At 38.8% G+C, this 144,179-nt stretch overlaps 2 protein-coding genes across 5 annotated transcripts; one reads left to right on the top strand and one right to left on the bottom strand.

Annotated features, from left to right (window-relative positions):
- Positions 1-40,154: 40,154 nt before the first annotated feature.
- Positions 40,155-97,369, bottom strand: HPS5 (HPS5 biogenesis of lysosomal organelles complex 2 subunit 2). 3 transcript variants are annotated; one of them, XM_037839283.1, is made up of 23 exons: positions 97,044-97,369; positions 92,820-92,987; positions 91,058-91,168; positions 90,817-90,881; positions 90,068-90,260; positions 88,749-88,882; positions 84,204-84,416; positions 83,825-83,896; positions 63,173-63,261; positions 61,975-62,153; positions 61,331-61,489; positions 60,605-60,791; positions 59,808-59,931; positions 58,877-59,026; positions 51,098-51,172; positions 50,210-50,787; positions 47,655-47,775; positions 47,303-47,458; positions 46,445-46,564; positions 45,382-45,495; positions 43,846-43,952; positions 41,440-41,710; positions 40,155-41,062 (listed from the first exon to the last, which is right to left on the bottom strand). In XM_037839283.1, the coding sequence occupies exons 2-23, from the start codon at positions 92,925-92,927 to the stop codon at positions 41,002-41,004; spliced, it is 3,387 nt and encodes a 1,128-aa protein (XP_037695211.1). In that variant the 5' UTR covers positions 92,928-92,987; positions 97,044-97,369; the 3' UTR covers positions 40,155-41,001. The 3 variants fall into 3 exon arrangements, with proteins under 3 accessions (XP_037695211.1, XP_037695212.1, XP_037695213.1); XM_037839284.1 differs by lacking the exon at positions 97,044-97,369 and adding an exon at positions 96,853-97,029; XM_037839285.1 differs by lacking the exon at positions 97,044-97,369 and adding an exon at positions 91,917-92,068 and having other exon boundaries at positions 92,820-92,888.
- GTF2H1 (general transcription factor IIH subunit 1) lies at positions 97,183-132,376 on the top strand. Of its 2 annotated transcripts, XM_037839286.1 has the most exons (15): positions 97,183-97,648; positions 104,126-104,291; positions 106,880-107,072; positions 108,019-108,184; positions 111,220-111,313; positions 114,175-114,324; positions 114,464-114,543; positions 120,878-121,005; positions 121,108-121,195; positions 123,751-123,839; positions 124,159-124,276; positions 127,648-127,738; positions 128,206-128,321; positions 130,061-130,153; positions 132,084-132,376. In XM_037839286.1, the coding sequence occupies exons 2-15, from the start codon at positions 104,138-104,140 to the stop codon at positions 132,168-132,170; spliced, it is 1,647 nt and encodes a 548-aa protein (XP_037695214.1). In that variant the 5' UTR covers positions 97,183-97,648; positions 104,126-104,137; the 3' UTR covers positions 132,171-132,376. The 2 variants fall into 2 exon arrangements, with proteins under 2 accessions (XP_037695214.1, XP_037695215.1); XM_037839287.1 differs by lacking the exon at positions 97,183-97,648 and having other exon boundaries at positions 104,220-104,323.
- Positions 132,377-144,179: the final 11,803 nt, after the last annotated feature.

The raw sequence follows: 144,179 nt of genomic DNA, 5'->3' as shown, positions 1-144,179 counted from the left end.
AGTTCCACGTTTTCATGAGTGTTGTATGAAGTATGCCCAAAGTCAGATTGCTCTGTGGTGTCCAGTCCACGCAGTTTCTGGCTTTCTACCTACTTTCCTGGAGGAGTAACTAAAACATACAGCTCACCAGTCCACCATCTTGCCCCGCCTCCGATCTTAATTTGCATCTTCCTAATAGCTAGTGAAGATGAACATTTTTTCATGTGATTTTTATCCATTTGTATTTCCTCTTTGGAGAAATACCTTCTCATGTCTTTTGCCTATTTTATAATTGGGCTGTTTGTACTATTGTGGTTGAGTTGTAGAATTTCTTTATATATAAACACTTTATATATAAACACTTTTCAGATACATAGTGTTTTGGTTTGCTAATACTGCCTTTTCCCAAAACACCAGAAATGGATTGGCTTTTATAAAAGGGTTTTATTTGGTTACACAGTTACATTCATAAGGCCATAAAATGTCCAAGGTAATGCATCAACAGTCGGGTACCTTCACTGGAGGATGGCCAATAGTGTCCGGAAAACCTCTGTTAGCTGGGGAGGCACATGGCTGGCGTCTGTTCCAGAGTTCTGGTTTCAAAATGGCTTTCTCCCAGGATGTTTCTCCCTGGGCTTCAGCTTCTCAAAAATGTCACTCTTAGTTGCTCATGGGGCACTTGTCCTCTCTTAGCTTCTCCGGAGCAAAAGTCTACTTTCAAAGGCCATCTCTAAAATGTCTCTGTAAGCTGAAACTCCTCTTTCAGCTCCTGTGCATTCTTCAAAGTGTCCCTCATGGCTGTAGCAAGCTCGCTCCTTCTGTCTGAGCCTGTATAGTGCTCTAGTAAACTAATCAGGACCCTGAATGGGTGGGGTCACACCTCCATGGAAATTATCCATTCTGAGTTATCACCCACAGTTGGGTTGGGCACATCTGCATGGAAACAACCTAATCCAACTGTTCCAACTTAATCAACACTAATATGTCTGCCCCCACAAGATTGCATCAAAGAACATGGCTTTTTTCTGGGGGACATAATATACACAAACTGGTACACATAAGTTTCCAAATATTTTTTCCCATTGAGTTGGCTGCCTCTTCACCTTCTTGACAAATTCCTTTGAGGTGCAGAAGCTTTTGAGTTTGAGGAGTTCCCATTTATCTATTTTTTCTTCTGTTGCTTGTACTTTGGGTGTAAGGTCTAACAAGCTACCTCCTAATATTAGGTCTTAAAGTGTTTCCCTACATTATTTTCTAGGAGTTTTATGCTACTGTCTCACAAAATTTATATACCACTTATTTTTAGTATTTTAAAAGAGAAAACATTAATCCCTTCCTAGTCAATTTCCACAAATATCATTAAAACTGCTTGAATCCCTATTTAACAATCCACCAGTGATATCTGTATAATACACATAATTACTTAATTTTATGAAGAATATTTCTGGCTGTTTTAGGTCCAAAACCCAGGATTCACACATGCCTTGGCCTTTGTACATTTCTTTGTTTAACAAATGTTTGTTTGTTTCTGGGAACTTGTAGATTCTTTGAAAAGGTGAGGGGTGCTTTATGGGAATTCTAAACTGGGCCTGAAGACATGGATGATTTGATTTGGCAGAATGCCATGGGACACAGCAATCCCAGCTTTTTACAGTAGAAACCTGAACTTTGTGCTTTCCACTTTGCCATGCTTATCTCTAACAGAAAGTCCCATTTCAACACTACAGCATTACATTTCCAGTAGAAGTTGTGACCCTGAGTTCCCATCAGAGATCCTAAAACCCAGCCACCTGGGACGTGGAGACTGTATGGCATCGAAGTTCAAGGCCAAGCCCTGGGTTCAGACAGACTTACTATGACCTTGGCTCTGCCATATACTGATATTATAGAAGAGCATTTAATGACATGGAGCAACAGAGAGCATATCTTAAGGGGAAAAGAGGGCAAGGGAATATGAACCCATTATTGTTCAAATACCTGTTCCCACAGTGAAACACAACCTAGGAAGTTGCACATCAAATGACATCAGCGCTTCTAGATAGTGGGAAGTGTTCATGTTATTCTGAGCTTTCAGAATTTCCTATGACATGTTTATGCATTTATTCACCCCCAACTATTCATTGAGTACCTTCTATGCAACAGCCACTCAACGAGATGTTGGGCATACAGTGTGGAGAAAATAATCAGTTCCAGGCTATGCACTCATGAAACTGAGATTCACAATTGAGGAAAAACTAATATACATACAGGTAGAGAGAGAGCTCTACTTATTTGGTGATAAAATCAGTAAGATTCCAATAAATAAATGTGTACAGAAAGGGTAATGAAGGAAAAGATGTCAATAATCATCCTGAGGTTGTTGTCTTCCCCAAAGAACAACAGTCCTGAGGTATTATCGTCATTGCTCATCTCCATCCCATTCCCCTAAAAATAAAATCAGAAAGACCGAGCTGTCAAAAGGTCTCCTGTCCCTTTGCTTCCTGCCCTTCTCCCATCCAGCTGGGTATTAATTACTGCAACTGGCTGGACAGAAGACTGTTTCTTCTACTTAACAAGCCAATCATGTAAAAAGAATGTAAATGGACCTACTATTTACTTGAAGGATATGGACTGTCTACTTCCTTTGTGTTTCTTCTTACAAAGCCCATAGCCCCTCACAAAGAATACTTTCCTTCTAGCATGGAGCTTCCCAGTTGCATTCTCTAGGTACCAGAAAAACTGGAATTGAAACTTCTCAGTACCTTGTTCTGTGTCTCTTCCCTACAGGCTGCTGGCTGGGGCTCGCCGCCTCTCAGAAGCCACCGGCCTCCACCTGATGGAACTCATCAGCGTCAAGCACACCAGGTGCAGTGTGGTGGGGTTAGTCTCCTGCCCACTTCCAGCAACAGCAAGGACCACCCCCAAGTTCCGGAACTGCCGTTGTGTCTAAGGTTAGAGAAATACTTTATCTTTCTTTTTAAATTATTTGCAAAAAGGAGAAGTGAGTCATTGATATCTCAGAATCCAAAATCTCTTATGGAATTTTATAGTTCTAGTGAAATTAAGAATTCATTTCCAGAGAGAGAAATTTTAAATGCCCAATAACTCTTTTTAAGTTTCGTTTAAACTTGAAGTGATTAACAGTAAGGATACCTTACAGACCACCATTAAGCCCTTCTCTGCCAGTCAGGCTAGTTAAATATCCAAATATTTAAACATGTTTCACAATCTTGAAAAATGTAGAGGTTTTCGTTATAGATGGACAATAAATTGTTATCTCAGCAAGACTCCTTTTCCTTTTACATTCAATGGTAGAAAAAATCCAACATGGGAGATTTACCACAGTGATTGAGCACAGTGAAATTTTTAGATTTACAAGAGAGTCTGTCTCATATTGATTAGTTAACAAAATAAAGTTTCCTTGTCCTAATCATTTTGTAATTCTCTGGTTTCTCTTACCTTTGGAGAGCCATGATTTACAACATAGTGGTTGAATAATCAAAAAGTATTTTCATGCCCAAGTGATTTGCCTCTCAATTTCCCTTTGATTAAAGCTAATTCTCTGCCCATATGGAGACTTGATATATCATCTTCCCACAATCCCAATACTGTACCATCTCTGGTCACACCTCCTGGGCAGACACACTCCCCAGAGGCAGGGCCCACCAGCTCTGTGAACCTCCAACCTCATTCAGAAGCTGCAGGATCACATTTCCCCCAAGTATGGGGAGCTCACACTAAGGATCCCTAATCTTTAAGGGGAGCTGGGGTACGTGCTGCTCACAGAACAACTGAGGATAATAATGACTTGGGCCCGTGCTTGCATGGTACAGACACATGTTCATCTGAAGGCCCAGCACACTTGACGAGAAAGACCTGGAATTGTTGGGCATTGGGACCAGGAAGAGAGTTTCAAAGGCAAGGAAAAATTGAGCCTATGGCTTCCTATGGCCCTTCTGGCTTCAGCATGTCCCAAATCTATTTCTAAACATCCATCGGGACTGCCCATTTTTCCAACTCTAATGTGGCATCCCTCAGACAGGTGGGAAGCCAAATGTCTTTAGTATTTGCTCAAACCTTCACTCCAGCCCCATCCTATCCCAATGAAAGATGTAAAAGCTCCAAATTCTGACTTTCTCTAATGCATCAGGGTCAAACCTCACCCTCTCAACAGTACTCCTTCTGGGTGTCCCAAGATGCTTCTCCTCTCACTGATCATATGTGCGGGTTGTGTTTCCTTTTTTCATATTTGTGATTATCAACAATTTTGTATCTCTCTTCTGTTTGATGTACTTGTAACAATAGGAAGACCTCTGAGGCACCTTTAGGGTGCTCAAGCGTCCTGAAATTAAAGGAGTTGGACAATATGAGGCTCTTGCCAGTGGAAGCTTGACCCTTGCCTGGGTTACCTTATCTTGTTGCATATGCTCCAAGTCTCTACTCTTCTACCCAAACTATCTCAAGTCTCAATCCACACTCAGCAGTCTATTCTTTCTCTTTCCACAGAGTGGTCAAGCATCTGGAGATCTCTTGCATGACAGGCTCCACAATGCTCTAGAGCTTTTCATCAGTCAAGTGCAAGTGTCTGCTCTATTTTTGGCTCTTACACACGCTTGCCCCAAGTGTACCAGTCCTCTATACCCACCTGGAGTGCAGGAGTCTCTAAGGCCTCCATAATCCCCCTGCATCCATCCTGGGACATCTCATTCCTCAAACTGTCCCAATGTGTTCACATTCCTCTTTCCCTGGAGCCTGACCCACACCTCACGCAACAATCCTGTCACACCAGGGCCATGGAGCACACTCTGTGCTGCCTGTCCTGGCACAGACAGAAGGAGATCCGATGTTCACTGGGTCTTCATCCTCTCTGCCAGATCTCATGAACCATCATCCCTTCCTCAGGTGCAGTCCAACACTATCTTTCAATCCCTTTATGATGTTGGGGGAGGAGTACACACCCTCCTGCATTGCCAAACATTCTACTAAGAACTTTACATGAGATTTTTTTCATTCAAGCCTCTGGGAAGGAGGATCTCCAAAGTTGTCTGGCTCTACTTCTCTGTTGCTTATTTTGGACATAACTTTTGCTGCCAAATGCTCTTGTCTCTCCTGCCCTCTGACGTGCTCTCTGTCTCAAAGACTCAGATACAAATCACAGTAGTCTCCCCACTGGTGGTAAATCCTGAGCTCACACATTCCAGAGGCAAGTATAATTAAGGGCTGACATAGTAATACATAGTAATACTGCAGACTCATCTGAAGGGTCTTATCATACACTCTCCTTGCTTTAATCTGCTCTAACAAATTCTCACCTTGGCCACTCCAGCAGGGACAGACTCAACAGAAAGTTTCTGGCATGGTTATCAGGCTATTTGCTTCTTGTTATTCCTCCTCTTATATCCTGTAAAGTGGTAATGATGGATGAGAGTCTGTCTAGTTTTCTTATTATGACAACCACCATTACTTGTCCATCTTTGTAGTCAACACTGTTGATGGCTGTGCTGGTTTGGATGTATTATGTCCTCCAAAACACCATGTTCTTTGATGCAGTCTTTTGGGGCAGTCGTATTAGTGTCAATTACATTGAAACCTTTGGATTAGGTTGTTTCCATGGAGATGCAACCCACCCAACTGTAGGTAATAACTCTGATTAGATAATTTCCATGGAGGTGTGTCCCCAATGATTCAGCATTGGCCTTGATTAGTTTACTAGAGCACTATATAAGCTCAGAAAGAAGGAGCAAGAGCTGCAACTTATAGAGATATTTTGAAGTTGGCCATTGAAAGCAGAGTTTTGCTGATGATTTGGAGGTACTAGCCCAGAGTTTGCCCTGTGAAGCTGACACAGAGACATTCTGGAGAATGCCATTTTGAAACCAACCTGGGAGCAAGCAGATGCCAGCCATGTGCCTTCTCAGCTAACAGAGGTCTTCTGAATGCCAATGGCCTTACTCCAGTGAAGGCACCCTATTGTTGATGCCTTACCTTGGACACTTTATGGCCTTAAGACTGTAACTTTCTAACCAAATAAACCCCCTTTATAAAAGCCAATCCATTTCTGGTATTTTGGATAACAGCAGCATTAGCAAACTGGACAAATGGCCTACTATAAATTCATCCTAGAATATCTCTTCTTTCTCCCAAGCAGAAGCCTGAACTTGTTTAGGACCCACTCTAGTCCCTGCAGCTGTATATTACAAGGGGGCTAGCTCAGTGCCAGTCCCAGCCTCAGCCAGTAGTCTTGATCAGTTTAAGCTGGTTGCATTCTCCTTGCCAGTTAGTGTTTGAAGCATGCACATGTGAAGTAATTCTGGCCAATGTGATGTTTGGGAAATTCTGCTGGGTTTACTTCTTGGAAAGTTTTCCTTATTCTTTAAAAGAGAAAGAAGAGAGACCCACTTTTCCACTTTAGGATATTGTCATTGAACTGCTGAAGCCATTTGGTGACCATGGGTGGAGCTAGGATGAGGCCAAAGCCAAAATGTGGAGGTGGGATGAGTCAAAAAAGAAGCAGAGTAATAAGTAACCCTGTCATGTACCAGCCAGACCAACCCTACTTTGAACTTATTGTTATGTGAGATAATAAGTCTCTTAATTGCTTTTGATATTGTTGCTGCTGTTGGCAGTTTGTATCGGGTCTGGGAGACTGAGTTAATCATACCTCTTCAGGTCACACCTTTTCATTGCTGGTCTGAGCAAGGCCTTTCTCTCTCTCTCTCTCTCTTTTTTTTCATCGACTTATTCATTTATTCACTCATTTCCTGTCTTAGTTTGGAATCCCCCAGAGGCAGACTCTGAGATAAGGACTGGGGACAAGTAGTTTATTTAGGAGGTGATCCCAGGAAGTACATGGAAAAGAGTGGGGAAGGGAAGCATACGTTAATGAGAGTGAGTTAGTGGGAAGTTTACTACATTGGGCAACTGGGGACCACACAACTGGGGATCCTCCCATTGGGGACCTCTATGAGATGGTAAAGAACATACTACAGAGTTATCCCATCTGCATGCTGAGGAAGCTGGGGGGTTTATCTACCAACTGCCATCCCTCAATGGTTGAAGGATCGCTGAGCATGGGCCTGTGGTAATAGATGGTGTGCAGGCCAAGTCGCTGATACTCTCAGTAGAAAGTTGGCAGTGTGAGTGGAAAGGTTGAGTGCTGAGGTGATATGAGTGCAGCATTAACAGTGTCTGCTACAGTCCCGTACTTCATCATACCCACCCACTCTAATGTGTTTGACATGTCCTTAAATAAGCATGTATCCTTGTAAAATACATAGTTTTGTTTTATGTGTGTGTTGTGTGTGTGATATGTTTTTATTTATGTGGTATTGTACCATAATTCTCTTACTCTTACATTTTTTCATTTGACACTACATTTGAAAGATCTCTTCATGTTGCTGTATGTGCATCTAATTCTAACTTCTAATTTTATGGTACTCCATGGTTTGCATCAACTTTAATTTATTTGTTCATCCTAGTGATGGACATCTAGGTTGCCTCTAACTCCTGTTACCACAAACAATGCCACGGCTCTTCACAGGCCTCATGTTCTGCTCCTTGGTGCTGGGAGTCAGTAGCCAAAGCTGGTGGGAGTGTCTAGCCTCATAAAATATATTAGGCCACTGTTCTAGTTTGCTAATGTTGCCGTTATGCAAAATACCAGAAATGGATTGGCTTTTATAAAGGCCAAATTTACAGTCTGAATGACATGAAAATATCCAAATTAAGGCATCAACATGAGTATACTTTCACTGAAGGAAGACCAGTGGCATCCAGAAAACCTCTGTTAGCGAAGGGAAGTGGCTGGTGTCTGCTGATCCCAGGTTGTGTTCCAGCTCCACTCTCAGCTTCTGTGCATTCTTAAAATGTTGTTCTTGGGGTGTTTTGTCCTCTCTTAACTTCTCTGGAGCAAACTCTGGGCTTGCATCTTGACAGTGTCAACAAAATCTGCTTTCAATGGCCGTCTCCAAAATGTCTCTCTCAACTGCTCTTCCAAATGTCACTTTCAGTGCTCTGACCTCCTTCTGTCTGTGAACTCTTATAGGACTCCAGTGATTTAATTAAGACCCACCATGAATGGGTGGGGTAACACCTCCATGGAAACAATCTAATCAAAGATCTGGTCCACAGTTAACTGAGTCATGTCTCCATGGAAACACTCAAAGGATTCCAATCTAATCAACACTTAATATGTCTACCCCCACAAGACTGCATCAAAGACAATGGCATTTTGGGGGCCATAATACATCCAAACCAGCACAGAGGCATGTGCCAGATATTGATTTATTTACTTTTAGCTGCATATCAGTCCTTCTCTGCCCTGCTTGTGATACTGGAACTGGACCCTGTAAACATTTCTCCTTAGCCAGAAGTGTACAATGTTCATCTTTGTCAATAGAGAGTGCTAGAGGGACATTGCAGGAGAAAGGGATTTCTCTCTGGTTCCTGTGTGCTTTGTTTCCTTCTAGCTCCTGTGATCCTCTTCCGGTGTGCAGGACACCCTGATGCACCCACCTGCAAGGAGTTTTAGTGATATTCCCAGCCCAAGGCAGCAACCCAGTAAGTTTTGTGGGTTTCCTAGTTAGATTCCCAGTGGATTTAGCAGCACCTCCCCACTTCTGTAGCTTGCTGCCCCAAGAGTTAAGCAGCATCCACCCCCTTACTGTCATGTGAGCAACTTTCTAGTGTGTTTTCAGGACTCCCATCTGCATTCCCAGTGGGCTCAACTGAACCATCAGGCATCCTGCTGGCAATTTTTTGGCACCCCAGTGGAACGTTCCATACTCATCAGTTTTGCCTTGTGACACCCCAAAAACTTTATCTGCTACCCAATGGCTATGGCTACATTTTCTCCAAAGAGGCCTAAATCTCAGCCTTGTTGGTGGGTTCTTTTCTCAATTTATTCCTTCTTTATTCTTTATTCCTTAGTAGCCAATAATTAGTTAATAACTTTTAAGTTAAACCTTCTCTATTCTAATTCCTGCCTGGAGGGAGCGGACTGTGGGAAGAGGATGGAGGCAGAAGCTCCAGGAATCAGTTCCTCCACCAAAACAACTACTAAACTGGGAGGAGCTGTCTGAATCACCTATTTTGAAACTCTGGAGTCTAGTGAAACACTATGCGGTATCCAGAAAAGAGATGGAGGAAGAGGTTGGTAAATTACAGTCCATTATCAGTGAATTTCACCCTTTGTTCAGCAGCTACCACCACCCATCTCCCAACCACATGGCAGGCAGCAATGGGGACTGCAGCCCAGGCTCCTGGTGTAGCTTGCTGGTGCCAGGGTGAGCTATAAGTACCCAGCCCTCCAAAATCCTGGGGAGTGTGGTCTGATTGTTGATCACAGTTATTGATCAGCTACTTCAGATTGCCTGAGAGCCTGCTCTAAGGGTGGCCATTGTCCCAACCCTCCTCAGATAAAAGTGACAAAGAAGTCTTAAAAAGGTAGTACGTTTTTTCTCCCTTTCTCTTTCCATTCCCCACTTGGGAGCAAAAATACTTTGGAAAAGCCACAAATAGACAGCTCCAGGCCTCAACAGCAACAACAAAACCTAGAAATCCCAGAGTGGGAGAACTAAATATCCAATCCAGAATTATTACAAGATCATACTCAGAATGTCCAGTCTCAACAAAAAATTATGGAACACACAAAGAAATAGGAAAGTATGACCATTCACAGGAAAAGAAGAATTAGCCGGAAACCATCGTATTGAAGATACTCAGACATTGCAACTATTAGTCAAGGTCTTTAAATCAAGTGTCTTAAATGTATTTAGTGAGTTATTGTAATCCATGTACAAAGAATTAAAGTAGATCAGGGAAATGTCTGAACAAAATAGAGAGATAGAAATTATAAAAAAAGACCCAAGCATAAATTTTGGATTACAAAGGATTGTAATTGAAATTAGAAACTCACTAGATGGATTCAACAGCAGATTTGAACAGGCAGAAGAAAGGCTCAAAACATTTGAAGACAACACAATTGAAATTATTCAGTGTGAGGAACAAAAAGGAAAAACAAATGCCGAAAAATGAACAAAGTCTGAGGGACCTGTGCAACACTGTCAAGCATATTGTACTGGTTTGTATATATTATGTCCCCCAGAAAAAGCCATGATCTTTGACGCAATGTTGTGAGGGCAGACATATTAGTGGGGATGAAGCTGGAACATTTAGATTAGGTTGTTTCCATGGAAATGTGCCCCACAACTGTGGGTGATAACTCTGATTGGATTATTTCTCTGGAGGTGTGGCTCCACCCATTCAGCATGGGCCTTCATTAGTGTACTGAAGCACTATATAAGCTCAGACAGAAGGAGTGTGCTTGCTATAGCCAAGAGGGACACTTTGAAGAAAGCACAGGAACTGAGAAGAGAAGAGCTACAGATGAGAAACAGTTTGAAGACGGCTGTTGAAAGCAGACTTTTGCTCCAGAGAAGCTAAGAGAGGACAAACGCCCCAAGAACAACTGACAGTGACAGTTTGGAGAGAAGCTGAAGCTTAGAGAGGAACATCATGGGAGAAAACAATTTTGAAACCAGAACTTTGGAGCAGGCACCAGCCACGTGCCTTCCCAGCTAACAGAGGTTTTCCGGACACCACTGGCCATCCTCCCGTGAAGGTGCCTGATTGCTGATGTGTTACCTTGGATGCTTTATGGCCTTAAGACTGTAATTGTATAACCAAATAAACCCCCTTTTATAAAAGCCAATCCATCTCTGGTGTCTTGCATTCTAGCAGCATTAGCAAACTAGAACAGAGTTTGGTACCGAAAGTGGGGTGCTGGTGCTACTGAGTTTGCAAATACCAAACATGTTGGAACAGCTTTTTAAATGGATAAGGGGAAGATTCTGGAAGAATTGTGAGGAGCTTGATAGAAAAGGCCTAAACTGCTTTGAAGAGACTGTTCATGGAAATGTAGACTCTAAAGATACTTCTGATGAGGCCTTGAGCAGGAATGATGAACATGTCATTGCTAACTGGAAGAAAGGTGATCCTTGTTTTAAAGTGGCAGAGAATTTGGCAAAATTGAATCCTGGTGGTGGATGGAAGGCATGAGATCTCCAAGCAAAATATAGAAGTAGCCTGGCTTTTACTTGCAGCTTATAGTAAAATGTGAAAGGACAGAGATAAGCTGAGAAATGAACTCTTGGTTTCAAAGAAACTAGAAACTGAAGGCCTGAAAAACTCTGGGCTTCCAGGGGGTAAAACCCAGAAGCTGTAGCCCAACATGAGGATTTAACCAAACATGGAACCCAGCCACCATTTCAGTACAAGCCAAGATTGGAGAAGGAGTTAAGCAGAAAGGATTTGTGGAAAGTCCTATTGTCTGATGGCTTTGACCCCTGTGTGCTTCATGCGAAGCCAACAGAATTTTTGCAAGCTCTTTACAGACAGAGCTGCTGCTGGTCAGGACTGGAGGAGACAGACAAGGAACAAATTGAAGGAAACATTTCTTCAAAGTCAGAGCCATGGTTGTTGAGGTCTGGAGTCCAGAGGTCTCAGGCTGGGAGAGCGGAGTGGCCCACACATGTGGAAAGGGTGAGTTTGCCCCAGAGGTTGAGGGTGAGCCTTCCACCTTGATGTTCAAGAAAGGTGTTGCCACATCAGGCCTTAAAGAGGGTGGAGCACATTCCCAGGGGACTGGGGAGAGCCTGGCTGCCACTACACTGTTCTGAAGGGGTTGAGCGTGTGCCCCGAAGATGGAAGGGAATCTGGGTGCTGCCCTGATGTTTGAGGAGGGTGGGGCTGAGAAGGTGGTCTTCCCAACATGTGGATATGTTTGAACACTCACCGCAGCATTTGGAGAGGAAAGGGCTGCCACAAAGGCCCTTAGGAAGGGTTAGACTCCCACTCTCTCAAGCCCCAAGGATAAAACGTCATTTTGTAAATGACTCTCAGACTTTGAAATCTAATGGAGTTTGCCCTGCAGGTTTTAGGAACTGTTTTGGTACCTTAAACCTTGCTTTCCTTACTGTTTCACCTTTTGGTAAAGGGAATGTTTATCCTATGACTGTTCCTCCTGTGTATATTGGAAGCAGATAATTTGTTCTAAGTTTCACAGGTACAGAGCCAGAGGGGAATTATGCCTTAGGACCGACCAGGCGTGTAACTAATTTTGATGGGATCTTGTATTTAACTATCGTTACTGAAATGATTTAAGTTTCTGTGATATTGTGATGGGATGAATGTATTTTGTATATGGAAAGATCATGTTTTTCTGAGTTCCAGGGGGTGGAATGTACTGGTTTATAAATATTATGTCCCCCAGAAAAAGCCATGTTCTTTGATGCAATCTTGCAGAGGCAGACATATTAGTGGGGATTAGGTTGGAATGTTTGGATTAGGTTGTTTCCATGGAAATGTGCCCCACCCAACTGTGGGTGATAACTCTGGATTATTTCCCTGGAGGTGTGGCTCCGCCCATTCAGCATGGGCCTTGATTAGTTTACTGGAGCACTATATAAGCTCAGACAGGAGTGTGCTTGCTATAGCCAAGAGGGACACTTTGAAGAAAGCAAAGGAACTGAGAAGAGAGGAGCTGCAGAAGAGAGACAGTTTGAAGATGGCCGTTGAAAGCAGACTTTTGCTCCGGAGAAGCTAAGAGAGTACAAACAAAAGCTAAGAGAGTGACAGTTTGGAGAGAAGCTGAAGCCTAGAGAGGAACATCATGGAAGAAAGCCATTTTGAAACCAGAACTTTGGAGCAGATGCCAGCCACGTGCCTTCCCAGCTAACAGAGGTTTTCTGGACACCATTGGCCATCCTCCAGTGAAGTTACCCAATTGCTGATGTGTTACCTTGGATGCTTTATAGCCTTAAGACTATAACTGTGTAACCAAATAAATCTCCTTTTATAAAAGCCAATAAGTCTCTGGTGTCTTGCATTCCAGCAGCATTAGCAAACTAGAAGACATACCAACATATGCACCATTGGAGTTCCAGAAGGACAAGAGAGAGAGAAAGGGGCAGAAAAGGAATTGGAAGAAATAATGGCTGAAAACTTCCCAAATCTGATGAAAGACATGAATATACATATCCAGAAAGCTCAACAAACGTCAAACAGGATATATTAGTTAGGGTTCTCTAGGGAAACAGAATCAATGAGAGGTGCCTCTGACGATCAAATTGTAAAAGTGACTCATACAACTGTGGGTATGCACGAGTCCAAATTCTGTAGAGCAGTCAGCAAACTATCAACTCCAAGGAAGATGCCCAATAACTCCTCAGGAAACGAACCGACAACTTCGATGAACTCCTCAGGAAATGAACTGGGATCTTCGACAAACGTGTTCTATGAACTCCTCAGGAAACGAACTGGAAACTTCAACGAACTCCTCAGGAAATGCTTCACTGGGCAGCCAAAGAAGAAGTGAAGGTCCTCTACTATCTTGCTTATAAGTCTTCAACTGATTAATTGGATTAAATCCAGCCAATTGCATTCTTTCATTGTGGAAGGCACGCCCTTTGGTGAGTCATCAGTCAGCTGCAGTCAATTGACTGATGATTTATTAAACCAACTTGTTGGTTTATTAACCAGCCTCAAACATCCTCACAGCAATTGTTAGGCCAGTGTTTGCTTGGCTAGACAGCTGGGTACTATCACCTGGCCAAGTTGACACATGAACCTAACCATCACACAGGACAGACTGAAAGAGATCTACACCAGGACACATGTGGTGGTTTGAAACCGTATATACCCCAGAAAATTAAGTTCTTAAAGTTAATCCATTCATGTGGGTGGATTAGGTTACTTCAGATAAGGCAGGGCCCAGGATGGGTCTTAATCTTCTTACCGGAGTCCTTTATTAATGGGATGAATACAGAAAGGAAGAGAGAAAGCCAGGGAGGCAAGAAGCTGAAATCAACAAACCCAGAAAAGAAGGGGGAGACCAGCAGACACCACCATGTGCCTTGCCATATGGCAGAGGAGTCCAGGATGGCCAGCAGCCAGTTTTCAGGAAGAAAGCATTGTCTTTATGACACCTTGATTTGGACATTTTTTTCTCAGCCTCAAAACCATATGCTTGTAAGACAGTAAATTCCCCTTATTAAAGCCAATGCATTTCAGGGTATCTGCTTTCAGCAGCTTAGTGAACTGAAACAACACATTATAGCAAAATTGTCAAAATCCAAAGACAAAGAATTTTGAAAGCAATAAGTGAGAAGCAACTTTTCACATACAAGAATCCCCAATAAGATAAACAGTGGACTTCTCATCGGAAAGCATGGAGACCAGAAGACAGTGGGGTGGCATATTTAAAGTCTTTAAAGAAAACAACTGTCAACCAAGAATTCTATACACAGCATATTATCCTACAAAATGAAGGAGAGAGTGCTCCTGGAAGTCTGAGTCCAAGTATGACGGTGCTATGAATAATTGATTGTACACTGTGAATGACTGTAGGATGTATGAATATATCTCAATCAAACTATATTTTTAAAAAAGTAAATGAACAATGGGGGAGGAGGGGAATGGGATGTTTTGGATGTTCTTTTTTATTTTAATCTTTATTTTATTTTTTGGATAATGAAAATGTTCAAAGTTTGATTGTGGTGATGAATGAACAGCTATGATGATACTGAGAACAACTGATTGTACACTTTGAGTGATCGTATGTTATGTGATTATATCTCAATAAAATTGCATTAAAAAAAAGTGGGCCAAGAATTTGAATAGGCATTTCTCCAAAGAAGATATGCAAATGACCACAAAGTATTGAAAAGATGCTTAATATCATTAGCCATTAAATAAAAGCAAAGTCAAATTACAAAGAGGTATCATTTCACATCTACTAGGATGGCCATTATTAAAAAAACTGAAAATAACAAGTATTGGCAAGGATACAGGGAAATAGGAACCCTTGTACATCGTTAGCAGGAATGTTAAATGGTGGAGCCACTGTGGAAAAATTTGGCAGTTCCTCAGAAAGTCAACCACAAAATTACCATACAACTGGCAATCCCACTCGTAGGTATGTAACCCAAAGCATTGAAAGCAGGGACTCAGACAGGTATTTGTATATCAGTGTTCATCACAGCATTATTCACAATTGCCAAAAGGTAGAAGCAGCCCAAGTGACCATCAACAGATGAACAGATAAACAAATAGTGGTGCATCCATACAATGGAATATTATTCAACCTAAAAAGAAATTAAATTCTGGTACATACTACAACATGGATGAATTTTGAACACATCATGTTGAGTAAAATAGGCCAGGGCAAATATTGTACAATTTCTCTTTTATGAAATAGTTAGAATAAGCAAATTTATAGAGACAAAAAGCAGAATAGTGGTTACCGGGGGTAGGAGGAAGGAGAAGGGGGCTTATTACTAAAAGAGTATACGTTTCTGTTTGGAATGATGAAAATACTCTGGAAATAAGAGAGTAGTGAAAGTTACACAGCATTGTCAATGTACTTAATGTCAAAGAATTGTCCACTTAAAATGGCTAACAGGATTGTGCCGGTTTGAATGTATTGTGTCCCCCAAATGCCATTGTCTTTGTAGTTTTGTGGGGCAGTCATTTTGGTGCTGGTTAGATTTGCTTGGAATGTGCCCCACACAGCTGTGGGTGATGATTTTGATGAGATGTTCCCATGGAGGCGTGGCCCCGCCCATTCGGGGTGGGCCTTGATCAGTGGAGCCATATAAATGAGAGAGGGAACTTAGTGCAGCTGTGAGTGATGTTTTGAGGAGGAGCAAGCTTGCTGGAGAGGAACGTCCTGGGAGAAAGCCATTTTGAGGCCAGAGCTTTGGAGCGGACGCCGGCTGCCTTCCTAGCTAGCAGAGGTTTTCCGGATGCCATTGGCCATCCTCCGGTGAAGGTACCCGATTGCTGATGTGTTACCTTGGACGCTTTGTGGCCTTAAGACTGTAACTGTGTAGCGAAATAAACCCCCATTTTATAAAAGCCTATCCATCTCTGGTGTTTTGCATTCTGCAGCATTAGCAAACTAGAACAGGGATTATGGTATGTATATTTTACCACAATTAAAAACATATAAATGAATTTTTTTTAAAAAATGTCTGCCTGGCTTCTGTCTCCCTACCAGTCCCCTGACTGACAGAAGGGGTCTTCTGTGTCCTCCTCCCTCTTCCTCACGATTTCCACAATTTTGATCCAAAAAAGATGCAAAAGCTTTCAGGAAAGGGGCATAAAGGGCGTGGTGTTACTTAAATATGGCATGCTATACATTTTACATGTGTTCTCTCATTTTATATCCACGTAAACACAGATCAGACATCTCACATCCTCACCTCCTATTTCACACTCTGGTCATCCCCGAGCCTCTCCAGTTATTTTGTTGTGCTTCCCAGATTTCTCTGTGCTAGTCTCTACACTGCCCAATCTGTTGTGTTCTGCTCCTCTGTCTCCAGGCTTACACCTCGTTGACCATTAATTACAGGAAGGGACACTGCTTTGGTGAAAGCCTAATCCCAGGAGTCCTGTCCTGGCAACTGCCATTTTGGACTCCAGCTTTTTTCTCAAGAACAGCCACTACACTAATTCAATTTTTTAAAATCCTGGTCCATTTTACCTAAGGAACGGCTCTCACATTAGTTTCCCTCATCTTTATTCCCACTGTTTTTTAGTTCAGATTCAGATAAAACTCTGCTTGCTCAAAGACTCTTTCCTGCAGGTGGGTGTATCACACCCTGGGGCAGAGTTTGTTGCTCCCACAGTGCTTCATTCACACCTGCCAGTTCTTCATCCCCTCTCCTTAAAGTGAATTTTATACATGTTAATTTCATTGGTGGATTTTAAGTCCTTGTAATGTAACTAACATTTCAACAGTAGTTTACATTTCATGAAGCACTTTCATTTATATTTCCCCATGTAATTTTTCATTCACTCATTGTTCTCGAGAGAAAGTCAGATATGTAGAGAAATACGACACAAATTTTAAGTGCCTCGACAGAAGCATGCACCAATGGCAATGCAAGCAGTGACTACCCAGAGAAGGGTGGTCACACTCTGCTGAGGGAGGGGTGCAAGGCCAGTGAATAAGAATTATAATTCTGCCATTTCTCGATTGCTTACTATTTACCAGACTGTGGTCTGTACTTTACCTGATTTGTATTAACCAACAAAGAAAGTCTTTGAAGTTCTCAGCTGAAGAAACTAAGGTTGAGAGGTATGTGTTTAGAATCATGCCCAATTCACACACATGACAGGGGTAGTGACAGGATTGCAGATTGGTTTGTCTGACTCCAGAGCCTGTGACTGTACAAGAACCAAGAGGTTCAGCAGTGGGGACTCTCTCCTTTAGGGATCTCTAGCACTTACTTTACAAGACCAGGAGAACACTTATGCCTTGGGAGAATGCCTCACTTGTTTAAGGATAGTGACTACATCTTATTCATTATTACAGACACAATGTCTAGCAGGGACCAGGCAGTCACTAACTAACTGCTTTCTGAATTAAATTATCACATTGAAAAACTTTATTCAACCCACAACACTCTTTATTGTTGTACATTTTTCTCTTCCTCTTAATAATCAAACTTGTTAAGAGAGTTGCCCATCTATACTTTCTAATTCTTCACTTCTCTTTAATAATTCAACCACTTATTTTGTTAAAAATAACTTTAGTTTTCTTACATACTAAAAAAAATAGTAGTTTTTTAGATGTTGGGGTGAAATGAGGATAATATGGCGCCATCATGGCCAGGGATCCAAGGAACATATGAATCTTAAGCCCAACCAAAACCCACAAAGTTCCCGAAGGTGGTAAATGCAAAGGACGATGACCAAAAGCTTCACTGTTTGCTGGAGTTTGGCCCTAAACTCCACAGCAGAACTCTGCTAAGCTAAGCTTCACAGATGACATGGTCTAGGCTAGAAGTCTAAGAAGTTTTTCTCCCCTCTAATTCCAAACTTCAATCTCCAAACCCCCAGAGCAGAAACGCCATTCACACCAGCACTGAGTGTCTGAGCTTTTGTTTGACCCAGCTGGGGCCAAATTCCCAAAAGCACTTCATATAAAACTCTTTAAAAATTACTTAGGACTAAATAAATTGGAAACAAAACGTGCAGTGAGACCCATTCTATTTTACTTCCTTTAGTTAGGGTAAAGCTAAATCGCTTTAACAAAGATACCCAAAATGTAGAAGCTTAAAGAGCATAGAAACACAGTTTGTGGTGAGTATTCCAGCTGCCAGGGATCTCAGCCCTATCCAGTCTTTCAGGTTCCTTCTGAGTTGTTGCCTTCCCATACTTGAGACTGATCCTTGCTGTAACTGGCACCCTGATGGCAACAGTGCCAGGCAGAACCCCATTCCAGGTTTGGGACTCTTGCTGTGGAAAGAATCCAAAGACGAGAGGGGCCAATAGGAATATGTAGTAAGGTTTATTAAAGAAAGAGACAAAGACGACACATTAAAGAGATAACGTGGGACTCCTAATCACGTGCTTGAACAACCAGGAATCACTTTCAACATGGCCCAGAACAACTCTGTAAACAAGATGATTGCTACACATCGAAGTCACAGTTGCACCAAAGTCAAAGCAGATCAGTTGAAAATCCTCATTGACACTTTCAACTGAAAACCTTACCTGGGTTATGCTATCAAACAAAAACTTGCTTTAGAAATTAACACTGAAGAGTCTAAATTCAGATTTGGTTTCAGAATCGAAGAGCTCAACACCCATTCTGGAGAAGAACAGAACCCGAGCAGGCCTTAGAATCCAGCCAAGCTCACAGGCAAGACCCCCCCTGCAGAGATTCAAAAGAGAAAAGCCAGACGGTGCTGTACGTCCCATACCTCTTCCCAACTATACACTCTCATCAAGGCATTCAAGAACAACCCTTATTCTGGGATTGATTGCAGAGAATGGCTTACTAAAGAAATTGGGATTCCAGAGTCAAAAGTCCAAATTTGGTTTCAAAACTGAAGATCTAGAGTCCTTGTCCAGAGAAAAAAAGAACCTGATGAGATTTTAGAGCACATACAAGACAAGGGACAAAATTTCTGAGACAGTACAAGGTATAGAAGCAACAACAACAAAAAATCACCATCCTCACTAGCAACTGTTTTATTTCTCTGGAACCAGATTGAGGGGGCACAGATACAAGTTCAAGGTAACTGATACTATCATCCTGAGCCCCAAATCTTTCTCATCCTTCCTGGGAATGCACCCTTCCTCTGAGACTGCACGATGAGCATTCTGGAAATGGTAAGCAAGACTTCAGGAGACAGAGACATTTCCAAGAGGCACTGCAGAGGGCTACTGACCCAGCCTGGATCTAGAGTTCAGCAGAGCTTAAGGACAGTGACAATAAAATGAGTACATATCATTCTGTAATCATCACAGTAATAAATGATTCAGGCAAAAATTATCAGTTTATGTAAAAATCTCAAAGTGAATGTTTTATGATGAACAAGATATATATTGTCTCAAAAGAATCTACCCACAGATTGCTTATTAATTACAAAAGGAAAACTGGTAAATTTACAATGGAGAAAAACCTGATGGACTCTATCTTAACCAAATGCTCAAAATTCACTTTACCAATAATAATACAGACTGACATGAGGTGTCTCCTGATATGAAACATCTAAGAAAGACACAATATCCCTTCTGTGTTATTACTGCCAAAAATGCTCATGCTTAACTTAATCATAAGGAAACAACAGACAAGCAAAATTGAGTGACATTCTACAAAGTAACAGACCTGTACTCTTCAACAATGGAATGAATAATTGCAATAAGGATGGAGAGAAAGTATGCTAACTCAGGAAGTCCTGTGAAGAGTTATCTTCTCTATGTAGCATGTGCTACCATTTATGTGGGGAAAGGACACAAATTCAGAGACCTGTTTATGTCTAAAATTTCTCTCCAAAGGTGCTCAAGAAATTGGCAACATTAGGTATCTCTTGGGAAGAGAGGTGGAAAATTGGGGTGGGAGATAGAAATATTTTTTCACTTTAATATATATATATTTTTTTCTTGTAGTACCAAATAGTCAACTTAAAATTTCTCATTTGAACCCATTTTCAAGTATACAATTCATGGGCATTAACTCTATTCCCAATATTGTGCTACCATCACTAATATCCATTACCTGAACTTCTTCATCACCTCAAACAGAAACTCTGCACCCATTAAACAATAACTCCCCCTTCCCCGCACCCTCCACTCCTCCCCACTTCCTGCTGCCATGGTCATTGGTAACCTGTAATCTACTATCTGTCTCTATGAAATTTGCTTATTTTAGGTATTTCGTATAAATGAGATTGTATACAAAAAAAAAAGAGAGAGAGAGAGAGATAACGTGGGTATGTTCACAGGAGAAGCATGCCCTGAGTGGGAGTGGGCTGGCTTGTTATATAGGGAAGTTTTGCTGGTGGAAGATTTCCATAGTAATCTTTGAACACTAGAGGCTTACAACGTTTGCATTAACCATGGTTTGCATTCACTAGGCGTCTTCTTTGTTCTAGAAGGAGATAGCTATCAGGGCTTGTGGCCTGCCATAACTTTGTTTATAGCAGATGTTTAACAACCTTTATGACCCCATGCGTTTTGTCATTAACTAAGAGTTTGCTTTGGGCCCATGATTTTACAAGCTTTTATGGTTTGGGGAGGCTTCAGAGCTTTAGGGGAAATTTCTGTTTCATGAGAAATTCCCAGTATTGCATTAACTCTTTTGAAGCTGAATAGAAGACCAGGAACCACAGCCTTGATGCCCTACTCTATCCTGCGTCACTTGCTACTCAAAATGTGACCCAAGGACCAGAAGCATCAGCATCACCCGTGAGTTCATCAGAAATGGCAAAATCTCAGTCTCTACCCCAGATCTACTGTGGCAGCCAGGACCAGTTACATAAATTGCAGGGCCTAATTAAAAATTACAAGTTTCCAGATGGTGAAAGCAAAGCATGAAACCAAGTGCAGGAGGACCCTCTGTGCAACTGCACAGTTCTCACACCCATGAAGATGGCCCTGATGGCAGCCATGGAGGTGGGCCGCTCATTCCTACTTTCAATAAAAGACTTGCCTCTCAGCTGAAGGAGTTCAGTTAGCAGACAGCCTCCAGCTGCTGGTGCCTTCAGGCTTCACCTCAGCCTTTAAGCTAAGGTCACACTCTTCTCAGGCGTTACCAGTTGTGATGGTTAGGTTCATGTGTCATCTTGGCCAGGTGATGGTGTCCAGTCTCTGGTCAAGCAAGCACTGGCCTGTTAATGCAAGGACATTTGTGGTTGATTAATAAACCAGAAGCCTGGTTTATTAAATCATCAGTTAACTGGCAGCAGCTGTGACTGATCACATCAACAAGGGCGTGTCTTCCGCAATGAGAGAATTCAATCAGCTGGATATAATTCAATCAGTTGAAGACTTTTAAAGAAGAGAGAGAGAGGACCTTCACTTTTTTGGCTAGCCAGCAAAGCATTTCCTGAGGAGTTCGTCAAATACCTTCATCGGAGTTGCCAGTACACTGCCTGAGGAGTCCATTGAACACCTTCATTGCTTCCTGCCCTCTGGAATTTGGGCTCCTGCATCCCCACACTTGTGTGAGACACTTATAAAATCTTGTATTTACAGATATCTCATGTTGATTCTGTTTCCCTAGAGAACCCTAATACCGCTTGGTACCAGGAACGGTTCTTGAGAAACAGAATCTTAAAATGGGCTTTTACTATTGGTTTTTACTCTGATTAGATTTGAAGGCACTAACGACTTCATTTCCAATAATCAAGATGGCACTGACAGTCCATGGTGTGAGTTGGCAATGGAGATACACAAAATATCACCATTTGATTCTCCTAATCATACTCTTGTACAAAACAAGACCCTGGGTGACAGTGTTTTTGAACCTTCAACAGAGTTTTGCAGAGTTACAAGGTGTAATGATGTTGGCTGGTTGCTCTTAGATATGCTGGATGAAGTTATAAGAGAAAGGGATGAGCTAAAGGCTTCAAATTTGAAATTAAGTGCCATATGACAGATGTAAAGGTTTCTATATGTCCCCTGAAAGAAAATCTTATTTCCTTTGGCTACAGACTTGAGATTTCTGAAAACCAGACCAGAGTTTCATTGTGTGAGTAGCAGATCTACAACATAAAATAAAATCTCAACCTCACAAGGTGTCTGCTGTTAAAGTAAAGGCATTGATTGGAAAAGAATTGGATCCTGAAACTTGGGATGGGAATATATGGATAATAATGGCAGTGAGGACATTGGAACCCTGGATTCTCCTCAGTCTTTGTTAAATGTACCTGTAGTGGTCTTTCCTGAGGAAAGAGCTTCCCAACCTCCAGTCTGCCCTAAGAAGCCTGCCATCCAACATCCCCCTAAAGAGATTAACCTTCAGTGCCTGCTAAACCTATAATCACCTCCCCTGAGGAAGCAGCCCTCACTCCTCAGTCTGGAGAGATTAATTCTGTTTCATGAGATGAAAATGCAACTTATTTGGGTGTGCTACTCCGGTTCATTTACTGAATGACCGGAAAAGCTCCTAGTTTTGAGTGGGGACCAGGACAAGATGAAGCTCTGCAACAGGTCCAAGTTGCTCTACAAGCTGCTCTGCCACTTGGACCACATGACCCAGCTGATCCAATGTGTTGGAAGTGTCAGTGGCAAATAGAGATGCTGTTTGGAGCCTTTCGTAGGTTCCTATAGGAGAATCACAATGCAGGCCCTTAGAATTTCGGAGTCAAGCCTTGCCATCCTCTGCAGATAACTACCATCCATTTGAGAAAGAGCTTTTGGCCTGCAATTGGGCCTTATAGAGACAGAACGCTTAACCACAGGCCACCAATTTACCATGAAACCTGAGTTAACTATCATGAGCTGGGTATTGTCCGACCCCCCAAGCTATAAAGTTGGTCACATACAGCAGCACTCCATCATAAAACTGAAATGGTATATATGAGATAGAGCTCAAGTGGGTCCTGAAGGCACAAGTTATATGAGGAAGTGGCCCAAATGCCCATGGCCCCCACTCCTACCACATTACCTTTTCTTCCCTAGTGCACAGCTATGGCGTCTTGGGGAGTTTCTCACAATCAGTTGACTGAGGAAGAGAAAACTCAGACATGGTTTACAGATGGTTCTGCACAATATGCAGACACCACCTGAAAGTGGACAGCTGCAGCACAGCAGCCCCTTTCTGGGATGTCCCTGAAGGACAGTGGTGAGTGGAAATCCTTTCAGTGGGCAGAACATTGAGCAGTGCACCTGGTTGTTCATTTTTCTTGGAAGGAGAACTGACCAGGGGTGCATTTATATACTGATTCATGGGCTGTCACTAATGGTTTGGCTGATTCATGGGCTGTTGCTAATGGTCAGGGACTTGAAAGGAACATGATTGGAAAATTGGGGACAAGGAAGTCTGAGGAAGAGGTATGTGGATAGACCTTTCTGACTGGGCAAAAAACATGAAGATATTTGTGTCCCATGTGAATGCTCACCAGAGGGTGACTTCAGCAGAGGAAGATGTTAATAACCAAGTGGATAAGATGACCCATTTGGTGGATACCAATCAGCCTCTTTCCGCAGCAACTCCTGTCATTGCGCAGTGGGATCATGAACAAACTGGTCATGGTGGTAGGGATGGAGGTTATGCATTGGGTTCAGCAACATGGACTTCCACTCACCAAGGCCGACCTGGCCACAGCCACTGCTCAGTGCCCAATATGCCAGCAACAGAGACCCACACTCAGTCCCTGATATGGCACCATTCCCCAAGGTGATCAGCCTGCTAACTGGTGGCAGGTTGATTACATTGGACCACTTCCATCATGGAAGGAACAGCGGAAGTATTGTGAGGCAAAATATATATCTGTTATTGTTCTCTACTTAAAGTATGGTTTAAGGCAATGTGTGTAACTGCCAAGTTGATAAGCGGTGGAATGTGATGGTTCGGTTCATGTGTCTACTTGGCCAGGTGATAGTATCCAGGTGTCTGGTCAAGCAAGCACTGGCCTAACCATTATTGCAAGGACATTTGTGGCTGGTTTATTAAATCATCAGTCAATTGGCTGCAGCTGTGACTGATTACATCAAAGAAGGGCGTGTCTTCCACAATGAGAGAATTCAATCAGTTGAAGACTTTCAAGAGAGAGAGAGGACCTTCACTTCTTCTTCAGCTAGCCAGCGAAGCGTTTCCTGAGGAGTTCTTCAAACACCTTCATCGGAGTTCCCAGTTTGCTGCCTGAGGAGTCCATCAAACACCTTCATCGGAGTTGCCAGTTTGCTGCCTGCCCTACGGAATTTGGACTCGTGCATACCACAGTTATGTGAGGCACTTTTATAAAATCTTATATTTCAAGATATTTCGTGTTGATTCTGTTTCCCTACGGAACCCTAACTAATATACCACCTATTGTCTGAGCATAGTAGGGTACTAGGGCCTGGTCATTTTTACCCAATACAAGACTCCTCTAACAGCAATCTTTGCTCCAGTGTCTCCCACCCCATTAGGTTGCTGAGACTTTGTCAGCTCTGCATTATGTTCTGATGGCTTTTCCTGTCCAATCCTGCTGTTTCCCAAAGGCCCCAACAAACACCCACTGATTCAGAATCACTTTTATTTTCTAGTTAAAATTTGAATATATTTTTTTTAATCTTCATTTTATTGAGATATATTCACATACCACGCAGTCATACAAAACAAATTGTACTTTCAGTTGTTTACAGTACCATTACATAGTGGTACATTCATCACCCAAATCAATCCCTGACACCTTCATTAGCACACACACAAAAATAACAAGAATAATAATTAGAGTGAAAAAGAGCAATTGAAGTAAAAAAGAACACTGGGTACCTTTGTCTGTTTCCTTCCCCTATTTTTCTACTCATCCATCCATAAACTAGACAAACTGGAGTGTGGTCCTTATTGCTTTCCCAATCCCATTGTCACCCCTCATAAACTACATTTATATACAAATGTCTTCGAGATTCATGGGTTCTGGGTTGTAGTTTGATAGTTTCAGGTATCCACCACCAGCTACCCCAATTCTTTAGAACCTAAAAAGGGTTGTCTAAAGTGTGCATAAGAGTGCCCACCAGAGTGACCTCTCGGCTCCTTTTGGAATCTCTCTGCCACTGAAGCTTATTTCATTTCCTTTCACATCCCCCTTTTGGTCAAGAAGATGTTCTCCGTCCCATGATGCCAGGTCTACATTCCTCTCCGGGAGATATATTCCACGTTGCCAGGGAGATTCACTCCCCTGGGTGTCTGATCCCACGTAGGGGGGAGGGCAGTGATTTCACCTTTCAAGTTGGCTTAGCTAGAGAGACAGGGCCACATCTGAGCAACAAAGAGGCATTCGGGAGGAGGCTCTTAGGCACAACCATAGGGAGGCCTAGCCTCTCCTTTGCAGCAACCGTCTTCCCAAGGGTAAAACCTCTGGTAGAGGGCCCATCAAACCACCAGTCCCCTATGTCTGTAGTCATGTTAGCAACCATGGAGGTGGGGTAGGCGAATAACCCTGCATTCTCCACAGGCTCCTAAAGGGGGTACTACATCTTTTTTTTTTTCCTTGTTTTTTTTTTTTTTTTTTTTTTTTTAACTTTCCCTTCTTTTTTAAATCAACTGTATGAAAAAAAAAGTTAAAAAGAAAACAAACATACAATAAAAGAACATTTCAAAGAGACCATAACAAGGGAGTAAGAAAAAGACAACTAACCTAAGATAACTGCTTAACTTCCAACATGTTCCTACTTTACCCCAAGAAAGTTACCTAATATAGCAACATTTCTGTGAACTTGCTCCTACTGTATCCATCAGAAATTAACAGACCATAGTCATTCCTGGGCATCCCCAGAACGTTAAATAGCTTATCTGTTCTTCTTGGATTATTGTTCCCCCTTCCTCAATTGCTCTCTATTGCTAGTTCCCCTACATTCTACATTATAAACCATTTGTTTTACATTTTTCAAAGTTCACATTAGTGGTAGCATATAATATTTCTCTTTTTGTGCCTGGCTTATTTCGCTCAGCATTATGTCTTCAAGGTTCATCCATGTTGTCATGTTTCACAAGATCGTTCCTTCTTACTGCCGCGTAGTATTCCATCGTGTGTATATACCACATTTTATTTATCCACTCATCTGTTGAAGGACATTTGGGTTGTTTCCATCTCTTGGCAATTGTGAATAATGCTGCTATGAACACTGGCGTGTAGATATCTGTTCGTGTCACTGCTTTCCGATCTTCCGGGTATATACCGAGAAGTGCAATCGCTGGATCGAATGGTAACTCTATATCTAGTTTTCTAAGGAACTGCCAGACTGACTTCCAGAGTGGCTGAACCATTGTACAGTCCCACCAACAGTGAATAAGAGTTCCAATTTCTCCACATCCCCTCCAGCATTTGTAGTTTCCTGTTTGTTTAATGGCAGCCATTCTAACCGGTGTTAGATGGTATCTCATTGTGGTCTTAATTTGCATCTCTCTAATAGCTAGTGAAGCTGAACATTTTTTCATGTGTTTCTTGGCCATTTGTATTTCCTCTTCAGAGAACTGTCTTTTCATATCTTTTGCCCATTTTATAATTGGGCTGTCTGTACTATTGTCATTGAGTTGTAGGATTTCTTTGTATATGCAAGATATCAGTCTTTTGTCAGATACATGGTTTCCAAAAATTTTTTCCCATTGAGTTGGCTGCCTCTTTACATTTTTGAGAAATTCCTTTGAGGTGCAGAAACTTCTAAGCTTGAGGAGTTCCAATTTATCTATTTTCTCTTGTTGCTTGTGCTTTGGGTGTAAAGTCTAGGAAGTGGCCGCCTAATACAAGGTCTTAAAGATGTTTTCCTACATTATCTTCTAGGAGTTTTATGGTACTTTCTTTTATATTGAGATCTTTGGTTCATTTTGAGTTAATTTTTGTGTAGGGGGTGAGGTAGGGGTCCTCTTTCATTCTTTTGGATATGGATATCCAACTCCCCCAGCCCCATTTGTTGAAAAGACCTTTATGACTCAGTTCAGTGACTTTGGGGGTCTTATCAAAGATCAGTTGGCCATAGATCTGAGGGTCTATCTCCGAATTCTCAATTCGATTCCATTGATCTATATGTCTATCTTTGTGCCAGTACCATGCTGTTTTGGCAACTGTGGCTTTATAATAAGCTTCAAAGTCAGGGAGTGTAAGTCCTCCCACTTCGTTTTTCTTTTTTAGAGTGTCTTTAGCAATTCAAGGCATCTTCCCTTTCCAAATAAATTTGATAACTAGCTTTTCCAAGTCTCAAAGTAGGTTGTTGGAATTTTGATTGGGATTGCATTGAATCTGTAGATGAGTTTGGGTAGAATTGACATCTTAATGACATTTAGTCTTCCTATCCATGAACATGGAATATTTTTCCATCTTTTAAGGTCCCCTTCTATTTCTTTTAGTAGAGTTATGTAGTTTTCTTTGTATAGGTCTTTTACATCTTTGGTTAAGTTGATTCCTAGGTACTTCATTTTTTTTAGTTGCTATTGAAAATGGTATCTTTTTCTTGAGTGTCTCTTCAGTTTGTTCATTTCTAGCATATAGAAACATGACTGACTTATGTGCATTAACCTTGTATCCCGCTACTTTGCTAAATTTGTTTATTAGCTCTAGTAGCTGTATCGTCGATTTCTCAGGGTTTTCTAGATATAAGATCATATCATCTGCAAACAATGACAGTTTTACTTCTTCTTTTCCAATTTGGATGCCTTTTATTTCTTTGTCTTGCCGGATTGCCCTGGCTAGCACTTCCAGCACAATGTTGAATAACAGTGGTGACAGCGGGCATCCTTGTCTTGTTCCTGATCTTAGAGGGAAGGCTTTCAGTCTCTCACCATTGAGTACTATGCTAGCTGTGGGTTTTTCATATATGCTCTTTATCATGTTGAGGAAGTTTCCTTCAATTCCTACCTTTTGAAGTGTTTTTATCAAAAACGGATGTTGGATTTTGTCAAATGCTTTTTCAGCATCTATTGAGATGATCAATTGATTTTTCCCTTTTGACTTGTTAATGTGTTGTAATACATTGATTGATTTTCTTATGTTGAACCATCCTTGCATGCCTGGAATGAACCCCACTTGGTCATGGTGTATGATTTTTTTAATGTGTCTTTGGATTCGATTTGCAAGTATTTTGTTGAGGATTTTTGCATCTATATTCATTAGGGAGATTGGCCGGTAGTTTTCCTTTTTTGTAGCATCTTTGCCTGGTTTTGGTATTAGATTGATGTTAGCTTCCTAAAATGAGTTAGGTAGTGTTCCATTTTCTTCAATGTTTTGAAAGAGTTTGAGTAAGATTGGTGTCAGTTCTTTCTGGAAAGTTTGGTAGAATTCCCCTGTGAAGCCATCTGGCCCTGGGCATTTATTTGTGGGAAGATTTTTGATGACTGATTGGATCTCTTTGCTTGTGATGGGTTGGTTGAGGTCTGCTATTTCTTCTCTGGTCAGTCTAGGTTGTTCATATGTTTCCAGGAAATTGTCCATTTCCTCTACATTATCTAGTTTGTTGCCATACAGTTGTTCATAGTATCCTCTTATGATTTTTTTAATTTCTTCAGGATCTGCAGTTATGTCACCTTTTTCATTCATTATTTTGTTTATATGGGTCTTCTCTCGTTTTGATTTTGTCAGTCTAGCTAGGGGCTTGTCAATCTTGTTGATCTTCTCAAAGAACCAACTTTTGGTGATATTTATCCTCTCTATTGTTTTTTTGTTCTCTATGTCATTTATTTCTGCTTTAATCCTTGTTATTTCTTTTCTTCTACTTGGATTAGGATTGGTTTGCCATTCATTTTCTAGCTTCTTCAGTTGATCCATTAGTTCTTTCATTTTGGCTCTTTCTTCCTTTTTAATATATGCGTTTAGTGCTATAAATTTCCCCCTTAGCACTGCTTTTGCTGCATCCCATAGGTTTTGGTATGTTGTGTTCTCATTTTCATTCGTCTCTATATATTTAGCAATTTCTCTTGCTATTTCTTCGTTAACCCACTGATTGTTTAGGAGTGTGTTGTTTAACCTCCAGGTATTTGTGAATTTTCTAAGTCTCTGATGGTTATTGACTTCTAATTGTATTCCATTGTGGTCAGAGAATGTGCTTTGAAGAATTTCAATCTTTTTAAATTTATTGAGGCTTGTTTTATGTCCCAGCATATGATCTATTCTGGAGAAAGTTCCGTGAGCACTAGAAAAGTATGTGTATCCTGGTGATTTGGGATGTAATGTCCTGTATATGTCTGTTAAATCTAATTCATTTATCAGATTGTTTAGGTTTTCAATTTCCTTATTGGTCCTCTGTATGGTTGATCTATCTATAGGAGAGAGTGATGTGTTGAAGTCTCCCACAATTATTGTGGAAACATCAATTGCTTCCTTTAGTTTTGCCAGTGTTTCTCTCATGTATTTTGTGGCACCTTGATTGGGTGCATAGACATTTACGATTGCTATTTCTTCTTGCTGAATTGCCCCTTTTATTAGTATGTAGTGGCCTTTGTCTCTCAAAACATCCCTGCATTTGAAGTCTATTTTATCTGAGATTAATATTGCTACACCTGCTTTCTTTTGGCTGTAGCTTGCATGAAATATTTTTTTCCATCCTTTCACTTTCAGTTTCTTTGTGTCCCTGTGTCTAAGATGAGTCTCTTGTATGCAACATATTGATGGTTCATTTTTTTTGATCCATTCTGCGAATCTATATCTTTTAATTGGGGAGTTTAATCCATTTACATTCAACATTATAACCGTGAAGGCATTTCTTGAATCAGCCATCTTATCCTTTGGTTTATGTTTGTCATATTTTTCCCCTGTCTATTAATATCCTTTATTGTACCCATACCAAATCTCTTTAGTACTGAACCTTTCTCCAAGTCTCTCTGTCCTTTCTTTGTTTCTCTGTCTGTAGGGCTCCCTTGAGTATCTCGAGTAGGGCAGGTCTCTTGTTAGCAAATTCTCTCAGCATTTGTTTGTCTGTGAAAAATTTAAGCTCTCCCTCAAATTTGAAGGCGAGCTTTGCTGGATAAAGTATTCTTGGTTGGAAATTTTTCTCACTCAGAATTTTAAATATATCGTGCCACTGCCTTCTCGCCTCCATGGTGGCTGCTGAGTAGTCACTACTTAGTCTTATGCTGTTTCCTTTGTATGTGGTGAATTGCTTTTCTCTTGCTGCTTTCAGAACTTGCTCCTTCTCTTCTGTGTTTGACAGTGTGATCAGTATATGTCTCGGAGTGGGTTTATTTGGATTTATTCTATTTGGAGTTCGCTGAGCATTTATGATTTGTGTATTTATGTTGTTTAGAAGATTTGGGAAGTTTTCCCCAACAATTTCTTTGAATACTCTTCCTAGACCTTTACCCTTTTCTTCCCCTTCTGGGACACCAATGAGTCTTATATTTGGACGTTTCATATTATCTATCATATCCCTGAGGTCCATTTCGATTTTTTCAATTTTTTTCCCCATTCTTTCTTTTATACTTTCATTTTCCATTCTGTCATCTTCGAGGTCACTGATTCATTGTTCAACTTCCTCTAGTCTTGTACTATGAGTGTCCAGAATCTTTTTAATTTGGTCAACAGTTTCTTTAATTTCCATAAGATCATCCATTTTTTTATTTAGTCTTGCAATGTCTTCTTTATGCTCTTCTAGGGTCTTCTTGATTTCCTTTGTCTCCCGTACTATGGTCTCATTGTTCATCTTTAGTTCTTTGAGTAGCTGCTCTAGGTGCTGTGTCTCTTCTGATCTTTTGATTTGGGTGCTTGGGCTTGGGTTATCCATATCGTCTGTTTTTTTCATATGCTTTATAATTTTCTGTTGTTTTTGGCCTCGTGGCATTTGCTGAACTTGATAGGGTTCTTTTAGGATTTGTAGACCAATTGAAGTCCTTATCTCTAATTTATCAGATCTACAGCTTCGTGGAGTACACTTTCTCTAACTAACCAGCAGGTGGCGTCCACGAGCCACCTGTTCTCCACAAGCCAGTTCTCCCCTGCTTAGCCTTTTTGGTGAGTGGGGGAGTGAGTCTTGTGGGGTCCAATTGGTGTACCAAGCTTGCGTGTGTAGTTGGTGTTGCCTGCCCTGTATATGGGGCGTGTTTCTGGGCAGTCGGCGGGGGGGGTGGCTCTAACAATCAAATCTCCCTGGTGATCCTAGAGTTTTAAGGCTGCTGCAATAGTCTAATCCTTCAGTTCAGTCCTGCCACAGTTTGTCTCTGCCACTGACCCACAAGTCCTCGGTATTGGCGTATGGCTCCTGAGACTTGCAAGTGGGCCCCTCTTCCAGGCCGTGCACCCCCTGGTCCTCTGTTGAGGGATGACTGTGCTATGTCACAGGTGAGTGCCGTCCCCCCAGGGCAGTTCTGGGCTGCTGGGCTGTGTAGGGAGGCTCCCAGTCTGCTGAAATGATGGCTGAATGGGGCTTTGTTAATTCACACTGCTCTACCTTCCCAACTCTGGGACAATCAGCTGAGGTTGCAGGGAAGGCTTATGTCCACGCCCAGTTTTGTGGTGTGTGCCTGTTATTTGAAGCACTTCCGTCACACTGGGTTGTCTGGGGCAGTTCTGGGCTATGGGGCTGGCGATGGGCAGGAGTGTTTCCTGTCCACCAGGATGATGGCTGTGAGCGGACACCCCCCTTTTCTTGGGAAGTTGTGGTGTTTAGTGAATTTTCTCAGCCACTGGACTATTGCGTTTTGTCTCAGAGCTCTCCTAGTTCTGCTCTTTACTTGACCTGCCCAAATTGCAGGTCTTTGAAGCTTTCTGTATTGGGCTTCTTAGAGTAATTGTTTTAGAAAAAGAAAAAAGGATTAAAAAAAAAAAAAAAAAAAAAAAAAAGGGGCCCTCCTCAGAGATCTAATGGGTTATTGAAATGCTAAGAGACAAAGCAACCAGGGCCATTAAGGAAAGGTCCACAGGGCAGAGAGATCAGCTTTTCTTCGGGATTTGCATATGCGCCTCAGGGCCTGAGCTCGGGCCTGAGCTCTGCCCTTCCCCTTTCTATGTTCACCAGAACTCGAAAAATCCTCCGCTTTTATTTTGGAGTTTTTCGTGTTGTTTTTTTTCTATGCCTGTGTCCTCTCTGCTGGGCTGGCTGCTCTCAGATTCTCTGGTGTCTGGTCTCAGTCTATCTATGGTTGGAGTTTGGATCAGTAGAATGAGTTTCCGATAAGGGCTGCCACTGCAGTTCTCCCTTCTCCTTCCCGGAGCTGACAGCCCCTCCTCCCACGGGACTGAGCCTGGCAGGGAGGGGCGCGGGTCCGCTGGCCACAAAAACTTACAGATTTCGCTGATTTCAGCAGTTCCACGTTTTCATGAGTGTTGTATGAAGTATGCCCAAAGTCAGATTGCTCTGTGGTGTCCAGTCCACGCAGTTCCTGGCTTTCTACCTACTTTCCTGGAGGAGTAACTAAAACATACAGCTCACCAGTCTGCCATCTTGCCCCGCCTCCCAGAATCACATTTTAACAAGATACCAAGTGCTTGCTTGAAAAGTATTGGTTTAGCACATTATCAAGGCCTACAATGTCAAAACTAGATCCTCACCAAATCCAGGCTAATCCCTTGTGAAGGGAGAAGGGAGTTCCTGCCCACTTTCCATTTGAAAGAATCTAAGACAAAGGGTGCATAGGAGGGCAGATAATAAGCAAATGAAGCCTAACCTTGAGACTAGAAATAACAAATTTTAGTGGACAACTATTAATCTCTGATATACCCTCCAAAAACCATAGTTGAGTTTTGACTGCTATCACTAACAAAAAGAAAGAAGTGGGGTTGCCCCAGAGTGAAGCTGGGGTAAGGGATTAGAATGGGGAAGGGCATCTGTAAGGTAGGATCTGCCTCCCATCTGAAGCAGGCTAGAACAGGAGAAAAGAAAACACCTTGAAGGACCCCTTGCGCGAGGATGGTTAATCAAGGTCAGGAGGGCCTGTCCTGCAGACACCCTGCCTGGGGGCTACCCACCTACATAGAACATCAGGCAGCAGTGGGCCCACCCAAATGCACGATCTACCACTAGGCACCTCCCTGGAGAGAATGGAGGGTAGGAGGAAGAGCCCAGAACAAGGAAGGAGGGAGAGTAGGTAAAGATAAGCAATAAAACCAGATTGCCCCAACACTGCCAGTCCTCTCACCTCACACCTCTCTCCTTGCAAGTGCCTGCACGTCTGCTCACATGCAGTTAATAAACTTTCTACCTGCTTAATCTGTGCTGTGCTGTGTGCCCTTGACTTCTTTCTTGCAGTGCAGCCAAGAACCTACATCCAAATCCATCAACAAATTCACCAACTGCACATCCTCAACATGCCCTATACCTTTGAAAATGTTTGCATTCTGGAATCTGCCCCCATTACATCAAACTCCTCCTCCTTAGGGAGGGGGTGGGGGAACCAGGATAGGCGTGAGATTCTTTCCTCTGGAAGCTGATGAGTTTCCTTGTAAAACATTTAAATATACAGACAAGACCAGAGAAAACAATAAAAATCACCTATAATCCCACCGAATCACCCTCAACAATTTTGGCACCTTTCTTTCCAGGCTAGACTGAGTTCTCATTGTTTAAGTTCTTATTTTCTGTTAATTAAACCTCTTTCTAAAGCAAATGGAGATGGCTTGCAAATGGGAAGCACTGGGCTGTGCAGGAGGATGTGTCTTGCAAGTGTCTATCAGAGCTCAAATCAAGTAAAGGGTGATACCCCTTATGAGAGAGCCCCAGGTCTTTCCTACCAAGTGTGTTTCTGAATCAAGGGTTATAGGAGCCACTGCTTTTATGAGGAATAAGAGACCTATGTGGGCTTAGAACAATCAGGGAAGACTTCCTGAACAACTTGAATTACGCCTTGAAGAATAAGTGGGATGTAGACAGTAAGAAAGAAGAGAAAGGAATTCCAGGGAAAGGGAATGGCCAGAGCAATGGCTTAGAGTCAGGAATGAACATAGTACCTGAGAAGGATGGTGTCTGGACTCTGGAGGAAGTTGATGACAAATAAGCAATGTGGTTGAACAGGCACAGTGGACCAAGAATATGGAGGCTGGACAGTTTACTAGGGAAAGCTACACAGACATAGAAGTAAAAACGCTGATACTACATCACTAAACTCAGGCGTTGCCTAATAATATCAGATATAAAAAATGCCTAGATCACTAGAGAAATGTATTAGTTTGACTATTCAGATAGATAGTAAGCAGAGAGTGCCTATCTGGAGTACTACAGTATCTATGAAAGGTGGGAAACTGGAAATCTAGGATAATGTTTCTTTATTAAGAACTTGACAGCACCATTTAGTATTTTTCTGAGCCCATTAAGAAGAATTACCTGATGGGAGGTTTCCAAGACTCTCTGCCGTCCCTACGTGTTCCATTGGAACAGACAGAAACCCCAGGCTCTTCATCTCAAAACAGCAACATTGTGATGTTAATCTGCAGGGTTACTCAGTAAGTTTAGTGGTATCCATATTTCTACTGAATGAAAGGGTGGAAAAAGCTAGTTTTAGCTCTCACCTCAATCTAAAATTACTGTTCCTGGCACAAGGGGAGATTTCAGCCCCTTGTTCTGTTACATTACTTGCAGAACTTGAAGGGATAGAACCCTGGTAGTTTCAGCAGGTGGGGACTGGGGAAAAGAGCATGTCAGGGTTGAGCAGGAACATAACTAGAGAGGGCAAAATGCAGTGTACTAAAGAAACAGAGAACCCAAGATGATAGACAAACTTGGGCTCTGAAACTGAGAGGACAGTTTGGAAACAGGTCATAGAGGGCCTTAAATGTCAAGTTCAGGGGTTTGCGCTTCATCCAAACCTGTCAAGCAACAGCTAACATTTATTCTGTATTCACCATAGGACAGGCACTATGCTCTGCACTTTACAGTTTCATTAAATTCTCACCAATGGGGGAGGAGCTAAGATGGCAGCATAGAGAGGAATGGAAGACTGTTAGTTCCCCTGGAACAATTCATAAATGACCAAAAAACTAGTAAATAACCTGGAACAACTGCAGGGAGACAAACATGACTGTCCACTTATCACACACCAACCTGAATTGGGAGGAATGCCTGAGATTGCAGCATAAAATCCGTAAGTAAAAACTGCAGACCAGCACTGAGAGCCAAGAGCCCCTCCCTCACGGAAGCCTCACGGTGCTAGAGAGCAGCACTCTTTGAACAGGCGAGTGTACCTCAGCCCAGATCCAACTGGGGTTTTAATGTTAACTGCTCAATACAGACAGCAAATCCCCAAAAAACAGACAGAGGCTTTTGGTGACAACTGACATTGGGAGAGTCAGGGGACATATCTGTCTCAGGACAGGGGGCCCAGAGAATCAGGTGCTATCTCTGGCTGACAGGTGAATCTAGAAGCTTTCTCTTCCTTTCTCTGTCAACCTGGGCGGCTCAGTGGAGAAACCTCAGCCATTTTCAGCCCGCAGCACTTTGCAGTAAAGAAAGCCTTAGCCATTTTAAAATCGCAGCACTCTGACCAGCAGAAATGTTTTTTTATTGTATTTTTTTTAAATTTTTTTTGATACAGTTGATTTAAAAAAAAAAGTTAATTAAAAAAAAAAATGAAAAAAATATGCAGAGCCCCCTTGGAGCTGGTGGAGAATGCAGGGGTATTGGGCTCCCCCACCTTGATGATTGCTGATGTGCTCACAGACATGTGGTGGTTTGATGGATTGAGCCCTCTACCACAGGACTTGCCCTTGGGAAGGCTGTTGCTGCAAAGGAGAGGCTAGGCCTCCCTATAATTGTGCCTAAGAGCCTCCTCCTGAATGCCTCTTTGTTGCTCAGATGTGGCCCTCTCTCTCTAGCTAAGCCAACTTGGCAGATGAAATCACTGCCCTCCCCCCTACAAGGGATCTGACAACCAGGGGAGTGAAATCTCCCTGGCAACGTGCAATATGATTCCCGGGGAGGAATACGGACCCAACATCATGGGATGGAGAACATCTTCTTGACCAAAAGGGGGATGTGAAAGGAAACGAAATAAGCTTCAGTGGCAGAGATTCCAAAAGGAGCCAAGAGGTCACTCTGGTGGGCACTCTTACGCACAACATAGACAACCCATTTTAGGTTCTAGTGAATTGGAGTAGCTAGCAGTAAATACCTGAAACTATCAAACTACAACCCAGAATCCATGAATCTTGAAGACGATTGTATAAAAATGTAGCTTATGAGGGGTGACAATGTGATTGGGAAAGCCATATGCACCACACTCCCCTTTGTCTAGTTTATGGATGGATGAGTAGAAAAATGGGGGAACAATAAAAACAAACAAACAAAAAAGGCACCCAGTGTTCTTTTTTAATTGCTCTTTTTCACTTTAATTTTTATTCTTGCTATTTTTGTGTGTGTGCTAATGAAGGTGTCAGGGATTGATTTTGGTGATGAATGCACAACTATGTGGTGGTACTGTGAACGACTAAATGTACACTTTGTTTTATATGACTGCATGGTATGTGGATATATCTCAATAAAATTAATTAAAAAAAATAGCACTCTGACCAGCAGGGTCAGAAAAACAAAGAATCTATTTATATGCAAATGACCTCTCTGGAGGCGGCATAGCTTCCCAAGAGGAAAGGGAGGGGCCCAGCTCTTCTTCTACCTGCCTTACATTCTTAACATTCGGAACCAGGGAACCAGACCCCAGAGCCTGGGGGAGGAGAGCCATGGGCCACACCCCCTTACACTAGCCCATGACAGGCTGACAGGTGCACCTGCTGGGCAGAAAAGCACACCATGTGTCAGTCCTCTAAAAAAAACCATCAGGGAAACCGGATACTGAATATTTCCTCCTTCTGTGACCTGAGCCTGTTCTCGTCTGGGAAAACCTGATTGGGGTAACCAAGGAAACCAGATGCCTAGACAACAGAAAACTACAACCTACACTAAGAAAAATGAAGCTATGGCCCAGTCAAAGGAACAAACATACACTTCAACTGAGATACAGGAATTTAAACTAATGCTAAATCAATTCAAAAAGTTTAGAGAAGATATGGCAAAAGAGATAAAGGCTATAAAGAAAACACTGGGCATACATAAGACCGAAATCGAAAGTTCAAAAAAACAACTAGCAGAATCTATGGAAATGAAAGGCACAACACAAGAGACGAAAGACACAGTGGAAACATACAACAGCAGATCTCAAGAGGCAGAAGAAAACACTTAGGAACTAGAGAACAAAACACATGAAAGCCTACATGCAAAGGAGCAGATGGAGAAAAGAATGAAAAAATATGAGCAACATCTCTGGGAACTTAAGGATGAAACGAAATACAAGAATATATGTATCATTGGTGTCCCAGAAGGGGAAGAGAAGGGAAAAGGGGCAGAAGCAATAATAGAGGAAATAATCAATGAAAATTTCCCATCTCTTATGAAAGACATAAAATTACAGATCCAAGAAGGGCAGCGTACTCCAAATAGAATAGATCTGAATAGGCCTATGCCAAGACACTTAATAATCAGATTATCAAATGTCAAAGACAAAGAGAGAATCCTGAAAGCAGCAAGAGAAAAGCAAACCATCACATATAAAGGAAGCTTAATAAGACTATGTGCGGATCTCTCAGCAGAAACCATGGAGGCAAGAAGGAAATGGTGTGATATATTTTAAGACACTGAAAGAGAAAAACCGCCAACCAAGAATCCTATATCCAGCAAAAATGTCCTTCAAATATGAGGGAGAGCTCAAAATATTTCCCAACAGACAGACAATGAGAGACTCTGTGAACAAGACACCTGCCCTACAGGAAATACTAAAGGGAGCACTACAGACTGATAGGAGAAGACAGGAATGAGAGTCTGGAACACAATTTTGGGAGATGGTAGCACAGCAATGTAAGTACACTGAACAAAGATAACTATGAATATGGCTGAGAGAGGAAGGTTGGGAGCATGAGAGACATCAGAAGAAAGGAGGAAAGATAAAGACTGGGACTGTGTAAGTCAGTGAAATCTAGAGTGTTCAACAATTGTGATAAAATGTACAAATACGTTGTCTCACAAGGGAGAACAAGCAAATGTCAACCTTGCAAGGTGTTAAAAATGGGGAGGCATTGGGGGAGGGATGCAACCAACATAAACTAGAGACTGTAACTAACAGAATCATCATATTAGGCTTCCTTTAATGTAACAAAGGCGATATACCAAGGCAAATGCAGATAAGAGGCGGGGATTGGGGAGGTGTGTGAGACACTTGACATTGGTGGTGTTGTCTGACTATTCTACTTCGATTTAAGGTTATCTTTCCTTTTGCTGCTTCCTGGCTGTTATTTTTTCCTCTTTCTTTTTTCTTTTTCTTTTGCCTCTCTACCTTCTTTGACTCTTCCTCCTGCTTTATGGAAGAAATGCAGATGCCCTTATATTGCTAGTGGTGAACACATAAATATGTGACTATACAGGGAACCATCAATTGTTAACTTCAGATAGAATGTATGGCATGTGAAAACCATCTCAAAAAAAAAAAAATGGGTTGATGATGAAAACTTGAGGGCAATACACTGAGTGAAATAAGTCAGACACATAAGGACAAATATTGCAGGGTCTCACTGATAGGAACTAATTATAATATGTAAACTCACAGACATGAAATATAAGGTACCAAGATACAGGACGAGGCTTAAGAATGGGGAGCGATTGCTTAGTATGAGCAGAATGTTCAACTAAGATGAACTTAAATGTTGGGAAATGAACAGAGGTATCGGTAGCAAGATGTGAGAATAACTAACAGTGCTGAATGGTGCATGAATGAGGTGAAAAGGGGAAGCTCAGACTCATATATGTCACCAGAAGGAAAGTTGGAGGTCAAAAGATGGGAATGTATAAAATTGAATCCTATGGTGGGCAATGTCCGTGATTAACTGTACAAATATTAGAAATCTCTTCCATGAACCAGAACAAATGTATGACAATACAACTAGAAGTTAATAATAGAGAGGCATTTGGGGAAAAATTATATACCTATTGCAAACTATATACTACAGTTAGTAGTACTTCAATGTTCTTTCATAAACAATAACAAATGTACTATATCAATACTATGCATCAACAATTGGGGGGGATATGGGAGGATTCGAGTTTCCTTTTCTTTCTTTTTTTTTTTGTCTTTCACTTTATTTCTTGTCTGGAGTAATGAAAAGTTTCTAAAAATTGAACAAAAATCAAGTGTGGTGATGGATGCACAGCTGTATGAGGGTACTGGGGGCAAATGATTGTACATTTTGGATCTTTGGATACTTGTATGGTATGTGAACAATCTCAGTAAAAAATTAAAAGAAAAAAATTCTTACCAATGGCTAGCTCTAACCACACTCTGTCAGATACTGTGCTACAAGCTTCACATTCTTTATCTCATTTAATCCTCAAACCACCCTGAGTGCTGCTACTATCCCTAGTTTACAGATAAGGAATCTGGACTTTGAAGAAACGAAGTATCTTCCCCATGGTCATTAGGAAAGGACAGAGCAGATACTCAAATCTAGGCAGTATGCCTCAGAACCCAAGCTCTCAGCCACTATGCTAAACTTAGCCCCGTTAAACAGTGGAGACAAAAGTCAAAGTGAGGCAACCGTGAACCACAGTGTTTTCCTAGAGTGCTTAGACAAGTGCAAGACAAGTCATATTTAAACACACTGCCTAATATCCAAGTAGATAGTTCAAATTTAAATGTTTAACTGAAGGAGTTTTTGTTTATTTTTGTGGTTTATTTGCTTGGAAAATAAATTCAGATGATTGTAATGTTTTCATCGCGGAAATTTCTCTCTGTACTCTTTTGGCAAATGAGGATTGCTAGAATGTGTCCTGCAAAGGTCTGTTGGGAAACGACTGCACAATCATGACAGTCAGGCTGTCTCTTTGTCATGAGATTTCCTCTGGGCCCGCTTTTGGACAACTACTATTTAATGACTAAAGCTGACAGATGGTCAAGGAAGGGTTCTTGCCCTTTACCTTAGCACAGATTCACATTCAATACAATTCAATATAGGCAAAATTTAGTGGGAAGGTTTTCCTTACTTCCCAAACTTCTGAGAAGTTTTCTGAGGCTTCCTGTCTCTGACAATCTCTTCAGTCCAACTAGTAACATCATATTTAGGTGTCATACATAGGATAACAAGTTGTATCTATAGTTTCCAGGTTGTGTCAAAATGAAAAAAGGAGTTGAATCGTCAATGTATCCAACATTTTGCTTAGTCCTCACTGAGTTTAACCCATACTGTCCTGCAAACTCAAAATAAATCTTCTCATGTCTACAATCTGTTCAAATGAAAATTTTAATCAGATTTTACATTTATTATTACTATAACAGGATATTTAAATGTATAGGAGACTGACAAACAGCAATCTACTTACGTAGCTTAAATAATACAAGTACTTGCCACAGTCTATGTTAGTATTCAGCTTTTATTATGGCTTTTAAAAAATAGTTTTTAAAAGTACATTATTATTTAGGGCTACTCTGTTAAGGAAAGATTAGAGATAAAACATGTCCAGTAATGAATTAGTCAGCTGTATTAGATTCAGATTAGAAAATGTCAAATAAGTGTTGGAAAAAATATATTTTAAAATTAGCTCAATTTAGATATGAGGCCATTTTATTTAAATATCTAATTTGAATCTTCAGTGTTTCATTTATGTGTTTATTCCACTATAACAGGTACTATTTAAGTAATATCTAGATTGCTCCAGACAAGATATAAAAATAATCCAAGAATTCAACTCTTGTCAATAACATACTCTGTCATGTGATCAGGACAAGAAGCTTCTGTTGTCTACATAAGAGCCACATTACGAAAAGAATTTCCCAATCCACTAGCGAGAATCAAGTAATACTGTAGTTCAGAATAAGGACCGTACCACTGTGAACATTTACATTCTGAACTCAGAGCACTTCATTTCAATAAATAAGGCTGACTCCTTTCAAAATCCAACCCTGGTTGAGAAATGCTGAAGTTACAGAGAGTCACAGATGCCACGGTTACAAACAATGACAAAAGTACCCCAAATAAGCTGGGAAGGCTTTCAGGCGGTGCATTTCATTCAATAATGAATACATTCAGAAGGTTCTGTAGCATGATTCAGTTTTTCTTAAAATGTCACGACATTCTGCCAAATCTTTGTCCACTAAGCTTGCTGAGACCAGAGAAACCGATCACATTTTTCAAGCATGCTCTGTATCAAGGCTCTGATCCCAAAAAAAAAGAAATAAGCAAAATTAGTTGTCATTGTTCATTCTTCACAGAAAACTTAAAAACCCACAGAGAATTACGGGATTCAAAAAGTTGATTTATACAATTACATATTTGGTACCAATGATAAACAGTCGAGCACACATCAGATTTTGGTATTCACGTTAATCCAAGCAATGCCTTGGTCATGAGTGTGAATGGGATGTTAGTTTAGCCTCTGGATCACCTTAATCAACAGATGAGTCTCAGTCCCCGCAATCTGTTAGTGAGGAGTTGGGATTAGATGATGTCTATAGTCCCATCCACCTCTGAAAGTCTGTGGGGTTTTATGTTTCCTAAGCACCTAAGAAGAGGGCATGACTGACAGAATTACCTCTGCCTTTTCTCAGCAATCCTCAAGATATTGCAGGTTCTGGTAAACCTCTCTGATAACTCATGGGCCAAACCACATTCCTGTAGCAGTGACCAGGCCCGATCTGGGCCCATGGCCTTAGCCAACAGGAGTGCCACATTCTCCACATTGACAGGGGAAGGCCCATCACTGAGGTTCCCGTTTGGTGGTTCCTGGGGGGCTGGCCTTGTGCTCTTGTTCTGTATGAGAAGCAGGAGAAGCTTCCATTCTTCCACGGTCTCCGGGGTCCAACCTACACACACATAAAGACACAATTTGGTTTTTACTGCTCTTAGCACACTGCCTGCGTATAGGAGATGGGTCAAAATTGTTTGTGACTATATTTAATAAGAAAACATAAAAATATTTAAGCATGGAATCTCATCACCCTATCACAATGTTGTTTTCTAAACATATACATTGAATAAGGATTTCGTAACAAAGAAAAGTCACAAAATTAGCTTTGACATTCTTTATTCAGTCACTCAATATGCAGTTCCCCAAGTATATTCTATGCTACGCACTGGACATGCAATGATGAACAAAACAGACACCATCCCTGCACTCTTGTGAGATTTCCAGTCTAGTAAAGGAGACAGAACTTACAAACACATAAATAAATATATACTTATAAACTGTGCTAAGTATTTGGAAGGAAAAGAACAAAGAACCATTAGAGAGAATGGCAGAGGAAGACTTGATTTTTTTTTTGAGGATCTGAGAAGGGTTCTATAAGGAAGTGAACATTTAAGGAAACAGCATAAGCATGTGGCCTACATATGTGCAAACTTATGGGGAGCATCAGGAATGGAGGGTGAAGGGGCATGCATTTCTGACAAAATGTGGAAGATGACTTGAGGCAAGAAAGAATACGGCGCATTTAAGGAATTCAAAAGAGGCCTATAGCGCACAAAAGTATTAGTGAGTGCTAAGAATGAGATGATCGGACCAGGCCTTGTGAACCAGCTCAAGAATCTGGATTTTATTCAAAATACAATGCAAGGGGTTTCAAGGAAGGGAATCAGATAAACCATTTTTTGTTTTAAAAGGATCATTACGGCTGCTGTACAGAAAAATGGATTGAAGACAGACAAAAATGGAAGCCAGGTGATCAGTTATGAAGCTACTACAGTAATCTAGGCAAGCAACTAGAACCAAAATGATGGTGGAGTCAAAGAAAGAAGAAAGATGTAAGATAAATATTTGGCAGTAAAATCAACAAGACCTGGAGAGTGAGTGATATGCAGTGTGACAAGAGAGTAGTGTCAAAAAAGACTGCCATTTAATACACCAAGGACAAGAATAACTATGATTATTAATATTATAATGTTAAAAAATATTAGAGTACTTTTATCTGGGAGGGGAACTTTCCATTTTTTTCTGTGACAAACATTATTATGTTGTAATCTTAAAAACCTAAACTATTTTTATCTTCACTTTTCTGGTTACTTTCCAGAAGTTTATACGTATCTAAAATTCTAGTCTTACAAAACCACCTGGCCCTCTTCATTTCTGAAACAAAGATGATCTCAGTAGTTATAGCTATAGCTGCGACATTTGAAGCTAACCTTTGCCAGTCAACTGGCTTCTTTGTTCTGCTCTGACTTCCCTGTGCCAACAGGGCTGAAAAAGGCTGTAGCTCACATTGCTGGGTGAAAGACACTGATATCAGGCTGCTGGCATCTCTGTACTGAGATGAATAAAGCAGCTCTACAAAACAGACCTATCTGAATGTAAGATGGATTTGTAGACTCCAAATATCAGTGTGTCAAAGTCCTGGCCTGCTGACTGCCATTTTATCTGTGTTGGATTGAGGAAAATAAAATAATAATAATAATGATAATAATAATAACAATGTATCTAAATACCTGTGAAAGCTTAGGGAGTCAGATTGCTACTCCACTTCAAGTTCATCATAATTATCTCTAACTTTTGACTATGAAAAAAGGACAACATGATGCAGTGAAAACAACTTGAGCACAGAATTTGGAGATGGTCAGAACTGGGTGTGAACACCAAATCCAACACTTGCTAGCTGTGTGACCTTGGGCAATTTAATTACCCCTTATGGGCTTCAGTTATAACATCTTCAAAATGAAATAATAGTAACTATCCCAAGACTTTATTATTTCATTTAAAACAGCATAAGAAAACTTCCAGTATAGTGTCTAACACATGGTAGACACTCATTAAATAGAAAAGTTACCTGTAGTTTATTACTAATCATGATTTTATAATATATCAAGTAGTAAAGGAAAAAATAACTCCACAAATTTGACAGCTGGCTAGAATTATATACATGAACACTGAAACGTTCGCCAAATTTCTTAAGTCTGGAAAGGCATCTAAAATACTAAAACCAAGAGTAACCAGTTGGCATTTACATACCATTGTCCCCTTCCATCAGGCTCATATCATTCAGATATACAATGTTAATGAAAGCCTCTCTTCTTCTTTCCAGTGCCAAACAGAGAGTAAGATATCCAGGCCAGAAACTTTAAGAGATCAAAGTTGAAAAAGGTATAAAAGGTTGTGAATTTTTCTAGATCTGCACTTCCAATACAATGGCCCCTAGCCACATGTAGCTAATTATATTTAAATTTAAAAGAAAACAAAATTTAAAAGTTGGTTCTTCAGTTGAATGATTCATCTTTTAAGTATTCAATGGCCACATTTGGCCAGTGACTACCATATAGAATAGGTGAACATTTTCATTCTCAAAGAAAGTTCTAATGGGCAGCCCTCATCTAAAGCATTTAGTTAAAACAAAAACAAAAACAAAAACAAAAAAACAACCTATTGATAAATGATGACATTTGAAACCAAACACCAATTATAAGACATTTAAGCTATACACTTCAGAAACTTTAAGATTCAATACCAAATTAGCAAATATGCAAATTTGCTTCCAAATATGCAAACCCTAGAAATTCTCTTTCGACTCTCCCAGCTCTTCCATTTGCAATATTCAATATCAGTGAGTCCCACTGCATGTCCCTTTAAAATATCCCTTGGATCTATACCTTCTGCTGCCCTGCTAATCACCAATTAACTCAAACCTGAATTACTGCGATAGCTTTCTGGCTGACCTTCCCATCTTCAACCCTTCTTGTGTTTGACATCAGAAATGATCTTCAAAAAGCTCCATTTTCATAGTATCTACTGATAATTAAATGCTTCTCACGAGCCTTCAAGGTCCTGCATGATCTGGTCACCCACCAACTGACCAGTCTCATTCCCCATTATCCAAAAGGAGTATCTGCTTCAGTCACTCAGGTCTCAATAAATATATGTATCAAGTACCTATCACTTCCTCATGAATTAGGAACTATGAGGGAAAAGGAAGACACAGGCCTCTATCCCCAACAAATTATAATCAACGTGGAGCCATAAGATAATATTGTCAGATAATAAATAAGAGACTAATCTGTGTACAGATAATAAGCAATGTCAGTTTTACATATCCTTGATCTTGCTGTTTCTTTACCCTGATCTGCCTTCCTCCTGGCTCATTTACAAATCCAAATTCTACCCAGCTTTCAGGGTTTACCCTCAAATTCCTGCCTCCTGCTTGAGTACTTCACCAGTGATTCCAGTGAGCACATACTGATCTCTCCCCTCTTGAAAACCCTATATCAATTTTAACTGGTATCACACATCTGGTACACGTCTGAGAACTGGGACTAGCAACTATGCAGAAGAGGGGGTGGGATTACTAAGGACCAGCCTTTCCATCACAAACTAAAAATACACACCAAATTTAAAAGCAAAAAAAAATGTTTACTATTACTTAAAAAAGTACTTTTCTTTTTATGTAGCAAAGAGAATTCCCCCAAAAATAAAACATATCAATTCAGGGCCTTTACAAAAAAGTTATTAACAGAAATTATTCTATTCTTAACCTCAGCTTCAATTCTCACTTACCCATAAGACTTACAGATGTCAGTCATTTTTTCTTTGGTTGTAAAATCTGCAGGAAGTTTAATTAGATGAAGAATCAGTTGACTGTAACCCCAGGAAAACAGGTGTGAATGAGGCCTGTTAAAGGAAAAATTGTCAGTAAATTAGAAAAGCAGTAAACTCTAAAAAGTGCTTAATAGTTCTCTAATAGGAAAGAATAAGAATTTAATTATATTTACTCCATTATCACTATATTTTCAAACATTTCTTACTTGACTTTTGAAAAATTAAAAAATAGCTATTTTTTCCCATAATAAACTGTTCATTTTTTTAAATTTAGGAATGTAAGTAATCAAAAGTAAAAGAAATGCAACAAATGTATCACACTAATGCAAGACATTAATAATAGAGTGGTGTATGGGAACTCTGTATTCCATGCATGATTTTTCTGTAAACGTACAACAGGAAGTGAAAGAGAGAGGGAGAGAGGGAGGGAAAGAGGGAGGGAAAGAAGGGCCCATAATTCCATCATTCACAGACAGCCACTGTCTATCCATCCAGATCTTTGGTCTAGGCATATAAGATAGGCATTTCAGGGCTTTTAAAAATTTTTTTCTTGAGAAAAACACAAGACACATTTTTGATACAGTCCAAATGTCAGTGTGCATTTTTTTGTGAAATTTTTTATTTAATTTGAAATCAAAGGGTTTAATTCGAAATCTAGAAATTCTCTGGCAACATTTCCAGAAAGAAAGCATGGTACACGCAATATTTTCTCTCTCTAACACAGGTTCAGTCATCAAGGACTCTTTATGTGGGTCCATGGAAGAGCTTCAAAGCTCAGTTTAATTCTCTGAAATCATGTGCAAAATTTTGCAAGAACATGCATTTTTCTGAGAGGAATCATCAGATTCTCAAAGGGTCTGTGGCCCAAAAATGTGTACCATCACTAAAAAGTAAATTCAATCTCATTACTACCATAACATCCTTAGCTGTTCCTGAAGTAAGCCTTCAGAACACTGTATGTAAATAAACCGGTTCCATTCACAAGGAACTTGGGAGCTTAGAAAGAGCACTCCTTCCATACCTGGGGTACCCTTCCTCATCCATAGTGCTTGCCCTTTGTGGAGCATCGTGAGACACTGCCAAAAGCAGCCAATCCAACCTTAATGACTCTGGTTGTAGAAGAGACTCAAGGAAGGATGGCCTAAGAGAAAGTTGCAGAGAAAAATTATTAAGTTCATGCTGAGAATGAAGCATAAAATGCGGACAATGTGAAGAAAATTTAACTAAGGGGTCAAGTGGATGAAGTAACTTGAAAACTCTTCTGCTGCAAAATGTCTAGAAAGGCTGATAGAATACGATAGTCTTTTAAATGCACAGTTGAGCACCAAGATAACAAGGAAAATGCCAAAGGCCCAAAACAAAACAGAAATACAAACTAGTGTGGCAAATGTGAAACAATCAGAGAAAAAAATGGGTGGGGTAAGGAGTGTGCCAGTCTCAATAACCAAGGTATTTATAGCCATGGGGAGATAGGAAATAAGGCCTCAACCTAAAAAGAGACAAAGAGCTGGAACTGAAATCCATCCACAATAAAATCATCAATAAAAAACTGGAAGTAAAAATCCACTCACTGGCAGGGAGACAACAAGAAAACTTATTGTCTTAGGGTAGAGCATGGGGCCAGTAACTGATTTTACACTGTTGATCTGGGAATCTCTGAGAAGGAGGTAACGAAGGGAAGTGAAGTATGTGCATGCTATGGTGTATGCTGAGAACTGTGGATGAATGGACCAAGACTGCCAAATCCTCATCTTCCATAATAGGTGCCTCAACACTGTGGTAGTTAACAGTAAAAAAAAAAAAAGTTAAAATTGCTTATAAAAGAGAAACAATACCCTACCAAAAGAAAAGGGAGAGTCTGCAAATGTTTTCCTCTTACCTTTGATCTTCAGGCTTTGATTTCACGAGGCTGTCTAAATAGGCCAAAAATTGAACAGGATGATTATGACAAAATTGCATGATATCTGAAGGCAAAATGGATGGGTAAAATCTGATTAAGGATCGAAGGGCGGATTCCCCAAACTTCTCATACAACCTGCATTTAAGAACAAAACACTTTAGTCTCCAACTTCAGTGAAATCACATAAATTGGTCAAATAATTTTTAGAAATGAAAAAAATATATACTAATAAGGAAACAAGAAACTTCCCAACATGCAAGCAAATAAAAATTTAGAGCCTCAGATACTAAAAAAATGCACATTCACAGAAACAACATACAGGACAACATACCGGGAAGCGTAGGCAATCAATAAAGGACTATCCAAAGGGATTGAGTCATCTAGTAACTTTAATCTTGTTGGTAAGTCTCCTTCTTCCATCTCCATATATGCAGGACTGGAACTTGCCATTTCTGAAAGACAAAGCACATCCTTTTCCCTTCATCTTTTAACGGTAAATATGCAATTCATTAGCACATTCTTTCCATAATCTTTAGTCATTCACCTACTATGTGCAATGTCCAAAGTTTGTTAGGCATTGTAGGAGACCAAAAAAAGAACAAGATGCAATCTCTATCTTTAAGGACCTTAAAATGAAATTGAGAGAGAAAACGTTTTGAAAGTTTTAAACAGGACAAAGGAATAATAACCAATACACTTAAGTGATAATTTCCCTGAAGAAATGAGCATCTGGTTGGCCATAGATCTGCCATCAATGCCAAATTACTCGTTTTTTTCTAGAGTCATTGCCCCTACTCTAAATAAAGATAATTAAATTAAAATAAAATAAATTTAAAATATTTGATCTATTTAAAATAATATAATCATGGAAAACCTTCATCCTTTGTAGGAAAATTTAACTATTGTAAATAGCCAAAGGTCATTTGAATCCAAATCTGGTGAATAAAGCAAGGGATGATCTACTTAAAACTATTTTAGTCAAAAAAAAAAAAGAACCTAAAGTAACAAAATTAGTTTCTTCAAGTACTTCTTAACTGGTTGTGAAGACAAATCCCAAAAAACAGTGCCAAAAGTTGTCTTCCATCTTTATGGCATCATTACAAAAAGGACAGAGCCTGTTCAACAAACCATTTTTAAAGAGCCAATGCTCAATTTCTAATATATCTGATACTTTAAAATAAAACCAGTCTCATCTTTTTCCCAGTTTTACTGTTTCCCATTTCACTGTGTAAGACAATGAGTACTTAAAAGAATTCAGAGGAGGAGGCCATCGTTTGAGATGGAGAAGTAGGGGAAGGCTTTATAACTGGACGGGAGCTACGCCGGGAATAAAAGCATACGATATCCACCTAAATTCAAGTAAGCAGCCAATCATTTCAAACTACCCATCACACTCTCTCTAACCAGCACAAATAATAGCTTAACAAGCACGCCAGCTATTGGAGACTCTTCTCTGCTCTTCTTCCTATGACTAGAGTTGGGGATGGTCATTTAGTGGAGACAAATACAGCAAATTTTCAATAAATAGTAATGTCAAACATTCAAATCTATTGAAGAGAAATAACTCATGTCTTATTTCAGATAAAAAAAGTCTACTTCTTCGACTCAGAAACAAAACTGAAATCATTTCCTTTGCTTTTAACTACTTAAATGTGAATTGAAGCAGAACTGTAACTATATATAGGTGCATGCAAGTGTAACTACATATATGTAACCATATATATATACATACAGCTATATATCCATGTTTCTAGAAATTTAAAAGATTTTTATGTCAGATAATATAAAAATGTCTATCAGTTTATTTTTGGCAGTGAATTAAAAGTATGCTTAAAAGTTTAAATCAATTATTGGAAACATGTTGTGCTGGTTTGGAGCTGTTATAGATCCCAGAAAGCCATGTTCTTTTAATCCAATCTCATGGGGTAGGACCTTTTGATTGAATGTTCCATGGAGATGTGACCCACCCAACAAATTATTTCCATGGAGGTGTGAACCCACCCATTCAGGGTGGGTCTTAATTAGATCACTGGAGTCCTTTAAGAGAGCTCATGGAGAGAAGCTCAGAGAAGCTGAGAGAGACATTTTGGAGAGAAGCTAAGATACATAATCCAGAGTTTGCCTCCAGGAGAAGCTAAGAGCCAACACAGACCCAAATGCTTGGAGATGCAACAGAGACACATTTGGAGATGCTAAGCTAAGAGATGAAGCCCAGAGTTTGCCCCGGAGAAGCTAAGAGAGGACTCCCAGACTCTTAGACAGAAACACCTCAGAAGAACCAAGCAGAAAGCTGAGAGATGTTAAGAGAGACAGAAGCCTGGAGAGATTTTAGAGAAAGCCATTTTGAAACGCATCCAGAGAGCAAAGGACGCCAGCCACATGTCTTCCCAGCTGACAGAGGATTCCATCAGCCTTCCTTCAGTGAAGGTATCTTCTTGTTGATGCCTTAGTTTGGACACTTCTAGGGCCCTAGAACTGAAACTTTGTAACCTAATAAATCCCCTTTATAAAAGCCAATCCATTTCTGGTATTTTGCATAATGGCAGCTTTAGCAAACCATAATGGCTTCTGTTATTCAAACAGGATTTTGAATTAAGAAGATTCATATCTTCAAAAAGATGGGATTATACAGTAGAAAGGGCATGCATGGTCTTTGGAATATGAGAACTGTTTTCTATATCAGAATGACACACACCGTGACCTTCAGTCAAGTCTGAGATAGAAACTGCTGTCTGTCTGCCAAAGCTCTGAGGCAGACATGCAAACTCTTCACCCATATCTATTCTTTCCTCCTCTGAACACCTTGATAGGATACACTTTCCGGTCACCTTTACAGTTAAATGAGGCCACGTGATGGAATTTGCACCAATGGCATGTAATTATTACCTTTCAATCCTTCAATAAAAGTATCCCAAACACAAGGACTGTTGGTATAACTAATCTTGATACTCTCCTTTGCTCTTTTCAAGTCCAGGAGAAAAAAGTACTTCTTTAGAAACTGACAAGCCTGAATTTCAGAAGAGTACTGTTGCAAAGTGAGATCCAAATGTCCATTTGTGCATTTGATCTCAGAATTCAATACATTCAACTCCAAACACAATGTTGTCAATTTGGCCAGGTCCTTCTGAAGACTATTTGCTATGATGCATGGAGAACATACTTGAAAAAGGTCACCCAATGGCTCCCTCAGACTGCTTACAGATTCACATGCTGTTTTAGCAACAGTTTCTTCATTGTCTAAAGAGTCCCTTTTCTCTTTTTCACTGTCTTCATATATTATTCCCTTTTTTGACTCATCAAGCAACAGCACATCCTGGTTGGATTTTGTGGATGAGTTACCCGTATCTGAAATGCCTGAAAAGTCCTTCATGGCAAATGTTTTTTCTAACTGTAAAAGCCACTTCTGTAAAACTTTTCTCAGAGACTTGGGTTCAAATAAAACCAGTGGATCCTGTAGCATTGTCCTATAAAAAGACAGAAAAATATAAAATTTATGTTTTATTTGGGCTTTTTTAACAAATTATTTCATGCTAAATGAGCCTAACCAACACAATATACTTATCTGTAATAAATATTACTTTTAAACACTTTAAATGACAATTATCTCAGCAAGGTGACAATACTGAGAATATTAACTTTGTAGTATTTTATGAATTCTTGAATTCTGATTCCAGATTAGACTGTCTCTGCCATAGACTGTCTCAGGACTATTATTAATGATTTCAGAAAGTTATTCCCATTCACTACAAAGCTTTCTTATTCATAAATACTTACATTGCTTCTGCTGTTGCTACTTTGAGCTCTTGGAACTTGTCTTCTGGGAGTTCAGTAGTTACCTCTTTTCTTCCCCTAAGAAGTATAAAAAAAAATAATAATATTCACAATATTATTAGAGGGAATCAAAACTTTCTTATACATAATTTCTCTAAACACTAAATGGTAGGTATAGAACGTAATGTTACATAAGACTAACAGATGAGTATAAAAAATGGTCCTTGACCTCAAGAAGGTTAAGCTGAAGTCACAGTAAGATCTAGTCAGAAAGAAAGGCATGTAAACAACTAACTATAATATAAAAGAGAATAAAATGAATTCTAAAGAATAGCACAAGCATTGTGCTATGGAAGCATAGAAAAAGGAATAATTATTCTGATAAGACAATCAAGGGAAGCAATCCTGAGGAAGTAGCATGTGTTAGGAAAAACTGATGGAAGAATACTCCAGATTGAAGACACAGTATGAAGAAAGACAGTGAGAATGGGATCCAAGATGGCAGATTAGGAGAGACAGAACAAGATACTTCTCGGTGAAAAACACTAGATAAAAAAATGCTCCAGAACATCAATTCCAGGGCTGTACTGGCTGGACAAGGTCTGCTACATCCACAGTGACCGTGTGCTTGGTGAAACCAAGAGTCTGTGTTCGAAAATGAGTGAGTGAGGCTGCTGGGGAAACAGCAGCCACACCGTGGTGGGGAGAAAACTGGGGCCAGCGTTTGGAGGCGAGTTAGTTTAAAAACCCCAAAAGTGGCTGCGAGTCCGGCAGCAATTGCTGCGCAGTCAAACACGGTGGGGAGTGCTTTCCACGTCTCAGTATCTGACGTGGACGATAGCCATTTGCACACCCGCAGCTAACTGTCCTGGAGCTAGGAAGGCAGAGGTCCGCAGAAGTGGGAAGTTACCACGCCCTGTACAGCAATCTTTTCAACAGGCTAGGAACACCCCTGTGCTGTGCCGCGGCCCAGGGCTACCCTTGGGGATTCTGCTTGCCTGTGACATTGCATAGTCTTCCCTCTGCGGAGGCCTGTGGAGAGCACAGCTTGGAGGCGGGTCCTGCATAGAAGTCCCAAGGGCCCTACACCAATCCTAGGGACTCATGGGCCCGCAGCAGAGAGAGACTGTGGGGAGTCTGAGCTGAAGGGCTGGACTCATGCAACAGCTTTAAGTCTCCAGGAATAGCTGGAAGACTTGAGTCTTAAAGCCGCCTTCCTTCCCTAACTGCGCAGGGCACACCCCTCACCTTCAGGTCTGGCTGCACCAACTGCACATGGAAATTTGGTGCATTGATTGGACCCACACAAGATTCAGACCCCACTAGCCACATAGACGAAGTCGAGGAGGATTGGCTTGAGGGTAGTAAGTGGCTCGGGTGTGCCATCTGCTGGTAAGTTAAGGAAAGTGCACTCCACCAAGCTGAAGCTCTGACAAGTTATAGGTAACTGTTCAAATAAGCCTGTATACCCTAAAATAACCCTATCAAGATAAGCAAATGCCAAGAGGCCAAAAACAATAGGAAATTTTAAAACATATGAAGAAACCAGAAGATATGGATACCCAAACCCAAACACCCAAATCAAAAAATGAGAGGAGACACAGTACTTGGAGCAATTAATCAAAGAAATAATCACAAACAACAAGATCATGGCACAGGATATAAAGCACATGAAGAAGACCCTAGAAGAGCATAAAGAATTTCCAAGAGTAAATTAAAAAATAGACCATCTTATGAAAATAAAAGAAACTGCTGATCAAAATAAAAAGATCTAGGATACACACAGAACAAGACTAGAGGAAGTTGAGAAAAGAATAAGCGAGCTGGAAGAGTGCAGAATTGAAAGTGAAAGTACAGAAGAAAGACTAGAGAAAAAAATCAAAAAATTCGAAGTGGATCTCATGGATCATGGACAATGTGAAGCGTGCAAATATAAGAATCATTGGTGTTCCAGAAGGGAAAGGAAAGAGAAAAAGTCTAGGAGGAGTATTCAAAGAAGTTGTTGGGGAAAACCTCCCAGCCCTTCTAAATAACATAAATACGCAAATCATAGACACCCATCAAACTCCAAACAGAATAAATCCAAAGAAACCCAATCCAAGACATATTCTGATCAGACTGTCAAATACTGAAGAGAAGGAGCAAGTTCTGAAAGCAGCAAGAGAAAAGCAATTCACCACATACAAGGGAAACAACATATGACTAAGTAGTGACTACTCAGTGGTCGCCATGGAGGCGAGAAGGCAGTGGTATGAAATATTTAAAATTCTGAAAGAGAAAAATTGCCAACCAACAATTCTTTAACCAGCAAAGCCCTCCTTCAAATTTGAGGGAGAGCTTAAAATATTCACAGAAAAACAAATGCTGAGAGAATTTGCTAACAAGAGACCTGCTCTACAGGAGATACTAAGGGGAGCCCTACAGGCAGAAAAACAAAGAAAGGAGAGAGCGGTATGGAGAAGAGTTCAGAACTAAAGAGATTTAGTAAGGGCACATTAAAGGAAATAAAGAGAGAGGGGAAAAAATATATCTGACAAAAAACCAAGGGATAGGATGGCTAATTCAACAAATGCCTCCACAGTAATAATACTGAATATGAATGGATTAAACCCCCCAATCAAAAGATATAGATTAGCAGAATGGATTTAAAAATATGAACCATCAATATGTTGCTTACAAGAGACTCATCTTAGACCCAGAGACTCAAAGAAATTGAAAGTGAAAGGATAGGAAAAAAAATATTCCATGCAAGCTACAGCCAAAAGAAAGCAGGAGCAGCAATATTAATCTCAGTCAAAATAGACTTCAAATGCAAGGATGTTATGAGAGACAAAGAAGGTCACCATATACTAATAAAAGGGACAATTCAACAAGAAGAAATAACAATCATAAATGTCTATGCACCCAATCAAGGTGCCACAAAATACATGAGACAAACACTGGTGAAACTGAAGGAAGCAATAGATGTTTCCACAATAATTGTGGCAGACTTCAATACATCACTCTCTCCGATAGATAGATCAACCAGACAGAGGATTAATATGGAAACTGAAAACCTAAACAATCTAAACAATGAATTTGAATGAATAGAAATATATATAGAAAATTACATCCAAAACCACCAGGATACACATTCTTCTCTAGTGCTCACAGAACTTTCTCCAGAATTGACCATATGCTGAGCCATAAAACAAGCCTCAATAAACTTAAAAAGATTGAAGTTATTCAAAACACTTTCTCTGATCACAATGGAATACAATTAGAACTCAATAACCGCCAGAAACTTAGAAAAGTCACAATTAAGTGGAGGTTAAACAATAGACTCCTGAACAATCAGTGGGTTAAAGAAGAAATAGCAAAAGAAATTGCTAAATATATAGATACAAATGAAAATGAGAACACAACATATTAAAACTTACGGGATGCAGCAAAGATGCTATTGGGGGGGGAATTTATACTTCTAAATGTATACATTAAAAAGGAAGAAAGAGCTAAAATCAAAAAACTAATGGAACAACTGAAGAAGCTAGAAAAATGAACAGCAAACCAATCCTAAACCAAGTAGAAGAAAAGAAATAACAAGGATCAAAGCAGAAATAAATGAAACAGAGAACAAAAAAACAATAGAGAGAATAAATAACACCAAAAGTTAGTTCTTGGAGAAGATCAACAAGATTGACAAGCCCCTAGCTAGACTGACAACATCCAAAAGAGAAGACCCAAATAAACAAAATAATAAATGAGAGAGGCAACATTACCGCAGATCCTGAAGAAATTTAAAAAACTGTAAGAGGACACTATGAACAACTGTATGCTAACAAACTAGGTAATGTAGAGGAAATGGACAATTTCCTGGAAACACATGAACAACCGAGACTGACCAGAGAAGAAACAGAAGAACTCAACCAACCATTCACAAGCAAAGAGATCCAATCAGTCATCAAAAAGCTTCCCATAAAAAAATGCCCAGGGCCAGATGGCTTTACAGGGAAATTCTACCAAACTTTCTAAAAAGAACTGACACCAATTTTACTTAAACTCTTTGAAAACACCAAAGAAAATGGAACACTACCTAACTCATTGTATGAAGCTAACATCAGTCTAATACCAAAACCAGGTAAAGAAGCTACAAGAAAGGAAAACTACAGGCCAATCTCCCTCATGAATATAGATGCAAAAATTCTCAACAAAATACTTGCAAAGCGAATCCAAAGACACATTAAAAAAATCATACACCATGACCAAGTGGGTTCCTTCCAGGCATGCAAGGATGGTTCAACATAAGAAAATCAATCAACGTAATACAACACATTAACAAATCAAAAGGGAAAAATCAACTGATCATCTCAATAGATGCTGAAAAAGCATTCACCAAAATCCAACATCCTTTTTTGATAAAAACACTTCAAAAGGTAGAAATTGAAGGAAACTTCCTCAATATGATAAAGGGCATATATGAAAAACTCACAGCCACTATAGTACTCAATGGCAAGAGACTGAAAGCCATCCCTCTGAGATCAGGAATGAGACAAGGATGCCCACTATCACCACTGTTATTCAACATTGTGCTAGAAGTGCTAGCCAGGGCAATCCGGCAAGACAAAGAAATGAAAAGCATCCAAATACAAAAGGAAGAAGTATAACAGTCATTATTTGCAGATGATAGGATCTTATATCTGGAAAACACAGAAATTGACGACACAGCTACTTGAGCTAAAAAACAAATTTAGCAAAGCAGCGGGATACAAAATTAATGCACATAAGTCAGTAATGTTCCTATACACTAGAAATGACCTAACTGAAGAAACATTCAAGAACAAGATACCATTCTCAATAGCAACTAAAAAAATCAAGCACCTAAGAATAAACTTAACCAAGGATGTAGAAGACTTATACATAGAAAACTACATAACTTCACTAAAAGAAATAGAAGGGGACCTAAAAATAAGGAAAAATATTCCTTGTTCATGGATAGGAAGGCTAAATGTCATTAAGAAGTCAATTCTACCTAAACTCATCTACAGATTCAATGCAATTCCTATGAAAATTCCAACAACCTACTTTGCAGACTTGGAAAGATAGTTACCAAATTTATTTGGAAGGGGAAGATGCCTCGAATTGCTAAAAACATTCTAAAAAAGAAAAACAAAGCGGGAGGACTTACAGTCCCTGACTTTGAAGCTTATTCTAAAGCCAAAGTAATCAAAACAGCATGGTACTGGCATAAAGACAGACATATTGATCAATGGAATCCAATTGAGAATTCGGAGATAGACCCCCAGATCTATGGTCGACTGATCTTTCATAAGGCCCCTAAAACCACTGAACGGGACATAACATTCTACTCAACAAATGGGGCTGGGAGAGCTGGACATCCATATCCAAAAGAATGAAAGAGGACCCCTATCTCACACTCTACACAAAAATTAAGTCAAAATGGATTAAAGACCTCAATATAAGAGACAGTACTACTAAAACTCCTAGAAGATAATGTAGGGAAACATCTTCAAGACCCTGTATCAGGAGGTTACTTCCCAGACCTTACACCCAAAGCACAAGTAACAAATGAACAAACAGATAAATGGGAACTCCTCAAAGTTAAAAGTTTCTGTACCTCAAAAGAATTAGTCAAAAAGGTGAAGAGGCAGCCAACTCAACGGGAAAAAATTTTTGGAAACCATTTATCTGACAAAAGACTGATATCTTGCATATATAAAGAAATCCTACAACTCAACGACAATAGTACAGACAGTCCAATTATAAAATGGACAAAAGACAGTTCTCTGAAGAGGAAATACAAATGGCCAAAAAACACATGAAAAAATATTCAGCTTCACTGGCTATTAGGGAGATGCAAATTAAGACCACAACGAGATATCATTTCACACCAATTAGATTGGTTGCCATTAAACAAACAGGAAACTACAAACGCTGGAAAGGATGTGGAGAAATTGGAACTCTTATTCATTGTTGGTAGGACTGTATAATGGTACAGCCACTCTGGAAGACAGTCCGGCAGTTCTTTAGAAAACTAGATATCGAGTTACCCTTCAATCCAGCAATTGAACTTCTCGGTATGTACCCGGAAGATCTGAAAGCAGTGACATGAACAGATATTTGCACACCAATGTTCATAGAGGCATTATTTACAACTGCCAAGAAATGGAAGCAATCCAAATGCCCTTCAAGAGATGAGTGGATAAACAAAATGTGGTATATACATACAATGGAATACTACGCAACAGTAAGAAGGAAGAATGTCATGAAACATATGACAACATGGATGAAACTTGAAGACATAATGCTGAGCGAGATAAGCCAGGCACAAAAAGAGATATTGTATGTTATCACTAATGTGAACACTATGAAAAATGTAAAAGAAATGGTTTATATTGTAGAATGTAAGGGACCCAATGATAGACAGCAAATAGTGAAGGGGGAACGATAATCTAATAAAAACAGGTCAGTTATGGAGGGTAAATTTAATGTTCTGGGACTGCTCAGGAATGACTATGGTTTGTTAATTTCTAGGAACAAAGTCTGCAGAAATGTTATTTTAGGTTATTTGTTTTTCTTATTCTTTTGTTGGGTTATAGTCTATTTTCTTGGGGTAGGGTAGATACATGTTGGGAGCAATGTAGTTATTTTAGGTTATTTGTTTTTTCTTATTCTATTGTTTGGTTTTGTTTGAAATGTTTTTTTATTGCTTATTTTTTTAATTTTTTGATACAGTTAAAAAAACAATGAATGAGTGTGAAAAAAGTAAATGAATGATGCGGGGAGGAGGGGAATAAATGTTTTGGATGTTCTTTTTTATTCTAATTTTTATGTTATTTTTTGGAGTAATAAAATTGTTCAAAGATTGTGGTGATCAGTGCACAACTATGAACAACTGATTGTACACTTTGAAGGACTGTATGTTATGCAAATATATCTCAATAAAAATGCAATAAAAAATAATAAAATTTAAAAAAAAAGAAAGTGAGATGTCACAGTACACATCCAGTTCTCTGACAGGACTGGCATTCAGAGTGCTTAGAAGGATATGGTTGGAAATGAGGCTGGAAAAGTGGGCTAAAGTCAGACTTAGGAGGACTGCCTCAAATGCCATGACAATAAATCTATACATTTTTTTCTACAGCCATCATGGATTCACACCTTTTATTTCATCTGACTGTTCAGGTACACTGGGCCCATTGGTCTCTCTCCCAGTTTCTGTATGAGTTCTTAACTTGTTTGCCTCTAATGCCGACATTCCTTGAACTATGACATAATGCAAAAGCCAGATGGATACAACACTTTCCACTGTGCCAGGTCAAGGGCTCTGCTATGATTCTATAAGAACTATGCCACCAGCACATCATAGCAAGAGACATGAAAGGACATCAGTGCCAATGCTCTCATTTTACAGGCCAGAGAGCATCAGTGACTTACCCATGCTTAGCAGAAGCAGAGTCAGGACAAGGCCTAGATCTTTGGCCATTCTACTCTTAATCTAATACTCCTTCTTTGATGTCCCAGAAATTGAGATTATGGGACCACAGGGTAGAAGGGTGGGAAGGGTTGTACAGGGGAAAGATGGAAGAGGCACTCTCTGCCTCAACAGATTTGCATGGGTTAAGACAATTTTCCAACACTTTCTGGTAATCATGATTTTTATGAGCTATGCAAACAATCTCAGTGAATGGGCTCATACATGTGCCTTCTCCAACAGGACATAGGTTTCTTCAAACTGGCAGCTGGCTCCCCTAGAATTTACACAGATTTATACTCAAGGCTTACCCAGTGTCTTCCTCCTTTGGGCAGGTGACTGAACTCATATCTTCTTCACATAACTGCTCATCACCCCTGGGTTCTGGTCCCACTTTTAGATCAGGGCTTGTGTGAAGGGTGCCAATCTTCTCCGTTGTTTTACGCACAAAGCTGGAAACACTAAAAGTCAAATACCAAAACAGTAACATGAAACAAAATCTCAGTACTGCCAAGAATAAAAACTTTAGTACCTGAGTTCTTTATTGTCCTATTAGTTCCACACTTTATAAAAAGAAGGAATCTATTTATAGCAACTTCCCAAATCACCTATATATTTCACATAAGGCCCACATAAATCCCACAATATAATGATTCATTTCGTTTACTAAATTACCCTGAAAAAACCAAGATTTAGTGCTAAAGAAAAGGTCTTTAACTCCAGTTGTGTCTGCAACGTTTCTGTCAACTTACCCAAAGTAAGCCTTGTGATCACTTGCCCCATCCTGGCCAGAGAACAATGAAGTCACAGTATACCCTTCTTAACAAGCAAAATTTGTTATCCAATGAGACTCAGATAAGCAGTTAAGCAGTAGCACAGTCTTCTCTCTTAAATTCAAATGCCAATCCTGCTCCTATGGAGTAGCTAGAAAGAGTTCTGTAAAGTCTCAAGGCCTTAGCCCAAGCTGAGAAAGGATCAAGAAATGTCAAATGATATACTGAAATTGTTCCCATCAGAGATGAGGAATAAGCAGATTTTTAAACTTTTGCTCTGTGTAGAGGAAAAAAACACATAGGTAACAATTCAAGTATCTAGCTACTCAAACAAAGAAGGAAGATAAATAACCTTGAGACCCTTCTTTTTCTCATTTAAAATACCTTTTTCTTCGCAGCACAAAGTACCTAATGTGACAGCTAAAGTAAAAACCAGAAATGGGATTAAATAACAAGACAATTGGTTTACCTTTCCTTGACGGCCTGAAGAGACACGAGAGGAGATGGAGAACGAAAGGATAATGGAATGCCAAAGGGGAGAAAAGTTTCATTCTTATCTGTCTCAAACGTCACTGGAACATGAGAAACATTATCTAATGAAAGGAATCAGGGAAACAAGAAACAAAATCTAATCACACAGAAGATTTTATCTTTAAGGAAATTCTGAAATGAATAAGCCAAAAGAAAAGAAGGATTCAATACCAAAATCACAACTGACCCAGATACTAACGGACAGAACACAGGCTTACAAGATGTACGGGATGGTCCACATACGCAACACTTAAGCAAGTACATTCATTTTCCTACTAACCCTGAATCCCCATAAGTCAAAAAGGAAGATTAGAGTCTATAATAATCTCTTCTCAACAGTTCGGTCACAGGAAAATGTGAACATTGGAAAGTGAAAGCAATGGCCCCCAAAACTGTAGTAATTTTTCATTCCTGATGGAAAATAATTTGGTTAGTCAGCATAAAGTTTTTCTATGCTTTTGGTTAATGATCTCCTTTCTTAAACTTCCCAGCATTTTCATCAAAATTAAGTACTTTACCAATGTTAGCTTAAACACGAAGGGGAAAAAAAAACAACTAAACATAAACCCTCTCTCCAAGTGGCGAGCCAATAAAGAGGTCTAGATGGGAAGTCTATCAAATAAAGTACTAAAAATAATTAACACCTTGTAAAAAACCCAATGTACAATACTGACAACCAGAAGTCACAAGAAACAATGCCTCACATCACCAACCAGCAAAAGACACATTCTTCACCTTCATTTCCCTGTGAGCCACAAAACTGATCTGGCTGGTTCTCTTCCTGAGGTGAGGTGAATTCTTTAAGTCTCTCATCTTCTGAAAGGGTTTGGCTGTGAAGGGAACAAGAGTCTTCATCTGACTGACTGCCTCTTCTACTACTAATGATACGATAAATACCAGTGTCCAAGACGCTGAAACTTTCCTAAAAATAGAAAAAAAAGTCCAAGAAATCAAAGCAAATTTTTCCATTATAATACAAGCAGAAAGTGAGTAACAACAATTATGGCTTACTCAAGTAAACCATAAGCAAGGTTTTGATACCTGGCAGCTGGGTTATTCTGATTTGCTAGTGGCATCACGCTACCATATTTCTCCATCTTATCTACGTAAACCCTGGCAGTTAGAATGGGAATTAAATGAGACAATCTGGACTTGCACTGAGAGTCAAATTAGCATGAAGCAACTGAAATCACATATTAGGAGCAAATTAACTTGTACCAGAGGTCATAGGAGGTCTCAGATGCATTTCAGAACCAAAAATAACAAACAATGACAAAAAATGTGGCTACAAAACACATCTAAACAGAGGCTTCCTATAACTGTCAAACTTGAAAGAAAGCCTCCAAAACTACTACATGGAAAGAAAGGTAAGTTTTAGGATCCTGGAGGTGAATGAGCACAAATTAAGGTGGGAAAATCTTACTCTATGGAAAAACCCTTTTAAAAGCTCAGATTACCTACATGTGATGAAATGGAGCTTCTTCTACTGCTGCAAGCTGAATCCAAAGGTTCAAACTTTAAGATCAATTCTTCCAGTTGAGAAATTAGATCACTATAGCTTGAGTGGTCCAGCTGAGATTTCAAATGCTCCAATTTATCTACAGTCAAAGTTTTTCTTGCCTAATAAAAGGATTAAGTAAACATCCATGGATACTACCTATAATACAATAGTTTATTGAAACTACATCCATAGTCAAATGACCGATATTTTTAAATAGGTCTAACATAAAACCTCAAAGATATTTTAAAAAACCTTTCGAGCTGGTGAAAGACCTAACGAACGAAATTAAGAATTTAATTAAGAGTAACCATACACATAATTATCATCTGTGAAACCAAGCATGAAGTTCAAATGAATGAATGAAGTTCAAATTTGTGGGTAAATTTGATATTTTTAATAAAATCGGAAAGTGTACCCTCTTTCTTACCCTTTACCCACCTGTAAAAATATTTATGTCACATTTACTAAGGGGAATTATTGCTGCTTTTACTGTAGGTCTCACAGAAAAGGCTAATAAAGGCAAGCAATTTTATAACACAATCATGCAAGCTAGCATGGTTTTAACAATCCGTGAAAAACATGTCTAATAAGCACTCTGACTTACTCTGCTGGCAATAACAGAATTTTGGAAGAGACAGCAAGTGTGAGCTGCCAGGTTCCATAGGCCTTTCCTTAGCAGGCGTTCCACACAGCGTTCCACAGATAGCAGGGAAAGATGTGAGACTTTCCCATTTAAATGTAAACAGAAAAGCTCATTCTTGCAGACTGCCACATCTTGAATTTCTATACAAAAACCACAGGGGTGAACACAGAGGATGTTAAACCAAATGCTCCTTTTCCATTTTTGCAAGGGCTGAGATTATTCTAATAAATTCACTTCTTATATAGGGTTTGGCTTGACTGAATTTCATCTCTATTTTTATACTTGCATTTCAATGAAGAAATACTATTTTAGACATTTACTGTTCTAAAAAGATCAAGAATCAAGGATATGGAGAAAGAATCACATTTCTGTTTTTAAATCCTAAGTTTAAAATGCTATTTTCTATGAAAAGAAATTGGAACTTTAAAAGAAGGCAATCTAAATTAGAGGCCAGACGATACCATTTCTGAGAATTACAACCTGATATTCAGTGAATGGATTTAAACACCGTATGTAACTCAACAAACAGTTCCTGAGAATATATATGTCTTGGCAGAACATCTTGAAAGGACTTAAACCGGAAGGACACTTGATCCATAAGAAATCAATGTTGAACAGACAAGAAAGTAATGGCTTCTTTCTCTTTGTTTATACAAAGTAGAACAAGACCAAAAATGTCAAGATAGCCTCTCTACTGGGCAGCACTGCTAAAAAAGCTAGATCTCCCCCATTTCTGGTTTTAACCAGAAGAATACACAGATTTATTTTCTTTATCTCAGCCCCACAAAGTGGTTGCAGTTCCCTCAAGGACTTTTTGAGTCCCAAACTATTAAAACACAAAACAGAAAGTAAAGCAAGACTTCTAACAGGGCTAAAGATTCAGGGTAAGTCGGGGAAAAAAGGTAACCTTCTTTAGTTTTAGCAGTGGTTGCAAATATTTAAGAATAAATGAATTTGGAGTTCTAAATAATCCACAAAAAAATAAACAGCTGAATACAAATCCACAGATGTATTCTTGGGCAGTACCTTACAATGGGAAACATCTATGATTTTAGTCTTTATAAGACACATCACCCCATTCTATTTTTCTACCTCTTATACTGCAAAAGAATCATCCTACAATAGTTAAAAATTACATAAGACCAAAAAATATAATTACCTTTGACTTCACTCCAAAGAAGAACTTGAATATTCTGGGGTATAAAAATGTAAATTCCTCTTTCTGTCCAAGTCAGCACACAATGCTCACTGCAAGAGAAAATGAAAGAAGTTAAGATAGGACACAGAAGTCTACGATATAATTCCCTGAATTCAGACCACATGACTATCATAATAAATAAATAAATATATAAATAAACAGTGATCCAGCTAATCAAGTCATAACACCACTTGCTGTCTGTAACACCACCTCACAAAAAAACAACAGTATAAAATGATCCTAAATTGGAGAGAAATCATACATATATACTAAATATGTTCTAGAAACAGAAAAGGTTGATATCTAGAAAAGCTTAGAGATGACTTATCTGATACTTGTTAAAGAAACTAAACTTTCCATATTTGGTATAAGACCACATTTAAAACAGACTAAACATAATGTCTTACTGCCACTCCAGTTGGAAATCACTGTCCTAGTAATTATAAGGATGGTGATATTTTGATGCCCTTAGTTGCCTATGGGTGACAAAAGGTCCACTATGTGCCAGGAGCTTTATCTATAACACTTAACCTTGTAGTAACTATCCATATAGAGCTCTATCTATAATACCTAACCTTGTAGTAACTATTCAAGTAGATGTGTTAGCCCTATATTATAAAAAAGGAAACAAGAGGCTCACAGAGATTAAATAATATGCCCAAGGCCATTCACCATGAATGCAGAAGAATCAGAATTTATACTAAGAATATTCTGGCTCCAGAATCTGGACTTTTTCCTCTATACCTCACAAAATCCATTTCCTGAAACACTTATCCTCATGAAGTCACCCACTCTTACCTAGAATCCTGATTTCTGCACTGAACTGCATTCTCAAAAAGATTTCCTAACTGCTAATCTTAATAACCCTTCCCTTATTTCACTTCTTCTTGACCCCAGTCAGGAGATGACCCTGTTGCATCTTCCTTCCATCCTCAGTCTCACCTCCCTGGACTTTCTTGATTCTCCACCTTGCTCTCCAGTTCTCTGGCTAGCCTTTACCAGCAGTCCTTTCCTGCTCATCTCTTTCTCTCCGCCCCGCCCCCCGCCCAGTTTTTCTACTCATCCATCCATACACTGGACAAAGGGGTGTGTGATCCACATGCCTTTTCCAATCACACTGTCACCCCTGATAAGCCACATTTTTATACAATCGTCTTCAAGATTCAAGGGTTCTGGGTTGTCGTTTGATAGTTTCAGGTATTTACTGCTAGCTATTTCAATTCATTAGAACCTAAAAAGGGTTATCTATATTGTGCATAAGAGTGTTCACCAGAGTGACCTCTCAGCACCTTTTGGAATCTCTCAGCCACTGAAACTCCTTTCATTTCTCTTCACATCCTACTTTTGGTCAAGAAGATGTTCTCCATCTCAAGACGCCAGGTCCAGATTTGTCCACGGGAGTCATATTCCACGTTGCCAGGGGTATTTACACCCGAGTGTCAGATCCCACGTAGGGGGGAGGGCAGTGATTTCATCTGCCAAGTTGGCTTAGCTACAGAGAGGGCCACAGCTAAGCAACAAAGAGGCATTCAGGAGGAGACACTTAGGCACAATTATAAGCAGGCCTAGCCTCTCCTTTGCACTTAGTCTTCCCACAGCAAAGTCCGTGATCAAGGGCTCAGCCCATCAAACCACCGGTCCCCAATGTCTGCGAGCACATCAGCAACCATCGAGGTAGGGAAGCCCAGCAACCCTGCATTCTCCCCCAACAATCTTCACATTAGTGGTAGCATATAATATTTCTCTTTTTGTGCCTGGCTGATTTTGCTCAGCATTATGTCTTCAAGGTTCATCCAACTTGTCATGTTTCACAACATTGTTCCTTCTTACTGCTGCATAGAATTCCACTGTATGTATATACCACATTTTATTTATCCACTCATCTGTTGAAGGACATTTGGGTTGTTTCCATCTCTTGGCAATTGTGAATAACGCTGCTTTGAACACTGGTGTGCAGATATCTTTTCACGTCACTGCTTTCAGATCTTCCGGGTATATACCGAGACGTGCAATTGCTGGATCGAAAGGTAACTCTATATCCAGTTTTCTAAAGAACTGCCAGACTGTCTTCCAGAGTGGCTGTACCATTATACAGTCCTACCAACAATGAATAAGAGTTCCAATTTTTCCACATCCTCTCCAGCATTTGTAGTTTCCTGTTTACTTAATGGCAGTCATTCTAATTGGTGTGAGATGGTATTTTGTTGTGGTCTTAATTTGTGTGTCTCTAATATATTATAAGGCTGAACATTTTTTCATGTGTTTCTTGCCCATTTGTATCTCCCCTTCAGAGAACTATCTATTCATATCTTTAGCCCATTTTAAAATTGGGCTGTCCATACTATTGCCATTGAGTTGTAGGAATTCTTTATATATGCAAGACATATAGTCAGATACATGGTTTCTAAAGATTTTTTCCCATTGAGTTGGCTGCCTCTTCACCTTTTTGACTAATTCTTTTAAGGTACAGAAGCTTTTAACTTTGAGGAGTTCCCATTTATCTGTTTGTTCGTTTGTTACTTGTGCTTTGGGTGTAAGGTCTGGGAAGTAACCTCCTGATACAAGGTCTTGAAGATGTTTCCCTACATTATCTTCTAGGAGTTCTAGTAGTACTGTCTCTTATATTGAGGTCTTTAATCCATTTTGACTTAATTTTTGTGTAGAGTGTGAGATAGGGGTCCTCTTTCATTCTTTTGGATATGGATGTCCAGCTCTCCCAGCCCCATTTGTTGAATAGATTGTTATGTCTCAGTTCAGTGGTTTTAGGGGCCTTATAAAAGATCAGTCAACCATAGATCTGGGGGTCCATCTCCGAATTCTCAATTCAATTTCATTGATCAATGTATCTTTCTTTGTGCCAGTACCATGCTGTTTTGACTACTGTGGCTTTAGAATAAGCTTCAAAGTCAGGAAGTGCAAGTCCTCCCGCTTTGTTTTTCTTTTTTAGAATGTTTTTAGCAATTCGAGGCATCTTCCCCTTCCAAATAAATTTGGTAACTACCTTTCCAAGTCTGCAAAGCAGGTTGTTGGAATTTTGATAGGAATTGCATTGAATCTGTAGAGGAGTTTGGTAGAATTGACATCTTAATGACATTCAGCCTTCCTACCCATGAACGTGGAGTATTTGTCCATCTTTTAAGGTCCCTTTCTATTTCTTATAGTAGAGTTATGTAATTTCTTTGTATAGGTCTTTTACATCTTTAGTTAAGTTTATTCCTAGGTACTTGATTTTTTTAGTTGCTATTGAAAATGGTATCTTTTTCTTGAGTGTCTCTTCACTTCATTCATTTCTAGTGTCTAGAAACATTACTAACTTTTGTGAATTAATCTCATATCCCGCTACTTTGCTAAATTTATTAGCTCCAGTAGCTGTATCGCTGATTTCTCAGGTTTTCCAGATATAAGATCCTATCATCTGCAAATAATGACAGTTTTACTTCTTCCTTTCCAGTTTGGATACCTTTTATTTCTTTGTCTTGCTGGATTGCCCCGGCTACCACTTCTAGCACAATGTTGAATAACAGTGGTGACAGTGGGCATCCTTGTCTCATTCCTGATCTTACAGGGAACGCTTTCAGTCTCTCATCATTGAGTACTATGCTGGCTGTGGGTTTTTCATATATGTTCTTTATCATATTGAGGAAGTTTCCTTCAATTCCTACCTTTTGAAGTGTTTTTATCAAAAAGGGTGTTGGATTTTGTCGAATGCTTTTTCAGCATCTATTGAGATGATCATTTGATTTTTCTCTTTTGATTTTTTAATGTGTTGTATTATGTTGATTGATTTTCTTATGTTGAACCATCCTTGCATGCCTGGAATGAACCCCACTTGGTCATGGTGTATGATTTTTTTAACATGTCTTTGGATTCGATTTGCAAGTATTTTGCTGAGAATTTTTGCATCTATATTCATTAGGGAGATTGGCTTGTAGTTTTCCTTTTTTGTGGCATCTTTGCCTGGTTTTGGTATTAGATTGACTCTAGCTTCATAAAATGTGTTAAGTAGTGTTCCATTTTCTTTGATGTTTTGAAAGAGTGAAAGTAATATTGATGTCAGTTCTTTTTGGAAAGTTTAGTAGAATTCCCCTGTGAAGCCATCGGGCCTTGGGCATTTATTTGTGGGAAGTTTTTGGATGACTGATGTGATCTTTTTGCTTGTGACTGGTTGGCTGAGGTCTTCTATTCCTTCTCTGGTCAGTCTAGGTTGTTCAGATGTTTCCAGGAAATTGTCCATTTCCTCTACATTACCTAGTTTATTGGCATACAGTTGTTTATAGTATCCTCTTTAAATTTTTTAAATTTCTTTGGGATCTGCAGTAATATCACCTTTCTTATTCATTATTTTGTTTATATGGGTCTTCTCTCTCTGATTTTGTCAGTCCAGCTAGGGGCTTGTCAATCTTGTTGATCTTCTCAAAGAACTAACTTTTGGTGTTATTTATTCTATTGTTTTTTTGTTCTCTATGTCATTTATTTCTGCTTTAATCCTTGTTATTTCCTTTCTTCTACTTGCTTTAGGATTAGTTTGCTATTTATTTTCTAGTTTCTTCAGTTGTTCCAATTAGTTCTTTGATTTTAGATCTTTTCTTCCTTTTTAATGTATGTGTTTAGTGCTATAAACTTCCCGCTAAGTACCATTTTGCTGCATCCCATAGGTTTTAATACGTTGTTTTCTCATTTTCATTCGTGTCTATATATTTAGCAATTTCTCTTGCTATTTCTTCTCTAACCCACTGATTGTTTAGGAGTGTGTTGTTTAACCTCCAAATATTTGTGAATTTTCTAAGTCTCTGATAGCTATTGACTTCTAATTGTATTACATTGTGATCAGAGAATACGCTTTGAATAACTTCGATCTTTTTAAATTTATTGAGGCTTGTTTTATGGCTCAGCATATGGTCGATTCTGGAGAAAGTTCTGTGAGCACTAGAGAAGAATGTGTATCCTGGTGATTTGGGATGTAATGTTCTATATATGTCTGTTAAATCAAATTCATTTATCCGATTGTTTAGGTTTTCAATTTCCTTACTGGTCTTCTGTCTCGCTGATCTATCCACAGAACAGAATGATGTGTTGAAGTCTCCCACAACTATTGTGGAAACATCAATTGCTACCTTAGTTTTGCCACTGTTTGTCTCATGTATTTTGTAGCACCTTGATGGGGTGCATAAGCATTTTTGGCTGTTACTACTTCTTGTTGAATTGCCCCTTTTATCAGTATGTAGTGGCCTTCTTCATCTCTCATAACATCCTTGCATTTAAAGTCTATTTTGTCTGAGATTAATATTGCTACTCCTGCTTTCTTTTGGCTGTAGCTTGCATGAAATATTTTTTTCCATCCTTTCACTTTCAATTTCTTTGTGTCCCTGTGTCTAAGATGAGTCTCTTGCATGCAACATATTGATGGTTCATATTTTTGATCCATTCTGCCAATCTACATCTTTTAATTGAGGAGTTTAATCCATTTACATTCAACGTTATTACTACGAAGGCATTTCTTGAATCAGCCGTCTTATCATTTGGTTTATGTTTGTCAGATATATTTTTTCCCTCTCTCTTATTGTCCTTTAATGAACCAATACTAAATCTCTTTAGAACTGAACGTTTCTCCATCTCTCTCTCTCCTTTCATTGTTTCTCTGTTGGTAGGGCTCCCTTTAGTATCTGAAGTGGGGAAGGTCTTTTATTAGCAAAATCTCTCAGGATTTGTTTGTCTGTGAAAAATTTAAGCTACCCCTCAAATTTGAAAGAGAGCTTTGCTGGATAAAGTAATCTTGGTTGGAAATTTTTCTCTCTCAGAACTTTAAATATGTCATGCCACTGCCTTCTTGTCTCCATGGTGGCTGCTGAGTAGTCACAACTTAGTCTTATGTTGTTGCCTTCATATGTGGTGAACTGCTTTTCTCTGGCTGCTTTCAGAACTTGCTCCTTCTCTTCAGTATTTGACAGTCTGATCAGAATATGTCTTGGAGTGAGTTTATTTGGATTTATTCTATTTGGGAGTTCGCTGGGCATTAATGCTTTATGTACTTATGTTGTGTAGAAGGTTTGGGAAGTTTTCCTCAACAATTTCTTTGACTATTCTTTCTAGACCTTTACCCTTCCCTTCTTTTCGCATTCTGTGACACCAATGAGTCTAATATTTGGACGTTTTATTTTATCTATCATATCCCTAAGGTCCGTTTCGATTTTTTCGACTTTTTCCCCATTCTTTCTTTTGTTCTTTCATTTTCTGTTTTGTCAACCTCCAGGTCACTGATTCGTTATTCAACTTCCTCTAGTTTTGTACTATGAGTATCCAGAAACTTTTTAATTTTGTCAACAGTTTCTTTTACTTCCATAAGACCATCTTTTTTTATTTATTCTTGCAATTTCTTTATGCTCTTCTAGGTTCTTCTTCATGTCCTTTACATCCCGTGCCATGCTCTCGTGGTTTGTCTTTAGTTCTTTGATTAATTGCTCCAAATACTGTGTCTCTTCTGACCTTCTGATTTGGGTGTTTGGGTTTGGATTATCCATATTGTCTGTGTTTTTCATATGCTTTAAAATTTTCTGTTGTTTTTGGTGTCTTGGCGTTTGCTTGACAGGGTTCTTTTAGGATATGTAGGCTAATTCAAAGACTTATCTCTAATTTGTCATATCTACAGCTTGGTGGTGTACACTTTAACTAACCAGCAGGTGGCACCCCCTCAAGCCAATTCTCCCCAGCTTTGTCTTTGTGGTGTGTGAGGGTCTGATTCTTGTGGGGGTCCAACTGGTGCACCAAGTTTGCATGTGCTGTTGGTGCTGTCCACCCTGAATGTGGGGCATGTGTCTGAGTGGTTAGGGAGGGAGGGCAGCTTTAATAATCAAAACTCCCAGGTGTTCCTGGATATGTAAGGCTGTTCCAAGAGTCTAAACCTTCAGTTCAGTCTCGCCACAGATTGTCTCTGCTGCTGACCCACAACTCCTTGGTACTGGCGTATGGTCCCTGGGATTTCCGAGTGGGTCCCTCTTCCAAGCCGTGCCCTCCTAGGGCCTCTTCTGAGGGAATGCTGTGCTACATCACAAGTGCACACTGTCCGTCAAAGAAGTTCTGGGCCACCAGGCCATGTAGGGGCGTCTCCAGCCTGCTGAAAGGATGGGTGTATGGGGCATGTTAACTTCTCCCTTTTCACACAGCTCCGCCTTCCTAGCTCCGGGTCAATTAGCTGTGTGTGCGCAAAAGGCTTTTGTCCACGCCCGATATTGTGGTATGTGCACGCTTTGCTGGAAACACTTCCTGTTGCACTGAGTTGTTTGGCATGGCTCTGGGCTGTGGCGCCGGCGCCAGGCAGGAGCAATCCCAGCCCGCCAGGAAGATGGCCATAAGGGTGTGGTTTTTTCCCCTTTCGGTTAACCTCTGCCTTCCTCACTGCAACAATTAGCAGCGGGTATGCAAAAGCCTATCGTCCACACCAGATATTAAGGCATACCCACAGGTTATGGAGACGCCATTTCTGCTGCGCTTCACTGTGCGGTTCTCACTGTCATATTCACAGCCGCTTTTGGAATTTGTTTTGTTTTTTTTTTAATAAATTTTATTTTGAAATAAATTCAAACTTACAGGAACAGCTGCAAAAACAGTACAAACCCCATACATAGAACTCCAGCATATCCCAAACCCCCTCCAATACCCCAATCCACCACCTTTAACATCCTGTCACATCACCATTTCTTTCTTTCCCTCCCTCTCACCCTCCCTCCCTCCCTATCATCCATCATCTATTGCTCTGTCCTCTGAACATATGAGAGCAAGCTGTACACATCTTTGAACAAACAATATAATTCACATGTACCTTTCCCATGGATAAGAATATTCTTTTCTGCAATCCCATTAAGCGCAGCTAAGAAGTTCAAGAAATTCAACATTGATACAAAGCTTACATTCTATATTTCATTTTTTTTTTCCTTATGTCCCATCTGTGTCCCTTCGAGCCTCCTCTCCTCCATCCTCAGATTCCATCCAGGATCATCCTTGGCATTTAACTGTCATCTATTTAGACTGCCTTTTTTTTTTTTTTCTCAATTGTGGAAACATTACACAGGATAAATCTTCCCATTCCACCCCCTCCCTAGCATTCCATTAGTGGGATTAATCACATTTAGAATGTTGCAATGCTATCACCTTCCCACCATCCATTTCTAGAACTTTCCCTTCACCACAAACAGAAACCCTACACTCATTTCTTAACTCCCCATTGCCCCTTCCCCCACTTCCTGGAACCCCTACTCTACTTTTCATCTCTATGGTCATATTCTCTGACACTTTCTTTGTGTTTACCATGGGGCTTAAATTTAACATCTTAAATCTATAACAATCTTGTTTTTCTTTGATAACAACTTAACTTCAATATGACACATAAACTATGTTCCTATACTCCATCATTCCCCCACCTTTATGTAGTTCTTGTCAAAACTTACATATTTTACATTGAGTCCAAAACCACTGATTCACCATTACAGTTTATGTATTTAGATCCTGGAGGAAGTACATAGTGGAGTTATAAATCAACAATACAGTAGTATTGGTCTTTATATTTACCATGTGATCTTTACAGGAAATCTTAATTTCTTCATGTGGTTTCAGTCAATTGTTTAGTGTCCCTTCCTTTCAGCCTGCTCAACTCCCTTTAGCATTTCTCATAGGACTGATCTACTGGTGGTGAAGTCCCTGAGTTTTTGATTATCTGGGAACGTTTCCATCTCCCCCTCATTTTTACCCTCTAGGTGTTTGTGATTTCTCCAAGTCTCTGATGGTTATTGACTTCTATTTGTATTCCATTGTGGTCAGAGAATGTGCTTTGAACAAATTCATTTTTTTTTTTAATTTATTGAGGCTTGTTTTTATGTCCAGCATATGGTCCATTCTGGAGAAAGATCCATGATCACTAGAGAAGAATGTGTGTCCCAGTGACCTGGGATGTAACATTCTATATATGTCTGTTAAAATTCTCTATATCTATCTCTCCTTTCTTTGTTTCTCTGTCGTTAGGGCTCCCTTAAGTATCTGAAATAGGGCAGGTCTTTTATTAGGAAGATCACTCAGCATTTGTTTGTGAAAAATTTAAGCTCTCCCTCAAATTTGAAGGAGAGTTTTGCTGGATAAAGTATTCTTGGTTGGAAATTTTTCTCTCTCAGAATTTTAAATATGTCACGCCACTGCCTTCTCGCCTCCATGGTTGCCACTGAGTAGTCACTACTTAATCTTACGTTGTTTTCTTTGTATGTGGTGAATTGCTTTTCTCTTGCTGCTTTCAGAACTTGCTCCTTCTCTTCAGTATTTGATAGTCTGATCAGAATATGTCTTGGAGTGAGTTTATTTGGATTTATTCTATTTGGAGTTTACTGGGCATTTATGCTTTGGGTATTTATATTGTGTAGAAGGTTTGGGAAGTTTTCCCCAACAATTTCTTTGAGTACTCTTTCTAGACCTTTATCCTTCTCTTCCCCTTCTGGGGCACCAATGAGTCTTAAATTTGGACATTTTATTTTATCTATCATATCCCTGAGATTCATTTCGATTTTTTCAATTTTTTTCCCCATTCTTTCTTTTGTTCTTTCATTTTCTGTTCTGTGGTCCTCAAGGAGGCTGAGTTGTTGTTCAACTTCCTCTAATCTTGTATTATGAGTATCCAGAGTCTTTTTAATTTGGTCTACAGTTTCTTTCATTTCCATAAGATTTTTTAATTTACTCTTGCAATTTCTTCTTTATGCTCTTCTAGGGTCTTCATGTCCTTCATATCCTGTGCCATGCTCTTGTTGCCTGTCTGTAGTTCTTTGATTAATTGTGCCAAGTAATGTGTGTCTTCTGCTCTTTTGATTTGGGTGTTTGGGTTTGGGTTCCCCATATCATCTGGTTTTATCATATGCTTTAAAATTTTCTGTTGTTTTTGGCCTCTTGGCATTTGCTTTACTTGAACTCTAATTTGTCAGAACTACAGCTTGGTGGCATACGCTTTCTCTAACTAACCAGCCGATGGCATCCATGAGTCACCTATTCCCCTCAAGTCAGTTCTCCCCAACTTTGTCTTTGTGGTGTGTGAGGGATCTGATTCTTGCGGGGTTCAACTGGTGCACTAAATTTGGGTGTGTAGTTGGTGCTGTCCACCCTGAATGTGGGGAGTGTGTCTGGGTGGTTAGGGAGGCAGGGCAGCTTTAATAATCAAACCTCCCAGGTGTTCCCGGAGATTTAAGGCTGTTTCAGGATCCTAAGCCTTCATTTCAGTCTTGCCACAGATTGTCTCTGATGCTGACCCACAAGTCCTTGGTATTTGCGTAGGGTCCCTGGGATTTCTAAGCAGTTCCCCCTTCCCAGCTGTGCTCTTCCAGGATCTCTGCTGAGGGAGGGCTGCAACACGTCACAAGTGCACGGTGGCCCACCAGGGAAGCCCTGGGTCACTGGGCTGTGCAGGGGCACTCCCAGCCCACTTGAAAGATGACTGAAGGGGACGCATTAACTTCCCCCTTTTCACACAGCTCCGCCCTCCCAGCTCCACGACAATCAGCCATGGGTGCGTTAAAGGCCACTTTCCAGGGCCAATATTGTGGTATGTGTGCAGTGCTGCGGGGAAGATTCTCCATCACACTGGGTTTCTTGGCACGGCTCTGGTCTGTGGCTCCGGCCCTGGGCAGGAGTGTCCCCAGCCCACCGGGGAGATGGCTGGAAGGAATGTGGTTTTTTTCTCCTTTTGGCTCCCCTCTGCTCCCCTGGTCTCGAGACAATCAGCAGCAGGTGTAGGAAGGGGTATCCTCGATGCCAGACACTGAGGCGTTAGCCCAGCCCGCTCCCAACGTGCTTCACTGCACGGCTCTCCCTGTTTTATCTGCAGCCACTCCCAGGCTTTTTTTTTTTTTTTTTAAAGAACTAGTCCGTCTCCAAACGCCAGCACACCGTTTCCCCACACAACAGCGCAGCCGCCAGACTTTCAGCTGGCTCACTCACTCATTTCAGAATGCAGGCTCCTGGTTTCACCAAATGCAGGTTCCCTGTGGATTTAGCAGACCTTATCTGGCTACTGCTACACTGGAACTGCTTTTGGGTTTTTAAAAAACAATAAGAACTAGTCCAACTCCAAACGCCAACCCACGGCTTCCCCACACCACAGCATGGTTGCCGGATATTCAGCAGGCTTACTCACTTCAGAATGAAGACTCCCAGTTTCACCAAATGCACAGTCCCTGTGGATTTAGCAGAACTTGTCCAGCTGGTGTGTTGCCGGAACTGGTGTTCTGGGTCACTTTCTGGCTTTTATCTAGTATTTTTCATGGAGGTGTTTTTTTTGCCCTGTCCCTACTAACCACCATCCACTGCTCATCTCTTTCTGTATTCCTTTCCTCATATATGACATTTACTTTCTCAAGGCTATTACTAACATCTATATTTAAGCAACTGTCAAATATTATCATTTCATCTTCCCCAGATCTGCTTGTGCCCCTTCTTATGCACATTTCCTTTTTGGATATCTCATCTAAACCTTGAGCTAACACCAAACTCTTCTCAAAAGTCAGCTCATCTTTCAGGTTGTTCTTATGTCCAACACATTCACTGCTCACTCTTTTCTTCCATATTTAGTAACTCCTTGAAGTCATCATACCAGTCCATTACTTTTTATTCTGATTTTCACTAGACCACCCAGGCCCTCATTAGATATAGTATGTATATCTAAATAACCACTTCTATCCTCTCAGCTTCTGCCCTGATGCTCTTGAGCTAGAATTAAGGGTTGGTCTTTCTCATCATTCCTTTAATCTATTTTTCCCAACTCACTTCACACTGCTCCCTTTCAAGAATGCTCTGCTTCACAAACTGTCCCCTGAATATATCATTAATAATCTCCCCTTCTTGCCCCTGGTTAGGGTATTCCCCAACGTGTAATATTCTCAATCTAGTCATCTCTCAAGAATCAGTAGAAGTTTTACTCCTTTCTGAAATCCTCCAACCCAGCTCATAGCAATCACTTCCTGCACTCAATCTATTTCTTGTCAATCTTGCTCATTTGGCATTTACCACATATGGCACTGTCACAACTCTTTATTTTTTATCATTCTTAAACTTTGTGTAGAAATAAACCATATCTCCCCAACAAAATTACAACCTTAAGTATAGGGACAATGCTTTTTTTCCTTTATGCTACAGGAGTACTAAAACGGTATCATGTGGCAATGAAACTAAGCATAGTATGTAACAAAAATTGGGTCCTCAAGCAAATGTTAAACATTGTGTCAACAGGAAAGAATAGACCAATGTCCATTTAGGAAAGCGGCTGTGCCAGTTTGAATATATTATGCCCCCAAACCCCATTGTCTTTGATGCAATCTTGTGTGGGAAGACCTATCAGTGTTAATTAGATTGAAATTCTTTGAGTGTTTCCATGGAGATGCGCCCCACCCAACTGTGGGTGATGACTCTGACTGGATAATTTCCATGGAGGTGTTGGTCCACCCATTGGGTGGTTCTGAATTAAATTACTGGAGCACTATATAAGATCAGACAGAAGGAGCAAGCTGCTACAGCCAAGACAGACACTTTGAAGAAAGCACAGGAGCTGCAGATGAGAGAAAGTTTGAAGACAGCCATTAAAAGCAGACTCTTGCTCCAGAGAAACTGAGAAAGGACAAATATCCCAAGTGCAACTAAGAGTGACATTTTTGAGGAACTGCAGGCTAGAGAGGAACATCTTGGGAGAAAGTCATTTCGAAATCAGAACTTGGAGCAGACGCCAGCCACATGCCTTCCCAGCTAACAGAGGTTTTCCTGACATCATTGGCCATCTCCCAGTGAAGGTACCCAATTGCTGATGTGTTACCTTGGACACTTTATGGCCTTCAGACTGTAACTGTGTAACCAAATAAACCCCCTTTATAAAAGCCAATCCATCTCTGGTGTTTTGCATTCTGGCAGCATTAGCAAACTAGAACAGATTTTGGTACCAGAGAAGTGGGGTGCTGTTGAGTTTGCAAATATCAAAATGTTGGAACGGCTTTTTAAGTGGGTAAGGGGAAGATTCTGGAAGAACTGTGAGGAGCTTGATAGAAAAGGCCTAAACTGCTCTGAAGAGACTGTTTGTGGAAATATGGACTCTAAAGATACTTCTGACGAAGCCTTGAACAGAAATGATGAATGTGGTGTTGCAAACTGGAAGAAAGGTGAACCTTGTTTTAAAGTGGCAGAGAATTTGGAAAAATTGAGTCCTGGTGTCAGATGGAAGGAAGAATTTGAAAGTGACAACCTGGAATACTTAGCTAAGGAGATCTCCAGACTACATGTGGAGGAGGTACCACGGCTTCTCCTTGCAGCTTATAGTAAAATGCAAATGGAGAGCGATGAATTTAGAACTAAACTCTTGGGTTCAAAGAAACCAGAAGCTGATGGCTTTGAAAATTATAGGCTTCCAGGAGGTGGAATCCCAGAAGCTACAGCCCAATGTGACGGTGTAACCAAACATGGAACCCAGCAGCCATTTCAGTACAAGCCAAGATTGGAAAAGGAGTTAAGCAGAAAGGATTTGTGGAAAGTCCTATTATCTGTTGGCTTTGACCCCTGTATGCTTCATGCGAAGCCAACAGAATTTTTGAAGATCTTTATAGACAGAGACGTTGCTGGTCGGGACTGGAGGAAACAGACAAGGAACAACTTCTTCAAATGTCTTCAAAGACAGAGTCATGGAGGTTGAGGTCTGGAGTCAAGAGGTCTCAGGCTGGGAGAGCACAGTGGCCCACATGCATGGAAAGGGTGAGTTTGCCCTGGAGGTCAAGGGTGGGCCTTCTGCCTCGATGCTCTTGAAATGTTCTGCCACCCCAAGCTCCAAAGAGGGTGGAGCACATTCCCAGGGAATTCGGGAGAGCCTGGCTGCCACCACACTGTTCTGAAGGGGTTGAGCGTGTGACCCGGAGATGGAAGGGAATCTGGGTGCTGCCCAAAGTTTGAGGAGGGTTGGGCGGAGAAGGTGGTCTCCCCAATGTGTGGATATATTGGAACACTCACCCCAGCGTTTGGAGAAGAAAGGGCTGCCCCAAAGGCCCTTAGGAAGGGTTAGACGCCAGCTCTCTCAAGCCCCAAGGATGCAACGTCATTCTGTAAATGACTCTCAGATTTTGAAATCTAATAGAGTTTGTCCTGCAGGTTTTAGGAAATGTTTGGTACTGTGAACCCTGTTTTCCTTTCAGTTTCTCCTTATGTCAATGTGAATGTTTATCCTATGACTGTCCCTCCTTTGTATATTGGAAGTACATAACTTGTTCTAAGTTTACGGTACAGAGCCAGAGGGGAATTTTGCTTTGGGACAGATCGTGCTTGTAACTGATTTTGATGGGGTCTTGTACTTACTTATTGCTGCTGAAATGATTTGAATTTTTGTGATGGTGTGATGGGATGAATATATTTTGTATTTGAAAAGAATATGTTTTTCTGAGGTCCAGGGGGTGGAATGTGCCAGTCTGAATGTATTATGCCCCTCAGAAAAAGCTATATTCTTTGATGCAATCTTGTGGGCAGACATATTAATGGGGATTAAGTTGGAACATCTGGATTAGGTTGTTTGCATGGAAATGTACCCCACCCAACTGTAGGTGATAACTCTGATGAGATAATTTCAATGGAGGCATGGACCCACCCATTCAGGGTGGGCCTTGATCAGTGGAGCCATATAAATGAGCTGATGGGCAGAGGGAACTCAGTGCAGCTGTGACATTTTGAAGAGGAGCTACAGCCAAGAGGGACACTTTGAAGAAGGCACAGGAGCTGCAGATGAGAGACATTTTGAAGATGGCCACTGAAAGTAGACTTTTACTCCAGAGAAGCTAAGAGAGGACAAATACCCCAAGTACAACTAAGAGTGACATTTTTGAGGACACAGAGAGGTATGTCCTGGGAGAAAGCCATTTTGAAACCAGTACTTGGAGCAGACACCAGCCACATGCCTTCCCAGCTAACAGAGGTTTTCCGGACACCACTGGCCATTCTCCAGTGAAGGTACCTGATTGCTGATATGTTACCTTGGACACTTTATGGCCTTCAGACTGTAACTGTGTAACCAAATAAACCCCCTTTTATAAAAGCCAATCCATCTCTGGTGTTTTGCATTCTGGCAGCATTAGCAAACTAGAACAGTGATCTTCTTCAGAAAGATGAAAGTAATAGTCAAAATCCTAGACCCAGCTAAGTAAAATAGTTAAGGCTGCCTTCCAAGGCCAGATGAGAAAAAAGTGAGAAGCCAGAGGATTTCCAAGTAAAGAGATATAAGACAATGATTTTGGAACTGAACTTGATAGTCAGCTTGGAAAAATTCCTTAGGAATAACTACCTTGATTAAAAGGGGGAGAAAGTTTAGATGGTAGCTGATACTTTGTAATTTATACATCCTTCATCCCCTTATCCCTTCACTGATAATAAAGAGACTAGGATACAAGGTTAACAACACTATTTAAAAAGTCAAGGAAAGGAAAACTGATACCAGTGTACTCAAAGGAAACCAAGTGTCTATGGATGCCCCTGTGTGGAATTTGTGAGTGGTAACAATAAAGGTTACCACAAAACACAAGCATGCAAAAGAAAATAAATAGAAACAAAAGACCTCCTACTATTTTTCATAAAAATCTTTGAGAAATTCATTAATTTTGTGAGTATGTGACAATCTTTTATGTGCCTGGTTTAGCATTCTATGTGCCTTCTACGCACTAGGTAAAGAAGTTTGTTTATAATATGCTGCTGGAACAGGTAATCATAACACAGTAAGATAACTGTGATTATGGAGGAATGAAAAGAGTGCAACATCAGTTCATAGGAACAAATATCTAATCCAAGCCTCCTGGAGGAGTTGGCAAGACTTCAAAAAGTAGCATTAATTGGCTCTGCCAGGAAGTTGGCAGCACAAAGAAAAGAAGCTAGTTAATCCCCATGGAACAACTAATAAACAACAAGGAACAACTACTAACTAACCTGGAATAACTGCTGGGAGACAAACGTGACTGTCCACACATCATTCACCAGCCTGGATTGGGAGGAATGCCCGAGATCGCAGCATAAAATCTGTTAAGTAAAATCTGCGGACCCGAGCTGAGAGCCCCTCCCCCATGGCAGCCCAAACTGCAAAGCCTCACTGTGTTAGAAAGCAGCACTCCCTGAACAAGCCAATACACCTCAGCACAGCTGAGGTTTTAATTAACAAATGTTGACTGCTCAATACAAGCTACAAATCCCCAACAAGCAGACAGAGGCTTTTGATGATGACTGACCTTGGAGAGCTGGAGGACCTCTCTGGGAGAAAGGGGGAGCCCAGAGGACTGGGTGCTGTCTCTGGGCAATGGGTGAAACTGAGGGTGGCCATGGACTGGCCCTGAAGGGGGGCTTTCTGTCCCTTTTTCAGCTCAGTGGAGAAGGCCTCAGCCATTTTCAGTTCCCAGTGCTCTGACCCAGACAAGGGTGGAGATAGCAGAGGCAGAGAGACTATTCGAATGCAAACAATATCTCCCCAGGGGGTGTATTTTCCCTAAGAGGAATAAGGTGGTGCCAAGCTCTACTACCTGCCTTCCATACAGAACCAGACCCCACAGCCTGGGGGAAAACAGCCATGGGCCACACCTCTTTACACGAGTCTGGAGCTACAGGCTGACAGGCACCACCTGCTGGGCAGGTTAGGAAAAGCACAGTGGCTTGAGGCCTCAAAGGGTATATCAATCTTCTAAGACATACCCTCAAGGAGACATAATACTATTGCCTCATTCTGAGACCTGAGCCTGTTCTGGTCTGGGAAAACCTGATTGGGGTAACCAAGGAAACCAGATGCGTAGACAACAGAAAACTACAACCTACACTAAGAAAAACAAAGTTATGACCCAGTCAAAGGAACAAACTTACACTTCAACTGAGACACAGGAATTGAAACAACTAATGCTAAATCAATTCAAAAAGCTTAGGGAAGATATGGCAAAACAGATGAAAGGCATAATGAAAACACTGGGCATACATAAGGTAGAAATCGAAAGTTCAAAAAAACAACTGGCAGAATCTATGTAAATGAAAGGCACAACACAAGAGATAAAAGACACAATGGAGACATATAACAGCAGATCTCAAGTGGCAGAAGAAAACACTCAGGAACAGGAGAGCAAAACACTTGAAAGCCTACACACAAAAGAACAGATAAGAGAAAAGAATGGAAAAATATGAGCAACATCTCCGGGAACTGAATAACAACTCGAAATGCAGGAATGTACATGTAATGGGTGTCCCAGAAGAAGAGAAGGGAAAGGGGGCAGAAGCAATAATAGAGGAAAGAATCAATGAAAATTTCCCATCTCTTATGAATCTAAGAAGCACAGAGTACCCCAAACAAAATAGATCTGAATAGCCCTACACCAAGACACTTAATAATCAGATTATCAAACGTCAAAGATAAAGAGAGAATCCTGAAAGCAGCAAGAGAAAAGTGATCCATCATATACAAAGGAAGCTTGATAAGAGAATGTGTGGATTTCTCAATAGAAACCATGGAGGCAAGGAAGTGGTGTGATATATTTAAGATACTGAAAGAGAAAAACCATCAACGAAGAATCCCATATCCAGCAAAACTGTCCTTCAAATATGAGGCAGTGCTTAAAATATTCTCTGACAAACAGACAATGACAGAGTTTGTGAACAAGATACCTGCTCTACAGGAAATACTAAGGGGAGCACTACAGACAGAAAGGAAAAGACAGGAGTGAGAGGTTTGGACAACAATTTTGGGAGATAGTAGCACAGCAATGTAAGTACACTGAACAAAGATGACTGCGAGTATGGTTGAAAGAGGAGGGTTAGGAGCATGTGGGACACCAGAAGGAAAGAGGAAAGATAAAGACTGGGACTGCATAATGAAACCTAGAGTGCTCAACGATTGTGATAAAAGGTACAAATATGTTTTTACATGAGGGAGAACAAATGAATGTCAACATTGCAAGTTGTTAAAAATAGACTGGTATTGGGAGAAAAATACAATCAATGCAAACTAGAGACTATAATTAACAGAAACATTGTATTATGGCTTCCTTTAATATAACAAAGGCAATATATCAAAGCTAACTGCATACGGTGGGAGAGGACATAGGGGAAGGGTATGGGACTCCTGGCATTGGTGATGTTCTCTGACTCTTTATTCTACTTGAGTTTAATGCTATCTTTCCTTTTGTTGCTTTTTAGTGGTCATTTTTTTTTTCTTTCTTTTTCTTTCGTCTCTGCCTTCTTTGACTCTTCCTCCTTCTTTGTGGAAGAAACTGGAGATGCCCTTATATAGACAGTGGTGATGGTACTGAATACATAAATACCTGACTATACAGGGAACCAATGATTGTTTACTTAGGGTGGAATGCATGGTGTTTGAACAAAACCATCTTAAAAGAAATGAGTTGATGAAAAACCTTGAGGGCACTATACTGAGTGAAATAAGACAGACACATAAAGGCAAATATTGCAGGGTCTCACTGATATGAACTAATTATAATATGTAAACTCATAGACATGAAATATAAGTTACCAGGATATAGTATGAGGCTAAAGAATGAGGAGCGGTTGCTTATTATGAGCAGAATGTTCAACTAGGGTGAACTGTGGACAGAGATGATGGTAGCACATTGTGAGAATGACTAACAGTACTGAATGGTCTGTGAATATGGTGGAAAGGGTAAGCTCAGAATCACGTATGTCACCAGAAGAAAAGTTGGAGGTTAAAAGATGGGAATGTATAAAGCAGTGAATCTTGTGGTGGACAATGTCCATGATTAACAGTACAAATATTAGAAATCTCTCTCATGAACTAGAATAAATGTATGACACTATAACTGGAAGTTAATAATAGAGGGGCATATAGGAAAAAAATACACCTACTGCAAACTATATACTACAGTTAGTAGTATTTTAACATTCTTTCATCAACAGTAACAAATGTACTATACCAATACTATGAATCAATAATGGAGGGGGGCTGGTTAGGGGTATGGGATGATTTGAGCTTCCTTCTTTTGTCTTTATTTCTTTTCTGGAGTAATGAAAACGTTCTAAAAATTGAAAAAAAAATTAATTGCGGTAATGGATGCATAGCTGTATGATGGTACTGTGTGGGCAACTGATCGTACATTTTAGATCTTTGGATAATTGTATGGTTTGTGAACAATCTCAACTAAAAAAAAAAAAGTAGTATTAATTATTGCCTAAGCTAAGGAGTAGGCAGAGCCAGCATGAAAGGCTTTGTCTGCCACAGTGCAGGGACTATAATGGGAGCTTTAAATAGCTTAACTCAAAGGAATAACTCTAACAGGAAAACCCAGTAGGCTGTGGTCTAGCCATTAGAAAACATACTCTGAGGTAAGAGGCTTTTACACTCCTCAACAGACATTCTATTAGGTGCCAGGTTTATGTTAAGTCCTGAGAAAACAAGAGTGAACAAAACAGATTTGATTTCTGCCATGACAGAGTTTCCTGTCCAGAAGTAAGAAAGGCATATTAGTATAAGTGCCATGAAGTAAGGCTGCTAAAGGAGGAAGGGTTTTTACACATTTGATCTAATTATGGACAAACTGATGCCTTTCTCTTCTCTAGTAACTTTCAGGATGGATTACAGATTTATGAAAGTGTCACATAATTAAATGTATTTTCAAATACGTCACCATAGTTAGCATAATACATATACAAATTAGTTTTAATCCTTACCTTTAGGGGCAATTAGTTAATATTCTGAGTGTATTAAAAAATTCATAATCTAAGAGTAGATAGTTAGCCTTTTTAAGACCACCAATCAGGAATCCACACTCCAGAATACTCTATAACAATCCCTAAATAGCATTCTCTGAATCTGCACTAGAGAGCTAATTAATTGGCCTAAGGGACATCAGAAATAATTTTACACTAATGACATAAGCAGAGTTTAATATACATGGATCGGCTAGAAATCATACATAGGCATCCCTACCTTTGCAGAATAAGGTGTAAAAGTTGGCAAGCCCAGCAGCTGACAGCCCTTAGACTAGCACTAATTAATAGAAGGTTTTGGCACCTAATCTAAAGAGAAGGCTAGCTGAACCCTGAGACTAGAATATGGTGGAATCTGCCTCAAGTGCATCCTTTATGCAAGGTATTAGTCACAAGTGCCTGAAGGACAAAGAGCCAAAATTTCACCAACCTTCAAAACCAAGTTGCACAAGTACTGATGTGTCTGCCTGCTAATAAACATACGTATGTGTGGCAGATCTCAGCCTGAGACTTGCTTTCATTGTAACATCCCACAGGGTAGGGGAGGTTACAAGGGACTGAGTACCTGTAGCTCTTACCTCTAATCCTCAGAAGTTCCCAGATAATTACAAAGTCCCCAATTAGCTTAGGTCACTTTGAAACAGAATGGGAAGCACATTTCCAGGATCTTTTAATTCGTCTTACATACAGAACTCATCAGGTAACATGGTCATTTCCTAACTTTCTAAAAATAATTCAATGCAAAAGCAACTTCAAAAAGCGAACTGCCTCTGAACAAGAAATAAAGAGAAAAAGCTAATTGTGTGTGTGTGTGTGTGTGTGTGTGTGTATGTGTGTGTATGTGTGTTTTAAGGATCAGAGGAAGAAACTTACCTAAGATGCAAGAGTTTGGGAAAGGACAAAGACTGAGAGGCTCCAACTGTGTGATCATACTGAGGTTCTGATCTAGGAAGTAAACATTCTGTTAATGATTTAATCACAACATAAAATCATATTTTTCCTTATTAAGCAAGAGGTTTTGCCCCCAAAACAAACTCAAGAGCTTAACTGCATCTTTCCTTATTCAATTCACTTTAGTCATATGAAGGATAATTGATTAAAAACTTTGTTTTTCCAGAATCTTTTAATAAAAATTCTACTTCACTCTTAAAAGGCATAATAAAATCTATAACATAGAGAAAATCAGAGATTTCAACCAAACTCCTCCATATAAATTCCTCAAATAATCCCAACCAGCCATACAAATCATTACCTTAGATTAATCACAGGGAGAGGTGGTGACGAGAGGAGTTTCTTGAACTGATGTGTACTTACAACTTCCCCATCAAAGTTCACTTCCCACATCCTGGAACCAGGGCGAGCACAATATATCAGGGGTTGCTGGCCCCCAGAACATCTTCCAGGAAAGAAACAAGCTCCATATTCTCCATCTCTTTCCTTGTTTCCAATTTTCCAAAACTTTTCCCTAATACCAAAAGAGGAAAAGAAAGCACATTTATTACACAAAAGTCTGAAAACAATGGTACTACAAATCAGCAGGGCCATAATCACCCCATCCACAATGTCCTCTTCCTTATTTATATTCGCAGTATACTGTAAAGAACAATAGAATGGGAAGGTTGAATTAGGGTTCTGGCTCTCTTTTGTCACTAATTTTCTCTGTGACAGAAGCAAACCCCTGTCCATTAGCACTCAGCTTACTATTCACAAAATGAGGGGTTCAGAATTAATGAGAAGGCCTTCTTCAAATCTAAAATGAGTCCATATTTTAAAATCGAAAACATTTCAAATATTTTTGAATTCTATTGACTGCTTCTCTAGTCACCATGTAAAATGTTATTTGGACACTCCAAGGCAGCTGCTAATCTACCTCTCCAATTCCGTCTCCAAGCCATTCTTCTGCCACAAACACACACTAAACTCCTGTTTTCTGAAACCCCAGGCCTTCTGAAATTTTGCACCTTGGAACATTCCATTCCCTTAGGATTACATGAGATAGATACTTAAAAGAGTTTAGCACACTGCCCAGAACATGGAAAGTGATAATGACAGGGATGAGGATATGTCTCCTCCTAAAACTCCTGTTACTTATTCTTAATGACTTAGCTCTATCATTTTTCTTCTGAGAAACTTCCTTGACTCCCATAAGCTAAAATACATGCTTCCTGTGCTATGTTTTCATAGCATTTACCACTTATAAAAATGGCAATCATACCTATTTGAACTTCAGATTATGACTTTCTTCAAGGCAAAGACTGTTTCTTATTCTTCTTTAGTTGAATTCCCAGTATACAGCAAAGGATCTGGCCCACAGAAAGCACTCAATACATGCAGTGCTCTATATTCCTCAGTCTCTTTTATTGGAGAATGATCTGATATGTTCTCTAGCATGAATTTACTATATGACTTCCAAATAGTTCAACAAACATCCTTGTACTTACTTGCTTTGCTACAAGAACATGGATGTGAAAGTGCTTAGAAATTTCTACAGAGGAATAAAGGAAGTTACAGTTTTATCACTTATGTTCCTTATTGGGGGAAATAAAATGTATCTTCTGCTTATTCTGCATCCTCTGTGGTGCCTACTACAGTGCTAAAGAGCCAAAGGAGTGCAATAAATGTTTGCTGAGTGAGCAAATGCAGTCAACTCAAACCCATAACCATTTGTATGCTCCTTAGTCTTCCTTTTACATTTTCAAACAATTATTATGTGACAGGCATAAGGCTAAGTATTTTAATATGTATTATTTTATTTGATCCTAAAAATTATCTCTACATTCTGGATGGGGAAACTGACATTCAGCAAGGTTTAAAAAGTGGCAGAACCAGGACTTGAAATCATATTGTCAGGCTTAATTATTCAATGGTGTTTCCACTAGATCACAATATTTTGTTTCTGTTTGTTCTCTTCCCTCCTGGGATCCATTCAGTTTCATTAACAATACTGACAAAGCAGTAAACATCTGGTAGAAGAAACAAATCCGTATCTTTCACTTTAGATAATTATTAGAACCCTGGTTAAAATACATATATATATATATATGTAAGGGTGAAACAAAGAAATTTAAAAACATAAATGAGTATTTTAATTATTATACTATCTATGTCCACCAAAACTGAATTCTAGCTAACATTTCTAAAACATGTTATTTTTACAAGTTCTATGTTACCGTCTAATCAACTCTGGCTACATCCCTATGAAAAGGGATTAGCAACTCCATCACAGAGGGAAAAATAAAACTGCACTTACTTAGTTCTTTAGTTTAAAAAGTCTTTCATATACACCATTTCACTAGATCCTCAAAATAACCCAAATAAGGTATTAATTCAATTTAGTGTTCTGACCACCTGTCAGAATTTCAGTCAAATTTCTGAATCAGTCCATTTGGTAAACCTGAAATGGCAATCTATAGATGAAGAATTAGGTGGAGTTTATGGCCAAAGGTATAATGTCAAAGGAATGTACTTGAGGTAATAGCAAGTGAACAGTCAGAATCAGGATAGAGGGTTCTAGTCTTGGTTGCCTATTCCCAGCTTCGTGATACCAGGCAATTCTCACAATTCTCTAGGCCTCAGCTTCCTGTACTGCAAAAATAAAAGGGTGACTCTAGATGTTCTTTTAATTTTCAGTTCTGTGAGTCTAACTTCATCACTGACCCATAGTCTGAAATAGGTCAAAACCAAATACATCTAACTATGTAGCTTGCACAGTGTGACTGTGTGATTGTGAAAACCTGGTGGCTCATAATCCCTTTATCCAGTGTATGGACAGATGAGTGGAAAAATGGGGACAAAAATTAGATGAAGAATAGGGTTGGATGGAAAGTTTTGGGTATTCTTTTTTGTTTTTATTTTTATTTTGGAGTAAGGAAAAGTTTCAAAAATTGATTCTAGTGACGAATGCACAACTGTATGATGGTGCCGTGAATAACTGTACACTGTGGATGACTGTAGGGTATGTGAATATATCTCAATAAAACAGTATTTTAAAAAAAGTAAATGAACAGTTGGGGAGCGGAGGGGAATGGGGTGTTTTGGATGTTCTTTTTCATTTTAATTTTTATTTTAGTTTTTGAAGTAATGAAAATGTTCAAAGATTGATTGTGGTGATGAATGCACAACTATATGATGATACTGTGAACAACTGATTGTACACTTTGGATGACTGTATGTTATTTGAATATATCTCAAAAAATTGCATTAAAAAATACATCATCCTTTCCACTAATTGCATGTAAACTGTCCATTTGCATCCCAAAGCCTTGCCTCTCTGCAGCCCAGCTAGGTTCTCAGATGCCAGACACCTGCCACCTGCTATAACTGGCCTTCTTCCCAGGTGCCTTTCTCATACCACAAAAAACAAAACATGTCTCCTCCTCATTCTCCCCTCTACCATCCTGATGCTCAGCAGACAATCCTTCACACCTTTTGGAATAAACAGTCCCGTGCTTCCTAGCATACCAGTGTTCCTGGAATACCAAAATACATAAAGACTTTCCAAGTTGACAAGAACCTGAATAATTCTAAGAGAATCAATTTCCAAACCCTGATTTTCCATATGCACACTTTTTAAAAACTGATCTGTTTGAGAACCCACCTGTTTCTTTAAGATGACATTTAAGATTGTCATACTCAATGTGGTTCCAATTTATCAACCTATCTTTCCATTTCCAACTTTATCTCCCACAACTCCCCTACTTAAGACAGACTGCCAGGTTTGGAATATGCCTGATTCTCACTTTCCCAAACTCACTTTCACCTTCCTGCTAGAAAGTCTCCTCTTAACCACCTCTCACCTGACAAACTGCACCTACCAAAAATCTTCATCAAAATTACTGAAGCTGGGTGGTCCATTCATGGGAGTTCATTATATAATTCTTTCTTCTTTTGTGTAGGTTCAAAATTTTCCATAGCAACCTTTTTTGTGTGTGTGTATTTTTTATCGTGGTAACAATATACAACATTACTTTTCCCATTTTAACTACTTTAAAGCACACAATTCAGCGGCATTGTTTACATTCACAATGTTGTGCTACCATCATCATCATCTATTACCAAAATTTTTCTATCGCCCCAAAAATAAACACTGTAGCCATAAAACACTAACTTCCTATTCCCCACCCCCACTCCTGCCCCTGGTACCTTCTGATTTACTTTCTGCTCTATGAATTTGCATATCATAATAAATTTATTTTAAAAGAGGGGATAGGCCTGAGGAATATGGTGGCTGGCCAGGGCCAGCAAAGAAATATGGCCAGTGAAAATTTCCATGCAGTGAGAATGGTTGAGAAACTTCTGCACTGTGATACACAACATTCATTTCAAGTGGCTTCCTATTCTGTTCTGCATTCTCATAGCTACTTCTAATACACTCCTAAGACACTGTACTTTTGGCCATTAACTCCATCCTTGAAATTTTGGTAAAATATTTATCAACTTCACAAGGCTCTTAATTATTCTTCACCCAAGGTTACCCTTCAGTAAAATTATCTATTAAACACACAGGAAATTTTAAAAGCAAATTTTAAAAAAGCTTCAATCAAGGAAGCTGATTCCCCATATTGAAAAAATGATTGCCTTTTGTGCTTCTCTCACAGAACTTAGATCATGCCTCACAGGAGAGTTCATTGAATATTTGTGTTAGTCAACCATTGGATGGTCTCAGTCTCCTCTACATCCTCTCTACTCTCGAACATCAGCTAGCACACAATTCATTCCTTAATATCTGTATAACAGAATTGGTCCCTTCCAGTTCTAAAATTCTCTATTTCTAATGATGCACAGCTGGTCAGTATACCTCTCAGTGTCACACAAGAAGGAACGAGTAAGTGAAGATATAAGTAGTCTTCCGTCCAAATAATCTAACTGGACAATACAGGAGTCAACTGTTGTTATTGTCTGAACAGGAAACATCACAAAGGCAGCAGATGCCTAAAAGGGGCAGAGGGAAATAAAGTTTATTTCTTCACAAGATATATACACAACTGCCTCCTCTTTACCCTTAAATAAAAATAATTTGGATAGTGAAATAAAATTTACAAAATAAGCCAAAATTTAATTTGCCTGTTAGGATATAAAAGTTTCACTCATTAAAGTTTTGTGAACTAGTTTGGTACATAATTGCAGGAGAAAATTCTTAAGGCTCTGTTTGTGATGATATAATCTCAGAGGTTGGAATAAAACATGGAACAAGTTTAGGAATAGTTGAGAGAAATTTTCTCCTTTAGACAGTACTTTTCCGTTTGGACAAAAAAGACAAATCAAGGCTATACTATGTTTAGGGTTCCAATTATGAATGTTTTGGCTCAAAAATATGTTAAGAATGAAATGAAAACTTTGATTAATCATCATGACCAAACGAAAACAATATGGCTGTATTAATTAAAATAATGTAATTTAGCAAACAGTAGCTAGATCCCTTCTTTTTCTGCCAGGACCCTACACAGAAATAAGTCAAAGAGAGAAATAAATCCCCCATCCCGATATAATAGCATTGGAGAAAAGGGACAATGAAAAGCCGGTCTGCTATGTCTTAATGACAGACCAGAGCATTCTGTTAGGATAACGTGAGACCCAACCCTTCTACTCCAGCAATAACTGTGGCAGGAATCCTAGGGACCTGAACAGCTGAACAAATCCAGGAGTTATCTTTAAGATCCTATTCACAATAAGTTTCCTCTAACCTGAGAGAAAATAACCTAGCCCCATGAGTTTCTTCATGCAGGGACCAGGAGATTAAGAACCTGGACAATTGGTGCCATTTCTAAATTGTCGCCATTTTATTCACACAACTAATAAACAGGCATCTTTTCTTTCTTAAAAGCCTAGTATTAAAAATGTTTTATTTGAATGAGCCATACAGGTGATTAGGGAGAAACACAATAGACAATATATAAATTACTGAAGTTAGCTTACAGAAGTCATTATGCAACAGTATCAAGCTAAAACAGTTACCATAGTGCTATATACAAACAAGTCTCCCCCAAATTAATGCCTAGGCTCTAGATTATTCCCCCAAAAAATACAGAAGACAAAGTTGCCTTCTTTAATTGAAAGTTATATGAGACAACACCTTATTTCTCACCGACATACACAAAGAACTGGACAGATGCTCACCTTTGCCTGCTTAGAAGTGTTGAGTCTGATGGCAGACACTTTCCCCACATGATCACCTACAAAAACTCTAAGAAGAGCTGTATCCCAACAGAGAGCTGTAACTTTTCGGCCTTTGTGTTCTGAAGATACATAAATTCGTTCTGGCTTCCCACGACGCTCTTGATTTAATTCCCAAACTACAACAAAGCCTTGACTGCAAGAATTGAGTCACAGAAGCAAATTTTGGCAATAGGGAAAAGGGTACAATTTAATTGCAAAACAGTAACAAATATATCAGATACATACACAAACTCTTCAGAAAAGAGGAAGTAAAAACTCAGGGTATTAATTTCCTTGCTTTAATCATCAAACCAATATAACAGAAATTAAATTTTCTAAACTATCTGTTCCCTTTCTCTTTTAAGGCTTTTGCAATGTTGTTGCCTCAAATTAGCATTCTCCAAAAACACTACGGTGACCAACTGTACTGGTTTGCTTTACCTTCCCAGATAAAAGGTAGAATCTGAAGAGAAGAAAGCCTTTTGCTCTTGGTCCCTTCTTTCTTGCTTGAGATGCTAATGGGTACATCAAGCCTGGAGGCAAGACAGTTATCTTGCACCTGAGATTTCCCAGGATGTGGGACTTTCAGTATTAAAACCGGGACAGTCCAAGACAAACAGAAGGGTTGGTCACCCTAACAAACACAAAACACTCTTGCCAATTTCAAATACATTTGGAAATGATGAAACAGTTTTAAAATAACTTCTCACCTGGTCGCTACAGCAACATAATCATCATCATGTAAACAACAGGCAATTTGAGAAACTGCACCTTCCTAGAGCACAAAAGGAAAAATATTAGGCAGCTTCTCAAAAACATTAATTTTTTTTTTACTTTTAATTCTCAAGTTTTACATTTTTCTCTTATTCCAATTGTTTATTTATAATACAGAAATTAGCACTTATGAAAGATATTCCAAGCAGCGAATGACAGGGCTGCCCTTAATCTTACCCTGTGTGAAAGAAAAAGCCTCTGTTTCCAGCCTTCTTTCTGAATGAGATTGAGTCCTCCACCTGAACTGCCCAAAGCCAACCATTTGCAAGACACAGCTATGCTCGTGCACTAAAAAGATATAAACAGACAAGCATGAGATAATCACAGCCACTTGGCCAAATAAACCATCCACTGGAAATAAATACTGAGGATTTGTGTCTCTGGATCCCCTCTACACCTGTATCTCCTGCCTAATGGACACTATGTAACGGCACTCACTCTCTAATTTTAGTACAATGGAAAATACAGAAGAAAGAACATTTTGTTTTAAAATTTTTAATTGAATCTCAAAATGGCTGAATAGGCTCGACTGTATAAATTAGTCATCTTCCCTTGGCAAAAACCTGTTATTAGACATTAACATTTTGTGTAATTTGGCTAGGTCATTCCAATGCTGACCACAAAAGTGGAAGACTAAGTCTCCAGGGGACAGAGCAACCACTTTAATCATTTGCTCACTTAAATCATTTCTAGTCTGTATAATCAGTACAAAACACCCACAGCTCTTGGAGCAAGTGACACCACATAGAGAGCACACATGTAGTTCACTGCAGTGGTTTTTCTCTCCACACCCTCAGCCCACTGATTCCTCCACCAGAGAAAGCAGTGGCCATGCTGTGCCCAATACGGCATGACAAAAAAATACTGGTTGGCTAACTGACAATCCCAACCCTCTTCAAACTTGTTGCTTTCCACTATAGAGCCTGAAAAACCTAAATATTCACTTTCCCATTTTCTCCTACAGCTAGGGGTAGCCCTGTGACTCAATTCTAGCCAATAAGGCTAAGTCTACTGGGGAGTCCTTGAGCTGCTTTACCTTCCCAGATAACAGGCAGAATTTGAAGAGAAGAAAGCCTTTTGCCCTTGGCCTCTTCTTTCTTGCTTGAGATGCTAATGGGTACATCAAGCCTGGAGCCAAGACAGTTATCTTGAACTATGACTAACACCAACATATGAAGGATGATAGAACTGGAAAGATAGAGCACCTAGGTCATCAGTGATACTACTGGGCCACTGCACTAAACCCAGAAACTCTAACCTCCAATGAGGTTAAAAATGTCTTTATTGCTTAAGCCACTGTTAGTAAGAGATTCTGTATTCCACAGCTGAAACTCTCTGATATCCATACTCAAAACTGCTGCTCATATTACTCTGCCTATTACTTCCCATTCTCCCTTTCCTCGGAGGCTAGAAAGGTGCTTTGGGAATGTGAATAAAAGTAGAAAAATGAAGTTATTTTAGAGTTGGTTATGAGAATCTGTTCTTCACCATATCATTCCTAGGTTAAAGGGGTTTGAGGGAAGCACATACCTCTTCCCACAGAGCTAACTCACTTTTGCTCTGTTCCCTAAAACAGGGAAGCAGGTTAGTATAAGTGCAATGGTTCATATTGTTAAAATGAAATGAGATCGATTCATTTATACTATCTTATTTTCAATCAAATACAATACTTGTTGAGAGAATACAGCAAGATTACTGAGGGAGAAAACTAAGCAATCAGTTTCATGGTTTTCAATGGAGGCTAGAAGAATTCAACTGAAGCTCAAAAAATAAATCAAGAAAAGCTACAAATATGCTACTTCTGTGTAAGAAACTACTAGGACAGGTAAGAACATCCATGATTCCAAAAATATAAGGAACTAGAGGTCAGAGAGCACATATCAACAGAGAACACACAAAAACATGAAAATGAAAATGATGCAAGGATTGAGAAAGTCACCTTCAAACGACTGGAGTCTAGCCTCAGGGCTGAAAGTAATGAATCCAGAGACTCAAACTCTGCAAGAACATGACTGTAGGACTCTGGTATCACTGGCACACAAGTCATTTAGCCAGAAAGTTGAAACAACGTGAGTGATAAGCACAGTATTCCCCACCTGAATAAAACCTGCAAAATAGAATTTAAGATCATTCCTCATTCGGCATGCATTAATGAATGTTTTACACCGAGGGAAACACGAGAAAGGGATGATGACTCCTATTCTGGAGGACCTTAACATCTGTTTGGAAAGAAAACACACAAAGTTAATGTTAAATGTAATGGTATGCTTTTGTAGTGTCATTATTCCGACTCTAAAACTCCCAGAGGATCAGGTCGATTCTCAAGGCCCTCTATAATCCTATCCCACTCTATTTATCTAACTGTGTGACTAGGTAGAGAGGATATGCAAGGATTTAAAAGGGAAATTGGTGACAGCTCTCTGCTGTAAAATAGCAACCTCGCTACATTTCTGTGAGTTGTGAAGCTTCTTTTGCCTTTAAGAGTCTTTTATTAAAACACAATCTTCTGCAAAGGCCTCAAACTTTAAACCCTTATCAGGAAACACTATAGTTATGAGCTTAAAAGGAACAGGCCTCTGAATCTTTCTCTTCAGGCCCAGCACACGATAGGTACTCAATAAATATGTTTCCATTTAATGAGTAAATGTCCCTACTAAGTGACAAGGTACAGGGAATTACAGCTTCAAAGAGGAAGAATGGCTTCAATAACAGAGACTAAATATAAATGAACAGATGTAGGAATACAAGGTAGCAAATGCCAAATACACAATGAGATCTTTATAAACACACACAGAAGAGTTCTCATGGTGGGGAGGAAGGGGAATTAGGGACATGTTTAACCACACTCAAATGCACATTTTTATCAAATTGGAGCAATTTCCAGAAAAAGGAAATAAGAGAAAAGTTAAGAAAATTCTACCCATTAACTATTCTCAGTCCTTTGTTACCTGCCAAATTAAGAATAAAAAGTAAATAAATACCACACAAAAATACAGAAGCAATCAATTGTATCTAATTTGATGCTTGTACTTTATTTTTTGTTTTTCATTTTTTTTCTCCCAGAAACACAATTACTCATTTACATAACAAATACATATTCAGCACCAGCTGTGTACCAGGCATTGTTCCAAGTCCCCCAGAGATACAACAAAGGCTGAAACAGAGTCCCAAACTTCATGAAGCTTATTTTCTGGTGGCAAAACATATACAAGCTTGTCATATTTTTTATTTCATATACATAATATAGTAGTATTCTGGGAGGAAAAAAGATCTTAGTATTCAAAAAAATTGACAATTCCTAATTTAAGAAAAATCTTCCCTCACTCTTCATTCATTCATTTTAATGAGTCCTGGTAAGTACCAAGCGTAGTGGTGAGAACAAGACAAAGTAATTCTAGAAATCAGTGAGTTTATAACCAAGTAGAGACAAATAAAACAAATAAACAACAACAACAAAAAAAAACAAATAAAACACAGGCACACACGTTTCATAAAGGAGAGATTAGCAAAAATACTATGTCAAAACTTAAAGGATAGAGGGAGCATATTGAGTCAAAAGAACCATAGAAAATTTGACAAGGGAAGCAGCAGTGGAGTTGAGTAGACTTTTATCAGAAAAAAGGAAAGGCTGGTAGGTAGGTCAGAAATAAGCAAAGGTATAGAAGTGGAAAAGTGTATAATGTATTTGGAGAATACAAGCTCAGTTTTTGGTTGAAACGTAGGATACAAGCAATGGAATAACAGAAGATAAAGGCAGAATTGTAATTTTGGCCCAAATTACAAAAACACCTAGAATCTCAAACCAAGGAACCTGAACTTAATTTGGTAGGCAACAAAAAGGCATTGAAGGATTTGGTGTTGGAAGACAGGCCATTTGGCCTTGATCTCAGTGAAAAGAGAAGGGGTGGAAAACCTAGTCAGTTCCTATTTGGGGAAAAAAAAAAAAAAGGATACAATGGAGATGAAAATGGAAAAAAAATCGAAACAGCATAAGCAATGTCAGTTCTCAAGAGAAGTTGCTGGCTGATAGTGTTAAATGAACTCCAACTTTTTTATCTTTCTTTGTGCTTACTCTCTCCCTGAAATGACTCTTTCCCCTCTGAATCTGCTTATCCAAATCTACTTCACCTTCAAGGCGCAATAAGGCCCACTTCCCAGAATTTTGAAGTTGGAAGACACCCCAGAGATAACTCAGTGCACACATCAATCTAATTCAGAAATTAACTGCTTTAATACCTGAATATTTTCAGTGATGGAAAGGAAGTAACTACTTTCATGGAGTTGCCCATATCACTATTCAACAGCTCTAACTGTTATAAGGTCATTTTAATATTGGGCTGAAGCCTGATCACCTAGAACTTTTACCATTTATTTCTAATTTTGGCTTCTACAGTTTAAAGGAATAAGTTCACTTGCTCTTCAAAAAAAAACCTTTCAAATATTTGAAAAGCATTATCATGTCTTCTAAAAACTTAACATTCCCAGGTCTCTGATTACTCCTGACATGGTAATTTTCAAATTCTTATCTCTATCAGTCAACTTTCTACAGAGGCACTTTAGTTTGCCAATACCCACCTGAAAATATGGTGCCTAGAACTGAACATAATATTCCTTAAGTAGCTGGATGAGCACAGAATAGACTAGAAATACTAACTTCCTTGATCTGGACACTAATATTCTATATCACAACCTGATAGCATTAGCTATCTTGTTAAAGTATCCATGTCATACAGAGCAACTAGATGATTAAAACTCAAAGAAATCTGTCACATAAAGTAAATAAAATCTTCCTAATTAGTACCTAGATACAAGGGGGAAAAAATAAAATAAGAGGTAGACTTGAGCTCAAATTCAAAGCTTCTATTAACTAAATGTGACAATGGATATGAAAAGTACCTACAAATGTAAAAGCCCTGTACAAATAATAGCAGAATGTTGGTAATTGTTAAAGTCAGGTTCATTACATTATGCTATTTACTTATGTCTATGCCTGAAATTTTTCATAATGAAAAGATTTTTTTTAAAAAATTCACCACCCCCCACACATACATACAAAAAAACCCTGTACACACCCTTTCACAGTTCACCTACTTACCTGATAATCTAAACACCATTCATGATCTTATCCCTACTTCTCTTTCCACTCTCAACTCCCAATTTACCTTCTCTCCCATTCTCCAACTACATTGAGCTACCTTTTGTTTTTCTTTCATTCTATAAACTTTCTGTGCTTCCACAATTTACTATATGCTGTTTCTTCAATGTTCCCCCATCTAACAAAACCCTATTCTTTCTGCAAAGCTAAATTTAAACATTACTTCTGTGAAGTCAGGGCTCCAGACTAACAAACAACTAAGCATATAGAACGTGGCCACAGACACTTATTGAAGTGAATGAAACAACTTCTTGAGAAGTTGCCCAAGGTCACAGTTTATAAGAGGTAAAGGTGACATTAGAATCCACATCTCCTGAGTCCAGATCTAATCATCTTTCCATTTTCCTGCATTACTTGATGACAACTTACAGTAGTAAGACCAAGAAAAGGTTTAGTACTTGTACTTAGTATCCGCCCAGTAATTAGTAACTCAAATTACTAATGGACCAGTGTTTGCTACTTACACATCAAATGCAAATCGCAGCGTTCTCCTTTCTCCCCTAAGTACGAGGAAAGAAAGTGAAGCGAGGAGAGAAAGCAGGAAAGATGAAAAAACGCAAGAAATGATGCGAAGGGGAAATAGAAGATGTTCCCCATTTTTCATGACCGAGCATCGGCATCTTTCTACAAAAAAGTAACAATCAGCGAACAACTCCCCCTCAGACAGAGGAACCGCGACTCATTCATGCACGCATTTATTCAACATTCACTGAATGCCTACTATGTTCCAGACCCTGTATTCAGCCCTGAAGACACCAGGATGAACAAGATACATTCCCTGCTCACAGTAAGTTTCCTTGCCTAACGGAACTACTACCTTTCAAAGGCGGTAACTTAACTACAGTACTCAGATCTTGAGGAGAAGAGCCCTGGTAGCCGAGTTTTCAAAGCCAAGCTCACAGACAAACAGTCCGGAAGCCCCAGCCCCGCTCCACCACCTCCAGGCAGGTAGCCACCCCAACTCGGTGGAGCGGCCCCTCTCTCCCGGCTCGGCATCTGAACACTCACCCGAAACCCAGAGTGCAATCAGAACTTGTCTCTCCTTCCGCACCGCCCTTCCCTAGCTTACGTCATCCAGGGGCGCCCCGGACGCGAGGAAAACGCAGTTAACGGCAATTCTAGTCACATGACGGGTTACGCCCCTCCTAGCGCGTGGTCCCTCCCCCTCAGGCCGCGGTGCAATTACGCTCTCTACGGCCTGCAGTCAGCGTGCCGCAACTGGCTGAAGACGCGACGCTGGCCGGGACCAGAGGAGCTTTCGGCCGAAAGGATGGGGCAGCCAGGATCCGGAGACTCTTCACGGCTTGAGACCCGCGAGAGGAAAGGAGACAAGCAGGAACTGGTGGGGGAGGGGAGGAACTAACGGAAGGTGTCATGGCAGCCGCGCTGTCGGGTCACGTGCCCTTTAGACCCGCCTTGTGCTTCCGGTCACGTGCCCTCAGAGTTCTCGCATCCAGCAATGGAGGCGAGACCCCCCAGTCACAGAGGCGGTGGCGACGGTGGCAACCGCTGGGTTTCTCCCTCTTCCCGACAGCGGCTTTAAGAAGTACCGTAGAGTTCAACCTGACTCAGCTGGTTAGTTACTCCCTGCCCAGGGCCGTAGCTCCTACCTGGTAAGTTTATACGGAAGAATGGGGGTGGGCGGTGGATGAGGAGCTGACAGGCCCGGGGGCCGAGGACCGCGCAGATTTTGCCCTTTTCCCGTGTCGCCGTCGCCAAACTCCCAAGCCTGCCGTCCCTGTTGCCCTTTGTTATCCTAAAGCGGGGAAGAGGCGACCCCTAATCTACTTGCCTATACGAAGCTTTCCGATCAACTGGGAGCAGGAACTCGAAGGTTTACCCAAACCCACATCAGATTTCTCAGGGAATGAAGGAAGTGGAGGCTTCTCCCGGATAGAGAAGCCCCTCCCGTTAAGAAGTGAGCTGTCGGGTCTTTCGGTTTCCGTAAGAGAAAAGCCCACCTTGGTGTCAGCGTACTCTCCTCCACCTGTCAATTCGACCGCTCAAAAAACCGTAACACGTTTACGCGACATGTGCCAATTCACGCACCCCACCCCCACCCCCAGATTGAGTCATTCCCCAGTTTGTCAGGTGATTATGAAAAAATGGAACATCTCCACACGGAAATATATGATTATTTTATATAAATTCCCCAGTGGTCTCAAAGGCTGAATTAACTAAGGTGTATTTGACTTAATTCCCTTTTTAGCAGCTACAAAATGAGGGTTATGGAAGCTTATCTTTTGCCCATTAGAAAGCCCAATTTAAAAAACATACAAAAACTAAGTGATTTGAAATATACCTTGCAGTAAGTATTGGCTCCTTACAAAACAATATTGTCATTATCCAAACTTGTATTTTCAAACATTTTAAAGAAACAGAACAATTTCTCCTCATAAATTTTTAACTGGAACTCCAAGATATAAAGCAGCATCTCTGCTGGTACTGAGTTTGGGCAGCCAGGACTCACCCTTTTAGCTTCCCTTCTATCGTAGGAGCATCTCCTTGGAACACAGTTTGAAAATCAGTAATTTGGGCTTTAGTGATTAAAGCAAACTTGCTAACCCTAAAACATGTTAAAAAGCCTACACCCCAAGCAGTTAAGATGGAAGGGTCACAACAGAAAGCAAGATAACCTTTAGTAGCAGACCTATGGCTTACAGAAGGACTGGATTTGGGAGAGCCTTGTATCTATTAGCAGGCCTAAATCTTTGATTCAGAAAGGAGGTAGCACTAGTGTGGTACCATTAAACTTGGTCTGCTCCTCTCACGCAGCTGATTCTTAGCAGTGCAGCAGTTTGAATGGTAGGTTTGAGTCTCTTCTAGGTAATGTTAAATACAAATTGCAGTGCATAGCTAAAAACAATCCAAGCAAATGCAGAGAGGAATCTGTTAAAAATAATGAAGCTAAAGATCAGCTCCAGTCAGTTGCAAATACTTCCTCAAGATTTATATCTTTTCTCTGCTGCTATATATTTCCACCTTAAAGTCTGCTCCTCTATGCTGCTGGATTTTTCCCCCCATTAGGTATTTTCTAGTGTGTGTCTGGCTTTCCTAACCTTTTGGCCACTATTCGTACCATTGAGTACTGCTGTTAGAGGTGTCTTTTGCTCTTCTCTTCCCTTCTCTCTCTCTCTCTCTCTCTCTCACACACACACACACACATAAGTCTAATAGTCCTTTCCCCACTCTGGTTACCAATTGACTGCTCTTCACTTAACTTTAGTAATATACTTTTGTCGGCATACAGTATTTAATAGCGGATATGGACACATTCCTCACTGTCTTGCTTTTCTTTGTCACGTTTTCCTCCTCCTGCTGCTCACTGTGCTGCTGTAATATTAAAAAGTGCTCTTGTCCTTAAACTCCTACATCAGTGATTGCTTTTAATATTTGATCTCTGTAACTGTCCTTGAAATAGTATATTTTGGTCACTGTTTACATATTACTAAGGCCTTATTCTCCCTGAAATGCTATTTTAACAAATGTCAAAACATTTTTGAGTAGGACAATGCCAAATCTTCATTTTTTTATGCTGACAGATATAGCAGTTCTCTCTCCAGTAATAAATCTGCTTTTGGAGGGTGATAAGGAATTTACATTTCATTTGTTGCAAATTTTTTTTTCCATTTACCTCTACATGTTGGAAAGGGGATGTAGGTAATGGAAATGCAGAGATGCAGTAATTTAAAGTTTTCTGCTTAACAGTTTCAATTTCTTCCTTTCACTGTTTCCGTATAAGAACAGGAGCCAGTTATTGGAATTTGTATAGGAAATGGTACTCTTATCTGTGACTTAAGCCAAGGCTGTATATGCAAAGATCTCTCATAGGACTTGAATTTTTGTCTTACCAAGATTATATTTTCTTTTTAATAACAAAAACCTTAAATAGATGAATATGTTACAGATATTTATTCATCCTTTCCTTGGCCAAACACTATGCTAGGTGTTTTATTGTAGTGAATGTAACACACGGAGCCTCTGGCCTCCCTTATGAAGTCTTTCAGGGAAGACAGACATTAAAAGATTGTGTAAATAATGAATTATATTTGTGATAAGTGCTGTAAGAGAGAATAATAGGAAACTTTGAAGTTCAGAGTATACTGAAAAAATGAGTAAAAGCCAGTTGATGGGAAAGGAGAGGAGCATGTGCAGAAACTCAGAGCAAGGAATATACATTTAGCTGCATGTGCAAATAAATTTTTAAAAGCAAGTGAACTTACACTTTTACTAGACTATCTTATTATTTAAAGAAGTCTTGTAGCAGATTATTTCATCAAGTAAATAATTTTTTCAGTGAAGTTGTATCTTCATCTTGGTGATTTAAGTGTAACTACATCAATATTTTTCATAAATGAAATATTCTTTGGCCCTTACAGAGTTCTACTGGGAAAAAAGTGTTTGTCACTCAAAGAGCCCCTTTCAAGAAAAATCTGGAAATCACGGAAGCCATTGCCAGATAGCCTCACTGGTTCTATTAAACTTCCTAAAATTAGCTCATGTACAATTAACAGGTGTGCTGTTTTTCTCATTACAAAATACTGCTTACTATAGACAATTCAAAAAACAAAATCATTCAGATCATACGTAATTCTGTCCCCCATAGATAACCACTCTTAAATTTGGTGTGTATCCTTTCAGTCATATATATTTGCAAAATAGCATACTGGAACTTGGAGGTAAGGTTGATCCAGATTCAGATACAGTTCTGCTACTTTCTTGATGCTTTAGGAAAACTTATTAATTTCTCAGACCCAGTTTCCTTTTCTACATAATGGAACTTATAGAACTTACCTCATAGGATTTGGGAACTGAATGAGATAATGCCTGAAAAGAAATTAGCCCAGTGCCTGGCACATGTTATTAAGCATTCAATACATTTAGATAGAGTTTTAAAAATTTAGGAATATGGAATCTAACTGTGCTTTTTTTTTTTTTTTTTTTTGTGTTTAAGTTCAATTTCATTGAGATTATTCACATACCATACAGTCATCCAAAGTGTACAATCAATTGCTCATAACACCACCACACAGCTATGCATTCATCACAATTAATTTTTTTTCAATTTTTAGAACATTTTCATTACTCCAGAAAAGAAATAAAAATGAAAAAGAAAACTCAAATCCTCCCATATCCCTAACCCCCCACCTCCATTATTGACTCACAATATTGGTATAGTATATTTGTTATTGTTGATGGAAGAATGTTAAAATACTACTAACTGTAATACATAGTTTGCAATAGGAACTGTGCTTTTTTTTGCTTGCTGTTAATTAGTGTATCTTTTCATGGTGTTAAATAGACTTTTAAAGCATACTTTTCAAACTTTTTAAGTAGCAGTAATCCTCTAAAATTTTAGGGGGACATCAACTAAGTAAATCAGTTAAAAGGTAGTATTATATATTAAGAATTTTAACCATTTATCATATATAATATATGGATATTAAAGCTATGAAGATTATAAAACAACATGGGAAAAGGTTTTCAGTGGCAAGTGAGAAACAAGATAATTGTCTTGGATTTACTTCATGATTACGGTTGTAAGGTGGGTACAGATAAGATAAACACAATTTAAAATGAAGGAAATTGATGTTAGGGTTGTGGAATTATGGGATTTTAAAAATCCCTCATTGTTAGTGAGCTTAATTAAAAGTATGCATCTTATTAGGCTCCATCCCAGCATTTATAAATACCCACATAATACAGTATAAATTTACTGAAAAAATGCATTTACAATGACCCCTTTCCTATCCATTCTTGGGGTGGAACAGCTAATCCTCTGTGAGGAGACCTATAAAAACAGAGATCTGGCTCCTCATAATTGAGGTCAAATCAAGATTTCACTTTTTTTTACTCGTATTTTTAATTTCCAAATCAGTGTCTATGTGAATAAGAAATGGTAGATTTTTAATCCAGTTGTTTTTTTTTTTTTTCATTAATCCTAAAGATGATGGTTTGAGAAGTGATTAGTTTTTATTTTTCATATAACTATGCAGCAGTTGATTTCCATTGTTAATGCCTGCCATTCTTCCTAATAATGCTTATTTTCCCATGCTGAGCAAATAGAAGTCCTCTTCAGTCATTTTGAGTAGTTAATGCCAGATCCAACATTTCATTATTCCCATTTATTTTCCTTTAACCTGCATGGAATTTTTTTTTGTAAAGCTTCACTCATTTGCTCAAGGCAAATCTAATTCTTATGATACCTAGATATGCTAACTTCTTTTATATTACACATTAAACTATTCCTGGAGAAAGATTTTTTTTTTTAACTTCTATTCTAAATCATTCCTTTGAGAATGAAAACCAAAGTTATAACTTCACCAGAAATGGCATGTATATGTGGCATTTATGCTCCAACATTCCCCATCACAGCCTATGGCAGACATCACCATAAATCATGGCCTCTTTCCCATTGAGCCCAGAGAGCCTTAAAATCCTTTTCAGACTCATATTCCAGGCAACCATAGTCAAGCCTTGAAATAGACATCAAATTGGGTGCTATTTGTAATTTTTTTTTCTAATTGGAAAGTAGCCATGGGTTTACAGAACTATCATGCATAAAATACAGGATTCCCATATACTACCCTATTGTTAACAGCATGGCTTGGTGTGGAACTTTTGTTCCAGTTGATGAAAGCACATTTTTATAATTGTATGATTAACTGTATAGTCCATGGTTAAACTTACAGTTCACTGTTTCATCGTGTAGTTCCATGAATTTTTTTTTTAATTATTTTGTTAACAGATATACAACCTAAAATTTCGCCCTTTAGTCACATTCAGATATATATTTCAGTGCCATTAATTACATTCACAGTGTTGTGCTGCCCTCACCACCATCCTGTAAAATTATTTTTTAACCTCTTCCTAGAAACACTGGTGACATTAAGGTTCTTTAGACAGGGGTCCCTTTATTTTCTTGCTTTCAGCATTCATTCAGCGACTGGAACAGAGGGTAAGAATGCTGAGATTGCCTGAGAGAGAGAGCTTTCCTAGAGATTCAGTCATATTCTTGTTCCTGCCAAGGTAAAATCCAGAGTATCAATCCCCATCCTGCAGTTAGTTTGGCATACATATCATGACAGAGTGACGAAGAGCTCTGAAGTAGACTACCAGGGTGCAAATTCTAGGTTTGTTACTCCTCCTATCTTAAAATGTGAATAATAGTAACTATCTCAGAGTGGTTGTGAGCATTAAATGAAATAATACATATTATTACTAAGGTAGTGTCTGCAACATAGTAAGTGCTCCAGAAATGTTTGTCACCACCACCCCTCACCCCACCCCCATTAGCCTCCCAACACTGAAGCTTTCAAAGAAGCTGTTCCAATCCAGAAACTTAATAGAGGGCTATTATTGTCCATTGAAAAGCAACCAGTAATATAAAAGCCTCTAGGATTTGGACTGAGCATTTAAGACAACTTGGATTTGGGGGAGGAGGTGGCACAGCAAGCTGTTTTCTAGATGACTGATTTGCCATATACAAATGAATCATCAGCCAAGACATAAGAGGAGCTGAAGATACTTGATTGTTAAGTGATGGAAAAATTGCGTCTGAAATGTGAAGTATTGAATCCTCTCAGTCTTATTTTCAGGCATATAGGAAGAAAGTTAGATCAGGAATCATGAAACTTGGGTGTGAGCTGAGCTGTGGGATTGGCGCTGAGAAGGTTACTTAAACTCTGGCCCTTAGTAGTTTCAGCTGAAACAAATTTGAACTAAATAGGTTCCTGTGTAATTCTAAAGTTCTACAATTCTAAATATAGAGTAAAAGGCCACATACAGTCTAATCATGTATTTGAGATTTAAGAATGTAACTGAGGAAAACTTTTAAAATATGTTAAAACAGTTTGAAAAACTGACAAGTGTTACGTGTGTTGTGTAAATTTACACCTGTGATATGAGCCAAATGAAATTTGATTTTAAAGGAACAATTTCATACAAGTTGAATGAAGGAAGAGATTTTTTTTTCCCGCTTGTTGATTTCTTACAGTTTAAGTTTTAAATTTGGGAGGGACCCTTGGAGTCAACAAATCTGACCCTCACTTATGTGTGAAACATTTTTTCTTTATTTTTTCCTCTATTAGCATCTTCTAGATATGGCAACTTCATCTGAAGAAGTTTTGCTGATTGTAAAGAAGGTGCGTCAAAAGAAGCAGGATGGAGCACTATACCTCATGGCAGAAAGAATTGCTTGGGCACCTGAAGGCAAAGATAGATTTACAATCAGCCATATGTATGCGGACATTAAATGTAAGCCAGCTATTCTAAGGTCATTTTTACCAGTAAGTTTATAAAACTTTTTAATGTGGCCATTAAAAAACATACAAAGGCTGTATAAACAAAGTTTTTGTAGGTTTTTAAATTACGAAATCAAAAAATCAGACCATATAGGAACAATTACAAAATTTTGAAGACATTATGTACTATTCTATAACCTGTCTTTTTCACTTAATTATAGAGCATGTACAGCTTATATATGTAAATCTGGTGTATCTCATATATAGATCTCCACATATACCTTCTTTTAAGAGTTGCAGAATATTCCACTGAATGGATATGCAGTCATGTATTTAACCAGTCCTCTGTTGAAGGATATTTAAGAAGTGTCCAGAATTTTGTTATTGCAAACAATGCTTTATTGTAGATCTGTGAACTTAAATCTTTGTGAACTTTGTGTAAGTGGGATACGAACCTGCAATGGATTTACTGGTTCTAATGGTTCATACATTTAAAATGCTGATAGATGATGCTAGAATGCCCTTCAATGGAAGTGTACCATTTAAGTAAGTTATCTAATTAGTCTTTGGTTATGTGGCCATTATCTGTTGATACAATAGACCTGAATGTAGACAGGAGAAATACAGAGCATAATATTTTTAAATCTCTTTTCTTTTTTTAATTTTCAAATATGAAAGTTAAAATCAAAATCCCTTCTCTTTCTAAATTTGCAAGGTTAACTTTAATTTATTATTCAAAGGGTATAGTATTTTGTGGCTCCATAACAATTAGGTTTAAGAGCACCAGGTGAATCCTGAGATTTAAAACCTTTACTCTAAAAGAAATTTCTGCACTTCACTAAAGATCTTGAATAGGAGAGACCCAAGGTAGGTAGTGTGGGCAACCATGGCCTTGACGATTGTGATATCTTAACCCTGACTATTAATATAGATTTGTTTATTTTTCTGGATATAAGATTCTTTTCCTAGATAAAATCTTGTTTAGATTTCCAGAAACTTGTTACCTCCAAAAACAGACAACCCTCAGTATACAAGGGCTCAGACATTCTTAGTATATGAATTGCTGCCCTAGCTCCTGGACTTACTCTACTTTGCTGCTGGAAATGACCAAGATCCCCATCCCTCTCCACTGAAATAACTTAGAATCTTTAATTTTTCAAAAAGAAATACTTTTTTAAAATTCATCGTAGTTCAGTACTGCTTAAGCTATGTGGCTTTTTGTCCGTCTTCCTGGTATAAGTACCTCCTTTTAAGCCCTTGTTTCTAGGAACAGTGCATCACAAGTTGTTGATAATAGTCTTACAAACTAAAATTTGTGGTACTATATAGCCATATCTAGGAATTGCCATATCAGCATTTCTCTTAAATGTGAAGCCAGCTTTGCAAAGCACACTCTCATTGTGCTACCCACAGCTTGCAATAAAGAATGCGCCTCTCTCCCTTTCCTTGACAATTCTACTCAACTATTGGGGAGGGAGTGGCATATCCAAATCTAGATCTGCTTCAGATCATTTTTTGTTTTATGCTGAATATTTGAAAATTATTTATGAAATAAGCCATTTCTGAAAGAAGCTATTTAAAGTATCAATGATAAATTACTATAGTGAAAATCAGCAGTAGTTCTTATCATAGCTGAAGTTAGCTAGTTAAAAAGCTTCAGAAGGAGGTTTCTCAGAGGCAGGAGATAAGATACATCAGGGATAAAACAGTGACTGAGTAAAAGTTTCATAGAAAGGAGTAATTATTCTGGAGGAATTTGATAGTGGAACATGCCATGTGACCCTGTAAATTGCTTCACATTGCTGCTTCATATTTCATCTAAACTGTTGGTCTGGAAGCATCCTCTTCATTTTCAAAGTTTCTGTTAATTTAAGGCTGAGTAGGTCTGTCTGGGCTAAGATGAGGGCTCTCATTAGGGTGTACACATCACAAGTCACCCATCCAATGGAACAAATCCATTGCCATCTCTGTTTCCTTCATGAAAGAAAGAAGCACTCCTGTTGCCATGAGGCCTGCACTTTCATTATGCAGCTTCTCTATTATGTAGGTATATTTTGATGTTCCCAGCCCCAATTTTTTACACTTTTAATGAGTTTATCACTTGGTAAAAATAGTGATACCAGATCTCTCTAACGTAACATTACGTATTCCTATTTGCTATTAGTAAATATGCATGGGCTGTGTTCTGCAATTTTCTGAATCATGACAAATCGTTTTTTATTCATGATGTTGACTGGAGGCAGTCTGTTCAGGGTAGATTCAGGGCTCCTAGTTGGCTATTTAGAAAGCCTTAAAGAGATCCACCCTAATTCAATGAAGCAAAAGCCTATTAGTATGAGAATGTGGAAGCAGTGAGTGAGTAGAAATGCCATTAAAAGGATGCTCAAGAAGGGAGCAGTGTTAGCAGTGAATTGTTGAACCATGCTATAGTTATACAGAATTATTTGAGAAGAGCACATTTCTACAAAGGCATCAGGATTGGAACAGGGTATCTAAAGCCCAAAAGAATTCTGAATTTTCTTGAGGGGAGAAGTAACCTATTATATTGCAATTTCCATAGCCTAAATGTTAAAATCTAATTAGCCTCATGTTTCTTTTTAGGCCAGAAAATCAGTCCAGAAGGGAAAGCTAAAATTCAGCTTCAGCTGGTTCTGCATGCAGGGGACACAACTAACTTCCATTTTTCCAATGAAAGCACAGCAGTGAAAGAGCGAGATGCAGTGAAAGACCTTCTTCAGCAGCTACTGCCAAAATTCAAGAGGAAAGCAAATAAAGAATTGGAAGAGAAAAACAGGTGAAGGAGGAAAAGAATAGTCTTTTGAAGAAATGCTGTGTCTCTTCAGTCTCTGAAGTAATATCTTGTTACTTCTTACCCCTTGGGCCACAATAGTGTAATACAGGAAAATACTGGCTTTAATATCATTATCTCTGTGTTTGATTCTCAGCTTTAACACTTTACTAGCTGTGTGGCTTTGGGCAGATTACTTAATCACCCTGAACCTCAATTTCTTCATCTGTAAAATGTGATTAATATCACCGTTGTATATCTTTTCTTTCATTATGTAAGGGAGACATAGGGATATTTCCAGTTTTTATTAAATATATGCGATTATACAAACCTAGCAGTTAATTAACTGCCTCAAGCCTAACATCTAAATATCAGCATAACTGAAATTAGAACCTATAACTAGTGGTGCTAAGGTCCATTATTCCTTTCCCCAATTCTCTGTCAGAGAAGATACTAAACCATTAGAAGTGCATTTGTGAACAAGAAACTTTGAAGAAATTATACTATGAAGAAGTAAGGCTACATACAAAACAATAACAATTTCTGATAAGATGCATTATTCCATTACCAGTGTCTTTCAGGCCATCAGTGCTTACGGCTTCAGGTGCGTATCACCAGTGTATAAAAGAGAATGCAGTAAAGTACAAATACAGACGCAATAATCTTTGTATCACTGGGATACAGAGATGAGTAAGACCAAATCTCTGTCCTCAAGGAGTTTAGTCTTTGCTTTTTCATAGTTACCTCTTTATGTCCATTAAATTTGTTCCTTCAAAAATGGGTCCTGCTTTAATTATTAAAGAATAGAAATAAATGACCTCTGCTGTTCAATCACAATAAAATAAATAAAAGTGTGTTTCAGTGTTTCATGTTGTTGGAGTCTTTTTAAAATGTTACCTGAATGGTGTTTTCTTGTAGAAATTGAGTTATATTCAATATATTCTTTCACTAGAATGCTGCAAGAAGATCCTGTTTTGTTTCAGCTTTATAAAGACCTTGTTGTGAGTCAAGTGATCAGTGCTGAGGAATTCTGGGCCAATCGTTTAAATGTGAACGCAACTGATAGTTCATCCACATCGAATCACAAGCAGGATGTTGGCATTTCTGCAGCATTTCTGGTATGTGACCCTTCTAGATTTCTGAAGGAAAAAAATTGAAAACTCTGATGTGTAAGTTTAAGTAAATTTAAAAATTCAGTATCCATGGTATTCTAAAATATTTTAAGATATATACAGTATTTTAAATTTTTATATTTATTTTTACTGGTATATATTCTTGGTTTGGATCTTTTGCCCTAGGATGCTGGCAGTCAAATGGACTTTGAAAGAAACTCTTAGAAATTGGATTTACATACCCTAATATTTCTAAATATGGAGCTTTCTGATACCTTCCTTTCCGCTCCCCCCACTCCCCCTTCTTAGTTGAACAAAAATTGTTCCTTATTTCAGTAAGACAAAAGGAGCCTTGGGGCATTTCAGCAAGAAAGTGTTGGAAGGGTCTTATCGGATTTGCACATGGGTTAATTGATTTGGAGGATGGTTAAAGGAAGTATGAGTTTGTTCAGAATTGTGTGCTGTCAGAAAGTGGGAATGATTCTGTGATTATTATCTTAATAAAACTTATCTTCAGGGAGGTTAGACTAGAGCAAGCCTACAGCCATAATTGGTAAAGCAGCAGCAGCTGCTTTTACAGCCTAGAAGAGGGAGGTGGCTGGTATTTTGTGGCTTGGACAATGTTCATGTTTTGTCTGTGTTCAGGCATAATTATGGAGTGGATTTGTTTATATTTTGATACATTATGGTAATATAGTGGTCTTGTCTAATGTTGATGTTCTTTGAAATTGTTTATGTTCACCAGGAGAGCACTGTGACCTAGCTGAGGGTACCAGCTAGCTCCTGGATGACAAGGACTGCTTTTTTACTTTTCATGCATTGTAGTAACATGTAGGGACAGGAAGTGGACTGGAGAAGTGCACCCTGTTTGATGGGGCTTCACATTGTCTGCTCTGTACCTTGAATCAGGGTTGATTCTCTTAGAGAACAACTGTCTCAAGGGTTTACAGCTCAACTTCATTCAACAACTTTTGATCCTGCTTTTTTGGGATCTCAGGGTCCAGAATGCCTTACCTTCTTTGTATTTCCTAGACTCCCTTCTCTAGATCTTTAATTTAACTTTTCTATTTTAATTTTAGATGCTTTAGCATCATTCAGTTCTATCAAGATCATCTAGATTTTTCTTTCAAATTCCAGATGCGATCACAATTGACCTATGATTGAATTTTGCTGTTTTAAAATCTGAGGGCTCTTGCTGGCTGGGTGCTTTGGCCTTGCATCCATGACAGCACATACTTCAACCATTTTTTGAGAAATAATCTGGCATAGCTCTTTTTTCCTATACCTCTGGTGGTTCTCCCTGACATGGGCCTCCAGAAGTGTGCTAAGTTCTCTTCTGGCTGCCTCTCCTTCCACTTGGGAGTTATAGTTGTTCTTATTGAACAAAATTCCACCCTACTTCAACTCTTTTCTTCTGTTCTTCAATTCATAAGAACCTAGCTAATTCTTCTGCTTTCTGTGATCTCAACAGGGAACACTTGAGGGAATTTAGGCAGTGTCTGATCAGGTCTCATAAGCCCTGGATACTTCACTCGCTGGTTTGGTGCCTTGAAAGGAATGACTAGAAGGCTGGGCTCCTCTGGGACAGCCAGCCAGGCACCTGCCAAGGGCCCCTCCAACATGGTGGTGTCAAGGGATGATACTTCCTTACATGGTGGCTCAGGAATTCCCAAAAAAGGTGTTCTAACCCAGGGTAGTGAATCTCCCTGGCAACGTGGAATATGACTCCCGGGGAGGGATGGAGAACATCTTCTTGACCAAAAGGGGGATGTGAAAGGAAATGAAATAAGCTTCAGTGGCAGAGAGATTCCAAAAGGAGCCGAGAGGTCACTCTGGTGGGCACTCTTATGCACAATATAGACAACCCTTTTTAGGTTCTAATGAATTGGGGTAGCTGGTGGTGGATACCTGAAACTATCAAACTACAGCCCAGAACCCATGAATCTTGAAGACAATTGTATAAAAATGTGGCTTTTGGGGGGGGCATAGAGATCACACTCCCGTTTGTCTAGTTTGTGGGTGGATGAGTGGAAAGGTGGGGGAAGGAAACAAACAAACAAACAGACAGACAAGGGCTCCCAGTGTTCTTGTTTACTTTAGTTGCTCCTTTTCACTTTAATTATTCTGGTTATTTTTGTGTGTGTGGTAATGAGGGTGTCGGGGATTGATTTTGGTAATGAATGTACAACTACGTAATGGTACTGTGAACAATCAAATGTACGATTTGTTTTGTATGACTGCGTGGTATGTCAATATATCTCAATAAAATGAATAATAAAAAAAAAAAAAAGGTGTTCTAACAGACATAAGTGGAAGGTGCCAGTTTCTTATGTTTGTGAACATGGTTCCAAGTTGTCCCAGAACCACAGGTGTCTCCCTGGTAAGATCTTGTCCTCACGAGCTTGGGAGCCCTTTCTGATACCTTTTTAAATGATTATTATATTTTACTTGTAATTCAAAGTTAAATGTATAATGACCATTCATCATCTTATAGAAAAAATGAGATTTATAAATTGTATCTGATACGAAAAATTGGGAATAACTTACCTATAGAATTACAAAATGGAATTTAGTTAGTCTGTGCTCCATTGGAACCAGAGAAGTATTTATTCATTCAACAGAAATTTGAGTGCCAATTATGTTGTTAGTATCTTTCTAGGTGCTTAGTAGTAAACTGAATAAGTCCTTTCCTAAAGAAACCAATTAGATAACATCAATTTAATTAAGGTTTATAGTGGTTTTCAGGAACTATTCAGGTTTTATGTTAAAGCTGCACTACTGTTACCTTTGGTAATGCTTATGCATACCTATTAGACCATGTCAGGCTTTAAGGGAAGTAGATTTTACAAGTCCCTGAGACGGTGAAACCAGATAAGACTTCTTTGAGCCCTGTCTCTGTGCCAAAACGAAAGTGAGGGCCTTGTTCTCTCCCTGCAGTTCATTTAGAAAGTCTGTTTTTCACTATTGTCCAATGTCTGTTGGGAGCTTAGATATCTTCCTCCAGTGTTCTAACTAACATGTATATGTGTTCTTTATTTTAGGCTGATGTCCGGCCCCAAACAGATGGCTGTAATGGTCTGAGATATAATTTAACCTCTGATATCATTGAGTCCATATTTAGGACCTACCCAGCAGGTAAGTTCTTGTCTGTTCTTCCAGATAGTTAAAATGTTTGTTGAGATGAGTTCTGTAATAATACATCAATGAAAAGTAAAAAGTTTCACCTTTATTCCTGATTAAGTGCAATAAAGCATGGAAAATATTTTAATCAATGCTAGACATATGGTAGATACCAGGGGCTTGGTGTCCTGTCATCATTTCATTAGGGTGTTGATTTTCCCTTCTTCTCATCAGTGGTTCTTAAACTTTATTTAGCTCTCAGCATACGTAAGAGAAATGATTCTCCAGAGGTGTCAATAAATGAGTCCCTCTATACCACTAACTCAGATAATCCTTTATGCTGCCTCCAGAGTGAGCTTTCTAATCCACAAATCATTTCCCATGCAGAAACCATCCTGAATTATAGATTCCTTGTCCCTGCCTCATAATTTATGATGTGTACTCTTGGCTACACATGACCAAGAATGTTCGGTCAAGCAGTGCTCTGTTAAACCATGTGTTACTCCCTTTTCCTACTTCCTCACTCCTGCCCCTTTAATCCTTAGGAAACATGTATGTCACTCAGAATTCAGTTCAAGCTTCACCTCATTGTCTCCTATAAAATCCTCACTTCCTCAGACAGATGCAAGCCTCCTCTCTTTTCCTGCTCTGGTGCTTTATGTCTGTCTTAAAGAGTTACCACACCATAAAGTAATTATTTTCATATTTCTCTGATAGTGATAACAAATAATTTCACAGTTTTTATTGTATGGCAGATCCTCTTATAAGGTCTTAGGTGTATTAGCTTATTTAATCCTCTAAACAACCCTATGATTTAAGTACTATTACCATCCCCATTTTACAGATGAGAAAATCAGGGTACAGAGAGATTAAGTAATGTACCCAGGATCCCACAGATAGAAAGTAACAGAGCTATGATTTTAAACTCAGACTCTTTGGCTCCAGAGTCCATGACCTCAACCACTATGCTCACTAGACTATGACTTCTGCAGTGTTTAGCTTGTAATCCAATGAGCATTGAAATCTTTATATCCCTAGCATCTAATACAGTGCCTCAGACTGAGAGAACATATATATAAATGAGCAAGCAAGCAAACTCAAGGCTGTCTAACTCCAAAATTCTTGGGTTTCTACCAAAACTGCTAAACTTTTTAATCCTCTGATGCAAAATCAGATATTTCATTTGTGATTTGTTAAGATTTATAGAGGCAGTGCCTCATCTAATCTCTCAAGTTATATTTCATCTTAGTTATGTATACTATATATAAAATTGAGCAACTTCTAAGCCTTCCTGTAATTATGCCTAAGAGTCACCCCCAGAGAACCTCTTTGTTGCTCAGATGTGGCGTCTCTCTCTCTAAAGCAAACTCTGCAAATAAACTGACTTCCCTCCCCACTACATGAGACATAATTTCCAAGGGTGTTAGTCTCCCTGGCAACGTGAGACAGGACTCATAGGGATAAGCCTGGCCCTGTCACCATGGGATTGACAATGCCTTCTTGACCAAAATGGGGGATAGAAATTAAACAAAATACGGTTTCAGTGGCTAAGAGATTTCAAATAGTTAAGAGGTCATTCTAGAGGTTTACTCTTAATGCAAGCTTCAGCCAGATACTGCAGTTTGTCACATTATACCAAGCCCCAACCAGCAACATTCCTGAAAACCCTAAAGAATACCCTGGGTTCCATACAAAAGTTTTACTTAAGTCTATTTTTTTTTTAGAAACTTAACAATCACCAGATTGTTCCTATCCCACATAAGCCTTGAAACCCAGAGGTACCTCTCTCTCCAAGAACATTAACCAGTTGCATTCCTCTACCCCATAATGTCAGTACACCTTTTCAGCATGAGTAAGTTGGAATGGTCATTGCCCAGACACCTCTGAAGATTGAGAGGTCGGTCAAATGAGAGGGAGGAGTTGCAACGGAGAAGTTAGGATTTAACAAATGATTATCACCACTGAATCATTATAAAGATATTTCTTTTTAGTCTCTAGTGTATTAGAACAGCCAGAAGGAAATACCTGAAATTGTTGACCTGCAACCCAGAAGCCTTGATTTTTGATAATGATTGTAAACTATATAGCTTTTATCTTGTGACTATGTGATTGTAAAAACCTTGTGACTCATACTCCCCTTATCCAGTCTATGGCTACATAAGTAATATAATAAAGACATACATGGGGAAAAAATATAAATATAGGGTACCTAGAGATAGGCAGAAGCTAGAGAAGGGGAAGTGGTAACCTAATATGTACAGAATTGTTAACGAGGTTAAATTTAAATAATTGGGAACCGATAGAGGTGATAGTAGCATGTTCCTGGGATTATAAGAATAGTAACAGATTACAGGTGAATTTGATTGCAAGTGGTTGTTTAAAGTCCTATATATAAATAAGTTCTTGCATGAACCATTACAAATGTAAAAAAAAAACAGAGTGTATGGGGAAAAATATAACTATTGCAAATTATAGACTGTAGGTAACAGTAATATTTAATATTCTTTCATCAACAGTAACAAATTTACTATATCAATACTATGGGTCAACAATGCAGGGGGACAAGGGATAGGAGAGGATTTGGGTTTTATCATTTTATTCTTATTTCTGTTCTGTAGTAATGAAAATGTTCTAAAATCAATGATGGGGGGATGTATGCAAAACTATACAGTGATACTGTGAACCAGTAATTCTGTACTTTGGATAGTTTGGTATGTGAATATGTCGCAGTAAAATTGGGGGGAAAAAGTGCAAAAAAAATTGAGCAGCTTCATAATCTAGTTTTTGCTATTAGTCTATTTCAGTTGTCTAATTTAAGAGATCTTATTAAAAATGAAATTCAGTATGTAACTATTTGTTATGGGTTTTTTCCACAGTAAAAATGAAATATGCAGAAAATGTTCCCCATAATATGACAGAAAAGGAATTTTGGACACGTTTTTTCCAGTCCCATTATTTTCACAGGGACCGGCTGAATACAGGGTCAAAGGACCTCTTTGCAGAATGTGCCAAAATAGATGAGAAAGGTAAATAGCCCTGACATACTCTAGCACTCAGCTTGCTGCTGTTCTTTAGTCATTAGAGCTATCAATGCTTTTTTTTTTTTTTTTTAATGTCTGGAAAAAATAAGACTTGAATCAAGTTTTTATTTCGTTGATTTTCTAGGGTTAAAAACAATGGTTTCATTAGGAGTGAAAAACCCACTACTGGATTTGACAGCTTTGGAAGATAAATCATTAGATGAGGTAAGCAGTGAAACAATTTATGAGAGAAAATAGTCCTTTCCTAGTTTTCAAACTTTTTATAGTTTAAAAATTGCCTTAAGTGTAGATGTTCTGCTTATGAGACTGTAACACAAGCAGAATGCTATTATTAGAAGTGATTTATCAGAAGCGCATTGCAGTATCACTATTTGCTGTTAAAATGCTTTTGAAGAACTGAAATTCCTGTATGACTTGCTAAAACTTTTTAAAAATAATTTTCTATTTCCCATATCAGTTCCTAGGTAATAATGAAGGCTTGACATGTTGACTAGTCCAGCTTCATGCTTTAGCTAAATAACAGTCTAAAACAATGTGGATATAAATTAATGATAAGGAAAAAGGAACTAACGTTTGTGGATTGCCTAATACCTGCCAAACCTTGACCACTCTCATGACCCTTACTCCACACTTGTCCCAGCATGTTTCAGTAGCTAGACTTCAGCATCATGATTCTGGTCCTACATATTTATGCAGTCACAAAGAAAGAGTTCTTCCCTTCTGGTCAAGGCTAATTCCATCCCTGCCTCTTCTTCTCTCTTCTAGGCCTGGAACCTGCCTTCCTCAGTTATTCCCTTCACTCTTTTGTATTTTCATTTTCTTGCCCTTCTTTGATTCCTTTTCTTTGCCATATGAACATGTTCTTACTGCCCTATACTTTTTTTCTTTTCTTTTCTTTTCTTTTTTTTTTTTTTATCTTTTTCCCCTTATTTTGCATATGTTTTTACCAGGTAAGAAAGCAACCAATGTTAAAATTTCATGCTACATTCTAATTCTAAACTAATAGAAAATAATCCTTGGTGCCTAAATTAGGTGTGTCATTTCCTTTGTGAAACTCAGCACATTACAAACATTGCCTTCTTTAATCATCCTGAGAAAATGAAGTTTGATGAAGCTTAGAGATAGAGCTTAGTCTGATGGACAATTTTTTTCCAGTGCTTTTTTTTTTTTTTTTTTTTATCTTCATTTTATTGAGATATATTCACATACCACGCAGTCATACAAAACAAATCGTACTTTCGATTGTTTACAGTACCATTACATAGTTGTACATTCATCACCTAAATCAATCCCTGACACCTTCATTAGCACACACACAAAAATAACGAGAATAATAATTAGAGTGAAAAAGAGCAATTGAAGTAAAAAAGAACACTGGGTACCTTTGTCTGTTTGTTTCCTTCCCCTATTTTTCTACTCATCCATCCATAAACTAGACGAAGTGGAGTGTGGTCCTTATGGCTTTCCCAATCCCATTGTCACCCCTCATAAGCTCCATTTTTATACAACTGTCTTCGAGATTCATGGGTTCTGAGTTGTAGTTTGATAGTTTCAGGTATCCACCACCAGCTACCCCAATTCTTTAGAACCTAAGAAGGGTTGTCTAAAGTGTGCGTAAGAGTGCCCACCAGAGTGACCTCTCGGCTCCTTTTGGAATCTCTCTGCCACTGAAGCTTATTTCATTTCCTTTCACATCCCCCTTTTGGTCAAGAAGATGTTCTCTGTCCCATGATGCCGGGTCTACATTCCTCCCCGGGAGTCATATTCCACGTTGCCAGGGAGATTCAGTCCCCTGGGTGTCTGATCCCACGTAGGGGGGAGGGCAGTGATTTCACCTTTCAAGTTGGCTTAGGTAGAGAGAGAGGGCCACATCTGAGCAACAAAGAGGCATTCAGGAGGAGGCTCTTAGGCACAACCATAGGGAGGCCTAGCCTCTCCTTTGCAGCAACCATCTTCCTCCAGTGCTTTTTAAAAAAATTTTTAAATAAAAATTATGGTATATTGTACATACACTTTTATAGCTTTCTTTTTCACTTTGCTTATTATCAGTATCAGTCCAATTTAAATTAACATAGTTGTTAAGTACATAGACTTTAAAGTCAAACTGCCTGGTGTCGACTCTGCCATTTTTTAACCTAAGTCCAGTTTTCTTATAAAATGAGGATGTAATAGTACTGGCCTCATAAGATTACTTTAAGAATTAAAAGAACCTGGTAATAGTAAATGCTCAGTAAAGAATAGCCGTAAATATTGTTTCTATTTTTTTATACTTGCATAGTATTCCATTGGGTTTGCCAACAGTAATCCCCTATTAGAAATGTTGATTGAGCAGTGTTTCTTTGGTGCTTTACCTATCCCAGAATGCCTCTTGGGTGCCCTTCTTAACATAAGCTTTCCATTCCGTTGTTTTAAATGCTAATTATGTAATGATGACTTGAAAATACCCTTGGTGTATCTAACCCCAGAGCTCCAAAATCCTATATGCCACTGCCTACTTGGTATTTCCACTTAGATATTTCACAGACATCTCAACATGTCTAAAATAGAACCATTGATCTCCATTGTGTTGGTTTGCTAAAGCTGCCAGAATGCAATAAACCAGAAATGGGTTGGCTTTTACAATGGGGATTTATTAGCTTATAGATTTACAGTTCTAAGGCCATGACAATGTCCAAATTAAGGCATCAACAGGGTGATACCTTCTTTGAAGAAAGGCTGCCAGCATCTGGAACAGCTGTGTCACATGAGAAGGCACATGGCTGGCATCTGCTGGTCCTTCTCTCCTAGGTTTCATTGCTTTCAGCTTCTGGCTTCGGTGGTTTCCTCTCTCAGCCTCAGTTGGATGTGTCCTTGTCTCTCATCTTCCCTTGGCCTCTCTCTATGAGCTTTTTAATTCCATCTCTTAGCTTCTATATATGTGTTTTATCCTCTCATAAACGACTCCAGTAAAAGGACTAAGACCCACCTTGAATAGAACTCATATCAATTGAAATAACCTAACCAAAAGGTCCCACCCACAATAGATGTGTACCCATAGGAGTGGATTAAAAGAACATGGCCTTTTCTGGGGTCCATAACAGCCCCAAACTAGCATACCCATCCTCATGAAAGTATTTCTTCCTGGGTCTTCCCTATCTCAAAAGCATTACTATGGACTTAGTTGCTGAAGCCAAAAACCCAGGAGTCCCCTCAGTTCCTCCCCTTCTTTCACCTCCTGCATCCAATCATTAGCAAGACCTCTACAATACAACTCTGATCTATCTGCTTCTTTTTACACAGATACTTACATCGTCTCACTTTTAAGCTGCTACCATCTTTGGCTTGGTTGCTTTCATTAGCCTCCTAGCTGATCTTCCTATTCCTACTCTTGTTCCCTATAATTCATTCTTTCTTAGTAGTACGAGTTATAACATAAATAAGATCCTAATACTCCCCTATGTAAAACTCATTGGTTTTTCATTGAAATTAGAATAAACTCCAAGCTCTTACAAGGCTCTGCTTGTTCTGGCCCCTACCTACTCTTTTTATCCCAATTTGGACCACTTCCATTCACTCATTATGCTCCAGATACGATGGCCTTCTTTCAGTTTGATGCCAAGCTTTTTCTACCTGATGGCTTTTGCACTTGTTGTTCCTTCTACCTGCTTTTCCCCTAACTAGCTTCTACTCATCTTTTAGACATCGTCTCTTCTACTTGTCACTTCTTCAGAGAGACCTTCCCTAACCTATCTAAAATAGCTCACCCCAAGTCCATTTACTCCATCATATCACCCTCTTTATTTTCTTTGTAACGTTTGTCACTTCCAAAAATAACTTGTTAGAAAGAAATCTAGGGAGAACAAGAGTGGAGATAAGAGTGCAACATTTGAAAGCTGGAAAGCACGTGGTCAAGTGGTAATTGATTTAGCAGTCCCCAGAAACCCAAATACTGGTAGTGGAAAAAGTCAAGAAAGTAGATCTATAACACAGAATTGGGCAGCACCAGGATGAAAAAAATGATAAATGTTGTATCCCTAATGTTGTGTATCTTCTTTGGTGAAATGTCTACTCTAGTCCTTTGCCCATTTTTTAATTGGGTTATCTATCTTTTTATCGTTGCATTGTAAAATCTCTTTATATATTCTGGATAATAAACCCTTATCCAATATATAGTTTGAAACTATTTTCTCCCGTTCTGTAGGTTGTCTTTTCACTTTCTTGATAATTTCCTTCAAAGCACAAATGTTTTTAATTTTAATGAAATCAAATTTATCTATTGTTCTTTTGTTACTCGTGCATTTGGTGTCCTATCTAAGAATCCATTGCTGAATTTCAGGTCATGGAGATTTGCCTCTTGCTGTTTTCTGAGAGTTTTATAATGTTATCTCTAATATTTAGGTCCTTGGTCTCTTATGCGTTGACTTTTTTATATGGTATGAGGTAGGGGTTGAACTTCACCCTTCTACATGTGGATATAGAGTTTTCCTAACACCAAAATGTATACATATATATCTTGTTTTACCTCCTTTTCCTTGATAATTGTCAGTCATTCTTGCATCAATAGAGTGTACCGAGGCCCTTTTCTTGTTTACAGGCATATCCCAAGCACATAGCATGTATTAAGTACTCAGTTATCTGATGAATGACTGGCATATGAGTCTTTTTATGATCTTTCTTTTACCTCTTCAGCCTTATGTTTCACCAGTCCCTAGCCCACCCTTCATTCCAGCTACATTGAAATACATACAAAACCATGACACACACACACACAAACCATGACTCACTATCTCGCTTCCATACCCTTACTTGTAGTTTCCTCTCCCTGAAATGTTGTCTTCCATGTCTGCCTGGCAAGCATTTGTTCATTTTACGGTGTTCTATGAAGCTTTTTCTAACCCACTTCTCTTTCCCATGGTAGAATTGGCCACTTCCTCACACTTAGCTACTCTCTCAGCTTCTATGGGGCAGAAGCTTACCAACTTTCTGTCTCTCTACAGGGCTAAGCATGTAGCATGTACTCATACATAATTCAAAAATATTATCTCATTTAATTCTCCAATATATACCATTTTATAGGGCTTGGAAAAGTTGCTTAACTTGCCTAGACTTGTAATGGAAAAAGTAATAATGTCAGAATTTGAATCTGTATCTTTCTCACCCTAAGTTCATGTTTTTCCCACTGTATCCTGTTGCTTCATTTAATATTTTGCCAACTAGATCAAAAATTGCTCTTAAGAAAAAAAATATGCAGAATATAAGATTAAGGTGCTTTTTTTTGATGCTAAAAGGAGTTAGTAATGTTTCTTAATTTCTTATATGTATAATGTCACTTATGGTTGCTTTTCTTCTTTAGACTTTTTATTTTGAAATGATTTCAAACTTATAAGACAGTTGCAAAAGTAATACAAAACCTATATACCCAGATCCATCAGTTTTAACATTTTGCCACATAAACCTGTCCGTCCATCTATTAATCCATTTATCTATCTTCTGAACTTTAAGAGAGTAGGTTGTATATATCATGCTGCTTGAACACACAGTTCCATGTACATTTTCTAAGAACAAGGATATTCACTTAGGTAACTACCTTAAGTAAAGTTATCAAGTTCAAGAAATTTAACATAGATGTAAAGCTTACAGTCTGTGTTCCAATTTTTTCATATACCCCAATAATGTCTTTTTTTTTTATTTTGAAATAAATTCGAAGTTATAGGAACAGTTGCAAAAACAATACTAACCCCATACACAGAACTCCATCATACCCTGACCCCCCCTCCCCTGATAGCCCAATCCACCAACTTTAACATGCTATCACATCGCTATTTCTTTCCCTGTCTCCCTCCATCCCTATCTATCATCCATCATCTATTGCTCTATCTTCTGAACATATGAGAGCTAGCTGCACACATCCTTGAACAAACACTATAATTCACATATACACTTCCCATGAACAAGAACATTCTTTTATGCAATCCCATTAAGCACAGCTAAGAAGTACAAGAGATTCAACAATGATACAAAGCTTACATTCTGTATTTCCTTTTCCTTATGTCTCAACTGTGTCCCTTTGAGCCTCCTGTCCTCCATCCTCCAGTCCCATCCAGGTTCATCCTTGGCAGTCAATTGTCATCTATTTAGACTTTTTTTTTTTTTTTTATTGTGGAAACATATATACAGCCTAAATCTTCCCATTCCACCCCCTCCCTAGCCTTCCATTAGTGGGATTAATCACCTTTAGAAAGTTGTAATGTTCTTTCCCACCATCCAAATAATGTCTTTTTGAAACTTTTCCATTATTAGATCCCATCCAGGATGCCATAATGCATTTAATTGTCTCTTTAGTTGCTCTTTTTTTTTTTTTTTTTACTTACACATTTTTTAATGTTTACCTGTGAGTAGCATTACTAAAAGTCCCTTTATCCAGCAAATGTATGTATTTCAGTATAGCTGGAATGAAGGGTGGGCTAGGGATTGGTGAAACATAAGACTAAGCATGTCTCATAATTGACAAAATTGGAACCTTATTTTGATTTTTAATCTCCTAAATTGTTTCTCATAGGGCTATGGAATGTCCTCTGTTCCATCTACTTCCAATTCTAAATCCATAAAGGAGAATAGCAATGCTGCCATCATCAAGAGATTTAACCATCACAGTGCTATGGTCCTGGCAGCAGGTCTCAGGAAACAGTTAAGTATATGTGCAAAAACACAGTAGCTGGGCTTCTCAGGATATCCAGATGGAGTTGTGTTGTTCTGCTTGTAACATTAATTTATTTCCTTTGTTTTAAGAGAAACACAAAATGAGCAAAATGGTGAGCCCAGCAGCATGGATGGGAATTCCAGAGATGCAGACTGCTTTCAACCAGCAGTCAAGAGGGTATGGCTAAAACATCTGGATCTTATAGGTTCCACATTTCTCCAGACACCATATGTAGCTACCAGTTCTTTGTGTTGAAACTTGATTATTTCATATGACTCAGTTCTTTTGATCGAGGTATTTGGCATTTGCATTAAAGTATAGGACTGTTTTATAAAGAGTACTTCCTCAGCTTTGACTTGCTGACCAACTTTCCATGAACTGAATCCTGTTGAACTGTTTGTATTGTTTTTTTACATGTATGCACAAATTGAACATCTGTTTGTTTTCTGGGAAAGAATATTAAACAAAGGCAGTATGACAAGAAAAAAAAAGTTTGATGTATGATTGAAAAGAAATCAATTTGTCCCTCATGTTAAACCTAGCATTTCAGAATTGGAAATGTCTTCTCATTGTTAAATATTGAAAAAATCATTTAGTGGGAAAGTACAGACAGAGTTACCTACCTACAAGTTCCTTCTTTCCCTGAATCTTTGCCACAGTACCATATCCCTATTAAGTTTCCCTCCTTTTCCTTTATAAAAGTAAGTTATGATGAAACCTTTTTAGAGGACATTCTGGAAAAAGTTTTTAATGTTTATGCAGTATTCCACTTCAGATGTGTGCAAATATTTATTACAGTGTTATGATAGAGAAAATGACAAAAATCCTAATGCAATGGTACATCCATACAGTGGAGTTTGATGTGGCCATTAAAGACTTAAAAAGGATTAATGATGTATTGAATCAAAAAGATTCACAGAATAGACTGTTAACAATATGTCACATGTAAAAAAAAAAGTAGTTTATGATTTTTAAGGACTTGAAAAGAATATGCTAAATGGTTATCTTTTGATAAAGGGATTATGGAAGAGTCTTATGCTTTCTCAGTCATGTATTTCATTAATTTAATATTTTTCTGCAAGCATGTATTACCTTTAAAATTAAAACCAATAAGATATTTCTTTTTTGAACCAAGAAAATGAAACTAAAATGTTAGTTATCAAGACGTTAAAGAAGAAATACAGGAAGTGGTATTTTTCTTTATAATACTGTTGCACTAAGTACACTTGATTTTTGGTAGTGAAATAATTGTCAGAAATCATTTCTCTGCATGAATTTTTACAATATTCAATAGTAAGCATTGGCTCTAGATATTCTTTCAAGTCAGTAGTTGTATGTTCTACAAAGATTTTTATTGAATCAGAGATTCAGGGCCCCTGCATTTAAAGAGCTTTCAATTAAGTATGCAAGTAAAATGACCTAACCAGATCTTGCCAGAAGCTTAAGATTTGGATTATTAAGGGAGCTTGGGTAAGAACATGGCTTAGGTAATACAGCCACAGAGTAGGAATGAGCATGACCTGTGTGAAAGGCAGTGGAGCTACCAATGCACATTGAAGTTCCATGAAGGGTATAGAGTTGAAAAGGGAAAAAAAAGGAAGACGACTTAGGTAAACTGGGACTGATCAATACGTTACTTTGAATATCATGCTAAGATGGTCAGATTTGTTCCTATACCATAAGGGGACCATTCAGACTCTTAAAATGAGGTGATTTTAAATATTAAGTTTTCAAATTGATCTCTTTTGAAATATATTTAAGAACCTAAATAATTTGATCCTAGACTTGTTAGCTACAGAAGAAATTTGACCAGATGAATTTTATGACTATATAGAAGATGAAATATTGTAGAATATCTTTTCACAAATGTTTGTGTAGATTTTTGTTACTTTTATAATTAATGTATTTTTATTATAAAGCTGTAGCAATGTAAGTAATTTGTTACTAATCAAGCCAAACAAGATTAGTAAAACAAAAATAAGGTGTCCAGAAATAAACCCAAATACAGAGGAATTAAGTATGGTGATAGAATGATTGGTTAATCGTTTAGTAAAAAGAAACTCAAATTTCCTACCTTCTTATTCCAAAATAAATTCCAGGTGGATCAAAGATTTAAGCAAAAGATGAAACCACAGAAGTATAAGCAAAAGAAGTGAAGGGGAAGGTGAATTTTTTTATAATCAAAACCAAAAAACAGCAAGCTGAAAAAAATAGTATTTGTAACACATATAGTAAAAGACTAATATCTTTAATATTCAAAGAATTTGTTAAAAAAAAAAAATTAAGCACACAATAGAAAAATAGCAGAAAGAATGGAATTTCACTTGGGAAAAGGAATAGTAAGATACAAATTGTCATTGTATTATTAAAAGTTCAGTAATACTTAGTGTTATCAGGGTGTGTGTGGGAAAATTGTCATACCTCAAAGATATTGTGGGTTTGGTTCCAGACCATTGCAAAAAAGTCACATGAATTTTTTGGTTTCCCAGTGCATGTAAAAGTTATGCTTATACTATATGGTAGTCTAAGTGTGCATTATATCTTTTTTTAAAATGTACATTTCTTAATTAAAATGTGACACAGAGACACGAAGTGAGCACATGCTGTTGGAAAAGGGGCACTAATAGTGGAAGGTTTTACTTTATTTTGTACCCTTCTGCATAGTTTTATTTTTTCAGTCATGTTCATTACTTGTATAAGGGAAAGTTAAAGTACTGTGTTAATAATTATAGGCGAAGTTACAAGAGTCTATTGAATATGAAGACTTGGGAAAAAATAATTCCATAAAAACAATTGCACTAAACCTCAAGAAGTCAGATAGGTAAGTTCAGTCAATTCTATTAAACTAACTTGAGGCAGAATAGTTACATAAAACAATTAGGCACAGAACATATTCTTCAATTACAGCACTCGTGTTTTTAATGTTTGTTACCGTAAAAATACAGTATCCTTTAGTCTTAACCATTTGTTTTGTGCATCTCAGGATAAAATTCTGATCTTTCTGCTTCCTTCTTATTTCCCTTTGGGGAATTAAGTTGTTTCATTGAAACCTCTTTTTGCTTTTGGAATACATTGTTTGGAAAGCAAATGTTGATCACCTTTTCTCTAGAGTTAGTAATTTCTTCTGTCCTCACCTTCAGGTATTATCATGGTCCAACTCCAATCCAGTCACTACAGTATGCAACGAGTCAGGACATTATTAATTCTTTTCAAAGTATTAGACAAGAAATGGAAGCTTATACACCCAAATTAACTCAGGTAGGTGACTTGCACTGTTTGAAGTACAGAATTCTCATGGTTCCTTACTCAGTTTCTGAGCACAACCAGATTGAACTATACAACTAATATTTTAACTGGGCTTAAAGACATTTTTCTGCTAAGTAAGTTGTTTATTCTCAAGTTTAAAAACAAGGAGGTGGGGAGAAAGAGGTGTTTGAGCATAACCAAGAAGCATCTGAAGGTAAGATGATAATGAAATACAAGGTTATGAATTTTGTGGTTGCTAATTTTTTCCTTCCACATACTCAGTTTTATTGGAGAAATCTCCCAGATTTCCAGGTTCCTTCTGGACATCCCTCTCTGAATGTTCTGTACAATCTCAAAACTCAGAGTATATAAAACAGAGCTCCTTATTTCTTCTTCTTTTTTCCCTGGCTTTATTCATACTTTAGTTGTTAAACAACTGAAGTTCTGTCAGTTCTTTCTTCAGTAATACTTCTTGATTCCATTGCTTTGGTTTAGGCAAACCTGCTCCATTTTCTGCACTGCTACTGCAAGTTAGCTTTCTAAAAACATATGTCTGATCTTGTCACTCTACAGCTTAAAAACTTCACTGCCTCCCTGTATTGCCATAGTAATAATCCAAGTGCCTTACTCTGGCATGCAAGCCCCTTTATAATCTGGTCCTAGTCTACTTCTCATGTCTCAGCTCCAGCCCTAGTCCCAACCCCTCCCTTCCACACAACCAAAAATCCCATAGTGTAACACACTAGGCTACCCAGAGTTTTTAAATCGCATCAACTCCCCTTCATGTTTCCTATTCTTTTGGTCATGTGTTCTCTGCTTAGAATGACCGTAGCTCTGTTTCTGCCCTGGAGTACTACTAAGAATTTTCAAGACTCAGCTCTGTAAAGCATTGTAAAACAGTCCCTAGCATGTCCAGGCAAGAATTGATTTTTTCCGTTTCTCTGTTTTCATAACCTAGGCACTGAGAACATAACTGTATTATAGTGCTTATCACATCTTAGGACTTGATTTTTCACTTTTTATTTTTATAATCTCAGTTTTATAGAAAGTTGCAAAAATGCTTTTTCTAACCCATTTTGAGAGTAGGTTACAAACAATACTCCTTTACCCTAAATATTTCAGGATATATTTCCTAAAAGCAAGACATTTTTCATAAATAACACAGTACAATTATAGAATTAATAAATTAGCATTGATAAAATATTATCTCTCCTATAGGTGTATCTTACTCTAAATTCCACTAGTTGTATCATTGATGTCCTTTATAAGAAAACAAAACAAAACATCTTTTCTTCTTGGTCTAGTAGCCAAGCCAGGTTCACAAGTTACATGGAGTCATGTCTCTTTAGTCTCCTTTAAAATGGACAGTCTTTCAATCTTTACTTGTCTTTCATGACTTTGAGGTTTTGAAGAGTACAGATAATAGGTTTTTTTGTAGAATGCCCTCTAATTTTGGGTTCCTCTAATGTTTTCTTGTGATTAGATTCAGGTTATGAGTTCTGCAGGAATACCACAGAAGTGATGTGTCCTCAGTGCAGTGTATCTGGGGGCACATGATCTCTATTTGCCTAGTTACTCGTATGTGCTTGCTTTCTCCACTGAAAAGTTTCTATTTTTCCCTTTGTAATTAATAAGTATTTGGTGGGGAGATGCTTTGACACTGTAAATATCCTATTTCTTTTCAAACTTTAAACCACTAGTTTTTAAGAATCTATTGATGGATCTTGCCTGAAACAGTTATTAATTTGATGATTTTTACACTGGGTTTTTCTTATACCATCTTCCCTACATCTTAGTTAACATTCTGCTGAAAAGAAGAACTTTTCCTTCTCTGTTTATTCAATTCTCTTGTTTATTTATATGAGTATAGATTCATGGATTCTTATTTTATTCTATGGGTTTTAAACTATTGCTGTCATTTTTCTTTTTTTTTAATTAAGCTATTTACATAAAGTAAAATTTACAGCTTTAAGGCTATTCTGCAACTTTTGGTAAATGTACAATTGTGTAATCACAAACACAGTACAGTCAAGATAACATTTCCATCAACCCCAGAAAATTTATGCATATCCCTTTGTAGTCAAACCCTTCCCACACCCCTAGCATTGTTTGTTTTGATGTTCATATTCTATATTTGGCCAGTGGAAGCCCCTTCAGAGTACCTCCTGTGTCTTTTTCACATGTCCCCATTGCTTGTGAGTACCTCCTTACTTTCTTGCACAGTAAGATGCTCCAGGCTCATCTTATTTTCATGGCTCAATCATGGAATCTTTCTTTTGGTGGTGAATAGAGTTAGAAACGAAGATCTTGTCACTAGGTGTACTCATTGCTACTGGGGTATTGACCTCTCAGTGGACAGAGTTAGAAAATATATGTTCGTATACATACACACAATTTGGGATTGTTTGACCATTTACTTCCTTCTAGACTGTGCTTGTCAAGCATGTGGCCCTCAATCCCAAGTAGACCTACCTGTATTTTAAACTGGTAAATTTAAGTTTTAATATTTTGCCCCTTCCCCCTCTTGCAGAAAAAAGTTATTTGATTATTCCAGACACGTGAACTGGGTCAGGAATACCTAATAGAGTATCTTTCTTCACTGTATGTGACCTGATTGCAGCCAGGTGGCTTATCAGCAAGCTCAGCAGTCATTGAAGCTGCTGATACAATTCCTGACCAAAAGCAAATAGGAATAATGTGAGTTCCCATGTGCCCGTAATTCATGGTTGTTGCGTGCCATACTCTTATATACTCTTACACCAAGTTACTATTTGTTTTAATCTGCTTACAAAAACCCTGTTAGAAAATCTTAGACACATAACCCTGCATCTGAACTGTTCCACAAATAATTTGTTGCTCTCTATAACCACGATGCCTGGCACTCATTAGGCACTCACTGGAAGCCCATTTATGTCCCTAAATGTTGATAACTGGTACAATAGGGCACCTCTCAACTTGTATTCATTTTCTTAACTTGAAAATCAAACAACAAGTGATACATTTCTGCCATTTTGATTTGTTTTTTTTCCAGCTGCCATCAGGGGTACATGTTTAAAACATGTTTAAACTCAGTATATCTTCACTGGTAAGAGTTCCTAGGTAAATTTACTTGGTGTTTTAAGAAGGGGCTTACCAGACAAAAGCCTGTGAGTTTTGAGGTAACTATGGATTTGCTTGTATTTTTGGAAGATTTGTAGTTTTCTTTCTGTACAGACTTTCTGTTTCTGACCTCATGGAAAATAGTTCATTCTGGTTGGTATAAATGAAGTATTTATGTAGGAATAAACATTTATTTTAACATTTTGCTGTAAAACTGAAACGTTAAATAAGATGCTAAAAAAGAGGAAAACTAAAAGGGAGGAAATGTCTTTTTTTTCTTTCAGGTTCTTTCAAGTAGCGCAGCCAGTAGTACCATTGCAGCCCTGTCACCTGGAGGGGCCCTTATGCAGGGAGGGACACAGCAAGCCATAAACCGTACGTGCCATCTACTGCTATCCTTTTGCTTAAATAAACTCTAAAGAGCAAGTTGAGGGGAGTGCTAAAGTTTTATTGGTCTTTCTTTTGAACATTTTTGGGCAGATTAGTTTTTGTGCATTCAGATCTTGAAACCTATCTAGACAAGAGCCTAGGTTTCAGAATTGTCTTAATATTTATAAAGTGGCACATTGCTAGTCTCCCTCTATCGTATCAAGAGCTTTCTTCTTTGCCTCTTAGAATAAAGGGAAAACTTGAAAGTTCCTCAAAATTCTCAAGGAATTTTAAATTCTGTAATCTCTTAGCCACAGAATCAGTAACTTATCTCAGAATAGCATATCCTGGTTTTTCACTGGTAAAAGGTTTTGTGTGTTCAAGTTTATTCAATGAGTGGTCAGTCTTTCTGAGACTATGCACAGGTGAAACAGCTTTTATCCTATGGGCTTCTTCCTTTTGTTCTTTTGCAGAGATGGTGCCAAATGATATTCAGTCTGAATTGAAACACTTGTATGTGGCTGTTGGAGAACTTCTACGGCACTTCTGGTCCTGCTTCCCTGTTAACACACCATTCCTAGAAGAAAAGGTTGGGACCAATTCTAGATTTAGCTGGCTATTGTGATATTTTGACTTAACATGTTATTTTGCAGTTGTAAAGATTTACTGAGTATTTACCATGTGCCAGACACTGGGATAACTACTTTGCATACATTATTACATTTATACCTCACAACATCCTTATAAAGTAGGTACTGATTATACCCACTTAATAGATGAGGAAACTGAAATCCAGACTAGTTCTATAACTTGTGATCACACAGCTTGAAACTTGTGTCTACCTCCAGGCCACTGGGAGTGATTACAAAACAGAGAACAGAGACCTCAAACAAAATTACATCAGTAGTATTTATTTGGTACATTTTTTAGAGGTAATCAAATTCAAAATGAGGATTGACAACAAAAATAGCATGCACTATTTGCATTTTCCCAATGGCCAATGATATTGAGCATCTCTAAATTTTTTTTATGGTTACCATAAAACTTAAATTTAACATCCTAAATCTGTAACAGTCTCGTTTGCTTTGATACTAATTTAATTTCAAAAGCATACATACACTATATTTTTTTACCTTTCTGTTCCCCTACCTTTAGTTCTTGTCACAAGTTATATATTTATACATAAGAAGTCCAAAATCATTGAATTATCATTACTTTTTATGTATTTGCATTTTAGTTCCTGTAGTAAGTAAAAAGTGGATTTACATATCAAAAATACAGTTAGTACTGACATTTATATTTTACTCATGTTATTACCTTTACTAGAGATCTTTATTTCTTCATTTGACTTCAATCTATTGTATAGTCCTTTCCTTTCAATCCAAAGAATTTCTTTTAGCATCTGTTTTAGGGCCAGTTTAGTGGTAAAGAATTCCCTCAGCTGATTCCTAGAGCCTCCTACTCTGCCATCTTCCCACAATCCTATAATTGAAATCCAGTATTTTTAAGTTACCATTTTCATGATTCAGCACGCCCTTTTACTGTAATCTTTTAACTGTTTCTGGAGCTCGACACTAGCTCTTTAACACTAAAGCCCTTTTAACCAATTAAAGGAGAGGTGATGATTGGAAAAAATATTTATAGCATTAACAGTAATAGCCTTACTATATAGATTGCTCTTATAAACAATCTTTAAGAAAAAAATACTCTAATAAAAACAATGGGCAAAGGCTTAATAGGCACTTGCTAAAGAATGCAACTGACCCACTAAGCCTAAGAAGAAATGTTAGGACTCATAAATAAATTGATTTTAAAACTACAGTAAGAGAACTTTTTTCACCTGTTCATTTGCAAAAGGACAAAAAACTTAAAATGATCAGTATTGGCCAAGCTGTTAAATGATGACATAGATTAATATTTATTAAAAGATGTTCATGTTATATTAAGTGAAATTTTAAAACAGTATGTACTGTATTTTTTCTACACACACACATTTTCACACACACAAAATACCTGGAAGGATATGAATTATGAACCAAAGTGTTAGTGATCTCAGATAGGTGGAATACAATAGGTGTATTTTTATTTTCTTCTCCTACATTCTTTTTAAATTTTTGTGTAACATTCATGTATTACTTTCGTGGATAGAGATGTTTTTAATTTTAAAAAAAATTTTTAATCCAGTAGATTTTTGCTTCTATGCCCGATGAAACCAATTAATGTTCTGAAAAAAAGTAGTACCTTCCTTTGTGGAAGTAAGTGCTTTTCTCTTGGTCTCTGGGTTGTTTGAGATTTCTCTGTAATCCATTATTTCTCTATCTTGTTCAGGTAGTGAAGATGAAAAGTAATTTGGAACGATTCCAAGTGACAAAGCTCTGCCCATTCCAAGAAAAAATTCGAAGGCAGTATTTAAGCACAAATGTAAGACAACAATTTTGGCCTCATTTTCTTTCTCTTTGTAGTAAAATGATGAAATTAACTTTACTTTTGAGTAAAGAGTAGCACCTTTTTTTTTCCTGTTGCTTGATATATTTTTTAATTGTAAAATATTACAAAAAGTATATTTTGTCTTTTTTGTTATTTAGTGAGTAAGGAATAGAGCATTTTTTAATATGATAGGATATTCCCTAAGTATCCCTGTCCAATTGTATACTCCTCCCTCCATAGGTAAATACTAACCAAATATTTTTGATAATCATCTAAATGCCTTATTTGTATAAATATATGTGTGTGTGTGTGTGTGTTCTAAACAATATGTTATTTATTTTGAAAAACTGAGTGACAAATACAAACCTAGCAACATAAGGAAAGGGGGCAGTATTGCCACTTTATGATAGTAAAGGGAACAGTCTCTGTTAGGGTTTGGCTTCAGCTTCCCTAATTGCTTATGACAGGGAGGGACAGTGAGTGAGAAGTGTTCCTTTGTGTCCACGACTTTTAGCATTGTTTTTGGAGCAAGGTAGAACAACCACACAAGGTAATTTTTGTGTGAAATGCATGTCCTCCCAGAGATGACTTGGAAAGAATAGTATATACAGTTATTAAATTCAGTATTTCGGTAACTTGGATAATCAAGAGGGGTGTTTTACATTTGAAAGCTGAACAGTTTTTATCAATAAGGTCTATAGTAAGTGTTTACTCCCTAAAAGTTCTAGACAGGGTTTCTCAGAATATAAAACAGTATTACTTATAATCAGAAAAGAAGTTTGTAGTGTCCTCCTGCAGTAGAACAACATTGGCAAATAGTTTTCCACCCATGTTAATTCATCTCAATTGATATAATTGCCTGGGATACAGTGTTGAAAAGGATTCTGAGTCTATGTACAGCCTTACAGAAACATAGGATGCTCCCCTCTTCTAAATGGTACTATAGAGCTGCTCTTGCCCATCAATAAGAATAAGTAATTTTGATACAGTTTCTAGTCAAGGCCAAATCAACATAATTACAACAGGTGTGGTAAATCAGGGATTTTTTTTTATTTTTTATTTTTTTAACTTTGTACCTCAGATTGTATCTGAGTCATTGACATGCTAAAAGGATTTAGGACTTTCTCATCTCCTTTCTTGTCCTCCCAGAATTGACTTGTAGGCTACCTCTCTTCCAACCACATAATCACTTTCTACTTTGAAGGAAACAGATATTGCAGAGATGTTCTTCCTCAGGGGTCTTTATCAGCTCATACCCACATGACTCCTAGTTATGTCCATGTGAAGGCAAAATTCTTCACTAAATCTCCATTGTCCTGACCTGTAATGTGACATAGTACTTGTGTGAAGCATGAAAGCATTTAGGTTTTCTGTAATCTGAGTTTTATAGAAATCCTGAAGCTTTGAAACTGAAAAAGACCCTAGAGAACGTAGAAAAGCACTTCACATCAGAATTAATGGAAGGAACTTATGAAAATCAAAGAGTTCTCAGAATGTTCAGGAAAAAGAGGCATTTTTTCAAATGTTTTGTAAGATATTGTTGATTCCACCCTCCTGGCTTTAGTCGGCAGACCAGTGTTTAAATCTAGAAATCACTGGATTCATTCAACGCCCTCATGTGACAGCAGAAGAACCTGGAACCTAGAGTTATACCTTTCATATTGACCTATAGCTGGTTAATGACAAGCAACCATTGCAAAGCAGAAAGAGCGGGTGAATTTCAAGCCTCTCTGGTGTACCTCTCTTTAACTACTTTCTATACAGAATGTATCTGATAACACCTTTGCAGTGGGCTTGCATACTGCCTTATTGACCATCTACAAATGAGCTTGGAAACTACACTCCAAGTGCCAGATTGGGTCTGAAGCATTACCTTTCCCAGCGTTTGCTCACTTGTTGCTGATGTGTCTTCTGTGTTTTTCAGTTGGTAAGTCACATAGAAGAGATGCTCCAGACAGCTTACAACAAGCTCCACACATGGCAGTCACGGCGCATGATGAAGAAAACGTGAAGTGTGTGGCTCTAACAGGTTTTGTGAGATTAACTGATCTGCAGTAACTCTGGAAATCTGACCTGACAGATGTGCGGATCATCACACAGAAGTTACAAGAAACATCTGCATCATGTGGACTTCTGAAGCTGATGCATATTGTACTTGCACATTGTGAAGTGAAAGGAGGAAAGGAACTGCGATTAAACTAAAAACTGGGTGGGAGGGGTGGGGTGAATTAAGGCAGAACCAAAATGAGCTAAGGTGTGTGTGTGTGTATATATATGTATATATATACACACACACACGTAGATATTTAAAAAGACACTGTTTACTGCAGTTACTCAGGAACTGCTTTTGATTCACATTAAGCTGCTTTCAAAAAGTTAAAAAGAAGAAAAAAACACTTTTTTAAAGGGTGCATTGATAAAATCTGAGGTTTGTTTTTCTTTCCTGTGTAAATTTTTTTCCTAAGCTTATGACACAGGGTAGACCTTAAGTATTTCTTCTCCATCCTCCACTTGAATCCTCAAGTTTTACTGAATTCTAGTGATACCTTACATCAGCAAGTTAAAAAAAAAAATGTACTTTAAAATAAAGCAAAGGCTGTTGCTCAGCCATCAGGAAACAGTTGTAGTCAGAAGACATCTTTGGTCCTGTGTTTCCTACGGAAATAAAAAACAATAAATATTGCACTGAATGTTTGTGGTTTGGGTCCCTAAATGATAACGAGGGAACATATTTGCAGAATTGTGTGGGGTTTTTATGCAGAATTTTGTCAGAAGACAATGGTGCTGCATGTTTCTCTTTGAGTGCAAATGTACATTGCTAAGATTTTTTTTTAGAAGGCATGTGCTTTGAAAAGAGGAAATTGCATTTTTAAGAGTTTAAAAATCTTATATGAGTGAGAAATATAAGAAATCTTACTTATTTTCACCTCTGTAGAAGAAATAAAAGATGTTTCTCATATCTCCTTTTCTTTAGTCTCTGATTGTTACTGTCTTTGGTGATTGGTAACCATTACATAGTGACTGCAAAGCCTAAATGCAAAAACACACAAAAAAGGTATGCTGTTGTTTCTGGAATCCATGCCATAGTTTGTTCCTAATAAGATTAACTCCCTATTTATATAAGACTTTAGGTGTCTTCAATTACAAATTACACAAAAAAAAGGAAAACTTTTATATAGACTATTCCACTGTAACACATCTTGTTTCTTGTTATTACTTGAGTGGACTGCTCAAGGGCTATTCTTATTTAAAGCCATTATTACAAGTTGTTTATCTTTCCTATATGACTAACAAATCAAAAACCTGTTCAGACCATGAACTAGTAAAAGGAAAGAGAGGCAACATCACTTTCTGCTTTTACTTTCCCATTTCTCCTTCAGATCAGTATAGTAATAATACGTCATGTTAGAGTTCTACAAAATGCTTTTCAAGTGCTTTATCTCGTCATCACAGCTACACTGAGCAATAGCAATGGAGCAGGTAGAAAAATGTCTGAAAAAGAAGAGTAGTCTATTGGGAAAGATAGATTAACAAGTAAAAGAACTCTGAATGTGACAAATATAGTGGAGCCTAAAGGAAGAAAAGGCAGTTTCTGGGTAATTGGGGTTGGCTTCACTAAAGAGGTAACATTTTAGCTAAGCCTTGAAGGTTGAGTAGAAGTTTGCTGGATTGAAAAGAAATGTTCATTTGCTTTTGCTGGGAGGAACAGCACAGTGAAGGTGTGAAGGTTTGAAAGACCCTAGAGTGTTATTGAAATGAATTTGTTAGATTGGAAGGTTGAGAGTGAGTGACGAGGCTGATAAAACCAGTTTATTATGAATAATCTTGTGAGCCAAGTTAAAAATTCAAAATTTACCCTTCAGGCATGGGGGACCCAGGAGAAATTTTTGAGCAATTCAATAGGTTTTTTTGTGTGTGGGTTTTGTTTTGTTTTTTTAAATAAAAGTTTCTAGCAGCTAAGGAAGCCAGAAACTAGAAGGCTTTTGGAATAATCCAGATTGGAATCTAGGTCCAAATTAAATCGGAGTCCTGGCAAATGGAGAGGGCTGAGTAAAGTCATTTCTAAGACAGGAGAGTTTCATATGGTCAGTAAATGGCAGAGCTGGGATTTTAACCTAAACTGTTAAGCCTTCTGCAGTTGCTTAGGTCTAAGGTGTTCACAGAACTGGAAGCTTTTATTACCCAACCCATGGTTACATTGACTAGGGTTTTTTGCTGACTGCCCTGTCATTCCTGTTTCTGATTCTGCTCTGTGCTTCTTTGTGGCAAATCACATTATACAGCCAGTCTACCTAGTGGGTCTCAGCCTATAAAACAAGCTGAAAATATATGAAAGCATTCCTCCATTAAAAGAATGAGTTTCTTCTGGAAAACAGCATAAAGGTGGTGGTGCTAGACTGCTTTGGAATTATACTGCAAAATCAGTAGGTTACCATGTGCTATACCACTTCAGTCTGGAAGACAAAAGAATGTTTTAACATCCGTACCTAAAGAGGTGACCAATCCAGACCAAGGGTTTAATCCAGTGAATTGATGAATCTGTCTGGAGCTGACATGACCCTGGGTTGGAAAGTTGACTGTTTTAAACTTAGATTTGCTGTCTCCAGTGTGGAGACTTGAATAGGGCTCCTCAGTGCATTACCTCTGCCCTTTCCCAGTTTAGCTCCTTCAAGACTCAGCTGTTCTCCCAACTTTTGAGGTCAGAGGAGTCTTGACTATTTTTAGGTCTTAAGTTGTCCAGAGCTGGAATACTGCCTAGAATCTGGTTCAGAGGTGATCAGCTTTAGTTTCTACTTTGATCCTAATTTGAGTGTGTATAAAGTCACAGAAGAGACTTTGGAAATCTTGTCATCTAGTGGTTTCAAACTTTGTAACTATAGAATTCCATTTTCATGCAATCTTTCACAGAATCCCAATACCTGTGTCAAAGATAGAATTGTACCTGCTAAGGTGGGGCCAGGGTTACAGCTCCTACCTATCTCCCGATTACAACACAGTATGAAAATCACCAATACCCCCTTGGCCATTGGACAACTTGCTGTATTTGTTTGGGACGGTTGATACCAGAATGGACTGAAGTTAAAGTATTAGAAAAATTCTGGCTTAGATTTTACTTGTCTGTGGTCACAGAAATCAACAAATAGCAATCACAGAAATGCCTACACTTACCTCACTTACTTGCCCTTCCATGAAGATCATTAGTGCGTTACAGTTCAAAGGCCTTGATTCCTCTCTGATTCTAGTATCTAAGTGCCTGGTAATTAGAGCAGTGAAAACGGGATGACATAAGCAAGATTACTGCCCATTAATGTCTTCCAGTTTGCTAAAGCTGCCGGAATGCAATATACCAGAATGGAATGGCTTTTATAAAAGGGGTTTATCAGGCTACATATTTACAGTTCTAAGGCCATAAAAGTGTCCATACTAAAGCATCAACAAGAGGATACCTTCACTAAAGAAAGGCTGATGGCATCCAAAACACCTGTCAGCTGGGAAGGCACGTGACTGGTCTTTGCTGGTCCTTTGCTCCAAGGTTGTGTAGCTTTCAGCTTCTGATTCCAGTGGCTTTCTCTTTAAGTGTCTGTGGGTTCTCACTTAGCTTCTCTGGGGCAAACTGGGCTTCATCTCCTAGCTTAGCATCTCCAAATTGTCTTTCTATCTGCATTGCCAAGCATCTGGGTCTGTGTCAGCAATGAGCTCTCTTTTTCTCCCTGAGTTCTCTTAAGGACACCAGTAAACCAGTTAAGACCCACTTTGAATGGGCGGGGTCACATCTCCATGGAAATGATCTAATCAAAAGGTATTGTGATCACATCTCCATGGAAACAACCTAATCAAAAGATCCCACCCACAATAGGTCTGCCCCCACAAGAGTGGACTAGAAGAAATAGCCTTTTATGAGGTACATAACAGCTTCAAATCAGCACAATGTCCATCTAAAAAGTTATTCTAAAAGCATAATACATTTTTTAAAGGTTTGAATAATACTACAGTATAAAAAACAAAGTGTTGCTACCTGCAAATTTTAACAGCTCAATGCATTAATTCTATTTTTAACCTGCACCCTAAGCTTTTTCTGATGAAGAGATACCTATGCACATAGTCACACCCTTTAAGATAAACCTTGACAAAGGAGCTCCTCCTCAGAGAAGAATCCATTAGTGGTCCTAGTTCTGCAAGCCAAATTCTTGTAAATTTTGGTCCTATCCATTAATATTCTGTCTCTGGCACCTGGTAATTGGCACGAATAGGTTATGCCTAGGCTGAATACGAACTCCTGGAATTTTACATGCACCAACCAGATCCTTATCACCCAAGAATATTTAGACCCACAGATAGGAGTAGAGAGAAAGTAGAGTGTTCCACTAGGCCTTCCCAGGATTTACTGTCACCTCAGCAGCAATCGAGACATGCCGTAACAGAGCTGTTAAGAGCACAGCTTAACAGGCCGCTTGGGTTCAAATTCCAGAGTATCACTCATGAGCTGTGTGACCTTGAACAATTTGCTTAATCTATCTGTGCCCCATTCCTTCATCTATAAAATGGGCCTAGTAGTAGTTCTTAACTGATAGTGTTATTGTGAATATAAGTGAGTGAAATTGCATAAGGCCCTCGGAGCAGGGTCCAGCACGTGAGAAGTGCTCTGTGTTTGCTGTAACGAATGCTGATCCAGGCAGGCATCACTTGAGACACACAGTGAAAGGCTGCAGCATCTTCTTGATTTCATTTTTTATGATTCGAAACCCAAGTAGAAGGAAATTCTCTCAAAGAACAAATAAAAGTGATTTCTCAGTACTCTTATCCCTCTGTCCTCTCCCCACAAAAAAAAAAAAAAAAACCCTGTCCAAATCTGAGTTTCATGGCTCATCTTTAAAACATTTCTTTTTAGGCATGTTTTAATGATGCTCTGCATTCTCCTAATTAGGAGCTAATTTATTGTGTTTGTGTGTATGTGTTTCTAAAATTGCTTATGACTAATTTTACTACTTCAGTTGCTCTGTTTACAAAATAAATTCTCTACACGCATTTGGGGACATGAGGATGTTTCTGTGTTCTCACCAGGGATGTAATGTGTAAAGTGTAAGTCATAGGCCATAGCTGCAAGTGAAAAAGATACCATAAATGAGAATCCAGATCTTTCATATCTTACATTTGATATTTTGGGGAAAACAATTTCCATTTTCTAGTGAGAATGGGGAAGAAAGCACATCCTATATTCCTCAACTACTTGCTAAAGTAGTTTTTAATATTTTAAAAATATTTTCTTTAAATAAGAGGTTAGGTTCAAACTTAAGAAGAGACCATTGAAAATATGCTGAGTTAGCAGGAGAGAAAACTTGAAACTTGATTCAATAGGTGCAAAGGGTTTCTCTTCAAAACAGTCACTAACCAGCTTCAATTAGCATATCCCCAGACCTAAATATGGTGTTTAAATATCACAAGAGTTGCACACCACAATTCCAGCTCAGTTAAACAAGAAGGAATTGCTTCTCCATTTTCTGAAAAACCTCCATTTTCTGAAAGTAAAGTTTCAGGGGCTGAGAGATTTCAAATGGAGTTAAGAGGTCATTCTGAAGGTTATTCTTATGTGTTATATAGATATTCCTTTTTAGTTTTTAGTGTATTGGAATAGCTAGATGGAAATACCTGAAACTGTTGAACTGCAATCCAGTAGCCTTGATTCTTGAAGATGAGCGTGTAACTATTTAGCTTATGTGGTGTGACCATATGATTATGAAAACCTTGTGACTCATACTCCCTTTGTCCAGGGTATGGACAGATGAGCAGAAGAATGGGGACAAAAAAGTAAATGAATAATAGGAGGAGATTGGGAGAAATGGGATGTTTGGGGGATTCTTTTTTACTTTTATTTTTATTATTTTTATTTTTATTTCTTTTTTGGAGTAATGAAAATGTCAAAAATTGTTTGTGGTGATGAATGCACAACTATACGACAATACTGTGAACAAGTGATTGTACACTTTGGATGATTGTATGGTATATGACTATATCTCAATAAAATTGTGAAGAAAAAAAGGAATACAACAGGTAACATAAAAAATAATGAAATATTTTAATGAATATTTCTTCAAAAATATATCGTTATCTGCCAAATTTGTAATTTTATAGTGTTCCAAAGTGCTAAACAGTATAATTAAATAAGGAATACATGAGCTAGGAATATAGGAATAGATAAGATAATGCTATTTTTCTGAAGTATGAGGTGACTATTAAATATTCCAAAACAATAGTTTTAAAATTTATCAAGGGAACCTAAGATGGCAGCTAGGAGAGACAGGGCAAAATAACACCTCCGTGAAAAATACTAGATAGAGGCCAGAAAGTGACCCAGAACCCCAGTTCCAGCGATCCACCAGCTAGACAAGGTCTGCTAAATCCACAAGGACCGTGCACTTGGTGAAACTGGGAGTCTGCATTCTGAAACGAGTGAGTGAGCCTGCAGAATGTGTGGCAGCCACGCTGTGGTGTGGGGAAACCGGCGGTTGGTGTTTGGAGGTGGACTAGTTCTTTTTTAAAAAAAAACCCAAAGCAGCTGCAGATACAGCAGCGAGAACCACACAGTGAAATGCAGCAGGAAAGGGCTGTGCGAATGCCTCAGTATCTAGCGTGGAAGATAGCCTTTCATGCAACCACTGCCAGTTGTCTCGGAGCGAGGAGGGCAGAGGGGAGCCAAAAGGGGAAAAAAACAATGCGCCTTGCAGCCGTCTTCCCGGCAGGCTGGGAAAGCTTCTGCCTGGGGCCAGAGCCATAGCCCAGAGAATGCGCCATGGGACCCAGTGTGACAGGAAGTGTTTCCGGCAACACCACGCACATGCCACAATATCGGATGTGGACGATAGCCTTTTGTGCACCCACAGCTAATTGTCCTGGAGCTGGGAAGGCAGAGCTGTGCAAAAAGGGGGAAATTAACACACCCCATTCAGCCATCCTTACAGCAGGCTGGGAACACCCCTGCACGGCCCGGCAGCCCAGGGCTTCCCTTGAGGGACAGCGCACACTTGTGACGTAGCACAGCCTTCCCTCAGCAGAGACCCTAGAAGGGCACGACTGGGAAGAGAAACCCACCCGGACATCCCAGGGACCCTACGCCAATACCAAGGACTTGTGGGTCAGTGGCAGAGACAATCTGTGGAGAGACTGAAATGAAGGTTTAGACTCTTGCAACAGCCTTAAATCTCCAGGAACACCTGGGAGGTTTGATTATTAAAGCTGCCCTGCCTCCCTAACCACTCAAACACATGCCCCACATTCACAGCAGACAGCACCAACAACACACCCAAACTTCGTGCACCAATTGAACCCCACAAGAACCAGACCCCCACATACTACAAAGATAAAGTTGGGGAGAACTGACTTGAGGGGAATAGGTGACTTGCAGATGCCATCTGCTGGTTAGTTAGAGAAAGTATATGCCACCAAGCTGTAGATCTGACAAATTAGAGATTGGTGTCTGAATAATCCATCATATCCTAAAAGAACCTTATCAAGTAAAGCAAATGTCAAGAGCCCAAAAATAACAAAAAATTTTAAAGCATATGAAAAAAACAGACAATATGCATAACCCAAACCCAAACACCCAAATCAAAAGATCAGGAGAGACACAGTACTTGGAGCAATTAATCAAAGAACTAAAGACAAATAACGAGAGCATGGCACAGGATATAAAGGACATGAAGAAGACCCTAGAAGAGCATAAAGAGGAAACTGCAAGAGTAAGTAAAAAAATAGATGATCTTATGGAAATAAAAGAAACTGTTGACAAAATTAAAAAGATTCTGGATACTCATAGTGCAAGACTAGAGGAAGCTGAACAAGGAATCAGCAACCTCGAGGACCACAGAATGGAAAAGGAAAGAACAAAAGAAAGAATGGGGAAAAAATCAAAAAAATCAGAATAGATCCCAGGGATATGATAGATAAAATAAAATGTCCAAATATAAGACTTATTGGTGTCCCAGAAGGGGAAGAGAAGGGTAAAGGTCTAGAAAGATTATTCAAAAAAATTGTTGGGGAAAACTTCCCAAACCTTCTACACAATTCAAATACACAAAGCATAAATGCCCAGCGAACTCCGAATAGAATAAATCCAAATAAACCCACTCCGAGACATATTCTGATCAGACTGTCAGATACTAAAGAGAAGGAGCAAGTTCTGAAAGCAGCGAGAGAAAAGCAATTCACCACATACAAAGGAAACAACATAAGACTAAGTAGTGACTACTCAGCCGCCACTGTGGAGGCGAGAAAGCAGTGGCATGACATATTTAAAATCCTGAGAGAGAAAAATTTTCAACCAAGAATACTTTATCCAGCAAAGCTCTCCTTCAAATTTGAGGGAGAGCTTAAATTTTTCACAGACTAACAAATCCTGAGAGATGTTGCTAATAAAAGACCTGCCCTACTTCAGATACTAAAGGGAGCCCTACCAACAGAGAAACAAAGAAAGGAGAGAGAGATATAGAGAAATATAACAAACATATATAGAACATTACATCCCAAATCACCAAGATAAACATTCTTCTCTAGTGACCACAGAACTTTCTCCAGAATAGATCATAGGCTGGGACATAAAACAAGCCTGAAGAAATTTAAAAAAATTGAAATTATTCAAAGCACATCCTCTGACCACAATAGAATACAAATAGAAGTCAACAATCATTGGAGACTTAGAAAATTCACAAACACCTGAAGGATAAATATGAGGGGGAGATGAAAACATTCCCAGATAATCAAAAGCTGAGGGACTTCATCACCGGTAAATCAGTCCTATAAGAAATGCTAAAGGGAATTGTGCAGGCTGAAAGGAAGGGACACTAAACAATTGACTGAAACCACATGAAGAAATAAAGATTTCCAGTGAAGATCACATGGTCAATATAAATACCAATACTGCTGTGTTTTTGATTTGTAACTCCACTATTTACTTCCTACAGGATCTAAAATACATAAAGTGTAATGATAAATCAGTGGTTTTGGACTCACTGTAAAATATGTAATTTTTGACAAGAACTACATAAAGGTGGGGGAATGGAGGAATATAGGAACATAGTTTATGTGTCCTATTGAAGTTAAGTTGGTATCAAAGAAAACAAGATTGTTATAGATTTAAGAGGTTAAATTTAAGCCCCATGGTAAACACAAATAAAGTATCAGAGAATATGATCATAGAGATGAAAAGAAGAGTATGGGTTACAAGAAGTGGGGGAAGGGGCAATGGGGAGTTAATAAGAAATGATTGTAGGGTTTCTGTTTGGGGTGAGGGGAAATTTCTAGTAATGGATGGTGGGAAGGTGATGGCATTGCAACATTGTGAATGTGATTAATCCCACTAAATGGAATGCTTGGGAGTGGTTGGAATGGGAAGATTTATGCCATATATATGTTTCCACAATTGAAAAAAAAGACAGTCTAAATAGATAATGACAATTAATGCCATAGATGATCCTGGATGAGATCTAAGAATAGAGGAGAAAAGGCTCAAAAGGGCACAATTGGGACATTAGGAAAAAAATGAAATATAGAATGTAAGCTTTATATCAATGTTAAATTTCTTGAACTTCTTAACTACACAATGTGATTACATAAATGAATATTCTTGTTCATAGGAAATATATATGTGAATTACATTATTTGTTCAAGGATGTGTGCAACTTGCTCTCATATGTTCAGAAGACAGAGCAATAGATGATGGATGATAGACAGGGATGGAGGAAGGGAAAGAAAGAAATGGTGAAGTGACGAAATATTAAAGTTGGTAGATCGGGGTATTGGTGGAGGGGTGTTGGGTTTTGCTGGAGTTCTGTGTATGGGGTTTGTATTATTTTTGCAACTGTTACTGTAAGTCTGAATTTATTTCAAAATAAAAATTTAAAAAAATAAAAAAATAAAATTTATCAATGCTCAACTTTTCATATTAATCTTCTTATCCAAATTTCACATGCAATAATAGTTTAATAAATACATATTTTAGATAAAATTTACATCAATTAAATAAACACAAAATTATAGTTATTTAAAAAACTCCTTTTTCTGTATCACATGAATAGACTTAATAAGATCTAACTTACAAGATTGAACACTCAAACTCTCTGATTGAGCTGCCTGAGTTCAAATCCAAGCTCTGCCAATTACTAACTGTGTGACTACTTAATCTCTCTGTGCCTCAGTTTCCTTATTTGTAAAAGTGGACATAGTAGTACTTTTAGATTTATTGCAAAAGTACAATGAGTTAATAAATGTTGTGTTTAAAATTGTGTCTGGCACAAAAGATGCATACAAGAAATGTTCTTGCTATCGTTTATTACTACTGTTGTTACTGTTATTTACCGTCAACCAAGCTTCAGTTCAAAACTCATTGAATAGGCCAGCCTGTAATATCAACATAGATGGAGAGCTGAGGCAGAAGTAAGAGAAAGAAACGAACATGTTAGATCTATTTGCAAAATATTTGCCATGCTATATACATTCTTATTTAATCCTCGGGATTCATCCAACAAATATTTATTAAGCTCCTACTGTGCATCTGGCTGGGTGTTGGCAATAAGAGTCTACAGCTAGCCCCACATTAAAAAGCCTCAGGTCATGAAAAGGTGCTGTCCTAGATGATGCAAATAGAATAGACAGTCTGTGTCCTCATGGAGCTTACTGAAGAACAAACTGAAGCTCAAAGAGATGAAATGACTTCCCTAAGGCCCAACTCCAACTTCAGAGTGGAGAGCTAAGATGTGACTCCAGCTCTTAAATGCAAAATCTGTGCAAATGGAGACTATGGCCTCTCTTTCTCTATCTCCCCACCCTGCTCAAGCAGTCTGGAACTTTTTCTTCCACCTGCTATAAATAATGCAGAGCAGGAAAGCTATTTTCTTTCTATCAGGCCACACAGTGACAAGCACAAATGGCTCTGTGGCTGAGAGAGTGCTTCCTCCTCCTGAAGTGCATTGGAGGAGATGCAGTCTCGGATCTGAAGCTGCTAGGAAGGGCCTCACACGCTCCACCTTTGCTCTTGGTACCACCAAGCACCTGTTATGTGCTAAGCCCTCAGATGAATTCACAGGGACTTCACTGTCTTGTTTTCTCCTGGCATTTGACCTTCTTAAAATTAATTTTGATTTTTAGCAAGTTATACATGCTCATAATTTTAAAAGTCAAGATCACTAAAAGACACAGAGCAAATATCATGTGCACTGACCCACCCTCCCTCTTTATAAATTCTTTCTTAATTTATTGATTTTGATATTATCTACTGACCTTCTTTTATGGAGGTAAGGATCTAGTGTTCTTACACCATTATTTCCATTTTCCCCTCTCCAGCCTCACAATACAGTTACTTCATAGTATTTTGATAATCTGGTAGTGTTCACATTGTGACATTGTAAATCTTGTTTACTGCTTCAGTCAGAGTCCTGGTGTGCCTGTTTGAATATATTATGTCCCCCCAAATGCCATTATCTTTGATGTAATTTTGTGGGGCGCACTTATTAGTGGGAATTAAGTTGGAATGTTTGGATTAGGTTGTTTCCATGGAAATGCGCCCCACCCAACTGTGGGTGATAACTCTGACTGGATAATTTCCATGGAGGTGTGGCCCCGCCCATTCCACATGGGCCTTGATTAGTTCACTGGAGCACTATATAAGCTCAGACAGAAGGAGCAAGCTTGCTACAGCCAAGAGGGACACTTTGAAGAATGAACAGAGGCTGAGAGAGGAACTGCAGTTTACAGAGACATTTTGAAGATGGTCATTGAAAGCAGACTCTTGCTCTGGAGAAGCTGAGAGAGGACAAATGCCCCAAGAGCAACTAAGAGTGACATTTTTGAGGAACTGCAGCCTAGAGAGGTACGTCCTGGGAGAAAGCCATTTTGAAACCAGAACTTTGGAGCACAAGCCAGCCACGTGCCTTCCCAGCTAACAGAGGTTTTCCAGACACCATTGGCCATCATCCAGTGAAGGTACTCGATTGCTGATGTGATACATTGGACACTTTATGGCCTTAAGACT

This window comes from Choloepus didactylus, chromosome 6 (assembly GCF_015220235.1).
Source record: "Choloepus didactylus isolate mChoDid1 chromosome 6, mChoDid1.pri, whole genome shotgun sequence".
In the NCBI taxonomy this organism is placed as follows: Eukaryota; Metazoa; Chordata; class Mammalia; order Pilosa; family Megalonychidae; genus Choloepus; species Choloepus didactylus.
This window is presented reverse-complemented; position numbering and strand designations above follow the sequence as displayed.

What these genes read in the sequence shown, in the direction of transcription:
- HPS5 (XM_037839283.1), bottom strand. Translation starts at nt 92,927, where the DNA reads ATGACTTGTGTGCCAGTGATACCAGAGTCCTACAGTCATGTTCTTGCA. An exon ending in ACACTTCTAAGCAGGCAAAG is followed by an intron (nt 88,883 to 90,067) that starts GTGAGCATCTGT and finishes TGCCCCTTTTAG; the next exon opens with GCATCTGCTGCCTTTGTGAT. An exon ending in GAAGCTCCATTTCATCACAT is followed by an intron (nt 60,792 to 61,330) that starts GTAGGTAATCTG and finishes TTCTATTTTTAG; the next exon opens with GAAAGTTTCAGCGTCTTGGA.
- GTF2H1 (XM_037839286.1), top strand. Translation starts at nt 104,138, where the DNA reads ATGGCAACTTCATCTGAAGAAGTTTTGCTGATTGTAAAGAAGGTGCGT. An exon ending in TGCCAAAATAGATGAGAAAG is followed by an intron (nt 114,325 to 114,463) that starts GTAAATAGCCCT and finishes TTGATTTTCTAG; the next exon opens with GGTTAAAAACAATGGTTTCA. An exon ending in GGCAGTATTTAAGCACAAAT is followed by an intron (nt 130,154 to 132,083) that starts GTAAGACAACAA and finishes TGTGTTTTTCAG; the next exon opens with TTGGTAAGTCACATAGAAGA.